This window comes from Natator depressus, chromosome 13 (assembly GCF_965152275.1).
Source record: "Natator depressus isolate rNatDep1 chromosome 13, rNatDep2.hap1, whole genome shotgun sequence".
Classification (NCBI taxonomy): domain Eukaryota; kingdom Metazoa; phylum Chordata; order Testudines; family Cheloniidae; genus Natator; species Natator depressus.
The window spans coordinates 33,948,164-34,089,288 of record NC_134246.1 but is presented as its reverse complement, the minus strand read 5'-3'; the positions used below and the strand labels follow the sequence as shown (position 1 = coordinate 34,089,288).

The following is a 141,125-nucleotide window of genomic DNA, read 5'->3' as shown; positions in this document are numbered from 1 at the left end:
AAGCTGTGGGCTCTGGATACCTAACTCCCTTTAACACTGTTTCTTCCTGGACAGTGATAGGGTCAGGTTAACACCATTGATACTTTGGGTCTATATATTCCACCTAAATTACTGCAACAGAGCCCAGCGCTGGGATAGCAGGGGTGTGTGGGTCCAGACTGGGAGGCACCGGCAGAGCTGTGAGTTTCTAGGTTAGGACTGGATTGGGAAAGTGCCAGTAGGTCAGGACTCAGGGTCCATCTACACAACAAACAAAGGTGTGATTGCAGCATGGGTGGGCGTTCCTACGCTAGCATTAATCTTCCTAGCACGGGAAACAACTGCAGTGGTGACAGGTTGGCATGGACTTCAGCACCAGGTGACAACCAGAGTAGGTATGAGGGTCCCTGGAAGACTGGCACTTGGGCACCTACTCCTGGGTGAAGTTTGTGCCACCTGATATTGCTACACACACTAGCTAGGTTAAAGATGGCATGACTACACCCACCCATGCTACAGTCGCACTTTCACTTGCTGCGTAGATGTTTCTGTGGAGCTCAGATCTCTGGCAGGACATGTGCTGTTTGTTCCGCAGCCATGCCCTGCCTGCAGGTCCACTGCTTTTAATTGCCAAATATCAGGAAATCATGCTTACCCAGTAGCTTACTGGATTTTCCCTCCCACTCCTCCTCGTCCATATCTGGCTGGGCTCTATATAACCCGCTCCAAGACGGGAAGGAGGATCAGGGTGAGGTTCAGCTCAGCGGAAGCTGGAATTCATCGCTCTGAGAACAGGGGAAAAACAAGGACTTGAGTAAGTTGCAGGAGATTCCACTGGGCTGGACAAAGGAGAAACCAGTGTCACATAAGGCTGCAACTTGCTCCTGGGAGGCAGCATGAGCTAGTGCAGTGACAGACTTGCAGCTCGTGAGCCGAAAGAGACTCTTTAATGTGTCTCCTGTGGCTCTTTCTGGCAGATGATATTAAAGCACAGTGTAATTTAATTATTAACCAATTAAGTTATCAGCTTGCACTGTTATTTTTATTAACTTATTTGCTGTGCTCTGTGTTTATATATCTATATATCTATATATCTATATATATATATATATATATATATAATGTCATAAATATAAAGGGAAGGCTAACCACCTTTAAATCCTTTCTGGCTAGAGGAAAAAACCCTTTCACCTGTAAAGGGTTAAGAAGCTAGGATAACCTCACTGGCACCTGACCAAAATGACCAAAGAGGAGACAAGATACTTTCAAAAGCTAGGAAGAGGGAGAACATCAAAGGGTCTGTGTCTGTCTGGGTGAGGCTTTTGCCAGGGACAGAACAGGAATGGAGTCGTAGAATTTAGTAAGTAATCTAGCTAGATATGCATTAGATTATGATTTTTTTAAATGGCTGAGAAAGTAAGTTGTGCTGAATAGAATGAATATTCCTGTCCGTGTGTCTTTTTGTAACTTAAGGTTTTGCCTAGATGGATTCTCTATGTTTTGAATCTAATTACCCTGTAAGGTATTTACCATCCTGATCTTACAGAGGTGATCCTTTTCTTTTTACTGTTTCTTCTATTAAAATGTTTCTGTTCAAGAACTGAATGCTTTTTTTCATTGTTCTAAGATCCAAGGGCTTGGGTCTGTGGTCACCTATGCAAATTGGTGAGGATTTTTACCAAACCTTCCCCAAGAAGTAGGGTGCAAGGGTTGGGAGGATTTTTTGGGGGAAAGACGGTTCCAAACAACGCTTTCTCAGGAACCCAGAGAAACGTTTGGTGGCAGCAGTGGAAAACCAAGGGCAAAGGGTAAAATAGTTTGTACCTTGGGGAAGTTTTAACCTAAGCTGGTAAAAGTAAGCTTAGGAGGTTTTCATGCAGGTCCCCACATTTGTACCCTAGAGTTCAAAGTGGGGAAGGAACCTTGATATGGTGGCAGAATGGTAGGATTAACCTGAAATCATTTTGAGATCAATTTGAGATTTTTTGAACCAGAAGCACAGATTTTTAAAAGGGAATTTTTTTTTCTTTTGGGCTGCTGGAAGGCAGGTCCAACTGAAAGCAGCTCGTTTTTTCTTTGCTTTGGGGGCAGAGCAGAGACAAAAGGGAATTATCTTTTGTGAATTGCAGGTTTTCTTTGCCTGGAGGCAGAGTAGTTAACCTCCTGCAGGGAAATTCACAAGTCTTCACAGACCTGAAGTTTTTTTTTTTCCTAAGAGCAACTAGAGGGGATTTCTACCTATTTGCCTGAAGACAAAAGTGTTAGTTTTAGGGTTTTTTAGGATTTTGATTTTTTTTTTTGAACAAGGAGCACAAATTTGAAAAGGAAATTTTTTCCTTTGGGCTGCTGGAAAGCAAGTCTCCAACGGGAAATAGGTGGAAGCTTTTTTCCTTTGCTTTGGGACCAGAGTGGAGACAGGTTTTCTCTACCTAAGGCAGAGTAGTTAACCTCCTGCAGGGAAATTCACCAGTCCTCACAGACCTGAAAGTTTTGTTTTTTTTTAACCTAAGAGTAACTTGAGGGGATTTCTGCCAATTTGCCTGGAGACAAAAGCTGTTAGGTTTTGTGGGGTTTTTTTTGGATTTTTCTGTAGGCTGACAATCACTATCAGAGAATATAGGTATCCTATTCAGCACAGCAAAATTTTACAAGCCAAGTCTTTTGTTTTGTTTTTTGGTTTTGTGTCTAACTCTCGGGTGTAAAGTTAGTTTAAAAACAGAGAGGTTAGGATGACAGACTCCACGGTTCAACAAAAGCTGGAATTAGCCAGATTTGAGGCTAAGGAAAAACAAAAGGAATATGAAAGACAGATAGAACTCATGCGGATGGGGAAGGATGTAATGGAGGCAAGGGAAAAAGAAATAGAGGCTGCCCACAGGAGGGAGATGGAGGCAAGGGACAAAGAAATGGAGGCAAGGGACAAAGAAATGAAGCGTGAACTGGAGATGGAGAAGGTAAAGGCTCAGCAGAATATACGAACAAACCCTTGCAATCCTTCTCCAGGTACCACTTCCCATCCCAGAAAGTTCCCCACCGACAAAGCAGGCGATGATACTGAGGCCTTCTTAGAAAACTTCAAAAAGGCCTGCCTTGGATATGGCATCTCTACAGACCAATGAAGGTCCCCACATTTGTACCCTAGAGTTCAAAGTGGGGAAGGAACCTTGACAATATAGTATAACAGGCAAATATTTAATCTGTTTTATATCTATCTCTCTATCTAAACTAAATATTTGCCCATCACATTGTTTAAATATGACTAGTACTATAGTAAATGAAACAATGAATTCACACTGTGTCTCATTTGGGTAATGTTGATCACTAATCTGGCTCCTCAGCTACTGAGGTCTGAGTATCACTGTTCTAGTGGTTACAGCAGGGGAGCTGGGAGTCAGGACTCTTGGGTTCACTCTCCACCTCTGGGTGGAGAACAGAGGGTTAGAGGAGGCGGGAGATGATTTCAGTTGGAGTCTGTGCAGCACCTGGCACAAGGGGTGGGGACCCCCCGGTCACAGTCTGAGACACCAAATACCTGGGTTCTATCCCTGGCTCTGGGAGGGGAATGGGGAACAGTGGGTTAGAGGAGCAGGCCCCATCTCGGTGGAGGTCAGGGCAGCACCTGGCACAATGGAGCCCCCGATGAGCCAGGTTCTGAGAAGGCCTCAGCACAATGGGGCTGGGAGAATGGCAGGGGCTCTGGGCAGAGTGGGGCCAGCAGGGATATCAGGAGGGGTGGGGTTGGGTGCAGACAGGGGTGGGATGGGACGAGGTTGAGCCCAGGAGGTGCCATGGAGGAGGCAGATCCCCACTCTCCACTGTCTCCATCCATTCCCCCCTCTCCCCACTGCAGGTTGATCTAGTGACAGACACCGCCATGGCCCAAAGTGGACCCTGCCCAGCGCTCTTGCTGCCCCTCGTCCAGCTGACAGTCTGCCTGGCTTTGGCCAGCGGGCAGTCATGTTATGATAGGAACTACGTATTCAGACACCATGTGGACTTTCGACGGCTCTCATGCAATAGACACAATAGCTACTGCAACATGAGGATGAAGAAAATGACTATATACGGGAAACCCGTCAACACCTTCGTCCATGCACCCTCTGAACATCTCAACCACATCTGCATGGGGAATGGGATACCTATCCCTCCTAACTTATTGAGGAGCACCCATTTCTACTTAGCCACCACCTGCACATATAACAAGTCTCTCTCACACACTGGAAGATTATTTCATGAGCAAATTATCGTTGGCTGCTGCTTGCAAGGGACACTGCTTCTTCCTCTAATCCCCGCTCTTTCCCTCCCACACCAGCCACGGCACCTGGTCCCTCAGCCACCTCCAGACACTGGTCACATGGTTTAGGTGTTTCCACCCTTTACCCTAGTCTGTACAGTATAACCACCCATTACCCACCCTCATCCTCTACTGTCCCTAGTGCCCATCCTCTACTGCCCTGTGTCCATCCCCCACCCTCTTCTGCCCTCTTCTGCCCCTAGTGCCCATTATACAATATTACTGCTCCATACTTATCTTGTACTCCCTGCTGCAATATAGTGGCCATCTAAAAAAAAACAGTTGTATAATTAAGAAATATCCATCAATTTCACCCTTCGGGTATTGTGCATTCAATCTAATAATGAGGAATCCTGATATTCATCATGGTCAAGAGTTACTGGATGTTGTTCTCTTCATTTTTCAATATTTTGCCCCATCTGCAATTCCCTGTGCTCCCTAAACTCCATGATGCCTGATACCTGCAAAGCGATCACTGCCTGGTTGTGTTACATTGGGGAGAGCAAGAACAGAAGCCACAGAACAGTTAAGGAGTGTGCTGGAATTTTTTTCTGGTGTTCAGAGACTCCTGGAACAGGATGGGCACAAATATAAGTAGACAGAGAGAGATGGATGTGGGGTGATGGATGGATGGAGAGAGAGAGAAATGAGTGTATATGAGGATGGATGGAGAGAGAGAGAGCAGTTTTTATACCAATTTCCAGTGCAATCCCTAGTCTGGATTCAGCTGTACCAGTAGAACCACAGTTCACACCAGTGTGGGTTAATCCTCACTATTGTTGGCAACTAGCCCTAGTCGTATCAACACCTTTTCCATGGTGGTCATTGCCAAAAATGGAAAAATACAAACTCTTGTTTTTGTCAGTCACATCCGTACCAACCTCATGTTTGGTTTCTGTGTGGGTCTGGGTTGTGGGTGTTTGAATCCCTTGCTTAAGTCAATCTTGTGTGTATCATGTTATGTTTCTTGTGTATATGTTTCTGTTTTGTGCATGTGAGCCTCTTGCATGTCTCCTAGGACCTAGGGGTGACAGTGGACGAGAAGCTGGATATGAGTCAGCAGTGTGCCCTTGTTGCCAAGAAGGCCAATGGCATTTTGGGATGTATAAGTAGGGGCATAGCCAGCAGATCGAGGGACGTGATCGTTCCCCTCTATTCGACATTGGTGAGGCCTCATCTGGGGTACTGTGTCCAGTTTTGGGCCCCGCACTACAAGAAGGATGTGAATAAATTGGAGAGAGTCCAGCGAAGGGCAACAAAAATGATTAGGGGTCTGGAACACATGACTTATGAGGAGAGGCTGAGGGAACTGGGATTGTTTAGTCTGCAGAAGAGAAGAATGAGGGGGGATTTGATAGCTGCTTTCAACTACCTGAGAGGTGGTTCCAAAGAGGATGGTTCTAGACTATTCTCAGTGGTAGAAGAGGATAGGACAAGGAGTAATGGTCTCAAGTTGCAGTGGGGGAGGTTTAGGTTGGATATTAGGAAAAACTTTTTCACTAGGAGGGTGGTGAAACACTGGAATGCGTTACCTAGGGAGGTGGTAGAATCTCCTTCCTTAGAAGTTTTTAAGGTCAGGCTTGACAAAGCCCTGGCTGGGATGATTTAATTGGGGATTGGTCCTGCTTTGAGCAGGGGGTTGGACTAGATGACCTCCTGAGGTCCCTTCCAACCCTGATATTCTATGATTCTCTGATTCCCCTTCCTCCTCATGGGTGTTTGTATCATTTGTAGGGAAAATTTGTCTTTTGTGTGGTTGTGCCTTTTGCTTTCGTCAGTCAGAGCCTTGTCTGTCTCCAGGGTTGTTGCTTGTGTGTGTTTGTGTCCTGTGAATACCTTGGTACATTCCTCTGACTGTCTCTTTCCACATACCGCCTTCCTTCCCTTGCCTAGAGCCAATGGGAGAGGAAGCCAAATTGCAACCCACTGCAGTCTGTTCCCTCCAAAACTCCAGACCCTTATTAGGTGCTAAGAGAAAAGAAAATAATGTACATCACTCATTTATCAATCTCTTTCTCCCTGTTTGTCCTTCCCCATCTCTCTTTCCTTCTTTCATTGCTGAAATTCCAAGAACACATTTCTTCTCCTCAGAGATATGGCAGTGTCATAACCATACAGCTAAAGGTAGCATAAAATCCCTCCTTTTACCTGTAAGGGGTTAAGAAGCTCAAATAACCTGGCTGGCACCTGCCTAAAAGGACCAATAAGGAAAGAAGATACTTTCAAATCTGGGGCGGGGGTTGTTTGGGCTCTCTTTGTTCGTTCCCTCTGGATAGAGAGAGAGAGAGAGAGAGAGACACACACACACACACACACACCAAGCAGGTAACCCAGCTCCTACTGAAATGATACATTTAAGATTACAGAAATTGTATTAGAATGTATTAGAATTAAAAAGAAATGTATTAGATTATCTTTTGTTTTAGCTTGTGAATTTTCCCTGTGCTAAGAGGGAGGTTTATTCCTGTTTTTGTAATTTTGAAGTTGAGCCTAGAAGGGAATCCTCTGTGTTTTAAATCTTTTTATTACCCTGTAAAATTACCTTCCATCCTGATTTTTAGAGAGGTGCTTCTTTTACCTTTTTTATAATAAAGTTCTTCTTTTAAGAACCTGATTGATTTTACTGTCCTAAACATAAAGGGTCTGGTCTGTACTTTTGTTAAAGGCAATTGGTTGGTATATTATTCTCAAGCCTCCCCAGGAAAGGGGGTAAAGGGGCTTGGGGGAATATTTTGGGGAAATAGGGACTCCAAGTAGTCTTTTTCCTGAATCTTTGTCTAAATGACTTGGTGGTGGCAGCAATACCGTCCAAGGATAAGGAAAGGATTTGTGCCTTGGAGAAGTTTTTAACCTAAGCTGGTAGAAATAAGCCTAGGGGGTCTTTCATGCAGGTCCCCACATCTGTACCCCAGAGTTCACAGTGGGGAGGGAACCCTGACAGGTAGACACCCAACAACATCCAGTGGGAGGTCGTCTTCCTTCAGAGAATCACTCTTATCCTGCCGGGAAAGAGTAATGTAGCAGTTAGTTGCCACAATGTGCAATGTTATCACACATCACCCCTTGTCCTGCTGTTCCGCTGACCACTGCAGTTCTGCTGCTCGGGGATCAGAGCACTAATTGCCACAATCTGGAGTGGTGAGTGAAAGTCAGGTTGCGGCCATTTTAAACTTGTCCTCGGAGAGTTTGATCTACCTCAAGCTGGCCACTATTCTCTCTTCCTGTACTGATGGCACTGCAGCCCAACAGGTGCGTGTGCTCGGACTGCCGCTTTCAAATCACCCAAGCCATTAGGACGCCCAGGTCCTCAGTAATTTTCATGACCTTCAGATGCCTTACATTTGGCTGCAGGTTGACAGGGCACTGGCAGAGCTGTGGGATGTGGGGGAGCTGTTGTAATAACTGGGCCTACAAGTTTACCTGAATTTTAAGATCAACTGGAAAGTATAAAAGTTGATGAAATTGCCAATCACACATAGCAATAAATGTTGATAAGGAAAGATACAAAAGTGAGACAGAGACTGAATTACTCCAAACAGTCAGACCCCCTGATTGCACTTAAAACCTGCGTAAAGATCTTCCCTGGTAAACAAGAGAAGCATGGGACCAGAAATCAATTTATCAAAAATCATGGGTGGGAAATTAGGCCTAACTGGTGACTTCTATAAAGAAGGGAGGGGTATTCCAGCCATCACTTCCTTTGGGGGTCCTCAAAAAAGGATGGGGAGCATGGGAGAAAAATGTATAGAGGAAAGGAAGCAAACACAAAATTTTCTGACTAAACTCAGGGGAAGGAGCGACCATTATCATCATGGCTATACCCTGGCATCCCCTGGGAACACAGTATATAGCATGCCACCCCTAGGCCTCCTTCATCCTAATCCCAAGAGACAGGGGGACCCAAATGACATGGCCACTTCCACCAGCTATGGCTAAATTGCAGCTACCACCAGGGATGGGAGAGTTGTCTCCCCACCCCATCACGTGCCTTTTTCCTTCCCAACGTATTTTTCCCCTTTCCTGTCCTCCTCCTTTTTCCTTCTGTCTAACAAAAGTCTGTTCTAGCCAGCTAAGACTGGATCTTTCACAACACGGCTGTGGCCCTATGATCAAAGAGGCAGCTAAAAGCAATGCCCTGAACACCCCCAGGCTAGTACAAGTTGCTAAGTCTCAGAACAGCTAGTAATATTGTGTTCCGTGCCTGTGTTTCTCCAGCTGTGAGAATGCAAGGGAGAGTCACACCAGAGACGGAAGCTGCGTTTTCTCTCTTTGCCATTCTTCTCTTTCCCCTCTCGTGTGTGTGTCTGTCGTGTTTTGTCTTCTAGGAAACAGGATTGAACTGTAACAATGACAGCTCCAGCCCATCACAACTAACTTCTTCCCTTTTTCCCCAAAGGACAGTTATTACCATCTTTAATACCATTTATGAGACTGTCACACAGGGAGGGCGTCCTTCTAAAAACTCTCTCAACTAACCGGAAAGAAAACAAGGGATGGCGTTAAAATAAAAGCCTTTATACTTTACATTTCCAATGTTTGAGGTGTTTTTCCTTCTTTTCTGTCTTTAATAAGAGGTGGAAAATATTGTTAACGGTGTGTTGCCATGGACTGAGCAGGCCGAGGGCTCTGGATACCAAACCCCGAACCTTGTTTAACACTGTTGAATCTTGGACAGTGAGAGGGCCAGGTTAACACCACTGATTCTTTGACTCTATATATTCCACCTAATGTATTGCAACAGAGCCCAGGGCTGGTATAGCAGGGGCTGTGGGTCAGGACTGGGGGGCACCGGCAGAGCTGTGAGTTTCTAGGCTAGTACTGGATTGGGAAGGTGTCAGGGGGTCAGGACTCAGAGAGTGTCTACACAGCAAATGAAGGTGTGATTGCAGCATGGGTGCGCGATCCTGTGGTAGTGTTAATCTAGCTCGCATGTGAAACAACAGCAGTGAGGACATGCTGGCCTGGACTTCAGCACAGGCTGGCAAGAAGAGTAGGTATCCAGGGTCCCTGGTGGGCTGGCACAGGGGCAGCTTCCCTGGGGTGAAGTCTATGTTACCTGGTATTATTGCCCCTACTAGCTAGGTTAAATCACCCCGGCTACATCTACCAACACTACAATCACACTCTAGATGTTTCTGTGGAGCTCAGGTCTCTGCCAGGACATCTGCTGCTTGTTCACCACCAATGCCCTGCCTGCTGGGCCACTGCTTTTAAATGCCAGATACAGGGAAATCGTGCTTACCCAATGGCTTCCTGGATTTCCCTTCCCAATCCTTCACCTCCATACCTGGCTGGGCTTTATAGAAACCGTGCCAAGAAGGGCAGGAGGATCAGGGTGAGGTTCAGCTCCACAGAGGCCAGGATCCATCGCTGTGACGACAGCGAAAGAACAAGGGCTTGGGTAAGTTGCGGGAGATTCCACCAGCTGGGAGAGAGGAGAGAACAGTGTCACATGCGGCTGCAACTGCAGGCTCAATTGCAACTGAGGCAGCGTGAGCTAGTGGCCAGTGGGCAGCCATGTGCCATGCAGAACAGAATATTCAATAAGAGCCAGGTGGACTATCCACGGACCCCAGCCCAAAACCCCAGAACCTACGGCAACACAATGATGAAGAAACAAGGAATTTATGGGAAGATTCTCACCCCCTTCATCCACGTGCCCATCCCAATTGTCAACAACGTCTGCTTTGGTGGAGGGATACCCATCGTGGGTGGGTTGCACAGGAGCAAAGCTGTCTTCCCCACCACCCAATGCCGATACAACCCACCGATCCACGCTTACACAGGGACACCGATGTCCCAGAAAATTGTCATTTGCTGCTGTAAAGGGCTCCCTGTGCTCCTTGTGGGATAGATGTAGGGCCCAGCTTGGACAGGCAGGGGACCCTGATGCTTCCTCTAACCATGCTCTGTCCCTCCCACATGAGCAATGGCATCCGACTCCTCACCCACCTCTGAACTCTGGTCAGATTGTCTGGGTGCTTGCACCCCCCACCCTCTGCTGCCCCTAGTGCCCATTATACAGTATAGCCGCCCCTTCCCACCCCCTCCCTCTGCTGCCCTCTAGTGCCCATGATACAGTATAGCCGCCCCTTCCACACCCCCACCCTCTGCTGCCCCTAGTGCCCATTATACAGTATAGCCGCCCCTTCCACACCCCCACCCTCTGCTTCCCCTAGTGCCCATGATACAGTATAGCCGCCCCTTCCCCACCCCCACCCTCTGCTGCCCCCTAGTGCCCATGATACAGTGTAGCTGCCCCTTTCCCACCCCTCACTTTACTATCTTGTCCTCCTTGCTGCCACATAGTGGACATCTAAAACCAATCCTTTTAGAAATATCATTCAGTTTCACAGTTTTGGTATTTTCTTGTTAGTCTCATAATGGAGAATCCTCATATTCATTATTATTAAGTGTTATTAGTCATTATTTTCTTTTAAAAATATTTCCCCCTGTCTGCATAGCAATCCCTGGCTTGTGTCACAACTAGGGAGAAGAACATAAGCCTTTGAACACTTAAGGACTGTGCTGGAAATGTGTTGTGTTTTTCAGTGAGGCTGTCTTGTGATTTCAAGGCCACTAACAACCTTTTCCCTAGTTTTGAGAATAGAATCTTGGAGTCCTGACTGCTACTGCTGGCCCTGCTCTAACCACTAAACCCCTTTCCCCTCCAAAAGCAGGAGGAAAAAAACCAGGAGACCTGAGTTTTCATCTGCCCTGTTCTAATCCAATGGACCCCACTCCTTTGCCAGGTTAGGGATAGAAACCAAGAGTCCTTATTCCCATCTTCCTTGAGCTAAACCACTAGGCCCCACTCCCTTCCCAAAATTGATACTGACACAACAGTTATAAATCTTCATGCTTCAGGGCCTATGCCATTCACTAACTGAGGAAGGTCAGAAAAAACTTTCTCTCTGAGCAAGTTTGTTTTTATAATTCTTTTGCAACATTACTTCCTCTGAAGCAACTGGGACAGGCTAGTGTCAGAAACTGAGGTGGAGGGACCCTGGCCTGTGGCATCCCAAAAATCATTGCTGAAGGCCAGATCAGTCCAGGTGCCACCCCCAATCTCTGCACAAGAGGAACAGAATGAAACGGAGTCATTGTCAAAGTGTGGCTCTTGTGGGGTTTGAACCAATAATTGCATACGTACTAGGTGAGAAACCCATCCTTTGACCAACAAAGAAAGTAGCAGTGCTGGGTGGTGCAATGTCATCACATGTCACCCCTTTCATCCTGGTCCACTGGCCACTGCAGTTCTGCTGCGGAGGGGTCAGAGCACTAATCTTCACCATCAAGCATTGCGAGTTGAAGTCTGGTTGGGGCCATTAATAATTTTTGCTGGCAGAATTTGATCCAGGTGAAGCTGGCTACTATCCTCTCTTCCTGTACTGACAGCAATGCAGCCCGAGGGGTTCGTGTGCTCTGACTCCCCCTTTCAAGTCACTCAAGTGATTAGGACACCCAGTTTCTCACTAATTTTCATGGCATCCAGGTCCTAAAGGTACCTTACATTTGGCTGGGGTCTGAGGCTCACCGGCAGAACTGTGGAGGTTCGGGAGCTGTTGTAATAACTAGGCCTACAAATCTACCTGAAATTTAAGGTCAACCGGAAAGAGTAAAATTTGACAAAATCTCCAATTACAAATAGCAAGAAATGTGGATGGGGAAAGGTGCACAAGTGAGACTGAGACTGAGACTGAATTAGTCCAAACAGACAGGCCCCATGATATCACTCAAGGCCTGTAGTAAGATCCTGCCTGGTAAACAAGAAAAATGTGGGACCGGAAATCAACAGACCAAAATTGGTGTGTGGGAAATTAGGCCTCACTGGAAATTAGGTCTAACTCCTCCTCTTCTGAGGACTTCCTAAACTTTTGTGCTCTCAAAAAGGGGGGTGAAAAACTGACAGAGGAGGGGAAGTGAACGCAACATGACTGAACGAAGGGGAAAGAGTGAGCATTATCAACATGGCTGCCACCCTGGCCACCTCCTGGGAGCACAGGATCCAGCATGACACCCCTGGGCCACCTTCATCTTAATCCCAAGAGACGTCCTGACCAGACTGGGCCAGAGAGAGACCCAGGTGACATGGCCCCCTCCACTGGTTCCAGCTAAATTCTGGGGTGGGGGAGTTTGCCTCCTCACTGCTCCGTGTGTCCTTTTTCCTTCCCAACATATTTTTACTCTTATCTACCTTTTTCTTTCCATCTAATAAGTATTTGGTTTAGCCTGCCAAGACTGAATATTTCACAGCACAGCTGTAAGGCTGTGATCAAAGAGGCCATTAAAAGCAGTGCCCTGAACACCTCAGAGCGGTTGGTAAGATCGTAAACCAGGCCTGGATTTTTCCAGCACTGAGGCTGCAAGGGAGAGTCACACCGGAGACAGACACTGCATTTTCTCTCTTTGCCATTCTTCTCTTTCCCTTTTGTGTGTGTGTCTGTCGTGTTTTGTCTTCTGGGAAACAGGACTGGACTGTAAATACAACAGCAACAACAGCTCCAGCCCATCTCAGATAAAAGCTTCTCTTTGTCCCCTGGGACAGTTATTACCATCTTTAATACTATTTATGGGACTGTCACACAGAATGGTTTCCTTCAGAAACCTCTCCCAACCACAGGGAAAGGGAACAAGGGAAGCAGTTAAAATAAAAGCCTTAACACTTGACAGTTCAAATGCTTGAGCTGCTTTTCCTGCTTTTCTGTATCTTTAATGAAAAGTGGAAAGGATTGTTAACAGTGTGTTTGCCATGGGACTGAGCAGGCCAAGGGCTCTGGATACCAAACCCTGAACCTTGTTTAACATTGTTTAATCTTGGACAGTGACAGGGTCACAGTCACACCATTAACTCTCTGGGTCTATATATTCCAACTAAATTACTGCCACAGAGCCCACGGCTGAGACAGCAGGGCTGCAGCTCAGGACTGCGGGACACCGGCAGAGCTAGGAGTTTCCAGGCTAGAACTGGATTAGGAAGGGGTCCGGACTCAAGGTCCATCTGCACAGCAAATGAAGGTGTGATTATAGCACAGGTGGGCGTTCCTACCCTGGCTTTAATCTAGCTAGCCTGGGAAACAACAGCGGAGGGGACATGGTGGCCAGGACAGCAGCACAGGCTGGTGACCAGAATTTGTAACAGAGTCCCTGGAGGGCTGGTACTGGGGCAGCTACCCCAAGGAAAAGTCTGTACCACCTGCTACACCCGCCCAACCTACAACCGCACCTTTGCTTGCTGGGTAGACACACCCTTAGATGTCTTTGTGGAGTCCAGGTCTCTAGCAGGACATGTACTGTTTGTTCCTCACCCACGCCCTACCTGCTGGGCCACTGATTTTAATGGACAGATATCAGAAAATCGTCCTTACCCAATAGCTTACTGGATTTCCCCTCCCACTCCTCCTGCTTCATGTCCGGCTGGGCTCTATATTACATGCTCCAAGACAGGATGGAGGATATGGGTGAGTTTCAACTCAGCAGAGGCTGGGATCCATCACTCTGACGACAGCAAAGGAACAAGGATTGGGTAAGTTGCAGGAGATTCCACCAGCTGGGAGAGAGCAGAGAACAGTGTCACATGGGGCTGCAACCGCAGGGTTTACTTCTGGGAGGCAGCTTGAGCTAGTTCAACGATACTCAGACTGCAGGTCGCGAGCCACAAGTGGCTCTTTAAAGTGTCTCCTGCAGCTCTTTGCAGCACATGATATTAAAACACAGTGTGATTTAACTGACATCTGGTGGTGAGGTGTGGCAAGTTGTGGAAAAGAACTTCAGGGGCTTATCTCATTTGCATAGGCACACCCACCCCTCCTAGAATGAGAGCATAGCTGCCCAAATGGTCACTTTGGCTGCTGTGGGATCCCCAGTGTCTCTGTTATTGGGGCAGGAAGAATAAATTGTTATTACCCTGACTATGGGAATCAAGGACAGTGGAACTATACTTGGCCTTTTGTTATGATGGAGGTCATGGGGCGGCTGGCAGAGCGGAGTTGCATGGAGAGGTGAGGCCATCAGCTTTGGACCACATAAGGTGCCCCTTAACCCCCTCCCCCCAATCTCCACCCAGGTTGGGAGGTAAAACTCTGCAGATGAACTTTCGAACTCTGGGGCTGTCCTGACCAGGGACAGAGACTTTTGGGGATCCCACAGCAGCCAAAGTGACCATTTGGGCAGCTATGCCCTCATTCTAGGCGGGGTGGGTGCGCCTATACAAATGAAATCGGCCCCTGAAGTTCTTTTCCACAACTTGCCACACCTCACCACTAGATGTCAGGGTGGAGCTCGTCCTGACTCTGCTTACATAATTATTAACCTGTCTCAGTTAATAACCAGTCAGGAGGCTTTTACTGTGTTATTAACCAATTAAATTATCAACTTGCACTAAGTTATTATTATTAACTTCTTTGCTGTGAGAATTATATATATATATATATATATATATATATATATATATATATAACAGTATAACAGGCAGTATTTAATCTATCTATCTCTCTATCTAAACTAAATATTTGCCCGTCACTTTGTTTAAATATGACTAGTACTATAGTAAATGAAACAATGAATTCACACTGTGTCTCATTTGGGTAATGTTGATCACTAATCTGGCTCCTCAGCTACTGAGGTCTGAGTATCACTGTTCTAGTGGTTACAGCAGGGGAGCTGGGAGTCAGGACTCTTGGGTTCACTCTCCACCTCTGGGTGGAGAACAGAGGGTTAGAGGAGGCGGGAGATGATTTCAGTTGGAATCTTTGCAGCACCTGGCACAAGGGGCGGGGGTCACCCTGGTCACAGTCTGAGACACCAAACACCTGGGTTCTATCCCTGGCTCTGGGAGGGGAATGGGGAACAGTGGGTTAGAGGAGCAGGCCCCATCTCGGTGGAGGTCAGGGCAGCACCTGGCACAATGGAGCCCCCGATGAGCCAGGTTCTGAGAAGGCCTCAGCACAATGGGGCTGGGAGAATGGCAGGGGCTCTGAGCAGAGTGGGACTGGTAGGGATATCAGGAGGGGTGGGGTGGGACGAGGTTGAGCCCAGGAGATGCTATGGAGGAGGCAGATCCCCACTCCACACTGTCTCCATCCATCCCTCCTCTCCCTACTGCAGGTTGATCTAGTGACAGACACAGCCCTGGTTCTGAGGTGACCCCGCCCCATGCTCCTGCTGCCCCTTGTCTTGCTGGTGGCCTGCCTGGCTCTGGCCGGTGGGCAGCCATGTGTCACGCAGAACAGACTGTTCATTAGGCACCATGTGAACAATCCACGGACCCCAGCCCCCAATCCCAGAGCCTACTGCAGCATGATGATGAGGAGACGGAGAATCTATGGGAAGCTGATCAACACCTTCATCCACGCGCCCATCCGGCCCATCAACAATGTCTGCTTTGGGGGTGGGACACCCTTCCCGAGTGGCCTGCTCTGGAGCAAAGTTTCCTTCACCATCACTGCCTGCATATACAACTTGTCCACCTGCTCCTATACCGGGACATACCTTTCCTCGAGAATTCTCATCAGTTGCTGCCAGGGGCACCCTGTGTACTATGAGGAGCGGATGTTGCTTCCACTCAGGGTATAGAGGGCAGCCACGGGACCCTGCTGTTTCCCCTAAGCCCACTCTGTCACTAACACACCAGTCATGGCACCCGGCTCCTCACCAGCCTCTGAACACTGGTTAGATTGTTTAGGTGTTTCCATCCCTCCGCCTAGTCTATACAATATAACCTCACCATTGATCCTCTATTGCTCCTAGTGCCCATCCCCTCTCTCTGCTTCCCCTAGTGCCCATTAAACAGTGTAGCCACCTCTTCCCCCCCACTGCTGCCCCTTAGGGCCCATTATATAGTATAGGTGCCCCTTCCCCGGCCCCATCCTCTGCCGCCCCTAGTGCCCATTACACAATATCACCACCTCTTACTTATTTTGTACTTCCTGCTGCCACATAGTGGCCATCTAAAAAACAGTTGTTTAAATAAGAAATATCCATCAATTTCACACTTCTGGTGTTGTGCATTGAGTCTAACAATGAGGAATCCTCATATTCATCATGGTTAAGTGTTACTGGACACTGCAATATTTTGCTCCTTTCTGGAGTTCCCTGTGCTCCTTAAAATCCATAAAGCCTGATACCTGCAAAGTGATCACTGTCTGGTTGTGTTACATTGGTGACAGCACAAACAGACGCCTCTGAACACTTAAGGAGTGTGCTGGAAATGGCTTGTCATATTCAAAGACTCCTGGAACAGGATGGGCACAAATATAAGTAGACAGAGAGAGATGGGTGTGTGGGGATAGATGGATGGAGAGAGAGAAATGACTGTGTCTGAGGATGGATGGATAGAGAGAAAGCAGCTTTTGAACCGCTTGCCAGTGCAAGCCCTAGTCTGGATTCAGCTGTACCAGTAGAACCACAGTTCACACCAGTGTGTTTTAATCCTCACTATTGACAACAACTAGCCAGTGTAGTATTAGCCCCTTTCAAGTGGTATTCATTGCCAAAAACGGGAAAAGCCAAACTCTTGCTTTTGTGAATCACATCTTTCCTTACCTCATGTTTGGATTTCTGCATGGCTATGGGTTGTGGGTGTTTGAATCCCTTGGTTTAATGAATCTTGTGTGTATGTTTCTGTTTTGTGGGTGTGAGACTCTTGCATGTTTCCTCTTCCTCCTCATGTGTTTGTATCTTTTGTTGGGAGCATTTGTCGTTTGTGTGGTTGCGCTGTTAGCTTTTGTCAGTCAGAGCCTTGTCTGTCTCCGGGGTTGTTCTTGTGTGCGTTTGTGTGTCCTGTGAATACATCGGTACACTGCTCCAAGTGTCTCTTTCCACATACCGCCTTCCTTCCCTTGCCTAGAGCCAATGGGGGAGGAAGCCAAATCTCCAACCCAAGGCAACCTGTTCCCTCCAAAACTCCAGATTCATCTTTGGTCCTAAGAGAAAATAATTCTCTCTCTCTCTCTCCCTCTCTCTCTCAATTTGTCCTTCCCCATCTCCCTCCCCCTCTTTCATTATTAAAATTGCAAAAGCACATTTCTGCCCCTCAGAAATAGGGCAGACACCCAATGGAATCCATGGGAGTTTTTCTTCCTTCAGAGAATTGCTCTGAGCCTGCAAGAAAAAAATAACATACTGCTTAGATGCCACAATGTGCAGTGTCACCCCTTGTTCCACTGACAACTGCAGTTCTGTTGCTTTGTAGTCTGAGCACTAATTGTCACACTCCGGTGCTGTGAGTGAAAGTCAGGTTGGGGCCATTTTTAATTTGTCCTGAGAGAGTTTGATCTACCAGAACCTGCCAAATCTCCTCTCTTCCTGTACTGACAGCACTGCAGTCCAAGGGGTTTGTGTGTGCAGACAGCCAACTTCAAGTCACCCAACAGATTAGGATGTCCAGTTCCTCACTCATTTTCATGAGGTCCAGGTCCTTCATGTAATTCACTGGGGACTGCAGGTCTGAGGGGCACCAGCAGAGTTATAGGGTGTGGGGGAGCTGTTTCAATAACTGGATCTACAAGTTTACCTGAATGTTAAGGTCAGTTGGAAAGAGTAAAAGTTGATGACATCTCTAGTCACATATAAATATAAATGTTGATTGGGAAAGATGCCAAAGAGAGAAAGAGACCGAGATTGAATTTGTCCAAACAAACAGGCCTCCAGATATCACTCAAGGTCTGTATTAAGATCATGCCTGGTAAACAATAGATATGTGGGACCAGAAATCAGTGGATCAAAAGGTTTCAGAGTAACAGCCGTGTTAGTCTGTTTTCGCAAAAAGAAAAGGAGTACTTGTGGCATCTTAGAGACTAACTAATTTATTTGAGCATAAGCATCCGATGAAGTGAGCTGTAGCTCACGGAAGCTTATGCTCAAATAAATTGGTTAGTCTCTAAGGTGCCACAAGTACTCCTTTTCTTTCAGTGGATCAAAAGTACACTGGATACCAAACCCCAAAACCTTCTTTAACACTGTTGAACCTTGGACTGTGACAGGGTCACATTAACACCATTAGATGCATAAAAGTGGAAAATGCAGTGAGGATGTTTTTATACACACAGACCATGAAAAAATGGGTGTTTATCACTTCAAAAGGTTTTCTTCCCCCACCCCACTCTCCTCCTGGTAATAGCTTATCTAAAGTGATCACTCTCCTTACAATGTGTATGATAATCAAGGTGGACCATCTCCAGCACAAATCCAGGATTTAACACGAACGTCTGAGGAACTGGGGTGTGTGTGTGTGTGTGTGTGTGTGCTTCCTCCCGGTATCCCATGTCCCCACTTACCTCAGGGCTTTGGACTCCTTCCCCCGGTGAACCTAGTTTAAAGCCCTCCTCACTAGGTTAGCCAGCCTGCTTGTGAAGATGCTCTTCCCTCTCTTTGTTAGGTGGAGCCCGTCTCTGCCTAGCACTCCTCCTTCTTGGAACACCATCCCATGGTCAAAGAATCCAAAGCCTTCTCTCCGACACCACCTGCGTAGCCATTTGTTGACTTCCACGATTCGACGGTCTCTACCCAGGCCTTTTCCTTCCACGGGCAGGATGGATGAGAAGACCACTTGCGCCTCAAACTCCTTTATCCTTCTTCCCAGAGCCACGTAGTCCGCAGTGATCTGCTCAAGGTCATTCTTGGCAGTATCATTGGTGCCCACGTGGAGAAGCAGGAAGGGGTAGCGATCCGAGGGCTTGATGGGTCTCGGCAGTCTCTCCGTCACATCGTGAATCCTAGCTCCTGGCAAGCAGCAGACTTCTCGCTTTTCCCAGTTGGGGCGGCAGATGGATGACTCAGTCCCCCTGAGGAGAGAGTCCCCGACCACCACCACCCGCCTCCTTCTCTTGGGAGCGGTGGTGGTGGAACCCCCAACCCTAGGACAGTGCATCTCATGCCTTCCAATCGGCGGAGTCTCCTTCTCTTCCCTTCCCTCAGATGTATCATCTAGTCCACTCTCTGCATTAGTACCTGTGGAGAGAACATGAAAACGGTTACTTACCTCTATCTGCGTTGCTGGTACATGGACGCTCCCCTTTCTTCTTCTGGAGGTCACATGCTGTCAAATTTCTTCACCGTCCTCCTGTCCCCGCTGTGCAGCCTGCTCTGAATCTTCAGAACGTTGTGCCCGTAGAAGCATATCCTGACGGAACCAAGTATTAGATAGGAGTAAGACAAGCTGAAACGCAAGACCTGTAGCCTGAAGCCTGCAAGACTCTAGCTTAGCTCTTTTAGGCCTTGGAGACAAGAAATGATGGCGCAAGACAATGACCGAGAAATAACCCAAGATGATGGGAAAGAGGCACTAATCGGTAATGTTGCGAAAGTACAGCTGGGAAGATTAAAATTAAATCAGAAAATGCTGTAACAACAAATATGGTCTCTAACGCCTGCCCTAACCGCAGACAAAGGTGGTCCATCAGCGTTGACAAGAACCTACCCAGCCTATAGAATTTGGCGTCCCTTGTGTTTCCAGGGGACACAAACCAATAAGAAAGAGAAGGTCTTTCATGTCCATGCGCAGAGTGTAGGTATAGACAGGCTCACAGTATAAAAAGCGGTGCCCAGAGCAGGGAACCTGGGCTTCCTATGGGACACTCCATCAGGAACCACTCTCATATTGATGGTCAATCCATGAGAGGGCCAACAGACTCTAACACCATCTAGGAGGATGTGAGTACACCTGTAGGTATAACTAGTTCATGATACGTATCTATAGGAATTGTATATGCTGTGACATTTATAGCTTTTTTGGTAACTTTAATAAAATTACTGAAAGACCGATGCTCTTGTATTTGTCTGTGTTGTTTGCCTATGGTTTCATGTGTTCCTGTGAACTCTAAATCTAGAACAAACAGAAGTGACTCTGTTGAACTTGACTGTAGCTGCCAGAGCCGAACCCACTGAGATATGATTAACATTAAATAGAATAAAAGGCTACAGAGCTGCTTTGAAAGGGAGGTGCTATACACTCCAAGTCTGAGGGAAAACTGCCCCCCCCACCTCCTCCGCGGTAGGACGTCACCAGGAAGCAGCGCCAGAGTGAAGGGACGACATCCTCCTCTGAGGGAGGGTCTGTGCAGTTTGACCCCGCGGGAGAGACCCTTTCCCTGCTGGTCATCAGAGGCCCTGACTTCAGAAGAGGATTCTGGGCCATGGGGGGCTGGCCAGTAACGGACCTGGACGTAAATGAGGTTGATGGACTAAGATGAACTCAGCCCCCTCGCCCTCTGGGTAGAGATGCTGGGGCAAAGGCCTGTTTGTATAACACCTTTGGGTTAAATAAATTAGGTGCTGCTCAAAATACATAACAAAAGCCCACTGGGGAAACTGAGGCAGGGATCTAATGGTGATGCTGCACTGGACCAGCAGGGGGAGCTCCAGGGGTGAAGGCCACCATTCTGCTTCTCTTTCCATAACTCCATGAAAGGAGGAAAACTATGGTTGCCAATTTTGGTTGGACATATTCCCGGAGGTTTCATCACTTGCCATCATCTTTAATTAAAGGTTAATCTTTAATTCCTGGAGACTCCAGGGCAATCCTGGTGGGTTGGCAGCTCTATGGAAAACCCACCTCTTCCAGGCTTGGCAGGATTGGGCCTTTGCTGCCAGCATCCTTTCGCTGGCTCAGCACCCTCGGGGGTTGATTGTTGGGCAGAGGGGTCTTTTTGCTGTGGGGATTGTCCCCAGCGAGGTGGGAGGTGAGGAGACGGTTTAATGAAGGGGTGGTGAACACGGAGAGCCAGGTGGCATCATGTGCATGAGAGTGAAGGGTTGACTGAAGGGGCTGCACAATGTGGCAGGAGTGGGGTTCATTCTGTGGAGTGGGCTCAGGCCGTGTCTCCGCTCTCCAAGCTGGGGGTGCATGTCCCTGCTCGTGTGCACAGACTGGGCGAGTTCTCAGCATGCTAGCACCAGGGTAAATAGCACTGTAGCTGCAGACGCAGGGGGAGCATCAGCGGAGGCCTGGCTGAGCTGTGGCAAGTAGAAACCTGGCACCAACACAGAGACCGCATGGACCAGAGCATGACAAACCGCTGCTATAGAGAGACGGACGGAGCTAGGATCTGGTTCTCCACGCTCGCCTGGTACTGAGAATCTGCAATAACTTGGCTGCTGGCATGAGGGAGAGGGAGATAAAGCTGCTAATGTTCAGGGCGGTTTTGGAACAGGTCCCCAGCTGGTATGAATTGGCACCGCTCCAAGGCCGGATGCTAGGCCGGGTAGATAAATCACTGGCTGGCAGGTACGTGTGGGGTCAGAGGGACACAGACGAATAGACACTGTTTGAATAGTGAGGCCGCCCGGAGCTGGACACGTGGCCCATTGTGCTCAGCGCTGCAAGCACAGAACAAAACGATACCAGCTGGTGTGTGTCTGTCCTCAGAGCTGGGCGCTATTTCCTCATCGGCCACCAGGTTTGAGCTTTTTGCTGTTCTCGTTCACGGAGGGTGGGACAGGAGCATCCTGCTCTGAGCGCCTCTGGGCTACGAAAGACGAGACTAGCTTAGTTTTCCCGGGGTAGCGTCTTGTGCTGTGAGAGTCAGGACTCCTGGGTTCAATTCCTGACTCTGCACATGGGGCAAGACACTTCCCTTCTCTGTGCCTCAGTTTCACCTTCTGCACAATGGGGTTGCAGGAACATTCCCTTTTCCAGCGCAGGGCCGGAACCGCAGTCAGGGAAAGACTCCAGTTGGTTGCAGTGTGTCTGGGATAAGGTCCATAATTTGCAAAGCCAGGAATTGTGGGCTAGAGGAGGGGGAATGGAGCTGGGACCCAGGACATGTGGGTTCTGTTCCCTGTTGTGTGACTTTGGCCCTGATGCTTTGCTGCCTGTGCCTCAGTTTCCCCTCCCAACCTTTCTCTCTATGTGCACTGGAAGCTCTGCTGGGCAGGGGTTATTTCTTCCTCTGTGACTGTGCAGTGCCCTGTACAATGGCAGCCCCTAGGGGTTCCCAAAATTCCCCTTAACCAATTCCTAGGAGATTAACAGGGTATGGCAGGTGGCTCCGTGTCCAAGGGGGGAGAGATTTCATTGCCTTGCTGTATCCAAGCGTCCCCCATCATGACTGGGTCCCATGTGCTCGGTGCTGGACAAACACAGTGCCAGGGACAATCCTGGCAGCAGAGACCCTATAGTATAAAAGCCACCTGCAGAGAAAGGGGTGGGGATGGGGACAGAACACAGCGACCAGAGACCATGGTGATGGGTGTCACAGGTGTGTGAGAGATGGGCATTGTGGCTGCTGGGTTGAATGGGGGGTAGAGGGAGGGTGTGGAGGAATGGGAGGGGGTGTGGTTCAGGACTGAGGGGTGCTGCTAAAGCTGTGTTGGGGGTAGGGCTGGGATAGCAGGGAGCTGTGAGTTGGGATTGAGGGGCATGGGCAGATCTTCGACACTTGACAGCAAATATTTACCAACCCGGTGCCTACTTTTATGGCCATTGATTGGGAGTCTCTGCTCCCCATCTGTGTTTGCTGAGTTGCTCATTGTGTGTCTCCTGCCCTTGGGCTCCATATAAGGGCCCCAGAGTAGGAGGAGGCTCAGACTCTTTCCGGATCCAGCTCCCAGACGAGCCCCAGGACAGGGTGAGTTGGCAACCCAGCTGGGGTCAGGTTCTGAGGTGTCTTCCTAGCTCTGGGGGCTCATTGGGGCTGATGGGTCACAGTAGGTGGAGGCCGTGAGCCAGAACTCCTGGGCAGAGCCGGTCAAGAACCTTTCAGCCGATAGTCATTTGTTCTCCAAACAAACGCCCTTTCAGTCGACCCAAAATGAGCTGCAAATTCCTGAGTCGGCTGAACCTGAGTGATCAAAATGTGGCAGAAATGGCCATGCGAGAGGCTCTGAGTCAGGTGGGAATTTTTCATTTTGAGGCTGGGTATTCTGACAAAAGCAGAGGAAGATGAGAGGTACAGGATGGCTGAGGAGAAAATACTGTCCCTTTAGCCCCAAGGTTTGGTCACTTATCGGGGATGTGGGAGACTCTGCCTGATGAACAGAAAGGATTTGAACTTGGATCTCTCTCTGGGTCTCTCCTCTTGCATTTGTTCTTCTTGGACTCAGTAATTAGCCATTGGAGCAGGGACTTGAACTTTACTCTGATAAACGGCACAGCGCCGAGTGTAGGGTGCTTGGCGGTGGGTCATCCCCTGGCAGAACTCTGAGCTGAGCAAAACTCAAAGGTCTGGAAAGTGGGAAACGCACAGGTAAGGCTGCCCATGTAACCTTAACTAGGGCCGCTTTCAGCGCTGCCCCGCTATGCCCTGTTAACACGTGTGTGGCCGAACATGCCTGTTGTAAACTCATTGTGCAGAAGGCCAGGTCTGCCCCAGACCCTGATTCACATAGGGGATAGAGTGGCGCTCGGAGAACCCCAGAAAAACAAGCCCACTCCAGATTCTGGCTCACATGAAGGGGGCAGGGATGAGGGGTCAGATGCCCATAAATGTGCAGTTCCCTCCCCACCCCCAGATCCTGGTGCATATACAGAGGACAGGGAATGGAGACAGGGCTCAAACACCTCTGGGGGCCAGGGACCACCAGATCCTAGCTCACACAGTGGGGTAGAGAAAAGGCTCAGATGCTCTGAGATAAGCAAGCCCCCCAGAATCTGGTTCACATGAGGGGGCAGGGAAGGGGGAGGTCACACCCCAGAGGGAGGGGCTGGGGGCCCCACTGATAGTGGCACATATACAGGAGGGTAATGTGGGGCTGACAGGATCTCCTTCCCAAATGCTCCCCCAGTCTCCCTATCACTCCCCCGCCAAATGTTCCCCTTTTCTGTGTCCCAACCCTCCTCTTCCCTTAACTCCCATGAGCCCCTATTCAACTCCTCCTCCTCGGCAGGCAGAGGGGGGACTTGAACCCTGGTCCCACATACCCGCTAGCTCCCCAGCCCAATGGGTGACAGGTTAAAGGGAGGCCTGACTCCAGCCCTTCAGGAAATCTTGTCCTCCTCTACTTTAATCCAAGTGCCGACACGGAAGGGAAACCTGTCCCATTGGGGTGCAGTGGCAGGTCTGGTTTCCACCTGACATGACTTGTTTTCACCTTGTCAGCTGGTTGAAAGTTTCAAAATATTTTGTTCTCCTGCTGCCCCAAACCAAAGACACATATTGAGTTGTGTGGGATGGCCCCAACACCCATTATTCTTCAAGTTCTGCCTCTGGGCTCTAGCCCGGCTCTTCGGGGGAAGTGCGGTCTAGTGGTTAGAACAGGGGGGGGACTTTGGGGATGGGGTGGGTGAGGCAAGGCTCTGGGGGCAGAGTGGGGGGACCATGGGAGGGGCACAAGTTTGGAGGCAGAGTGGAGAGATAAGGGGAGGAGGCAGATTGGGGGGATAATGTGAGGGGGCAGAATGGGGGGATAATGTGAGGGGCAAAGTTTGGGGGCAGAGTGGGGGGAACCATGGGACGGGGTGGAGCTGGGGGGCAGAGTGGGGGGATAATGTGAGGGGAAAAAGATTTGGGGGCAGAGTGGGGGGGATAATGGAAGAGGGAAGACTGGGAGGACTATAGGCGGGGGCGGAGGTTTGGGGTGGGAGGGGCATTTGGTGCCAGGATGCTCCACACTAGAAGCAGCTCCCCATGGTGTCTCCGTCCTGCAGGCCCTGTTCTCCCTGCTACAGACAAACCCAGGGCCGGCCCCGCCATGGCCCCAAAGTCACCCCGCCCAGCTCTCCTGCCCCTGCTCTGCCTGGCAGCCGCCTGCCTGGCACTCTCGACAGCCGACGCCCAGTATGATAAATTCCTGAAGAGACATCTCGACTTCCCCAAGTCATGGGCTGAGAACGACCAGCTGTACTGCACCACCATGATGGGGAAGCGTAGCATCCGCTGCCAGGGCAAGAACACCTTCGTCCACGCCAGCGAGGCCCAGCTGAGAGCCGTCTGCAGCTCGGGGTTGAGCCACGGGCAAGATGCCCGCGACAGCCTGGGCACCTTCCAGCTGACCGTCTGCACCCGCCTACCCAAGGGCCCGTGCCTCTACCGGGGCACCTCCACCATAGCGCGTATCCGCCTGGTCTGCCACAACGGGTCGCCTGTCCAGTACTTGAGGCGTATCTAGTGCCACCCTGTCCAGGCACTGTACTGTTTTAAGTGTGGATTTCCCAAAAATATTATAAAAATAATCGGCACTCCAGTGACTTATGATTAGAAAACAGGCCAGTAAGGTCATTGGATTCCATGGCATATAGAGCATCTCACCATTGCCATAGCCATGATATCAGAAGCTTTGCTCTTAGGTAAAGTATTTGCAAACATGCATCCCCAAAGGAGCTAGAGCCGTCTTCAACCATATAAGTAGTAATCAAAGCTTGCACCACTGGGTGGAAACAGGAGTTAGAGAGGTCACCCATATCCTCTTGAAAACATTTTCCAAGCAGTAAGTCCTTCAAATTGCAGGGATACAGCCTTATACAATCGACTGTATAAAATCACTTCCTAAAAATCGACTTCTATAAATTCAACCTAATTTCGTAGTGTAGACATACCCTAATTAGAGCAGTTTTACTTTAAACTTTAATGTTTAAATGGAGGGTTATTGCTAGAAAGAGAGAAGGGAGAAAGTCCCACTTTTACAGTTTCATTTTATGGCTTCTCATTAGGATCCTTTTTGATCCCGAATACAGAGCATTTAGACATTCCTTTCAAGTCAGGACTCTCCTTAAACTGCATCCTCCTTCCTTTGTTCTCCAGATAATCTTATCCCTCTACCAGACTGCTGTCCTGGTCATTGATAAGGTCCAAGTGGTTTGTTGCCTTTTCACCCAAGCGGGTTGAACACCTGCCATTCGCAGTGTATTTACAACTTGCCACTATTAATTATTGCACACGACAAACAATGCTTATCGGCCTTCGCAAAACATAGCAGAAAAGAAGAGTCTATACAGATAAAGCCAGACAGAAGTTATATAAGTTATGTTTTAGCATCTGTGTAAACACACTTGAGTGTCATAAAGGTGGTTTTATAGCCAACGAGGTGCTGTCTTCCTCCCAAGTGGCTTACCCTGGGGTGACTGCGTGGTGTGGTAGAAAGCTATCACTTCAAGTGCAAGGAGCCAAACTCCTTGTCAGCACTCAGCTCTAGGGGCCTTTAGGTGCCTAAGCCCCTTTGTGAATCTAGCTCCCGGAGATGGTCCATGGGAGTTGGGCACCTCATTCCCTTAGGTCTCTTGGAATAGCTCAGCCCCTCTGAATAGCAAAAGAAGGCGTAGTTATTCCTCTCTCCTGACCAGGGACGTTGCATTGATGGCACAAGTTGGGAGACTCCCCCTTGGTTCTGTCTAAGGCACGTGGCTGATTTGTGCTAAGCCCTTTTTGACGGGGAGAGCTCCCCGCGCTATGGGCCTGAATGAACAGACAGGGGTAGTGTCTGTTCCAAGGTCTGTTTGTTTCACAATTGACGTTACCTGTTAGGATATAGATATTCAGGCCTGTCTGTAAAGGCCTATTACTTTAAGAATTTAGGTATATGTTTAACATTTAGCTAGTTATAAAGGTATAAAAAAAAGAATGACAATCACTGTCTGCCTGTGTAAGGGCCTTCTCTCACAGTGGCAGTCTGAGGCCCTGTTCTTGAGGCCTTTGGCTAAGCAGCAGAGGCAGCCATGAGCTGGGAGGCAACCGGTCACCTCCTCACATTCCAAACCCGTCACATTGAAATCAGGTGCTATTGGGCTGTTAGGAATACAATCCTGTCCTGATAATGCCTATCGCCTCCAGAGAAAGATGGTTAAAGAAAACTTAGTTTGATAGCATCCTGTCTGGCAAGAAATCACTTCTCAATAGTTGTGGTTGTGAAACCCTCATTTCTGTATGTTTTATCTTTATGGCCCCCACTTTTCTATTGTTAATCTGTCTGGTTCTCTAATTGTTTCTGTCTGCTGTATAATTAATTTTGCTAGGTGTAAGTTAATTAGGGTAGTGGGATATAACTGGTTAGAGAATTATGTTACAATATGTTAGGATTGGTTAGGTACATTTCAGTAAAATGATTGGTTAAGGTATAGCTGAGAATATTACTATATAAATTAGGGGCAAACAGGAAGTAAGCTGAGATTCGAAAACAAGGGGAAAAGAACTTGGATTTAAGCTTCCTGGAAGTTCACCCCAATAAACATTGAATTGTTTGCACCTTCGGACTTCAGGTGTTGTTGCTCTCTGTTCATGCGAGAAGGACCAGGGACGTGAGAGGGTGAAGGACGAAGCCCTCTAACATTACCGGCACTGGTTGCACAACGCTGCCCATTCCGCAGTGTTAGCTGAGCCCGGGAGTCCCTCCCCCCACCCCGGGCTGTATATAACCGGCAGCTACGGGAGGACGGCGTCAGCGACGCTCTGCAGACAGCTCATCTATTATCCAAGGGGACAGGAGCTGAGGAAGCAGGACTTTGGCTAGGAGGAGACCACACCACAGTTAGTTCCTGAGAGGCTCTGAATCTTCATGCTGGAAAGCCCACAGGTGTAGACAGAGGAGATGGCTCAGTTAATCCGATTGCCACGGGGCGACATTCAGCCTCCCATGCTGTGCAAAGCTGGGCTGACCGTCTGACCAGCGCTACTTGGGTCCCTGTGGGACATGTAGGCTGTATCTACATGACAGACCTTACAGTGGCACCGCTGGACAGCTGCAGCTGCGCCACGGTAAGGTCTGTTTTGTAGCCGCTCTGTGCCCATGGGAGAGAGCATCTCCTGCCGACATAGCCATGTCCACACCTGCGCTTTTCTTGGTGAAACTTCTGTCAGCCAGGGGGGTGTTTTTTCACACTGTTAACCAACAAAGTTTTGCCGACAAAAGTGGTAGTGTAACAAAGCCTAAGAATCTTACTGCTGGAGGACTGTGGCTGGGGTCTGCAAAGGGGCCTAAGGGAGTTAGGGGATCTCTTGTGGGATTAGGGCACCTAGTTCTGGAAGGCTCCATTCAAAATCCCAGCTCAGGTCCCCCATCTGACAGACTCATAAACCTCTGGGGATCAGCTATGAGAGAGATGGGAGGACATGCTGGGAGGGGGTTACAAAGAGGTTCTGAGTAGGGGGATCTCTCTGGGGATTAGTTTTGGGGTGGGATCCATTGTCTACCCCAGGGGGAAATTTTGGACATTGCCTTGATGCATCCCTTCCATGTCCATTTTCGCAAGAAGCCCTGTAGAGCTGGGGAGTTCACACCCTGAACCAGCCTTCGTGAATTGCCTCCCACCAGAACAATTTAAACATTTTAAAGCCAGGCCAGAGAATTTCACCCAGTTACCCCAGCACTGAGCCCAATCACTTGTGTCTGGCTAAAGCACCTTCCACAAAGTTGCCTAGTCTGGACTGGAAGCCACCCAGAGATGGAGAAGGTGGCGTTTGCTCCCTTTGATCGTTTGTTGCCACGAGTCCTCATCCTCACAATTAAAAACTGGGGCCTTATTTCTAAGTTCAATTTGTCTGGCTTCAACTTCCAGCCCTTCGTTCTTTTTCTGCCATTCTCTGCTACATTAAACAGACATAGAGTGCCTGGTGTTTCCTCCCCGTGAAGGTCCTTGTATACTCTCATCAACCACAATCTTAAAGTATTTAGACTGCAGGTGTGTAACATTAGGAGATTGCAAAGTGCCCTGATACCATGGGGATGGACGAGACATTAGACAGCTAACGTGATGCTGGAACGAAGAGAGATCACAAGAGTCTTGGATGTCGGATGATTTCAGACATTTAGGCAGCTTTCTCATCAGACAGCAAAAGCGCAGAATGAGACCCAGCGACTGGCAGTTGAACCAGATTCAGACTAGAAATAAAGTGGAAATTATTAAATGAGGGAAATTAACCGTGGGGATCACTGAGCTCGGGACTGGGTGCCCTCCCCATCACTGGGATCTCCAAAGGGACATAGCTGTCTTTCTAAAAGATGTGCTCCAGTTCAAACAGAGCTAGGAACTAGATGCAGAAAATGCCGGATCAGTTTGTCTGGCCTGCGATATGCAGGAGTTCCCACAAGACGATCATCAGGGTCCTGTCCAGCTTAAAATCAACAAAAAGTCATCTAACATAAAATGCTTCACCATAAAACAGACATCAATCAGTTGGAGTCACTCATACGCCTCACCCTCTGATGCCCAAGTGCCCATGTATATAGGGCCCGACCAAACTCACAGCCATGAAAAACGCATCGCAGACCCAGCGGCATATTAAGGCCGACAAATTTGCAGAGGCGGCAAATTTGTAAGAGCAGCCAGAGGCACCAACTTCCCCCGGCAGCGGTGGGAGGTCGCGCCCCCTGGCCCCACCCCAACTCCACCCCTTCCCTGCCTCCATTCCCCGCCCCAACTCCACCCCCCCGCCCCTATTGGTCCCCTTCCCCAAATCCCCGCCCCGGCCCCACCTCCTCCCCTGAGCAGGCCGCGTTCCCCGCTCTTCCCCGTCCCTCCCAGCTGTGCGAAGCTGTTTGGCGCACAAGTGCTGGCAGGGAACAGGAAGAAGCAGGACCTGGAGGCGCACTCAGGGGAGGAGGCGGAGGCGGAGTGGAGGTGAGCTGGGGCGGGGAGCTGCTGGGGTGGGGTGGCAATTATTTCAGGGCCTAGGGGTGGCAAAATCATTAATCCGCCACTGCGCAGACCACGAACACTGGTTATTGTAGTTCACAGAACTGCCACCCTCACTTCTGCCCTGCTGCTGGCAGAGGCGCTGCCTTCAGATACAGGCAGCCGGAGAGTGGGAGCTGCTGACCGGCAGCCGAGCTCGAAAGGCAGCGCCTTCGCCAGCAGCACCGCAGACGCCAATGTGACGATATTTCAAAATGCCTGAAACAGCCTGGCAAGCGCCCCACAGCTCCCTGTGGGTTGGCACCCCCACGGTTACAACACTGCGAAACATCACATTTAAATCTCTGAAACCGCGAAATTTACCATTTTAAAAATCCTATGACCGTGAAATTAACCAAAATGGACCATGAATTTTGTACGGTCCTAATTATTCAGTAAAGCCGACCCCTCCGCACCTATCAGCCTCTGCTGACCCTAGTACGTATTATACAGTATAGCCGCCCCTTCCCCACCCCCGCCCTCTGCTACCCCTAGTGCCCATTATACAGTATAGCCACCCCTTGCCCTCCCCCACCCTCTGCTGCCCCCAGTGCCCATTATACAGTATAGCCGCCCCTTCCCACCCCCACCCTCTGCTGCCCCTAGTGCCCATTATACAGTATAGCCGCCCCTTCCCCACCCCCGCCCTCTGCTACCCGTAGTGCCCATTATACAGTATAGCCGCCCCTTCCCTGCCCCCACCCTCTGCTGCCCCAGTGCCCATTATACAGTATAGCCGCCCCTTCCCTGCCCCCACCCTCTGCTGCCCCCTAGTGCCCATTATACAGTATAGCCGCCCCTTCCCCACCCCCGCCCTCTGCTACCCCTAGTGCCCATTATACAGTATAGCCGCCCCTTCCCACCCCCACCCTCTGCTACCCCTAGTGCCCATTATACAGTATAGCCGCCCCTTCCCTGCCCCCACCCTCTGCTGCCCCAGTGCCCATTATACAGTATAGCCGCCCCTTCCCCACCCCCACCCTCTGCTACCCCTAGTGCCCATTATACAGTATAGCCGCCCCTACCCCACCCCCACCCTCTGCTACCCCTAGTGCCCATTATACAGTATAGCCGCCCCTTCCCCACCCCCGCCCTCTGCTGCCCCTAGTGCCCATTATACAGTACAGCCGCCCCTTCCCCTCCCGCACCCTCTGCTACCCCTAGTGCCCATTATACAGTATAGCCGCCCCTTCCCGCCCCCACTCCTGCTACTCCTTGTCCTGCTGGCCACCAGATGGGGCCAGCTCAGTGAAGGGACCAGCTACTTTGATTTTGTGGACTGGCACCAGGACAACCCCAAGATCTTTGCCTTCGACAATCGGCACTCCTGCGACATAACGATGAAGCGACGAGGCTTGACCTGCCGTTCCTGCGACCCCACCAACACCTTTATCCACGCCCCTCCCAGCCAGCTCCAGGACATCTGCAGCCAACGGGGACCCACGTCTCCGCAAACCTGTACGACAGCAAGGCGTCCTTCAACATCACATGCCGGGTACTGTACGGCTCTGTACTGGAGGACTGTAAATACAGGGCTGCAATTGGCAACACCAAGATCCACGTGGCCTGCCTCTGGTGGCTGCCCGTACACTTAGAGCTGATGTACCTGCCGTGAGCAGGGAGCAGGGGATCCCCCTTCTGCCCCCCACCCCCTTTCACTCCTGGGCAGCCCTCTGCCACTGGGGGCTCCCTGTCCCCGCACCTGCTCCTCCTGGGCAGCGCCCACCATGAGTCTCCACAGGGACATTCAGTGCCTCCCCTTATCCCACAGGCCAGCAGCTTGAGGCCTGAGGGGGGATTTCCCACACTATGTGCCCAGTTCCCATCCACATGAGTGAAAATCCGGGCACCCAGCCCCCCCACCCCATCTGGCACTGAGACCCTCAGGCTGAGCCCAGCGCCCATCTCGCTGGATGCCCATTATACAGTACAGCTGCCCCCTCCCACCCTGCATCCATGGGGTATTGGGGGCAGGGTGCGGGGAGGAGATTGTCCCAGGTGGGGCCCTAGAAGCTCTCACTGAGTTTTGTTTCCTTGCTGTTTCGTGCAATAAAACACTTTCCTGCCAATGCAGAACGAGTCGGTGTGTTTGGGGGGCTGGGGCAGAGTCACTGCATGTGGAGATCTCAAACCCTTGGGCTATTTTGGGAACGTGGCTAAGTTTTTAAAGGGATCAGGAAGGGGCTTAGAGAAATGTCCCATTGCTATGCCGTGACCATGATCAAACCCCAGGTCAAGGGGCCTGGCTTCCCCAGGGGATTGGGGATTGCAGTCTGAGGCCTTGCCTTTTTATGGGATGCCAGCTCCAGTCCAGATACAGGTGGGGGCAATTCACTGGCTGAACAGGGTGGGGATGCAGTACAGGGCCGTTCCCCAGAAGGAAGCAGCAGGTCCCATGGGCTGCAGGCCCCAGCGTGGCCCCAGGTAGGGCTGGTACTGACCGCTGGGGAATGGGGAACAGGAAATGTTTATTTCCAGAGCACTAGAGGCAAAGCTGGCCCAGCTTGGCAGGGTCTGGCTGGGTCTGGGTGTGTGTCAGGGAGCAAAGAGTTTTCATCTGTGGTTTGCCAGTGAATAGCTCATTTGCTTGCAGCCACAGTTTCCATGGAGCTGGAAGGGCCCCCATGCCTCATGGCCACCTATGAGGCTCTGTCCCAGAGGGGTTTGCAGCACGGAAACAGAGCTGGCCTCTCCTACCAGTGGCCCCTTCACCCACTGCTCTGCAGCTCCCACGAACAGCAGGGCACATACAGCCACCATCAGCACCGCAGTGCCCCTTTGTAGCACTCGGCCTCCAACCCAGGCCCCTCTAAGCCCTTTACACAGACCAAGCCAGGATCTTCACCCCGATTCCACAGGTGTGGGAAACTGAGGCAGAGATGGGGCTGTGGCTCAGTCAGGGCCAGGCAGCGTTCAGTCAGTGGCACTGCCCAGTGTGCTCCCTGCAGCCCATTGGAGGTGAAAATATTCTCAGGGGTGACCTTTGTCCCCTTGTGGATCCATTGCACAGAGCCCTGCTGTTGTAAGCCAGGAGCTGTGAATTCAATTTTCACTGGGCTCTAGATGAGTGTTTTCAAGAATATTTTCCCCCTGGTTCATTTCCTCAGCAGTATGTGGGTGGCTCAGGCCTTAAGAGACGCTGTTGTCACCAAATGGCATTTTTCACATGACTGGAAAGAGAAAAACGTCCCCTGCAAAGCCATATGTTTCATTCTAGCCAGGCCAGTGCTGAAGGCTCATTTATCGGGCACTAGCTAAGGAATTACGACTTCTTGGTTCCATTCTTGGTTCTCCCGTGGGACGTCGGGTCTGTCGCGTCTCTGTTCTGTGCCGCATTTTCAGTGCTGGTCCCTGTGACATACCCAGCGTACAGTCCAGACCGATGAGTAGCTGGATCACCCCTGCCTTCTGGCCCTTTACACTGCTTTGCTGCTGCAGCCTCCAGCCTGGACTGCTCACAAACGGCCTCCAGCATGCAAGTCACTCCCAGCTGTGTCTGTGTGCATGCTGCAGCCAGACAGCCACGCCTGGGCTCCTACCAGCCTCAGTTGTGCTGCAGGGTGACCCCAGGACAGCCCCAGTCCCAGACCTACCCCCAGCCCTCTCCTGCACTATACAAGTTTATGTAAAGTCTGTTATTGCTTTCATAGAAATAATAGGCACGTAACCTGCCACTCCAAATTGGAGTTTCCCAGACACTTTGATGTAAACACTCTGGAGTAGATCAAACGATGAAACAAGTTTATTAAGTCAAAGAGAGAGATTTGGTGTCAGTCCAAGCAATGAGGCATACAAGACAGAAATGTTTTCAGGAAAATAAAAGTTAAAACACAACTGGAGCCTAACTTAACAAACTAGATCCAGTTTAAGAAAGTTTCTCACCATGTGCTTCCACCCGTTTTAGTGACCAAACGACTCAGGGTATGGCCGTTCTCCAGCTGAACGAAGGCTTCCATTGTCTCTTCTGGTGTCGTGAATGCGATGGTCAGGGAGACAGGAGTGGGGCCCATTAGGATGTTTGTCCCTCCTTTTTATAGTGCACATTTGAAGTCTATCTAAATAATGGAGGACATCTTAGAATAGTTTACCATGTAACAGAAAGCAGTTTTTAAATATAATTATAGCTCCATTAACATCCAGCCCATTTTCGATTCTATCCCGTTCGCTTCATCGGGATTTGACAGAAACTTAAAATGTGCCTCAAATAGGTCCTAACATTCCACATCACAGTTCTTTAAAAACATTATTCATTCTTAAAGACAGCTGTGACATTGGAATAGCCGTTACTGTCGCTTCTCCATCACGGTCTTTGGAGCGGAGGCTCTCGTCTTTCCCAGGGCTTGAATGGCTGAAGTTGCGCCACTGCATTGTTTTAAGGGTAGATTCCCCAAGGACGATAAATAGCCCACACTCCAGTGACTTACTGATTAGAAAACAGGCCAGTAAGGTCATTGGACTCCATGGCACATAGAGCATCCCACCATTGCCATGATATCAGAAGCTTTTCACTTAGGTAAAGTATTTGCAAACACGCATCTCCAAAGAAGCTAGAGCCATCTTCAGGCATATAAGTAGCAACCAAAGCTTGCACCATTGAACAGAAACAAGTTAGACAGAAACAACGAGGAGTCCAGTGGCACCTTAAAGTCTAACAGATTTATTTGGGCATAAGTCAGACAGAAATCACCCATACGCTCTGCAAAACATTTTCCAAGCATCAGTGTCTTTCTTCAAATTGCAGGGATTCAGCCTTTGAGAGTGCTTATTTAAGAAGGTTTTACTTTCAATAAGACATTGGTAGGGGTTTAAATGGAGGTTTATTGCTATAAAGAGAGAAGGGAGAAATCCCCACTATTACGGCTTTTGATAAGGATCTTCAGTGTCAGCCTCCTAGAACAGAAGTTGTCATAGAATATCAGGGTTGGAAGGGACCTCAGGAAGTCATCTAGTGCAACCCCCTGCTCAAAGCAGGGCCAATCCCCAATTTCTGCCCCAGATCCCTAAATGGCCCCCTCAAGGGTTTTCTGGCCAGAGATGTGCTGTTTTTCCTCACACGCAGCCTAACCCTGGGTGACTGTGTGGTGTGTTAGAAAGCTATTACTTCAAGTGCTGACAGGCTATGGGGCTCTGAGGGGGAGCATTTGATCTGGGTCTTCAGCACCGTCAATCTGCAGAGAACCTGCCTGGAGTAAGTTGGGTGAATTGTGCCTTAGGGAGCAGCCTGTTTGATCTCTCTCTGTTTTTGGATTCTTGGGGGTTAAGGTTCAGGCTTATAAGAAATAAAGTTGGTTCTTTCTAGCAAGAGTATTGTATGTTTTTATCTACATTTTCTCTGTGTGTGCCATGAATGTAACAGGCAGAAAGTAAAATCCTCCTTGAATTTCTTTAATTCACATGAGCAAGTAAAAATATAGGCATGTCAGTTATTACACTCTCCAGACATCCTGGAAAAAAATAATTATGAGTATCTCTTTAGTTCTGTGAAGGCGCAGGCAAGTTTGTAATGAGGTAACATTTTTAAAAAAATTGATAACCCTTTTTATTTCAGTACTGAGATATACCCACTTCCTTCTGCTCGATATTCCTGCTGGGGTTTGGTTCGGAGGGAAATCTTCTGCTCTGGCTGCAATAAAAGGTTTTACTGATGTTTCAAACTGGCATCGAGTGTGTTTGGAGTGGGGATGGGGCTAGGACGCGCAGGGCTGGACAAACACGGAACAAAAAGACACCGTCTGGTTTGTGTCTCTCTGCAGAGCCGGGTGCTATTTCCTCTTTGGCCGCTGAGTTTGATCTCTCTGCTGTTCTCGTTCCCCTCCTGGTGTGGCTGGGGCAGGAGCATCCTGCTCTGAGCTCTTTGGGAAAAGGGAAGATGCCACTAGCTTGGTTGTCCCAGGGCAGCGTCTTGTGATGGGAGAGTCAGGACTCCTGACCAGCACCTCCCACAACGGGGGCCCTGATCTCATTTTCAGCCCCTAGGTGTTACCAGAGCACCTGTCAGGGTTCCTTTCCCACTCTGAACTCTGGGGTACAGATGTGGGGACCCACATGAAAGACCCCCTAAGCTTATTCTTACCAGCTTAGGTTAAAACTTCCCCAAGGCACAGATTCCGTTCTTGCCTTGGGATTGCTGCCACCACCAAGTGATTTAACAGACAATCAGGGAAAGGACCACTTGGAGTCCTATTCCCCCAAAATATTCCCCCAAGCCTACACCCCCTTTCCTGGGGAAGGCTTCAGCATATACTCTCGCCAATTGGTTACAAAGGGACTATAGACCCAAACCCCTGGGTCTTAGAACAATGGGAAAATCAGTCAGGTTCTTAAAAAGAAGGATTTTATTTAAAGAGAAAAAGGTAAAAGAATCACCTCTGTAAACTTAGGTTGGTAGTTAACCTTACAGAGTAGCAGGAAATTCAAAGAGCACAGAGGAACCCTGTCATAAATATAAAGGGAAGGGTAAACCCCTTTAAAAATCCCTCCTGGCCAGGGGAAATCTCTTCTCACCTGTAAAGGGTTAAGAAGCTAAAGGTAACCTCGCTGGCACCTGACCAAAATGACCAATGAGGAGACAAGATACTTTCAAAAGCTGGGAGGAGGGAGAGAAACAAAGGGTCTGTGTGTCTGTCTATATTCTGTCTTTGCTGGTGATAGATCAGGAATGGAGTCTTAGAACTTTTAGTAAGTAATCTAGCTAGGTACGTGTTAGATTATGATTTCTTTAAATGGCTGAGAAAAGAATTGTGCTGAATAGAATAACTATTTCTGTCTGTGTATCTTTTTTGTAACTTAAGGTTTTGCCTAGAGGGATTCTCTATGTTTTGAATCTAATTACCCTGTAAGGTATCTACCATCCTGATTTTACAGGGGGGATTTCTTTATTTCTATTTACTTCTATTTTTATTAAAAGTCTTCTTGTAAGAAAACTGAATACTTTTTCATTGTTCTCAGATCCAAGGGTTTGGGTCTGTGGTCACCTATGCAAATTGGTGAGGCTTTTTATCCAACATTTCCCAGAAAAGGGGGGGTGCAAGTGTTGGGAGGATTGTTCATTGTTCTTAAGACCCAAGGGTCTGGGTCTGTATTCACCTAGGCAAATTGGTGAGGCTTTTTACCAAACCTTGTCCAGGAAGTGGGGTGCAAGGTTTTGGGAAGTATTTTGGGGGGAAAGACGTGTCCAAACAGCTCTTCCCCAGTAACCAGTATTAGTTTGGTGGTGGTAGCGGCCAATCCAAGGACAAAGGGTGGAATATTTTGTACCTTGGGGAAGTTTTGACCTAAGCTGGTAAAGATAAGCTTAGGAGGGTTTTCATGCAGGTCCCCACATCTGTACCCTAGAGTTCAGAGAGTGTGGCAGGAACCTCGACAAACCCCCTCTACCCTTAGTTTCAAAGTTACAACAAAACAGGGATAAACCTCCCTCTAGCAAAGGGAAAATTCACAAGTTGAGAAAACAAAGATAAACTAATATGCCTTGCCTGGCTGTTACTTACAAGTTTGAAACATGAGAGACTTGTTCAGAAAGATTTGGAGAACATGGATTGATGTCTAGTCACTCTTAGTCCCAAGAACGAACGGCCACACAAACAAAGACCCCAAAACAAAGCCTCCCCCCGCCCCGCCACCAGATTTGAAAGTATCTTTTGTCCCCATTGGTTCCTTTGGTCAGGTGCCAACCAGGTTATTTGAGCTTCTTAACCCCTTACAGTTTAGGAGGAATTTTAGGATACCCCTATGGTTATGACAGCACCCATAACCAATTCCTAGGAGATTAACAGGGTATCACAGGTGGCTCTGTGTCCGAGGGGGAAGAGATTTCATTGCTGTGCTGTAGTCCCAGCGTCATGACTGGGTCCCACGTGCTCAGTGGTGGACAAACACAGGGCCAGGGACAATCCCAGTAGCAGAGACCCTAGAGTATAACAGCCACCAGCAGAGAAAGGGTTGGGGACAAAACATGGAGGCCAGTGACCCTGGTGATGGTTGTTACTGCCTCTTCGGGAACCGTCACTTTGCTGTGGTGAAGGGGCTTGCGTGTTCCAATGATCCCCAGAGCTAGGTTGTCAGGAGCTTAATGCTCCTGGTAGGTGACCCAAGGCAAACAGGTCTGAGGGGAGGTCCCAGGCAAAGGACAGTCCAAATCCCCTCCCCCCCGCCAGCCCCCACAAGTCCTCAACAATGGATCAGGTGGATGAGGTTCTTTGGATCTCAATGGCTTGTGAAAGCAGAGGAAGGCTGCTGCAAGGTGGAGATCTCCAGTCATCTCAGACTTTCCATGCCACTGGGCCCCAGACCTCCAGCTTGTTATGATCATGTGGTCACTGTTGGCGCATTAGCTTCCCCATGTTAAAATTTGCACTCTCAGCAAATTTGCAGATGATACTAAACTGGGAGGAGTGGTAGATACGCTGGAGGGGAGGGATAGGATACAGAAGGACCTAGACAAATTGGAGGATTGGGCCAAAAGAAATCTGATGAGGTTCAATAAGGATAAGTGCAGGGTCCTGCACTTAGGATGGAAGAATCCAATGCACCGCTACAGACTAGGGACCGAATGGCTAGGCAGCAGTTCTGCGGAAAAGGACCTAGGGGTGACAGTGGACGAGAAGCTGGATATGAGTCAACAGTGTGCCCTTGTTGCCAAGAAGGCTAATGGCATTTTGGGATGTATAAGTAGGGGCATAGCGAGCAGATCGAGGGATGTGATCGTTCCCCTCTATTCGACACTGGTGAGGCCTCATCTGGAGTACTGTGTCCAGTTTTGGGCCCCACACTACAAGAAGGATGTGGATAAATTGGAGAGAGTCCAGCGAAGGGCAACAAAAATGATTAGGGGTCTAGAGCACATGACTTATGAAGAGAGGCTGAGGGAGCTGGGATTGTTTAGTCTGCAGAAGAGAAGAATGAGGGGGGATTTGATAGCTGCTTTCAACTACCTGAAAGGGGGTTCCAAAGAGGATGGCTCTAGACTGTTCTCAATGGTAGCAGATGACAGAACGAGGAGTAATGGTCTCAAGTTGCAATGGGGGAGGTTTAGATTGGATATTAGGAAAAACTTTTTCACTAAGAGGGTGGTGAAACACTGGAATGCGTTACCTAGGGAGGTGGTAGAATCTCCTTCCTTAGAGGTTTTTAAGGTCAGGCTTGACAAAGCCCTGGCTGGGATGATTTAACTGGGAATTGGTCCTGCTTCGAGCAGGGGGTTGGACTAGATGACCTTCTGGGGTCCCTTCCAACCCTGATATTCTATGATTCTATGATTCTATGATTCTGTAAGTCTCGCGCAGGCTTCTACCACGGGAAGTAACATCTTCCAACCTTCCAAGATCTGCGGCGATGCACTAGTGGTGATGGGGACAGGATTAGTGAAACTGGCAGCCATGAATCTGTACGTAGGCAGTGGTGGTTAGTGATCGTCTGCCACCTAGACAGAGACAGGGGTGCAATTTGTCAACTCCTACCGCGACTGAGCAGTCCTTTTTAGGATCCACTCTGGTCACCTCGCACGAGGAGAGGGCTAGAAAAGGTGCTCTAGACCTAGGTTGTCTCACCCACTCCTGGCTGGATTACTGCGTCCAGTGGAATCACTCTACCATGAAAACTATAAAAAGACTTTTGCCACCCGGAATGTTCACAGCTGAGGGATAATAAAGATTATGTATGACTGAAAGAAGGCACTGGTATCACCCAACACGACAGCAGGTGGCGCCACACCTCCAAACTGAGTTACCTAAGTGCTTTTCCTAAGCTACTCAAAGACAGACAGACAATTTCCCAGGTTCGCACCCCCACTGGAGTATAAATCCAAAATTATACCATCTTACACTGCATCGGGAGCTGTATAATGTAAGCTCTTTAATATGTTTCCTTTCCCTTCAATGCGGGAAAGATATGCACACCTAGCTTGTGTTAACCAAGCTGAGATTTTTTCCCCCAGACACTTCATTTAAGTCACACTAGTGTAGATAAAGCAAAAAACAAGTTTATTAACTGTAAAATTGAGATTTTAAGTGATTACAAGTGATAGCAAACAGATCAAAGCAGATTACCTAGTAAATAAACAAAACCCCAAACTAAGCCTAAAATATAAGATAGGATTTGAATCAATAATCTCTCACCCTGACTGATGATACAAGCAGGCTTGCAGATTTTCAAGGCACAAGCTGCACTTGCTTTGCAGCTTGGGCTCCCCACCCCCTATTCCAAGTCCTTTTCCTTAGGAGCTTCTCTCAGGTGTTGAGTTGTGGGGAAGAACAACGGATGATGTCACTCCCTGCCTTATATAGCTTTAGCATATGGAACCCTTTGTTCCAAAACCAGTTCCAGGCACAGTTTGTGGAAAAATACAGATACTCAAAATGGAGTCCAGAGTCATGTGGTCTGGTCACCTGCCCTTGCAGACTCATAGCAGCCATGATTTACAAGCCAGCCACAGGAAGGCTTAAGCTATTTCACAGCCCATTGTCTTTGTTGAGGAGCCATTAGCACTCTCTGGCCTCTTCATTGTTGTCCCTGAAAGGCTGGCTGTGGGAGTTTTCTAGAGTAAGCCCATTTGAAATACACAGATCCATAGTCAATATTCATAACTTCAGATACAAAAATGATACGTGCATACAAATAGGATAATCATCTTCAGCAAATCATAACTTTTCCAATGACATGAAATGAATTGGAGCTGGGCGATGGTGAGTAGAGGGATGGGGCAGCCCCCACTTATACACCTCCAACACCCAAAAAGATTTAGGAACCAGTGTTCCAGGTTGGCCGTGTGACTCTGGCCCCCCCAATGGCCTCAGAGTCAATGTCTCTTGGGTTAATAGGGAGTTGCTCTGAATCAAACAGTTAAGTCCCATCTCACTGCCCTGAGATGAGAGGAGCTGTGGGGAGAGAGTGGAGTGGCAGGGAGGGGTTTGGGCCCAGGAGGTTCCATGGAGGGGACAGATCCCCACCCCACCCTGTTGGGGACACTGGGGCATGGCCACTAGGTAACTCAAGGGGATGGAAGACCATGAGTGTCGGTGAAGCCCCCTCGCACTAGGCCCAAGTGTCCTAGCCCCCCCCGCCCCCACCTGGAGGCACTCACAGCAGCTCTGCGTACTAGGCCCAAGTGTCCTTGGCCCCCCACGCCTGGAGGCACTCACAGCAGTTATGCTGAGGATCTGCAACAATATGTTGCAGAGTCAGACTGCCTGAAACTAAACAAGGCCAAACAGGGGAAATACATAAAAAAAATGCTAAATAAAGCAGCTTTATATATAGTTTAACAAATAATAGAAAAAACAAGAAAACTAGCTGGTAACTGAATTGGCTGGCTATATGGATACTTAGGGCAGCTTGCTATTAAATACGTATCCTAAAAAAAGAATGTATAAAAGCCTGTGTAACTTCCTGCTCTGTGTGCAGGATTTGAGATTCTATTCTCTCTGTACCTTTTTGAAGCTTCAAATAAACTTTTCTGCTTCTCCACCCCGTTGTGATTATTGGGTGAAGCACACCGGGTAGCGAACCAAACCCTGCTGTTGTTTTGCCTCTCGGCACTGGGTGCCGGCAACAGCTTTTGGCGTCCCTGGGTGGGCGACAAGGCTGCTATTTAGCCTTGCCCGGACCCCTCCTGGAGGTCGAGGATTGCGGCGAGAACCGACGCCCAGCGCGCACCGGTGAGTTCATTGGGGGCCTCGGAGGAGACGCGATTTGATCGATCCCGGAGGGCACAACAGTGCAACGCACTCATATAGTGGAGAAGCAGCTGTGGACGACGGTGAGGAACCGGTCCCTTGGACATAGGGGAGGATCAGCTGCAGACGACGGTGAGGAACCGGTCCCTTGGCTAAGGTAGGAACCTTTTGAAATCCGGATTGTATGCTCTGTTGGAACCTGGGGACGCCCAGAGTTACCCTGTAGGTATGGGACAGGACAGAACTCGGGGGTTAGGGCACGGTGTACGCCCCTAGAGTGCATTCTAGCAAACTGGAAGGTATTTGGTGCGGATCCGATGACTAAGAGCCAGTTAAAACGATTCTGTACAGTTGACTGGGCTCAATATCAACTAGAGGACCAGGAGCGGTGGCCACCAGGAGGGTCAATTAATTACAACACGATCCTCCAATTAGTTTTGTTTTGTCAGTAAATGAGTAAATGGAATAAACATCTGTATGCACAAGCGTTTATGGCTTTAAGAGATAGAACAGAGCTGTAATTCTGCAGAGCTGTAATTTGACTCCGACTGGTTCGGTAGCAGCTAATGTTAGTCCCCAGACCCCCACCCCCACGGTAATGGCAGAGCTGGTGTCCCCTTCGGCCCCCACACCCCCACCTTATAAGGGTAGGATGCCTCGGGTTACAGAGATTGTCCCCTCGGTGGGACTCTATCCTTTGATTACCGAGACTGTTGTGGCTTGCCCAGGGGCAGAGGGACGTCAGGCTACCACTATGCAAGTTTACACCCATGTGCCATTCAATCCAATAAACTTAGCAGCTTTTAAAACACAGGCTGGGGAATTCTCCACGAACCCAAGCCAGTTTATTTCAGTCTTTGAGGAGTGCCTCAATAGTCACAAGCCGGATTGGGACAACTGTAATATCCTCCTGAGAACTCTGTTGTCTGAGGTAGAGGGATCAGGTTACAGCTAAGGCAAGGGGAGCATCAGCTTTCAAGCGAAAGAAAAAAAAAAAAAGGAAGCTATCTGTCAAGTTCCTACCCCAAGTAATTGTAAGTGGCTCAGGGCATTTCTGGGTATGGCAGGCTTTTGCAGGATATGGATCCCAGAGTTTGGACTGTGGGCTAAACCCCTGTACGACTGTGTAAAAGGAGCAGATCATGACCCCTTCTATTGGACCCCAGAGGCTGACAGGGCATTTAAAATCCAGAAAAGAAAATTGATGGAGGCCCCGGCTCTGGGCCTGCCGGATCTCTCTAAGCCGTTTCAGTTGTATGTACATGAATGAAAGGGGGTGGCTCACACAGTTGTTAGAGGCATAAAGACGTCCCGTGGCTTATTTTTCTAAGCAATTGGATCAGGTTGCAAAGGGTTGGCCGGCATGTTTACGGGCGGTCGCAGCTACTGCCCTAGTGCTTGAGGAAGCCGAGAAGCTAACATTGGGAGGGGTTATGCAAATCTATACTCCCCTTATAGTCCGAGCCTTACTGGATGCAAAGGGAGGGCTTTGGCTCACCCAGGCTCGGATTGCTCGGTACCAGGCTAAGCTGTTAGAGAACTCTGAAGTCACCTTACAGCCTTGCCCCTCCCTTAACCCAGCCACCCTCTTGCCAGAAACAGAGGAACAGAAACATGACTGTTTAGAGATCATAGATGCCCAGTACTCCAGCCGTCCAGATTTAAAGGATGTACCCCTCCCAAATGCAGATTATGAGTGGTACACTGATGGTAGCAGTACTGTAATAGATGGGCAAAGGAGGGCGGGTTATGCTGTTGTGACCCTCCATGACACTGTGGAAGCTGAAGGTTTGCCTGCTGGGACCTCTGCCCAGCTTGCCGAACTAATAGCCCTGACCCGTGCACTTGAACTGTCAAAAGGAAAGCGGGTCAACATTTTTACTGATTCAAAGTATGCTTTTGGTGTGCTACATGCTCATGCTGGCCTATGGAAGCAGAGGGGAATGCTGACAGCCCAAGGCTCCCCAGTCAAGTACGGGCCCCAAATCCTCTGGCTCCTAGAAGCCGTACGACTTCCCTCGGAAGTGGCGGTGGTACACTGTAAAGCCCATGAGAGGAAACATCAAGATGTGGCCAGAATTAATGCTAGGGCAGATAGAGAGGCTAAGCATGCTGCCACCCTGCCATCCCCTCAGACTGAGAACGCCCATAGGCATGCCCTTATCCCATCAGTAGGGGAGCTTCCAACCCCTCAGTACTCTGGGGAGGAGAGACAGCTAACTGACAAACTCGGTCTCCGGGAAAAGGAGGGATGGCTCCATTCCCCGGAAGGGAAGGTCCTCCTACCAAAGGGCCTGATCCGGCCGGTGCTGCAGAAACTACATCAAACCACTCATGCTGGCAGGGAAGCACTTATCCAGCTAGTGGGAAAATACTTTATCACTTCCGGACTCCGACCCCTGGCTGCCCAGGTACAAGCGGACGGCTTAGTCTGCCAAAAGAATAACCCCCGACCGGGACATCCTGTGCCACCAGCTGCCCTAGAACCCACTCTGGGCCCCGGACAAGTGTGGGAAATAGACTTTACTAAGTTTCCCCGGACCCAAGGGTTCAAATATCTCCTTGTCATAGTGGATCGGTTCAGCGGATGGCCAGAAGCCTTCCCATGCCGTAACTGCACTGCCAGAACAGTGGCCTTCAAGTTTGTTAAGGAGATCATTCCTCGCTTTGGACTCCCCCTGTGGATGGAATCTGACAACGGGACACATTTCACGTCAAAAATCATTCAAAGCATCTCGCATGCTTTACAGATCCCCTGGAAACTCCATACGCCCTGGAGACTGCAAGCCAGTGGTGTAATGGAGCGTACCAATCAGACCCTTAAATGGCATCTCTCAAAAGTGTGCCAAGAAGCCTCACTGCGATGGCCTAATGCTTTGCCCCTCGTCCTACTTCGTAGCTGCGTTCTCCCTAAGGGTAGATTAGGGCTTAGTCCCTTTAAAATTATGTTTGGAACGGCATGGCCTATGAATGGCACCCCGGTTCTGTCAGGGGAATGGGAGCTAGGTAATGGTTTTTTGTCACAGTATATGTGTTCCCTGTCTGCTGTTCTCTTGTCTCTTCACAGGTATACCAAGGATTCCCAGCCTCTCCCCTTGGACTCTCCCGTCCACTTCTTACAGCCCGGTGACTCTGTGCTTGTTCGTACCTGGAAAGACGAGCCTCTCCAGGAAAAGTGGAAAGGACCCTATACCGTCCTGCTGGTCTCCCATACAGAGGCAAAGATCGAGGGACACAAGAACTGGATCCATCACTCTCGTTTGAAGGCAGTACCCGCCCCCTCGTCAGCAGAACAGTGGACCGTCCAACCTGCTGACTCCTCATCTAGTGATGATCTCGGGCTAAAGCTACTGTTTAAAAGACACAAATAGCGGGCACCTTAACGCTAAAATGGGCCCACCCAGGTACTGGAGACCCTGGGTTGGAAAAACTCTGGTAATAATTAATTGGGTAATATTGTTATTCTCTGTATTGGTATTTCCAAACTGTGCATGTCGGGAGCATAACTCCTTTGTTTCGCTTGCGTACCATGTTGCTACTTTGACAAACCAGACTGATTGCTGGGTATGTGCTCCAACTCCACGGTCCCCCAAAACGGGAATGCCCCTTGACATGCTGCCCTTGATCCTAGCAGAATTAGCCGCCACCAAAGAGCAGGAAAGAACGGACTCGCCGTTCTGAAATAAGACCTCTTTACAGCAAGCCACCTATCAGAACCAGGAGTATTCAGTTGCAGTACTCACTGAGGGAGTATTATGTTTTACCTGAAACCAATCTGATTACTACGCACATCCTGTGGAAGAAAGCTCGTGTGTTATTACACAGTGGGCTAATGGGTATTAAATAAAGACCAAAAGGGGAGGACAGCAGTGTGGGTGTAATGCTTCCTCCCCTTTTAGAAAAACTCTTACAAATAATCTTACCACAAAAAAAAAAAGGTTTGGAAATATAACTTGCCATCCAGTTAATATCTCCAGTGTAGCAAGCCAATGGTGGGTTTGTAGTGGTCCCTATGGCAAGTGTAATTTGAACGGCACAATTAGAAACACCCCCACTTGTACCCAGACAGAAGGATGGGATGCCCCCTTAGGGGCATATGAACTGTTTGGAAAAACAGCCAAAGCAGCCTTAAATATCCCAGGAATCCCTTTAAAAAACAGTCCTTACTGGGCCCTACAGGGTCACTATTTTGTATGTGGCCGAAAGGCTTACAAGGTGCTGCCAGCCAACTGGACAGGTAGCTGTTATATAGCTCATGGAGTTCCTCATCTGTCAATAACTGCCACCCTGCCCCCCCCCAAAAAATTAGAAATGCCCGAGACACCTCCGTTAAGTCACAAAAAAAGACCCTGCGGCAACTGACTACGGCATTAAAGGGCAATATAAAGAATTCCCTCACAACCGAGAAGCTTGTAGGGTGCTCTGTACTGGAAATAGCGCCACTGTTTTCTGGGCCAGCCATGGCATGCATAGGCCGCTATACTGTAAGGCTGCAAATGGTACTTAAGAAAATTGCCTTTGAGTTAGAGGACTCGGTTAGTAATTTAAAGTCAGCAGTGAAAATATTAAATAAAAAGGTACAGCAGCTCAGGACGTTTTCCCTCCAAAACAGGCTGGCTTTGGACTATCTCTTGGCATCCCAAGGAGGGGTTTGTGCCCTCGTTGGGCCCCAATGTTATATATATATAAATAATAGCAGTTATAAAATCTATAAAAAGGTGGTACAGGCTGAGGCCCATGCCCGAGCACAGGTTGCCTATAGTGCCCCAGAGAGCGATTGGTTGCAAACCTTGTTTTCAGGCTGGGCTTTGTCATCTTGGCTTGGTGGTTTATTTAGCCTGTTATTAAAATTTCTCTTTCCTGTATTGCTTGTATTAATGGTATTATGCTGTGCAGTATCATGTGTCAGGGCCCTTTTGCAAAAGTTAATAAGTCATTCTCTTCAGGGCTATCACAAAGTGCTTATGCAAAATCCTATTATAAAAAAATAAGTAGCCCAAGTAAAAAAACTCAGAGCCAAAGCTGTTAAGTGTTCTCAAAGGAGGGAGTTGTTGGGGACACTGGGGCATGGCCACTAGGTAACTCGAGGGGATGGAAGACCACGAGTGTCGATGAAGCCCCCTCGCACTAGGCCCAAGTGTCCTTGCCCCCCCCCCGCCCCGCCTGCAGACACTCACAGCAGCTCTGTGTACTAGGCCCAAGTGTCCTTGGCCCCCCAGCCTGGAGGCACTCACAGCAGTTATGCTAAGGATCTGCAACAATATGTTGCAGAGTCAGACTGCCTGAAACTAAACAAGGCCAAACAGGGCGAATATAAAAAAAAAAAATGCTAAATAAAGCAGCTTTATGTATAGTTTAACAAATAATACAAAAAACAAAAAAACTAGCTGGTAACTAAATTGGCTGGCTATGTAGATACCTAGGGCAGCTTGCTATTAAATAAATATGCTAAAAAATATATGTATAAAAGCCTGTGTAACTTCCTGCTCTGTGTGCAGGATTTGAGATTCTATTCTCCCTGTACCTCTTTATAGCTTCAAATAAACTTTTCTGCTTCTCCACCCCATTGTAATTATTGGGTAAAGCACACCGGGTAGCGAACCAAACCCTGCTGTTGTTTTGCCTCTCGGCACTGGGTGCTGGCAACAACCCTGTCTCCATCCATCTCCCCCCTCTCCCCACTGCAGGTAGATCCAGTGACAGATATAGCCATGGCTTCGAGGGGACCCCACCCCGTGCTCCTGCTGCCCCTCATCCTCCTGGCCGCCAGCCTGGCCCAGCTCAGAGAAGGCACCAGCTACTCGCAGTTCTTGAACCAACACATTGAATTCCCCAAGAGCAGTGCCTCCAGTGACCAGTCCCCAAGAGCAGTGCCTCCAGTGACCAGAACTCCTGCGAACTCATGATGCAGCGCTAGGGCCTGACCCGCCCTTTCGGTATAACCGGCGACACCTTCATCCAAGCCCCCACCAACCCAGTCCAGGGTGTTTGCAGCAGTGGAGGGAAACGGGTCTGCGACAATGTCTACAACAGTATCGCACGCTTCCACATCACCACATGCCGGCTGACATCCATTTCCCCACTAGGGAACTGTATCTCCAAGGCTAGAGTCCAGACCCGCAGGATCCATGTGACCTGTGCCCAGGGGCAGCCTGCACACTTAGACAGAGTCCTGTAGAGCCCAGGCGCTGGCCACAGGCGGAGCAGGGGGGCCCCTGCTCCCCCACTTTGACTCCTGGGCTGTTCTCTGTCACTCGGGGCTCTCCTGCCTCGTCCCTACCCATTCTGGGCAATCCCTGCCATGAGTCTCCACAGGGACATTCAGTGTCTTCCCTTATCCCACAGGCCGGCAGCTTGGGGCCTGCGGGGCGGATTTCCCAAGCCAGGTGCCCAGTTCCCATCCACACGAGTGAAAATCTGGACACCCAGCCCCCCCAGCTGGCACTGAGACCCTCAGCCTGAGCCCAGCGCCCGCCTCGCTGGGTGCCCATTATACAGTACGGCCACCCCCTCCCACCCGGCATGCATTAGGTATCGGGGGCAGGGTGTGGGGAGAAGATTGTCCCAGGCGGGGCCCTAGAAGCTCTCCCTGAGTTTTGTTTCCTTCCTGCTTCTTGCAATAAAACACTTTCCTGCCAATGCAGAACAAGTCGGTGTGTTTGGGGGGCTGGGGCAGAGTCACTGCATCTCTGGATCTCAAACCCTCGGGCTATTTTGGGAATATGACTAAGAGTTTGGCTACACTTACATTTTATAGGGCTCTAACTTGCTGGCTCAGGGGTGTGAAAAATTACCCCCCTGAGTGCAGCAAGTCAGAGCGCTTTAAAGCGCTAGTGTAAACAAGCTCTGAGCGCAGGGAGCAGGGCTCCCAGCTCTAGGAGCTAATCCCCTCATGGAGGTGGATCACCAGGAGCGCTGGGAGAACCCTCTCTCCCAGCGCTCCTGCGCGACCACACTCACACTTCAAAGCGCTGCTGGAGGAGCGTTTCCGCGACAGCGCTTTGAAGTTTCCAGTGTAGCCATGCCCTAAGTTGTTTAAAGGGACCAGGGAAGGGATTTGGGGGCATGCCCCTTTGCTAAGCAGTGACCATGATCAAAACCAGGTCAAGGGGCCTAGCTGGCTCCAGGGATTGGGGAATGCAGTCTGAGGCCTTGCCTTTTTATGGGGCACCGGCTCCAATCCAGATGCAGGTTGGGGCAGCTCCCTTACTCAATGGGGCGGGGAATGCAATACAGGGCCGTTACCCAGAAGGGGGCACCAGTCCTCACAGGTTGCAGGCCCCAGCATGGCCCCAGATGGGCTGGTCAGTGACTGCAGGGGAATGGGGCACAGGAAATGTTATTTCCGGAGCACCAGATACAGTGTGGGCCCAGCTCGGCAGGGTCTGCCTGCCTCCGGGTGAGTGTCAGGGAGGGGGATCCAGGAGCAAAGAGGACTCATCTGAGGTTTGCCAGTGAATGGCTCGTCTGCTTGCAGCCAAAATCTCCATGGGGCTGGAAGGATCCCCAGGCCCCACGGCCACCTATGTTGCTCCGTCCCAGAGGGGTTTGCGGTGCAGAGGCAGAGCTGGCCTCTCCTACCCCTTCCTGCTTGATGACTCTGTATACTGCTTAAGTGTAAATTCAGCAAAGCACATGTTCCTTTGTTCGAGACAGGCCTGTTTGCCGACCTCAGTTTGGAACATGTGGTAACAACACCATACAGTGGAATCTTATAACTTCACACACAATGTTGCCACACACATTTTATCCGGACAACAATGATCAGCAAATTATGAGTTTTCAAATGATCCCTCACCAGGCATCCTGTCTACAAAGTCTTATTACAATAGTGTGTGGGGTATGGACATGGGGTATATTCTGTCATGTCCCCGAAAGGGGGAGGGGATGGCAAACACTAGGGGGATCAAGGATGAATGATTAAGACCATCTGGGGTATGATCAGAGACATGGGTTGATCCCAAAATCTGTTTTAAAAGAATTGGTAGAATCAGTCAACCTTAAGAGAAGCTTTTTTCCAGGGTTGTATCTCAGGAACCACAGCATCAAGTAACCCCAAATTTGGATTAATAATCCTACCCCACGTCCCCATGAGATGAAACACATTTCAAGTCCATCTAAATAATGGAGCACATTTTAGAAAAGTCACCAATGTAACAGAAAAGAGTTCTTAACAGCAGTTATAACAGAACTGGTGCTGCATTAAAATCCAGTTCATTTTCGGAGCTATCCTGTTTGCTTCATCAGGGTTTTACAGATGCTTAAAATCTGCCTCAAACTGGTCCAAACTTGCCACTTCAAATTTCTTTGTAAATGTAAGGGGACTGCTGGCCCTTTACTAAAACTCAGTGGGGGTGTTTTGGCTGGCTAGCTCCCAGAACCAAAAGGAAGGGGAAGGGTCAATGGGAAATCAAGTCCCTGACACTGACAGTGCCCAGGAACAATGGGAAGAGTCCAATGCTCCTGGTCAGCGTGATAGACAAGGCAGACAGGCTAATCAGGGAGTCAGGAGGCCAGGGGCTTTCTGTCCTGCAAGTGAGCTGGAATCGCCTGGGTCAGACAGAGTGGGGCCGAGCTAAGGAGAGAGGCAGCCAGAGAGAACCAGAGAAGCAGCCCAGGGGGAGCAGGTCCGTGCTGGGAGCAGAGTCACAGAAGCAGCCCAGGGAGCAGACCTGTGCTGGGAGCAGAGCTGCAGCAAGCAGAGCCAGGGGAGCCAGAGAAGCAGCCCAGGGAGCTGGAGGCAGAGCAGCAGCCGTGCTGAGGCAGAGTGGAGCTGGAGCTCGATAGGGTGTCTGGTCCGGTCGGGGGTGCTGTGGGTCTAAAGCAGGCTAGTCCCTACCTGTCCTGGCACCATGCTGCGCCCCGGAAGTGGCCAGCAGCAGGTCCTAGGGGAGGGGGCCACAGGGCTCCACGCACTGCCCCCACCGTTTCCTGCACCCCAACCCGCTGCCCTAGCCCAGAGCCCCCTCCCACAACCTGAACCTCTTATTTCTGGCCCCAGCCTGGAGCCCGCACCCCAAGTTAGAGCCCTCACCCCCCACACCTCAACCCCCTGCCCCAGCCCAGTGAAAGTGAGTGAGGGTGGGGCAGAGCAAGCCACTGAGGGAGGGGCAATGTAGTGAGCGGGGGGCAGGGGCTCGGGGAAGGGGTGGAGAAGGGGGCAGGGCCTCAGGGAAGGCCTAGGTCTAGGGTGTTCGGTTTTGTGCGATTAGAAAGTTGGCAACCCTAGAGCTGGGGCTGGAGCAGTCTGGAGTGGGGTGCGGTGAGCAGCTGGGGAGAGCGAGGGGGACCCTGGGCAGCAGGCCTAGCGCAGGGAGACGCCCCCAGCCAAGAGAGGCCTTGTAGGCCAGACCTGGAGGGGGATCGTAACCCCAACGGGGGCGGGGGTGAAGGGGGCTGACGCTGGGAAGAAGGGTCCTGCCACCTAGACACTGAGGGCGTGTGGCCACCGCCAGGGCAAGTGTCCGACCCGCAGCATCCCTGCAGCACAGCCAGGGCCTGAGAAAAGGCCTGGGACTTGTGGGGAACAGACTGAACTCCCCTGACATCCCAGAAATGCTGGTTGTGACATCCCCATGCCACAGAGCGGGGTGACGGGTTTTCCTTTCACCTTTCCCATTTTTTCCTTATTTTTTAATTGGTTGCTGTTTAATAAATTGTATTTGCTTTGAACTGTATTTGATGATCAAGGGGTCAGGGAAGCATCCAGTGCAGAGAGAGCACCCTGGAGTGGGGACACCCTAGCCCCTGCCCTAAGTGACCACAACAAGGTTGGGGGTCGAGCCCCCGGGGACTCCTGGGCCCAGCCTTGTTGGGGTTACAAGGACTCTGCCACACAGGAGAGTGGAAGGGGAGCCCTGGAGGTCAGGCCGGCCTCTGGCTACAGGAAGTAGGAGCGAGGACTCAGATCCTTTCGCTAGTCCATTTCACTGGAGTAGTGTATAAGCCAGGAAAGTTCCCCACAATAGCGGGACCATTCCCCCGCTTACATAAACATTATTAATTCTTAAAAGACAACCACGAAATTTGAACAGCCATGACTGTCTCTTCTCCATCATGGTCTTTGGAGAGGAGGCTGTCATCTTTCCCAGGGCTTGTCTGCACTGGAATCACTGAAGCTGTGCCAGTGCATTATTAAGTGTAGATTCCCCAAGGATGATAAATAGCCCACACTCCAGTGAATTCTTGATTAGACCGCAGGCCAGTAAGGGCATTGGATTCCATGGCACATAAAGCATCCCACCATTGCCTTAGCCGTGATATCAGAAGCTTTGCACTTAGGTAAAGTACTTGCAAACACGCATCTCCAAAGAAGCTAGAGCCGTCTTCAGGCATATAAGTAGCAATCAAACCTTGCACCATTGGGAGGAAACAGGAGTTAGATGGAAATCACCCATATCCTCTGCAAAACTTTTTCCAAGCAGCAGTGTCTGTCTTTAGATTGCAGGGATACAGCCTTTGGGAGCGCTCAGAGAAGGTTTTACTTTCAATCAGAAATAGGTAAGGGTCTAAAACAGGGTTGGGCAAACTGGCCAGTGAGCTCCCACAGAGAACCGGGTTTTGGGGCCTGCACCACTCCAGCCGGGGCGGAGGGGCTGGGGCTGCACCACGCGGCTCCCAGAAGCCGCGGCATGGCCCCACTCCAGCTCCTACGTGCTCCAATGGCCCCGCTCCAATGGCCCCCTCCAGTACTCCAATGGGAGCTGTGTGGGCAGCGCCTGCAGACGGGGAAGCGTGCAGAGCTGCCTGGCTGCGCCTCCATGTAGGAGCCGCAGAAGGGACATGCCACTGCTTCCAGGAGCCACTTGACGTAAGCACCGCTCGGAGCCTGCACCCCTGAGGCTCTCCCCACACCCCAACCCCCTGCCCCAGCCCTGATCCCCCTCCCGCCCTCCAAACCCTTCGATCCCAGCCCGGCGCACCCTCCTGCACCCCAAATCCCCACCCCAGAGCCCGCATCCCCAGCCAGAGCCTGCACCCCTTCCCGCACCCCAACCCCCTTCACCAGCCCTGATCCCCATCCCACTCTCCAAACCCCCTCAGTCCCAGCCCAAAGCACCCTCCTACACCCCACACTCCTCATCCTCAGCCTCACCCCAGAGCCCACGTCCCCCAGCTGGAGCCCTCACCCCCCCCCCCTCGCACACCCACCCTACTCCCCCAGCCCAGCCCAGAGCCCCCTCCTGCACCCTGAACTCCTCATTTCTTGCCCCACCCCGGAGCCTGCACCCCCTACCAGAGTCCTCAGCCCCTCCTGCACCCCAACCCCAATTTTGTTAGCATTCATGGCCCGCAATACAGTTTCTATTCCCAGATGTTTGCCCACCCCTGGTCAAAAAGGAGGGTTATTGCTAGAAAGAGAGAAGGAAGAAAGTCATAGATTCATAGATATTAAGGTCAGAAGGGACCATTATGATCGTCTAGTCTGACCTCCTGCACAATGCAGGCCACAGAATCTCACCCACCCACTCCTGCGATAAACCTCTCACCTATGTCTGAGCTATTGAAGTCCTCAAATCATGCTTTAAAGACTTCAGGGAGCAGAGAATCCTCCAGCAACTGACCTGTGCCCCATGCTACAGAGGGAGGTGAAAAACCGCCAGGGCCTCTCCAATCTGCCCTGGAGGAAAATTCCTTCCTGACCCCAAATATGGCGATCAGCTGAACCCTGAGCATATGGGCAAGATTCACCAGACAGATACCCAGGAAAGAATTCTCTGTAGTAACTCAGATCCCATCCCATCTAACATCCCATCACAGGCCATTGGGCCTATTTACCATGAAAAGTTAAAGATCAATTAATTGCCAAAATCATGTTATCCCATCATACCATCTCCTCCATAAACTTATCGAGTTTAATTTTAAAGGCAGATAGGTCTTTTGCCCCCACTGCTTCCCTTGGGAGGCTATTCCAAAACTTTACTCCTCTGATGGTTAGAAACCTTCGTCTAATTTCAAGTCTAAACTTCCCGATGACCAGTTTACATCCATTTGTTCTTGTGTCCACATTGGTACTGAGCTTAAATAATTCCTCTCCCTCTCCGGTATTTATCCCTCTCATATATTTATAGAGAGCAATCATATCTCCCCTCAACCTTCTTTTAGTTAGGCTAAACAAGCCAAGCTCCTTGAGTCTCCTTTCAAAAGACAGGTTTTCCATTCTTTGGATCATCCTAGTAGCCCTTCTCTGTACCTGTTCCAGTTTGAATTCATCCTTCTTAAATATGGGAGACCAGAACTGCACACAGTATTTCAGATGAGGTCTCACCAGTGCCTTATATAACGGTACTCCTTATCTTTACTGGGAACACCTCGCCTGATGAATCCCAAGACCACATTAGCTTTTTTCACGGCCATATCACATTGGCGGCTCATAGTCATCCTGTGATCAACCAATACTCCAAGGTCCTTCTCCTCCTCCGTTACTTCTAATTGTTGCGTCCCCAGCTTATAACTAAAATTCTTGTTATTAATCGCTAAATGCATGAACTTCCACTTCTCACGATTAAATTTCATCCTATTACTATTACTCCAGTTTACAAGGTCATCCAGATCTTCCTGTATGATATCCTGGTCTCTCTCTAAATTGGCAATACCTCCCAGCTTTGTATCATCCGCAGACTTTATTAGCACACTCCCACTTTTTGTGCCGAGGTCAGCAAGAAAAAGATTAAATAAGATTGGTCCCAAAACTGATCCCTGTGGAACTCCACTGGTAACCTCCCTCCAGCCTGACAGTTCACCTTTCAATATGACCCGCTGTAGTCTCCCTGTTAACCAATTCCACCTTTCAATTTTCATATTGATCCCCATCTTTTCCAATTTAACTAATAATTCCCCCTGTGGCACGGTATCAAACGCCTTACTGAAATCTAGGTAAATTAGATCCACTGTGTTTCATTTGTCTAAAAAATCTGTTACTTTCTCAAAGAAGGAGATCAGGTTGGTATGGCACGATCTACCTTTTGTAAAACTTTTGTCCCACTTTTACAGCTTCTTTTTATGGCTTCTGATAAGGATCCTTTCTGATGCTGAATAAAGAGACATTCCTTTCAAGTCAGGACTCTCTTTAAACCACAAACATCCTGTTGGGTTTGTTCTCGAGATAATCTCATCCCTCTACCAGACTGCTGTCCTGGTCTTTGATAAGGTCCAAGTGGTTTGTTTGCCTTTTGACCCAAGTGGCTTTAACATCTGCCATTCACAGTGTATTTACAACTTGCCCCTAAAGACTTCAAGTAATTATTGCAGACAACAAACAATGCTTATCAACCTTTGCAAAACAGCAGAAAAAAACACTTGGCTTATCCCTGGGTGACAGTGTGGTGTGGTAGAGAGCTGTCACTTCAAGTGCAAGGGGTTCCCTGATCCTGCTGACAGGCTAGGGGGCTCTGGAGGGGAGCATTTGATCTGGGTCTTCAGCACCATCAGTCTGCAGAGAGCCTGCCTGGAGTAAGGTGGGGTGAATTGTTCCTTGGGGAGCAGCCTGTTGTTTCTCTCTGTGTGTTTTTGGATTCTTGTGTGTTGCGGTTCTGGATTCTAAGAAATAAAGTTGCTACCTTCCAGCAAGAGTATTGTATGATTTTATCTAATTTCTCTGTGTGTGTGCCATGAATGTAACAGACAGAAAGAAAAATCCTCCTTGAATTTCTTTATTTACCCTGAGCAATTAAAATCTAGGCATACCAGTTGTTACATTCTCCAGATATCCTGGATAAAAATAATTGTGAGTGTCTCTTTAGTTCAGTGAAGGCACAGGCAAGTTTGTACTGAGGTAACATTCTAAAAAAATAGATAACCCTTTTTATGTCAGTACTGAGGTTTACCCGCCTCCTTCTGCTAGATATTCCCGCTAGGATTTGGTTCAGAGGGAAATCTGCTGCTCTGGCTGCAATAAAATGTTTTTACTGCAGATCAAAGGCAGATCCCAGATATCCTACAGCAAATAGGCAGATCCCAGATATCTGACAGCAAATATTTACCGAATGTGGTGTCTACTTTTTATGGCCATTGATCAGGGAGGAGGGTGTAATTGTTGCAGAGCAAAGGGCCCGTGTACGTAAATGGCCGACACTCTGTCTCCTGGCAACTGATGGCCTGGGCCCTTCCCCCCTGAAAGGTGATAGCTAAAGGGTTGGAGAACAAAGGAATCAGGTGACCTCCTGGCCCGGGAAAGGGCACCCATAAGCAATTACTGGGAGATTAACAGGGTATCGCAGGTGGCTCCTTGTCCGAGGGGGGAGAGATTTCATTGCTGTGCTGTAGTCCCAGCATCGCCCGTCATGACTGGATCCCATGTGTTCGGTGCTGGACAAACACAGCGCCAGGGAAAATCCCGGCAGCAGAGACCCTAGAGTATAAAAGCCACCATTCAAGCAGGAGATTGCAATTTCAGAGTCAGCTGGTATTTACCTGGTTTCAAGTGGTGAGGTCGGGGCAGGAGGATTAGAAGCCAGGAGTCTGGAGTTCTAGCCTTGCTCTGGGGCATCTAGTGGGGTAGAGCAGGGAGGGGTGGGAGCCAGGATTTGTGGGTTCTAGCCCTATCCTGGGGTGGCTAGAAGGTCTAGTGGGTTAAACTCCTGGGTAGAACAGGGCAAAATTTGTATGAATTTATTCACCCCAATTGTCAAGCATGGTGACGCTGAGTAGCCATTGTGCCTGGGACCGCCCTTGAGAATGACTCTGGTTAACGCCAGCACCTCAGATGTGGGTGACCCAGTTTCCAGGCCCTGCTCCAACAGCGATCCAGCCAAAGTGGAGCAGGGCAGCTCCAAGTGGAGCGAGTGAAGAGTCCCCAGCTGAGAGGGGGCAGATCTCTGGTCTAATCCCTTCCCTTTGGCAGGCAGAGGGGGGATTTGAACTGGGTTTTCCCACAGCCCTGAGTGAGTGCTCTAACTGCTGGGCTGAAAGTTACAAGGGAACCCGTCCCCACCGGCCATTTTGTGGCTTTAGGCCTCTGCTTTTGTCCAAATGCCCCAAACTGAAAAAAAAAAAACCATTTCCAGTCAGGTCAAACAGAAATGTTTTCTGTCCAGGTGACGTGGAATTTTTTGACTTTTTATTTCGCCAAAAATTTGGAATAATATGGGGTTTGGTTCAACCCAAGACAAAACCACAGTAGGGCCTCAGAGTTCCAAACTCTTCAGGAATAGGGGTTGTTCATAATTCTGCAATGTTCGTAACTCTGAACAAAGTGTTTGGTGGTTCTTTCAAAAGTTTATAACTGAATATTGACGTAATACAGCTTTGAAACTTTACTATGCAGAAGAAAAATGTTGCTTTTAACCCTCTTAATTTAAATGAAAGAATTTAAAATTAACTTAATTGCTTTTAACCCTCTTAATTTAAAAGAAATAATTTCTTACCCTTGTCAAATACTAATTTTAAAACTTTCCTCTTTTTTTAAGTCATTTACATTTAGCACAGCACTGGATTTCTTTTTTTTTTTTGTCTCTGAGGCTGGCTGATTGCATACTTTCTGTGCCAAACGAGGTGTGTGGTTGACCGGTCAGTTTGTAACTCTGGCATTCGTAACGCTGAGGTTCTACTGTAGTTTTCAATTGCTCGGAACCAAAAAATTCATTACTCACCCAGCTCTACTCCTGGATTCTGTTTCTGATTGCGGGAGATGGAGATGGAGTCAAGACTCCTGGGTTCTAGCCCAGCTCTGTGAGGAGAGTTGCGGGCTGGGAGTCAGGACTCCTGGGTTCTATCTCTGAGGTGAGGAACGGAATGGGCTGTAGTTGATTAAAAGAGGAAGAAAGGGCCGAAGGGCCCCACAGAAGGACTAATGCTCACCACTCTGAGCATTAGAAACTTTTCCCTAATATCCAACCTACATCTCCCTGGCTGCAGACTCAGGCCATTACTTCTTGTCCTGTCCTCAGTGGACACAGAGAATGATGGATCTCTGTCCCCTCCAGAACAGCCCTGCACAGATTTGAAAGCTGTTCTCAGCTCCCCCCCAATCTTCTTTTCTCAGGACTAAACCTGCCCAGTTTTTAACCTTTCCTCACAGGTCAGGTTTTCTAACCCTTTGATCATTTGTGTTGCTCTCCTCTGAACTCTCTCCAGTTTGTCCACATCTTTCCTAAAGTTTGGTGCCCAGAACTGGGCCCAGGACCCCAAGCGGGACCTCACCAATGCTGAGTAGAGCAGGACAATTCCTTCCCGTGTCTTGCATATGACACTTCTGATAATCCACCCCAGGAGGACACCAGCCTTTCCTGCCACTGCATCACATTGTTAACCTGGCATCATTCCCTCCTCTGCCCGACACCACAACGACACTCCACGTGGGAGCAGGGCTCTGCCGTTAACAGCGGGGAACGAGCAGCCGTTGGCACATCCCACCGGCCTATGGAGTCACCACCCGTTAGCCCGTTGCCCCATCCCAGGTTTTGAAACTTCCTCTGTACGTTCAGGGTTTTGCCCTCCTCCCCCGAGTCCCAGGGAGAGCAGCCTGCCCCAGACCACAGGGAGGGATCCATCAACGGTCAAACCACCAACCAACACCCAGCATGCCAGTGGGGCTGGGCAGTGCAGATTGGGTGGGGGCCGGTCCAGGCTGACAGGGTCGTGGGCAGCCCTGTTGGGCCAGATCTGGGCTGGCCCGGGGACTGGGGGGTCTCAAAGCCCTGAGCCCATGAGCACCGTGAGACACTGCAGGGTGAATGTGACAGGATCTGGCACAGAGGGGCCTGGCAGGACCCCCATAGCTTGTGCCAGTGGAGACAGATCCCTCCTGGGCCCAGATCCTCCTGGGCCCAGCCAGCCCAGCCTAGCCTGCCCCGGATCCCCCTGGGCCCAGCCAGCCCAGGCCAGCCCAGGCCAGTCCAGCCCAGCCTGCTCCTGGGCCCAGCCAGCAGATGGCAGGGCTGGCTAGCTCAGCCCTCTCTGCACGTTCCGTGTGATCTGTCTGGGGCATGAGTGTTCGGTGTGTTCGTTGCCTGTCATGAGAGCCAAACTCTCTGTCTCGTACCATTCTCAGTTTTGTTCCCACAAAGGGCTAGTGTGCGGCCTGCCCTGTGGGTTTGGGGGGCCCCGAGACCCTGGGGTGATGGTCATGGTCTGGGTTTGAGACCCAGCTCCGCACCAAGTTGGGCAATCCAGGCACTTTCAGCCAGGCTCTTTTGTTCAGGGATGGGGAACCCCTTCCTCAAATGACCCTAAGTTTGGGTCAGTCACCCCAGCTTCCCCCGCTCCCTAGGGGCCCACACCAAATTTCTTGGCAAGCTGTCATAATATAAAGGGAAGGCTAACCACCTTTAAATCCCTCCTGGCCAGAGGAAAAAACTCTTTCACCTGTAAAGGGTTAAGAAGCTAGGATAACCTCACTGGCACCTGACCAAAATGCCAATGAGGAGACAAGATACTTTCAAAAGCTGGGAAGAGGGAGAACATCAAAGGGTCTGTGTCTGTCTGGGTGAGGCTTTTGCCGGGGACAGGACAGGAATGGAGTCTTAGAACTTAGTAAGTAATCTAGCTAGATATGCGTTAGATTCTGTTTGTTTAAATGGCTGAGAAAATAAATTGTGCTGAATAGAATGAATATTCTTGTCTGTGTGTCTTTTTGTAACTTAAGGTTTTGCCTAGAGGGATTCTCTATGTTTTGAATCTAATTACCCTGTAAGGTATTTACCATCCTGATCTTACAGAGGTGATCCTTTTCTTTTTACTGTTTCTTCTATTAAAATGTTTCTTTTCAAGAACTGAATGCTTTTTTTCATTGTTCTAAGATCCAAGGGCTTGGGTCTGTGGTCACCTATGCAAATCGGTGAGGATTTTTACCAAACCGTCCCCAAGAAGTAGGGTGCAAGGGTTGGGAGGATTTTTGGAGGGAAAGACTTTGCCAAACAACGCTTTCTCAGGAACCCAGATTAACGTTTGGTGGTGGCAGTGGAAAACCAAGGGCAAAGGGTAAAATAGTTTGTACCTTGGGGAAGTTTTAACCTAAGCTGGTAAAAGTAAGCTTAGGAGGTTTTCATGCAGGTCCCCACATTTGTACCCTAGAGTTCAAAGTGGGGAAGGAACCTTGACACAAGCCAAGTACCTGTGTCGATTTTAGAGCACTTAGGAGAGCTGAGGTTTGAACGAGGAGCTGGTCTTAACCTTCGCTGTAGCCTGGCTGGCAGCCGTTGTGCCAGCACAGAGGGCGATGAGCAGGTGACCCCAAAGGGACATTGTCTCATAACCTACCAAACACACACGAGACCCCACTGCCTACCCAGAGCTGGGATAGATCCCAGGAGTCCTGGCTCCCAGCCCTCACCAGCAGTGGGCAGGACCCAGATCCAGGACAGACGACTCCAAGCCCCAAGGCCAGGCTGGTGCTGGCAGCCAGTCCCCCCCTCTACATGCCCTCACCCTTCCCCCAGGCCCTGGGGCTCAGGTGGCACTGGGGGAGCCAGGCCCCGGCTCCCACTGGCTCTGCTGGGCACGGGCATTTCCAGCAGCCAGGCCTGTCCCTCCCCTGGCTGGGTCGCTGCCCCTTGCGATGCCCAGGGCTAGGATTGCCAGGCGTCCTGTTTTCAACTGGAACACCAGGTCGAAAAGGGACCCTGGCGGACTGGGCCGTTAAAAGTGCGGTCAGTGGCACAGCAGGGGCCCGGGCCTAAGGCGGGTGCCAGGCTCCCTGCATGCCCTGGCTCCACATGGTTCCAGGAAGCAGCCGCCAGGTCCCTGCAGCCCCTAGGTGCAGGGAGGCTCCGCACGCTGCCCCCACCCCGAGTGCCAGCTCTGCAGCTCCCATTGGCCAGGAACCTTGACCAGGGGAGCTGCGGGGGCAGCGCCTGCAGGTGTGAGGACAGCGCATGGACGGAGCCTCCCTGCACCTAGGGACCACAGAGACCTGGTGGCTGCTTCCTGGGAGCTGTGGTAAGTGCCGCCGGGACCCCGTACCCCATCCCCCTGCCCGGAGTCCCCACCTGTACTCAAACTCCCTCCCAGAGCCTGCACCCCGGACCCTCCACTCCCCAACCCCGGCTCCACCCCAGAGCCCTCACCCCCAGCTGGAGCCCTCACCCCCCCTGCATGCCAACCCCCTGCCCCAGCCCGGACCCCGGTCCTGCACCCCAAGTCCCTCATCTCCAGCCCCACCCCAGAGCTAGCACCCTCAGCCAGAGCCATCACCCCCCCCGCCCCAGCCTGGAGCCCTTTCCCACACCCTGAACCCTTCATTTCTGGCCCCACCCAGAGTCCACACCCACAGCCAGAGCCCTCATGCTCCCCCTGTACCCCAACCCCCTGCCCCAGCCTGGTGAAAGTGAGTGAGGGTGGGGGAGAGTCAGCGATGGAGGGAGGGGGGAAAGGTACGAGTCGGGGGTGGGGCCTTGTAGAAGGGGGGCAGGGCCTCAGAGAAGGGCTGGGGCAGGGGTGAGGGGTGTGGCAGGGTGTTCGGTTTTGTGCAGTTAGAAAGTTGGCAACCCTACCCTGGGACCTGGGCAGGGAACGCACAGAGGGACTTGCCAGGTCTGGGGGCTGTGGTTATGGGGTATCTAGGGCACGCAATTAGGGGCAAAACCTGTAACAGGGCACCAGGACTGTGTGGTTAGAGAGGCTGGGAGCCAGGAATCCTGGGTTCTAACTTGGCTCGGGGAGGGGAGTGGCGGCTAGTGGGTTAGAACAGGGGTTTGGGAGTCAGGACTCCTGAGTTCTCTCCACAGCTTGGGGATAGAATTGGGCTGAGGATAACAGGGGGAGATGCACCAGGCACTGTGGCTGTGGGGTTCACAGTGTCTCAGGACCCTGCCCTGTGCCCACTTCTCCCCTAACTCCCTGCCACACCCAGAATCTCTGGGGCCCTGGGTGGGAGGAGCTGCCCCATCCCACCCACAGCTGCCTGGCCGTGCTCTATATAATGACACCCGAAGGGGAAGGAGACTCAGAGACTCTCAGCTCTGCTGGCAGCTGGATCCATCTCTGACGGGAGCCCCAGGAGTTGGGTGAGCTGAGAACAGACACAGCCAGGGGGAAAATGCAGAGGGAGGGTCACTGCGGATTGACTCCAGAGGGGCTGGGCGCAGAATCCGGCCCTGATCCCACTGCACTCAGGGGTGACTCTGGATTGACCCCCAGGCAGCTGAGATCACAATCTTAGCAAGAGGGTAAAAGAAAGAGGAGGTGAGATCCAGAGTCAGCACTCCTGGGATCTCTCCTGGGGCAGTGGGGTCTAGTGGTTAGAAACGGGAAGCTGGGAGCCAGGACTCCTGGGTTTTCTACTGGCTCTGCAGGGGCAGTGGGGTCTAGTGGATTGGAGCAAGGGGGGCTGGGAGCCAGGACTTCTGGGTTCTCTCCCCCACTCTGGGAGAGGAGCAGGATCTAGGGTCGCAGAAGGGGGAGAGCTGGGAGTGCGGACGAAGGACGCACTGTGGACAAACAGATAAAGCATAGAGTTAGTGGCAGGCTGGGGTCGTGGCCAAGGCTCCCCACTGGCGTTTAGAGAACCTGGGTTTCATTCTCTTTGTCTTAGGATGGGATTTTTCAAACCCCTAAAGGGGTCTTGAGGCCAAACCCTCATGTACCCCCGTGGGACCCAAGTCACCAAATGGGAGCTGAAAAGCTGAGCCTTAACCATTCTGTGCCTCGGTTTCCCCATCTGTAACAAGGGAAGAACACCCCTTTCTCGGTGTGCTCTGCCCGATTAGACTGTAAGAGTTTCTCACTGGCCACTAGCCAACCAGAATCCACGTGACAAAAAGAGAGAGCTGGCTTAATCCATGGAGAAGGGCAATATCACACACCTGGGCTGCTAGGAAGGGTGTCTTCAGCTAGGCAGAGAGATAGATAGAGAGATAGATATGGGGAAACAAAGAGAGAAAGAAAGAAAGAAAAGCCCTCAAATTTCTGGAACCTAGTAAATGCAGCCCAGCCCTGTACCTTTAACTCTGCCCTCTTTGAGTGAGGTTGTGGGGCGGAGCTGGTGTGCTCCACTTAATTCCTTAATTAGTGGTTTCAGGAGCATTTGACATTCTGGCAGAGGCTGAGGCAATTCCGGTTAACTTTAATGCTCTGCAAATAAGGTTTTGGAGTTTGGCACGAAGCGACTGCCTGCCTGGCAGCCTTAGCCTGCAATCTGCAAGGAGCTCCCCGGCGGGGCAGGGGGCCTGGAGGGGATGAGTGACTGCAGGTTCCATGGTGCAAACAGGTCCCCTCTCCCTTGTCCATTCCTCCATTTCCTCCCCACTGCAGGGCGAGCCAGCAGCAGAGGTATCATGGCCCAGAGGGGACCCCACCCAACACTGCTGCTGGTCTTGCTGGCCACGTGCCTGGCTCTGGCCAGGGGGGAGACGCGCTACGAGAAGTTCTTGAGGCAGCACGTCGATTACCCAAGGCCTGCCGCCCCGGACGCCAGGACCTACTGCAACCAGATGATGCAGCGCAGGGGCATGACCTCGCCAGTCTGCAAGTTCACCAACACCTTCGTCCACGCCAGCGCCGCCAGCATCACCACCATCTGCGGCCCTGGGGGGGCCCCGGCGGGTGGGAACCTGCGAGACAGCACAGCCTCCTTCGCCCTCATCACCTGCCGGCTGCAGGGGGGATCACAGAGACCGCCCTGCAACTACAACGGGGGCACCAGCACCCAACGCATCCGCATCGCCTGTGATGGGGGGCTCCCTGTGCACTACGACAGAGCGATATAGTTTGGGCCCATTGCACAGCACTGTCAGTCCCCCCAGACCCTGTTCCACTGATGCCCCAGTGCCCATGATACAGTATAGCCGCCCCTTCCCCCTCCCCCGCCCTCTGCTGCCCCTAGTGCCCATGATACAGTATAGCCACCCCTTCCCCCTCCCCCGCCCTCTGCTGCCCCTAGTGCCCATGATACAGTATAGCCGCCCCTTCCCCCTCCCCCGCCCTCTGCTGCCCCTAGTGCCCATGATACAGTATAGCCACCCCTTCCCCCTCCCCCGCCCTCTGCTGCCCCCTAGTGCCCATTATACAGTATAGCCACCCCTTCCCCCTCCCCCGCCCTCTGCTGCCCCCTAGTGCCCATGATACAGTATAGCCACCCCTTCCCCCTCCCCCGCCCTCTGCTGCCCCTAGTGCCCATGATACAGTATAGCCGCCCCTTCCCCATCCCCACCCTCTGCTGCCCCCTAGTGCCCATGATACAGTATAGCCGCCCCTTCCCCATCCCCACCCTCTGCCGCCCCCTAGTGCCCATGATACAGTATAGCCGCCCCTTCCCCACCCCTACCCTCTGCTGCCCCCAGTGCCCATGATACAGTATAGCCGCCCCTTCCCACCCCCACCCTCTGCTGCCCCCTAGTGCCCATTATACAATATAGCCGCCCCTTCCCCACCCCCACCCTCTGCTGCCCCCTAGTGCCCATTATACAGTATAGACGCCCCTTCCCCACCCCCCATCCTCTGCTGCCCCCTAGTGCCCATTATACAGTATAGCCGCCCCTTCCCCACCCCCCATCCTCTGCTGCCCCCTAGTGCCCATTATACAGTATAGCCGCCCCTTCCCCACCCCCACCCTCTGCTGCCCCCTAGTGCCCATTATACAGTATAGCCACCCCTTCCCACCCCCACCCTCTGCTGCCCCCTCGTGCCCATTATACAGTATAGCCACCCCTTCCCCACCCCCGCCCTCTGCTGCCCCCTAGTGCCCATGATACAGTATAGCCGCCCCTTCCCCACCCCCGCCCTCTGCTGCCCTAGTGCCCATTATACAGTACAGCCACCCCCCGCCCATCCCGCATCTATTAAGTATCGGGGGCAGGGTGTGGGGAGAAGATTGTCCCAGGCGGGGCCCTGGAAGCTCTCCCTGAGTTTTGTTTCCTTGCTGCTTCTTGCAATAAAACACTTTCCTGCCAATGCAGAACGAGTCGGTGTGTTTGGGGGGCTGGGGCAGAGTCACTGCATGTGGAGATCTCAAACCCTCGGGCTATTTTGGGAACTTGGCTAAGTTATTTAAAGGGATGAGTGAAGGAGCAGACATAGAATCATAGAATATCAGGGTTGGAAGGGACCTCAGGAGGTCATCTAGTCCAACCCCCTGCTCAAAGCAGGACCAATCCCCAATCAAACCATCCCAGCCAGGGCTTTGTCAAGCCTGACCTTAAAAACACATGCCAGTGTTTCACCACCCTCCTAGTGAAAAAGTTTTTCCTAATATTCCTCCTAAACTTCCCCCACTGCAACTTGAGACCATTACTCCTCGTTTTGTCATCCGCTACTACTCGAGAACAATCTAGGGGAACCCCCTTTCAGGTAGTTGATAGCAGCTATCAAATCCCCCCTCATTCTTCTCTTCTGCAGACTAAACAATCCCAGTTCCCTCACCTCTCCTCATAAGTCATCTGTTCCAGTCCCCTAATAATTTCTGTTGCCTTCCACGGGACGTTTTCCAGTTTTTCCACATCCTTCCTGTAGTGTGGGGCCCAAAACTGGACACAGTACTCCAGATGAGGCCTCCCCAATGTTGAATAGAGGGGAATGATCACGTCCCTCGATCTGTTGGCAATGCTCCTACTTATACATCCCTGTCACGGAGTCCCCGTGTGATGCTCTGGAACTGCTCCCCATGAAGCCAGTCAGGACTCTGGGGAAGTCTCCTTTCTCTGAGCAGCGTGTCTTCAGGATACACAGCTCACACAGCTTCCACCTTCCTGGGTCTGACCTCGGAGCATTCAGCATCCTCTGCCCCTCCATGCTATTCCCACAGGCAGGGTCTTGGGGAAGCCAGAGGGTCCTGCACCCCAACTCCGCAGTCAGACTTCACTCTCAGCCAGCCAGTAAAACAGAGGTTTATTAGACGACAGGAACATGGCCTAACACAGAGCTTGTAGGTGCAGAGAACAGGACCCCTCAGCTGGATCCATTTTGGGAGGCAGTGAGCCAGACAATCACGTCTGCACTTCACTTCTCCTCCCCAGCCAGCCCCAAACTGAAACTCTCTCCAGCCCCCCCACACCCACCCCCCGGGCTTTGTCCCTTTTCCAGGCCAGGAGGCCACCTGAGTCTTTTGTTCTCCAACCCTTTAGCTCTTACCTTGCAGGGGGGAAGGGCCCAGGCTATCAGTTGCCAAGAAACAGGGTGTTGGCCATTCTCTGTGTCCAGACCCCTGCACACACCTGCCCTCTAGGGCTCTGCAATGATCATACACCCTTATCCCACCACCTAGATACTTAAGAACTGCCTAGGGGAAACTGAGGCAACCCCACAATATTCAGAGGAAACATTAAGAACAGTCCCGCTTCATCAAAATCCCAAAATGCCATTGGCCTTCTTGGCAACAATGGCACACTATTGACTCATATCCAGCTTCCCGTCCACTGTAACCCCTAGGTCCTTTTCTGCAGAACTGCTGCCTAGACACTCGATCCCTACTCTGTAGCGGTGCATGGGATTCTTCCGTCCTAAGTACAGGACTCTGCACTTCTCCTTGTTGAACCTCATCAGATTCCTTTTGGCCCATTCCTCTAATTTGTCTAGGGCCCTCTGTATCCTACCCCTACCCTCCAGCGTATCTACCTCTCCTCCCAGTTTAGTGTCATCTGCAAACTTGCTGAGGGCGCAATCCACACCATCCTCCAGATCATTAATGAAGATATTGAACAAAACCAGCCCCAGGACCGACCCTTGGGGCACTCCACTTGATACCGGCTGCCAACTAGACATGGAGCCATTGATCACTACCCGTTGAGCCCGACAATCTAGCCAACTGTCTATCCACCTTATAGTACATTCATCCAACCCATACTTCTTTAACTTACTGGGAAGAATACTGTGGGAGACAGTGTCAAAAGCTTTGCTAAAGTCAAGGAACAACACGTCCACTGCTTTCCCCTCATCCACAGAGCCAGTTATCTCATCCTAGAAGGCAATTAGATTAGTCAGGCATGACTTGTCCTTGGTGAATGCCTTCCAACCGGCAGAGTCTCCTTCTGTTCCCTTCCCTCAGATGTATCATCTAGTCCACTCTCCGCATTAGTACCTGTAGAGAGAACATGAAAATGGTTGTTTACCTGTATCTGCGCTGCTGGTACATGGACATTCCCCTTTCTTCTTCTGGAGGTCACATGCTGCCAAATTTCTTCACCGTCCTCCTGTCCCCGCTGTGCAGCCTGCTCTGAATCTTCAGAACATTGTGCCCGTAGAAGCATATCCTGACGTCCGTCCAGGAAATCTTCAGTTTCTCTTTTGCAACACAGGGTCGACACTTGTTTCTCCAGACCTTGAACCTTCACTTCCAATATGGAGACCAGCTTGCACTTTGTACAGATAAAGTCGCTTCTGTCCTGTGGAAGAAAGACAAACATGGCACATCCAGTGCAGGTCACAACAGCTGAACGTTCCCCATCCATATTACCTTCCTTCTACGAGCTTCCTCAGGAGTTGTAGTAACTACTCAGGAAAGCCGGCAATACGTAAGCCTCTGTGGGCACTCCCCGGGACAACTCCCAGGAAAACTCCCTCTGTTAGCCTTGTTAGGATATAGATATTCAGGCCTGTCTGTAAAGGCCTATACTCTAAGAATTTAGGTGTATTCTTATCACTTGGCTAGTTATAGAGGTACAAAAGAGAATCAAAATCACTGTCTGCCAGTGTAAGGGCCTTCTCTTACTGTGACAGTCTGAGGTCCTGTTCTTAGGCTAAGGCCTTTGGCTAAGCAGCAGAGGCAGCCATAAGCTAGGAAGTGACCGGTCACATCCTCACATTCCAAACTAGTCACATTGAAAGAAGGTGCTATTGGGCTGTTAGGAATACTATCCTGTCCTGATAATTCCTATCACCTCCAGAGAAAGGGAAGTGCCTAGAAAATGTAAAAGGAAACAGCATCCTGTCTGGCAAGAACTTACTTATCAATACTGGGATACGAAATCCTCACTTCTGTATTGTTTTGTCATTATAGTTCCCACTTTGCTATTGTTTGTCTGTATAATCTCTGTCTGGTTCTGTGATTGTTCCTGTCTGCTGTATAATTAATTTTGCTGGGTGTAAACTAATTAAGGTGGTGGGATATAATTGGTTACATAATCATGTTACAATATGTTAGGATTGGTTAGTTAAATTTCAGTAAAATGATTGGTTAAGATATAGCTAAGCAGAACTCAAGTTTTACTATATAATCTGTAGTCAATGAGGAAGTGAGTGTGTGGGGGGGGGGCGGGGGGGAAGAGATGGGAATGGGAATGGGGATAAGGAAATTGGAACCATGTTTTGCTAAAGGGGGAAATGGGAACAGGGAATGGAAGTAAGGAAATTGGAATAATGTTTGGCTAAGGGCAGGAATGGGAACAGGGACACAGGTGTAAGGCTCTGTGGTGTCAGAGCTGGGAAGGAGGATACTAAGGAAGGAAACTGGAATCATGCTTGCTGGAAGTTCACCCCAATAAACATTGAATTGTTTGCACCTTTGGACTTCGGGTATTGTTGCTCTCTGTTCATGCGAGAAGGACCAGGGAAGTGAGTGGGTGAAGGAATAAGCCCCCTAACATCTTGGTCCCGTGACTGACTCGGATGCATTGCATTGGATAGGTGAGTGGCAGCCTGTAAGTCCCCCTCCCCAACAGTCCGTGCAGCTGCTTGGAGGGGGTATTGTGAACTCTCGTGATGGTAGTTGCGGGTTCTGGCAAGCCAGGGTAAAGGATTTTTTGGATAAATGAATAAGGAAGAATCAGGACCCATACCAGGTGCAGGGGTCAACCTGGGATGAGATTAAAAAGGAAATGGAGGAAGTGTTAGGGGACCCAGAGGGATGGGGGGTGGCTGAGGAGCCCACCCTCCTTGGTATATGGGTAGTGGAAGAAGGTCCCTGCCCATGGGGACTAAATGCCTTCCAGGAACAGGCGGCACTTCAGTCCGCTTGTGAGAGGTTTGAAGTAAGGGCAGCATTATGGAAAGCTGTCAGTAATCTTTCAAGTTTGGTGCTGCTTCAGCAAGGGCTGCTGAAGGGTTGTAAATTAGTTAGGGGTAGTGAAAAATGATTTGGCACAAAAGGGTTTATAGTCAAAAACAGAGTTAACAGACGACCTTTAGAGACTGGAGCTGGGACTTGGTCCTGGGGGAGTGGAGAGAAAGAAAAAAAAGTTTCAAAGTGCAACCTGCCTTTCCACACTCTTTTGTTTTTCTGAAGTTTTAATGGAGGGTACTTTGGATACTTATGTGAGATGTCCAGAAGGAAGTTTTTGTTTAATGATAAAACCCAGTTATATAAATGTAACTGTATGTGCAACTCTGTGCAGTCACATTGGATGGAAGCTTGGTAATTAAATTACCCAAGGGGGTCAGGTCAAGTGGCTACTACCACCACTATGCTTCTATCCCCAGAAGCGTTTACAGCTATTCTGAGGGAAAATGGGCCCTTTTCCCACAGAAATGGTCTATAAGGAACTGCTGCAGGCAGCAGGTGGAGAGAAAATCTGATCAAAATTATTTGACTATTGGGTAATGTAATCAAAATCACTAAAGGATGTAAGGGGTTTCTATTGGAAGTTAACTTGGCTGCTCCTGGTTGTGTCTAGTTGTACAAGATGGCAGGGTAATCGGGGTACAGTTGTGTAAAAAAGTAATCACAGTGCAAGAAATGTTAGGCAAAAGAGAATTTTGTGTGGTAAAAGAAAAGGAAAAGGGGAGGAACGATGGGAGCACTGAGCCTTGGGGTGGCTCTGGGGGATCAGATTGTTGCTTTGGTGGGTGTGCATGAAAACTCTGTGGGCATGGGAGAGGCAGTTACACCTTGTGTAAAATTAATTTGGCTAATATGATGTTATGGAGGTTAAACTATATGGAAGGAATCTGCATTTTCCCAGGACGTGTGCGGTGTATATTGGAGAAAGGGTAAAAGAAATGCAAATAAAACATGGTACTTCATTAAAATCCTAATAGGGCTCCAAAAGGAGCCACAATAGGTTGTGCTTTCTTTTTCAGATCTGTGTGTTTTGGAGCAGGAGATGAAAGTGGAAAGTAATCAGAACTCTAGTGGAAGTGAAATGTTTCCCTTTTAAGACACTCTCTAAACTGCTAACAGCTTTGGATCCAGAAGCAAGCTAGTAAGCCTCTGTGTGTAAATGCAAATTACCTAGCTGATGGGTACAAAGGAGCTGCAAATAATGAATACATCCGGTCAGCAAACAAGCTACTAGAAGACTCAGATTAAGGCCCTCCAGGAAAGGGAGGTGAAAAAAACAAGTCAAGCCTGAAAATAAGGGGGACAGGTTAAACTTAAGGGTGTGTGTGTGTGTGTGTGTGTGTGTGTGTGTGTGTGTGTGTGTGTGTGTGTGTGTGTGTGTGTGTGTGTGTGTGTGTGTGTGTGTGTGTACAGTGCTAAAATCTGAAGCTGTCTCTCAGCTATTACCTGAGAATAAACTTAAAGCTTGGTACAGCAGAGAAACTATTGCAAACATGGTCAGTTGCACAAGAGGGGAAACTGAGGTACACCATCTCATAAATTTCATAAATGACCAGTGAGTGAGGTAATTCACTAGCCTGACTATAGAACAAAATAAGGACAGCCTGGAGGTAATTCTTCTGTTTTTCCTGCAATTAGCAAGGAAATTTGTAAAAGAAAGTGGTATTATTATTAAGCAATAATCTGTCCCCACCAGGGGGGTGGAAATTGTTTCTTTTGTTTTTCAGACACTCTACAAGCAAGCTGGCGCCAGCAGAAGCATAACTCAGAATACCATGGATCTATGTTTTGTGTTGTTCGTCTGTGGTGTTTGTCTTGTTGCTAGCATTGCTGTGTTTTAATGAACAGAAAACCTCATGACATGGGTGGGGGATGGCTTCAAAAGGCCCCCTAACAAGCCTCTCTGCTGTTCGCCACATATATGCCCCATTGCTGTGCAGGGGATGAGTGGGTGCAGGTCACATGGTGCAAACAGGTCCCCTCCCCCTTGTCCATTCCTCCATTTCCTCCCCGCTGCAGGGCGAGCCAGCAGCAGAGGTATCATGGCCCAGAGGGGACCCCACCCAACACTGCTGCTGGTCTTGCTGGCCACGTGCCTGGCTCTGGCCAGGGGGGAGACGCGCTACGAGAAGTTCTTGAGGCAGCACGTCGATTACCCAAGGCCTGCCGCCCCGGACGCCAGGACCTACTGCAACCAGATGATGCAGCGCAGGGGCATGACCTCGCCAGTCTGCAAGTTCACCAACACCTTCGTCCACGCCAGCGCCGCCAGCATCACCACCATCTGCGGCCCTGGGGGGGCCCCGGCGGGAGGGAACCTGCGAGACAGCACAGCCTCCTTCGCCCTCACCACCTGCCGGCTGCAGGGGGGATCACAGAGACCGCCCTGCAACTACAACGGGGGCACCAGCACCCAACGCATCCGCATCGCCTGTGATGGGGGGCTCCCTGTGCACTACGACAGAGCGATATAGCTTGGGCCCATTGCACAGCACTGTCAGTCCCCCCAGACCCTGTTCCACTGATGCCTCAGTGCCCATGATACAGTATAGCCGCCCCTTCCCCCTCCCCCACCCTCTGCTGCCCCTAGTGCCCATGATACAGTATAGCCGCCCCTTCCCCCTCCCCCGCCCTCTGCTGCCCCTAGTGCCCATGATACAGTATAGCCACCCCTTCCCCCTCCCCCGCCCTCTGCTGCCCCCTAGTGCCCATTATACAGTATAGCCACCCCTTCCCCCTCCCCCGCCCTCTGCTGCCCCTAGTGCCCATGATACAGTATAGCCACCCCTTCCCCACCCCCACCCTCTGCTTCCCCCTAGTGCCCATGATACAGTATAGCCACCCCTTCCCCCTCCCCCGCCCTCTGCTGCCCCTAGTGCCCATGATACAGTATAGCCACCCCTTCCCCCTCCCCCGCCCTCTGCTGCCCCTAGTGCCCATGATACAGTATAGCCACCCCTTCCCCCTCCCCCGCCCTCTGCTGCCCCTAGTGCCCATGATACAGTATAGCCACCCCTTCCCCCTCCCCCGCCCTCTGCTGCCCCTAGTGCCCATTATACAGTATAGCCGCCCCTTCCCCCTCCCCCGCCCTCTGCTGCCCCTAGTGCCCATGATACAGTATAGCCGCCCCTTCCCCACCCCCACCCTCTGCTGCCCCCTAGTGCCCATTATACAGTATAGCCACCCCTTCCCCCTCCCCCGCCCTCTGCTGCCCCTAGTGCCCATGATACAGTATAGCCGCCCCTTCCCCCTCCCCCGCCCTCTGCTGCCCCCTAGTGCCCATTATACAGTATAGCCACCCCTTCCCCACCCCCGCCCTCTGCTGCCCCTAGTGCCCATGATACAGTATAGCCGCCCCTTCCCCACCCCCGCCCTCTGCTGCCCCCTAGTGCCCATGATACAGTATAGCCACCCCTTCCCACCCCCGCCCTCTGCTGCCCCTAGTGCCCATGATACAGTATAGCCGCCCCTTCCACACCCCCACCCTCTGCTGCCCCAGTGCCCATGATACAGTATAGCCGCCCCTTCCACACCCCCACCCTCTGCTGCCCCAGTGCCCATTATACAGTATAGCCGCTCCTTCCCCACCCCCACCCTCTGCTGCCCCCTAGAGCCCATTATACAGTACAGCCACCCCCTTCCCATTCCGCATCTACTAAGTATCGGGGGCAGGTTGTGGGGAGGAGATTGTCCCAGGCGGGGCCCTGGAAGCTCTCCCTGAGTTTTGTTTCCTTGCTGCTTCTTGCAGTAAAACACTTTCCTGCCAATGCAGAACCAGTCGGTGTGTTTGGGGGGCTGGGGCAGAGTCACTGCATGTGGAGATCTCAAACCCTCGGGCTATTTTGGGAACTTGGCTAAGTTATTTAAAGGGATGAGTGAAGGAGCAGATATGACTCATTGCGGTGCAGTGACCATGATGAAATCCCAGATCAGGGGTCCTGGCTCACTCAGGGGTTTGGGGACTGGATTCCAGGGCCTCTTCTCTTTAGGGGAATCTGGCTCCAGCCCAGATGCAGGTGAGGGAATGGGACGGGGAATGCAGTACAGGGCCATTCCCCACAAGGGGGCACCACTCCCCATGGGTTACGGGCTCCAGGGTGGCCCCAGATTGGGCTGCTCAGTGGCCGCTGGGGAATGGGGCACAGGAAATGTTTATTTCCGGAGCACCAGGTACAGTCTGGGCCCAGCTCTGCAGGGTCTGGCTAGCTGTGGGTGTGTGTCAGGAAGGGGGATCCGGGAGCAAAGAGGTTTCATCTGAGGTTTTCCAGTGAATGGCTCATCTGGTTGCAGCCCAAATCTGTATGGGGCTCGACGTTTCCTTGGGACTCATGACCATCTACAAGGCTCTGTCCCCAAGGGGTTTACAGCACGGAGGCACAGCTGGCATCTCCTACCCCTGCCCCCTTCACCCACTGCCCTGCAGCTCCCCCGAACAGCAGAGCAAGCAGAGCAGCCATAGAAGCACAGAAATGTGGGGCTGGAAGTGACCTTGAGAGACCATCAAGCCCAGACCCCTGTGCGGAGATAGGACCAAGTAACCCTAGACCAGCCCTGACAGGGGGTTATCCAATGATACCAACCCCCTGCCCCCCTTGGGAGCTTGGTCCAGAGCTTCACCACTCTGAGCATTAGAAACTTTTTCCTAATATCCAACCTACATCTCCCTGGCTTCAGACTCAGGCCATTACTTCTTGTCCCGTCCCCACTGGACGCAGAGAATGATGGATCTCTGTCCCCTCCAGAACAGCCCTGCACAGATTTGAAAGCTGTTCTCAGCTCCCCCTCAGTCTTCTTTTCTCAAGACTAAACCTGCCCAGTTTTTAACCTTTCCTCACAGGTCAGGTTTTCTAACCCTTTGATCATTTGTGTTGCTCTCCTCTGAACTCTCTCCAGTTTGTCCACACCTTTCCTAAAGTTTGGTGCCCAGAACTGGGCCCAGGACCCCAAGTGGGACCTCACTAATTCCGAGTAGAGCAGGAAAATTCCTTCCCGTGTCTTGCATATGACACTTCTGGTAATCCACCCCAGGAGGACACCAGCCTTTCCTGCCACTGCATCACATTGTTAACCTGGCATCATTCCCTCCTCTGCCCGACACCACAACGACACTCCACGTGGGAGCAGGGCTCTGCCGTTAACAGCGGGGAACGAGCAGCCGTTGGCACATCCCACCGGCCTATGGAGTCACCACCCGTTAGCCCGTTGCCCCATCCCAGGTTTTGAAACTTCCTCTGTACGTGCAGGGTTTTGCCCCCCTCCCCCCAGTCCCGGGGAGAGCAGCCTGCCCCAGACCACAGGGAGGGATCCAGCAACGGCCAAACCACCAATCGACACCCAGCATGCCAGCGGGGCTGGGCAGTGCAGATTGGGAGGGGGCCGGTCCAGGCTGACAGGGTCATGGACATCCCTGTTGGGCCAGATCTGGGCTGGCCCGGGGACTGGGGGGTGTCAAAGCCCCGAGCCCATGAGCACCGTGAGACACTGCAGGGTGAATGGGACAGGATCTGGCACAGAGGGGCCTGGCAGGACCCCCATAGCTGGTGCCAGTGGAGACAGATCCCTCCTGGGCCCTGATCCCCCTGGGCCCAGCCAGCCCAGCCCAGGCCAGCCCAGCCTGCTCCTGGGCCCAGCCAGCACATGGCAGGGCTGGCTAGCTCAGCCCTCTCTGCACGTTCCGTGTGATCCGTCTGGGGCATGAGCGTTAGGTGTGTTCGTTGCCTGTCATGAGAGCCAAACTCTCTGTCTCGTACCATTCTCAGTTTTGTCCCCACAAAGGGCTAGTGTGCGGCCTTCCCTGTGTGGGGTGGGGGGCCCCGAGACCCTAGGGTGATGGTCATGGCCTGGGTTTGAGACCCAGCTCCGCACCAAGTTGGGCAATCCAGGCACTTTAAGCCAGGCTGTTTTGTTCAGGGATGAGGAACCCCTTCCTCAAATGACCCTAAGTTTGGGTCAGTCACCCCAGCTTCCCCCCGTCCCCAGGGGCCCACACCAAATTTCTTGGCAACCCAAGTACCTGTGTGGATTTTAGAGCACTTAGGAGAGCTGAGGTTTGAACGAGGAGCTGGTCTTAACCTTCGCTGTAGCAGGGCTGGCAGCCGCTGTGCCAGCACAGAGGGCAATGAGCAGGTGACCCCAAAGGGACATTGTCTCATAACCTACCAAACACACACGAGACCCCACTGCCCACCCAGAGCTGGGATAGACTCCAGGAGTCCTGGCTCCCAGCCCTCACCAGCAGTGGGCAGGACCCAGATCCAGGACAGACGACTCCAAGCCCCAAGGCCAGGCTGGTGCTGGCAGCCAGTCCCCCCCTCTACATGCCCTCACCCTTCCCCCAGGCCCTGGGGCTCAGGTGGCACTGGGGGAGCCAGGCCCCGGCTCCCACTGGCTCTGCTGGGCACGGGCATTTCCAGCAGCCAGGCCTGTCCCTCCCCTGGCTGGGTCGCTGCCCCTTGCGATGCCCAGGGCTAGGATTGCCAGGCGTCCTGTTTTCAACTGGAACACCAGGTCGAAAAGGGACCCTGGCGGACTGGGCCGTTAAAAGTGCGGTCAGTGGCACAGCAGGGGCCCGGGCCTAAGGCGGGTGCCAGGCTCCCTGCATGCCCTGGCTCCACATGGTTCCAGGAAGCAGCCGCCAGGTCCCTGCAGCCCCTAGGTGCAGGGAGGCTCCGCACGCTGCCCCCACCCCGAGTGCCAGCTCTGCAGCTCCCATTGGCCAGGAACCTTGACCAGGGGAGCTGCGGGGGCAGCGCCTGCAGGTGTGAGGACAGCGCATGGACGGAGCCTCCCTGCGCCTAGGGGCCACAGAGACCTGGTGGCTGCTTCCTGGGAGCTGTGGTAAGTGCCGCCGGGACCCCGTACCCCATCCCCCTGCCCAGAGTCCCCACCTGTACTCAAACTCCCTCCCAGAGCCTACACCCTGGACCCTCCACTCCCCAACCCCGGCTCCACCCCAGAGCCCTCACCCCCAGCTGGAGCCCTCACCCCCCCTGCATGCCAACCCCCTGCCCCAGCCCGGACCCCGGTCCTGCACCCAAAGTCCCTCATCTCCAGCCCCACCCCAGAGCCAGCACCCTCAGCCAGAGCCATCACCCCCCCCCCCCCGCATCCCAACCCCCTGACCCAGCCTGGAGCCCTTTCCCACACCCTGAACCCTTCATTTCTGGCCCCACCCAGAGTCCACACCCACAGCCAGAGCCCTCATGCTCCCCCTGTACCCCAACCCCCTGCCCCAGCCTGGTGAAAGTGAGTGAGGGTGGGGGAGAGTCAGCAATGGAGGGAGGGGGGAAAGGTACGAGTCGGGGGTGGGGCCTTGTAGAAGGCGGGCAGGGCCTCAGGGAAGTGCTGGGGCAGGGGGTGGGGCAGGGTGTTCGGTTTTGTGCAATTAGAAAGTTGGCAACCCTACCCAGGGACCTGGCCAGGGCTGGGGGTTTTGGTTAGGGGGTATCCAGGACACCCAAGTGCCGGCTCTGCAGCTCCCAGGGACTGGCCAGGTCTGGGAGTTGTGGTTATGGGGTATCCAGGGCACCCAATAAGAGGCAAAACCTGTAATAGGACACCAGGACTGTGTGGTTAGAGAGGCTGGGAGCCAGGAATCCTGGGTTCTAACTTGGCTCGGGGAGGGGAGTGGCGGCTAGTGGGTTAGAACAGGGGTTTGGGAGTCAGGACTCCTGAGTTCTCTCCACAGCTTGGGGATAGAGTTGGGCTGAGGATAACAGGGGGAGATGCACCAGGCACTGTGGCTGTGGGGTTCACAGTGTCTCAGGACCCTGCCCTGTGCCCACTTCTCCCCTAACTCCCTGCCACACCCAGAATCTCTGGGGCCCTGGGTGGGAGGAGCTGCCCCATCCCACCCACAGCTGCCTGGCCGTGCTCTATATAATGACACCCGAAGGGGAAGGAGACTCAGAGACTCTCAGCTCTGCTGGCAGCTGGATCCATCTCTGACGGGAGCCCCAGGAATTGGGTGAGCTGAGAACAGACCCAGCCGGGGGGAAATGCAGAGGGAGGGTCACTGCGGATTGACCCCAGAGGGGCTGGGCGCAGAATCCGGCCTTGATCCCACTGTACTCAGGGGTGACTCTGGATTGACCCCCAGGCAGCTGAGATCACAATCTTGGCAAGACGGTAAAAGAACGAGGAGGTGAGATCCAGAGTCAGCACTCCTGGGAATCTCTCCTGGGGCAGTGGGGTCTAGTGGTTAGAAGTTGGAGGCTGGGAGCCAGGACTCCTGGGTTCTCTCTCCCACTCTGGGAGAGGAGCAGGATCTAGGGTCGCAGAAGTGGGAGAGCTGGGAGTGCGGACGAAGGATGCACTGTGGACAAACAGGTAAAGCAGAGAGTTAGTGGCAGGCTGGGGTTGTGGCCAAGGCTCCCCACTGGGGTTTAGGGGACCTGGGTTTCATTCTCTGTGTCTTAGGATGGGATTTTCAAACCCCTTAAAGGAGCCTTGAGGCCAAACCCTCATGTACACCCCTGGGACCCAAGTCACCAAATGAGAGCTGAAAAGCTGAGCCTTAACCATTCTGTGCCTCGGTTTCCCCATCTGTAACATGGGAAGAACAACCCTTTCTCGGTGTGCTTTGCCCATTTAGACTGTAAGAGTTTCTCTCTGGATATGTGCAGTGCTTGGCACAATGTGGGCCCTGATCTTGGTCAGGTTAATGAGGCTTTAAGCGTAGAATGGACTGGCAGGGGGTGAGGTTTCGGCCCAGGTGGTTCCATGGAGGAGGCAGATCCCCACCCAGCGCTGTCTCCATCCATCTCCCTCCACTACCTACTGCAGGTCGATCCAGTGACAGACACGGCCATGGCCCTGAAGGGACCCCGCCCCTTGCTCTTCCTGACCCTGGTCCTGCTGGCCGCCAGCCTGGCCCAGCTCAGCGAAGGTGCCAGCTACCAGCAGTTCGTGACCCGACACTTCGACAGCCCCAAGACCAGGGCTGCCAACGACCGGCTCTACTGCAATCGCATGATGCAGAGCCGGGGCCTGACCCGCGTCTTCTGCAAGCGCCGCAACACCTTCATCCACGCCCCCGCTGGCCAGCTCCAGGCCATCTGTGCCCGTGGAGGGACACACGTTAGACTCAACCTCTACGACAGCCTGGAGTCCTTCAACGTCACCACGTGCCGGGCGCTGCCCCGCTCCCGTCCGGGGCACTGTAGATACAGGGCTGCAATTGGCAACACCAAGATCCGCGTGGCCTGTGCCAAGGGGCTGCCTGTGCACTTACAGCCAACATACCTGCCATGAGCGGGGAGCAGGGATCCCCCTTCTTCCCTCCGCCCCCGCTTTGATCCTGAGCAGCCCTCTGTTGCTGGGGGCTCCCTGTCCCCATACCTGCCCTTACCTGCCCCTCCTGGGCAACGCCCGCCATGGGTCTCCACAGGGACATTCAGCGCCTCCCCTTATCCCACAGGTCAGCAGCTTGGGGTCTGCGGGGGGGATTTCCCACGCTGGGTGCCCTGTCTCCATCTACACAAATGAAGATCCGGGTGCCAGCCCCCTCAGCTGGCACAGAGACCCTCAGTCTGAGCCCAGGACCCACCTCACTGGGCAGGATCCAAACACAACTGGCCTGGACTTGGGCTGGAGCTGCCCCGAACCCACCAGGAGTGGAAGAGGCCGAGCAGCTCTGAAACCTCAGACCCATTTCATTGAGGGGCCAGTTTTAGCCCCCCAAATCTGATCAAAATTCCCACAAGCCCCTTGGATTTGCATGACTGGATCTGGCCCTGTCACTGGGGGATGTGGAAATCAGCTGAGCCTTGTGTGGCCAGACACCACAGGACTAAGATGGGAAGGGGGCTGCTGGTCCGGGTAGAAATGGGGGGGTCTGAGGGCACTGTGGGAGAGGTTAACGCCTGTTCCGTCATCCCCCCTTCCCCCCGGAGCTCCCCAGGCAATGAGATTTGCTAGGCCGGAGCTAGGGTAGAACTGGGAGGCGCTTGGGGTCTCGTCCCTGGCTCTGACGTCTCTCATGTGGGTATAAGATGAGGCTGTGACCTGAGCTGAAGGGGAAAGCAGAAGGGGAGGTTATTTCTGCGGTGGGATGGGGTGATGCTGTTGGGGAGTTTGATTCTCTGGCTGCCACCAGCAATACAATGCTGCCAACGCAGAACGGCCGGGCGCATGTTTGCGGGGCACTTGGCACGGGGTGAACAGCTGCCCCAATGACCTTCAGAGAGCACGGCTGGATTGTCGTGGGGTTATCTAGGGGGCCCAACCTCTGATCAGGCCAGGGGACTGGCTGACAGGGAATGGGACACAGGGTCTTTCCCTTCTAGGGGGCGCTGGCTCCAATCCAGCCCCAGATCAGGGGGCACTGGCTGGCTCAGGGGACACCAGCTACAATCCAGCCCCACAGCAGGGGATTGGCTTGAGATCGCCCTTTGAAGGCTGGGGAGCTATTTCCCCCCCACCCCAGCTCAGCCTATATTTCCCTCTCCCAGTGGGGAGGCCACTTACAGAGGGAGACCCTGGAAGCGTGATCTGCAATGTCACATGCTCTGTATCTGCAAAGCATGGTGCCAAGGGCAGGGGCATGGCTGGGATTGTTGCCAGTTCTGGGTGGAGGGCAACATGGACTAGACAGATTCACTGAAGGGCGACACAGGGCTCCTTGGAGAGTTGAATTTCCAACCCCTGGTTTAGCAGCCCTGGGTGTTAACCCCTGAGCACAGAGCCAGGGCTCCTAGGGTCATTCACCCCTCCCCTGCCGGGCGCTGCCCCACCATGTGCACTCGACTCTGGGCCATGGGCAGAGGAAACTCTTGGAGATTTCACGGATTTCATTGAAGATACCAAGTTGCTGAGACACCAGACTCAGTTCCCCCCACCCTGGAGTCCCTCACCCACCCCCCAAGCCCTTCTCCTGTGGTTCTCTGCCACATTCCCCCCATTTCATCCCCTCCTGCTTCTGCGACTCCCCTTCTGCACCCACTGCCCCCACAGCACCCCCCACGCTGGGTGCCATCACACCCTAAAGCAATTCTGCATCGCGGACACCCATGTGGCTGGTACCCCAGCCCAAGGAGCCAGGCAGAGGAGAACCCGCCCGCTATAGCCAAGTCACAGCGAAGTGGGAGACAAAGGATGAGGAATTATATAAGGCACCGGGGGGGGATTGTGCCCACCCCTGGGAGTTGACATGTGCCACGGAGGGATATGCCACCTGGTTAGAGTGGAGGGGGATGGCAAGTGGACCTGGTCAGTAATGCCAGCAGTGAATGTGAGTGGGGAGCTCCCCCTACTGAGCCCCCAACCCCGCTCCCTGCAGCATAGCGCCCCCTAGTGCATTGGGGCCAGCACTGACTGCCACAGGAGAACGCTCCCTACTGAGGCCCTGCCCCACTGCCTGTAGCACAAGCGCCCCCTAGTGCCATGCTGGGGCACTGGGGCCAGCAGTGACTGCCAGGGGACAGCACCCCCCACTGATCCCCCCTGCCCCCTCCCTGCAGCACAGCTCCCCCTAGTGCCATGCTGGGGCACTGGGGCCAGATCTGACTGCCAGGGGACAGCACCCCCTACTGATCCCCCCTGCCCCCTCCCTGCAGCACAGCTCCCCCTAGTGCCATGCTGGGGCACTGGGGCCAGATCTGACTGCCAGGGGACAGCACCCCCCACTGATCCCCCCTGCCCCCTCCCTGCAGCACAGGCCCCTAACACTGCACTGGGGCACTGGGGTCAGCACTGGCTGCCAGGGGACAGCACCCCCTACTGAGCCCCCTGCCCTAATCCCTGCAGCACAGTGCCCCCTAACACTGCACTGGGGCATTGGGGCCAGGACTGACCGCCAGGGGAGAGCGCCTCCTAATGATCCCCCTCCCCGCTCCCTGCAGCACAGCACCCACTAATACCATGCTGGGGCATGGGGGTCAGCACTGACTGCCTGAGGAGACTGCCCCCTACTGATTAGAGCCCCCATACACAGCATGTATCCCTACCAGCGCTCATGCGGTGCCAGGACACTCTGGACCACCGGCCTGGCCCTTTTTTTCAGGAGCTGTCCTGCCACCCTGGTACTGCCCTGATCCCTCCCTTGGGGCCCGTACCCATCTCAGACAGACCCCTGAGCAGCATTAACTACACAGCACCTCACTGTGACAATACAGCCTCATGGCACTGGAGTGAACCCCTGCCCTTCCCTCTGGTACCCACTCCCCCCTTCGCCAATCCTCTGCCCGTGACTGGCTCAGGGACTCAGGGGAATGGGTAGCCCTGTTATAAGCAACCAGACAAAGCCCCAGTTGGACACAGCTCTGCCGCATGGCCAGCTATGTCTCAGCTGCTGGAGGCCCGTTGTCCCCCTCCATTCTCTAGGCACAGCTGTTCTGTGTCACCGGGCCGGCCCACCCCGGATCCCTTCACCTCCCAAGTGGGACCCACACCCCCCACACAGACCAACCCCGCCAGATCCAGTGTCTTAGGAGGGACTCAGAGTCCTGCTATGACCCCACCATTAATCGCCCCACTGGCGGCTGGACTGTGTTCCTTCCGTTTCCCAGGATTCTCCGCAGAAAGCAAGTCCCAGCTCTGGGAAGTTTGGAATTAATTATCTCTGCTTTCTCAGAACACTGATTTCCCCGTGGGGCCTCACTTGGCCGGGGGACGAGCCCACGTTGCCAGAGGGCCTCGCAAATAGCAACATTTCCAAACATTTCTTCCCTGTGAACTTTTCCCAGGGGTTCAGAGCGGGCTGATGACCTCTCCTCTGCTGAGTTGGTTTTTACAACAGGCCAGGAGCAGTCTGGATCGGTGTCGTGATGGGACAACCAAATATTGGACTGTATGGTGTGAGTGACTCAGTAGGGGGTGCTCTCCCTGCACAATCAGCACTGACCCCAATGCCCCGGAGAGGTGCTATGCTGCATTTCCGGTAGGCCTTCGTCTCTGTTTGTGGCTATTCAAGCTGAGAGTGTCCTAGCCATGGGATTTGGCCAGTGGGGAAACTGCAGAACGGTGATTCAGGCTATTTCCAAAGCTGCTACAGGGATTTGGACCCCCAATTCCTATTAAAATGAATGAGATTGGGGTTCCCATATCCCCTAGGCAAAGCCCAGTGTCCTGGCTAGCTCCCAGCTCAGGGCAGAACATTACCCCTCCCCAAATTCCTGCCATGTTGTCAAGAGGATATCTTCACCTCCAGCCCTGACCTGGGCAGCTGTTCCCCATTTTCCAGGCTCCACCCCAGAGGTGGCTGCAGTAGGAGACCGTTACACAGCGCCAAAGCCAGATTCCCGTGTAACAGAGAGAAGAATTTGACCCTCATTAGCAGCATTGTTTATTCAGCTTCCCCCTGGGCTGGTGCCTCAGTGTTTCCCAGGGTCACGGATTGTGCAACGCTGGCCAGGAGGATATTTCTCTGAGTGCAGCTGCCCCCGCAGTGTCTTTCTCTCCAGCCGGGCTCGGTATATAACACCCACTCAGAAAGTACGGAGCCTCAGACACTTTGCAAGCGGCTGGATCCATACTCCAAGGGAAACCGAGGCATCAGGACTGGGGTGAGTTGAAGATCGGGGCCTAAGCTGACCAGTGTATTTAGGCAAGAAGGCTCAGGGAGCCTCGTATTGTAGATCTGTAGGAAATGTGCTAAATAGAGTAATATAGAACAGGTCTAAAGAGTGAAACACGGATCCAAAAGGCCTGTCACGTAATATTCACTGTGTGGAGAAGAAACAGCTCCATGAGTTGAAGTTTAAAATTGGTGGGGGCAGATCCCCAGCTGGGGTCAATGGGTTTAGCTCCATTGTACACCTGAGGAAACTAGGGGTGAAAGAGAGCAGTCGCCCCAGATCCAGGGCTCCTAACTCCCCGCCTTGCCCTGCAATCTGACTATAACTCACTCCCTTCCCAAAGCTAGGGAGAGAACCCAGGAGTCCTGGCTCCCAGCTCCCCCTGCTCTAACCAGTAGACCCCTCTCCTCCCCTCCACTCCCCTCCCCAAGGCAGGCATACAACCCCGGAGTCCCCCCGATCTAACCCACCAGCCCCCACTCCCCTCGCAGAGCTGGGGAGAGAACCCAGGAGTCCTGGCTCCCAGCCCGCCCTGCTCTCATCCACTAGACCTCCACATCTGCCCATGCTTCCCCCCCCAGACAGCCATGGCTCTGAAGGAACCCCGCCCAGCACTACTGCTGCTGCTACTGCTGGTTTTGCTGCCCGCCTGGCTGGCTCTGGGCCGGAGGGAGACGCGCCACGAGAAATTCCACCGGCAGCACGTGGACTTCCCGAAGACCAGCGCCCCGGACGCCCGGCGCTACTGCAACCTCCTGATGCCGCGGAGGAACCTGACGGCTGATGCCTGCAAACCCACCAACACCTTCATCCACGCGGGGCCTGCCGAGGTGGACGGTGTCTGTAGCTCAGGGGGCACCCCCAGCACCGAGAATTACTATGACAGCAACGCGCCCTTTGAGCTCACCACCTGCCGGCGGGCAGGGGGCGCTCAGAGACCCCCGTGCAACTACCGCGGGAGAACCAGCACCCAGCGGATCCGGGTGGCATGCGTGGGAGGGCTGCCCGTGCACTATAAAACACAGCTCTAGGGGCAAGGAGGCGAGAAGGGGGAGGGACAGTGAGGTTGGCAATTTCATCTGAGCTTAAAGAAATTAGGACCCAACGGGGCCAGGTCCCTTGCTGGTGTGACTGGGAGTTCAGCAGCCTAAATCTCTTAGATCCCTGCCCCACCCGCACCCTCTTCTGCCCCATTGCCCACTAGACACTATAGCCGCCCCTTCCCCACCCCGACGCTCTGCTGCCCCCTAGTGCTCATTATACAGTATAGCCGCCCCTTCCCCATCCTTTATGTGCTGCTGGTACAGTGGCTCAAGGACAAACCTGGGACTCAGGATACCTGAGTCTTATTTTTTATTCTTCCTCTGACCCAATTCTGTGACCCTGCACAAATCACTTGAAGTCTCTGTGCCTCAGTTTCCCCATACATTGTCCATCAAGTCTCTTTAGCATGGAAGCTACTTGTGGCACGGATTGGCTCTCATCTTGTGTCTGTACAATAACTAGAACACAAACATGCCTCCGTTTCAGTTGAGGTCTCTAAGTGGTACTGTCATTCAAATCATATCAGTTGTTCGGGGGTGGGCGCATCTTTTTTGTTCTGTGCTTGTTCAGCACCTGGGCCATGGTCAGTGACCAGGTCTCCTAGGCACTAACCCAGTACAATTAATAAATAGTCAGAGAGATGTATCGATCTGAATCCTGCAATTTCTTTTCCTGAGTTGCAGTCTCTTGCTGCTTCCTCCAATAAAGCGCTTTGCTAGAAAGGGCTGTGGTCTATGTTTGTGGGGATCTGTGTGTCCTAGGGGAAGTCAGGAAGTGTAACAAGAGCACTCAGCATGAAATGCCTTGGGAAAATCCTGCAGTGAGATTTCAACCCACAGCCCTTTGTTTAGCAATCCAGTCTCCAAGCTACAGGGCCAGCTCTTTGCTATCATCTCCTGGCATGTGGGGAAATATTGTCTGTGCCAAGACCAGCAGGATCCATTTGGTCTACTCGGGAATCAGTGGAGAGCAAGCCCTTGGGGTACTCATTGACTCAGGGAACTGGGACTCCCAGCTCAGTTCTCTCCCACAGTCCTGGACATGCTCCCACACCCTGTTGCACCCAGATTCTTCCACATGGGATAAAAAACTGGACGGTGAGCCAGGTTGGTTGAGCCAGTGGAGAATTCCACTGGCGTCTGGGAGGGGAAAGGGCTGAGCAGCGGGGATTCGAAGAGACTTTGCAGCAGCGGGGAGTGTGGATTTAGGTTCCACTCTCTTCAGGGATGGGGGTCCAAGTGCCAAACTTTGGGTTTTCCCTACAGACTGCGAATCTCCAGGGGTTCCAGGGGCAGTTCTGAGATGGTGATGCAGAGGCAAAGGAGGTGTATTTAATCATTGGAACAATTCAGCAAGGGTCGTGGTGGATTCTCCATTACTGACAATTATTAAATCAAGCCTGGATGTTTTTGTGTAAGATCTGCTCTACGAATTATTTGGGAAAGTCCTCTGGCCTATGTTCTACAAGAGGGCTGACTATGTGGCTGTGTTTGCACACCCCGTCCCCCTGTCGGGTGTATCGTGGGTGTGGTGACACCGTGGTTACAGTCTATCAGACTGTTCTGGGCCTCACAACAGTGCGGCCCAATGTCCAGAGACAATACAGCAGCCCTTGAGTGTAGGGCAGCATGGCCTAGTGGCCGGGGTCAATACAGTGGCCCTCGAGTGCAGGGTTGTGTGGCCTAGTGGCCAGATCTGGGGGGCTTCTACCAAAATGGGTGTGGCAGGCAGGATAGCGGGACCTGGGCCCACCTGACTCCACCACTTCATGACCTAGGGCCCTAATAGTGGCAGAGTGGTCCACCACTGGGTCAGTGGGGAATTCAGCTGCAACACGCTGACCTTCCATGGGTGGGAAATACTACTCACTCCACTTCCCTGGGCCACTTCCTGCTATGCTTCCTGTAGCTCTCATCCATGTGGTGTCAGGGTCTCAGGGTTCCTTGATGCAGGTTACTCCCTAAGATTCCAACACCCGCCAATCATCTGTAGACAACAGGTCTCCCGTCTAAGTCTCGCGATCTCCAGCTCCCGCATGTAAGGGCTGTAATGGCTCCTGGGCCGGAGCCTCCACCAAGCATCCTTCCTCCTTGGCAGTCAGTCCAGACTGAGCTGGGCTGCTCTCCTTTACACTAGCACAGCTGTTGGAGCATGCCCAGCATGGTCAGAGGGGTGGGACTTCTTCCGCCCATAGTGTGGGATTAACCCTCTCCTGCCTAGTGCGGGGTATGCACACCCCTTCACAGACTAGATGATCACAATGGTACCTTCTGGCATGGGAATCTATGAATCTATTAAACCTGCTAATGTGTTAGCAACAGTACATCTTCTCCAACTTGACGGCTATATGGCTTTTGTCTCTGGAGCAGGAAATTTTCAGAACTTCTTTCAAGTGAAAGTTGTAACTCTGTCTTGTATTCATTTCATCACCTGAGCTACCCTGCCATTTTTACCAGGAGTTGAAACTCAGTTTCCTCTTTTCCATTTAAAAGTATTTCAGCTTTTTTTTTTTTTAAAAGACTTTTAAAACTTAAATGATACTTGGACAGGCTGTAAACATATAGAGTTTTCTCAACAATCTTCAGAGAGGTCGCTCCTGGCTTTCTGAATTTGTTAAGGAAGTGGCTTGAGAGCTGCCAGATAACTTAATTATTTCCCTGTTTAACATAAATATTTTTATACTCAAATCATTCCTCCCTGAAGAGCAAGGCTTGAGCTAGCTCCAAGCACACCTGGTGCTGCCAGGCTGTATGGAACGAACCCAGGTGTCATGGGTTGATCAGAGGAGCCGGGAGTCCAGTGTGACCACGACCTTATCCACACAAGGACCTTGGAGAAGTTCCAACTTGTTCCAGCTCATAGGTCAGGGCAGGGAGACCAAGCCAGGAAGAATGAGATTGTTTGCAACCCAGCTGGTTCTTCCTGCTGCTCCCGGATGCCTTGGGTCCGTGCCGCCACGTAGCCAGAGGTGCTGCTCCTCCAACCCCACCTGGCCGCGGCTGTATAACAGAACCTGGATAGCTGCAGGCTCAGGGAACTCTCAGCTCTGTGAGCGACTGGGTCCATCTCTCAGGCTCGGGCGAAGGCACTGGGAGCTGAGAAGGTCAGAGAGTCTGTGACAAGGTCAGAACCGCAGGGGGATGGGGCATGAGTCACTTGAGGGGTTAAACTAGTGTAAATGGAGGATTCTCTGGAACCTGAAGTTTTTAAGCCATGATTTGAGGACGTCAGTAACTCAGTTGGAAATTTGGGGTCTATCACAGGGGTGGGTGGGTGAGGTTCTGTGGCCTGCAGGTCAGACTGCAATGTGCAGAGATCATGATGGTCCCTTCTGACTGTAAAGTCTATGAGAGGTGGGGGAGAAGAGAGAGGAGAGGGCAGAGGTCTTCCTCTGAAGCAGGTGGTATTGGCCACAGGTTGGGAGGAGATACTGAGCTAGCTGGACCCTCAAGCTGGTCTAATGTGGGAATCCCTCTTCTCTTAGTCTCCACTGGCCACTAGCCAATCAGAATCCACGTGGCAAAAAGAGAGAGCTGCCTTAATCCATGGAGAAGGGCAATATCACAGAACCAGGCTGCTGGGAAGGGTGTCTTCAGCTAGATAGATAGATAGATAGATAGATAGATATGGGAAAAGAAAGAAAGAAAGAAAGAAAGAAAGAAAGAAAGAAAGAAAGAAAAAGAAAAGCCCTCAAATTTCTGGAACCTAGTAAATGCAGCCCAGCCCTGTACCTTTAACTCTGCCCTCTTTGAGTGAGGTTGTGGGGCGGAGCTGGTGTGCTCCACTTAATTCCTTAATTAGTGGTTGCAGGAGCATTTGACATTCTGGCAGAGGCTGAGGCAATTCCGGGTAACTTTAATGCTCTGCCAATAAGGTTTTGGAGTTTGGCACGAAGCGACTGCCTGCCTGGCAGCCTTAGCCTGCAATCTGCAAGGAGCTCCCCAGCGGGGCAGGGGGCCTGGAGGGGATGAGTGACTGCAGGTTCCATGGTGCAAACAGGTCCCCTCTCCCTTGTCCATTCCTCCATTTCCTCCCCACTGCAGGGCGAGCCAGCAGCAGAGGTATCATGGCCCAGAGAGGACCCCACCCAACACTGCTGCCAGTCTTGCTGGCCACGTGCCTGGCTCTGGCCAGGGGGGAGACGCGCTACGAGAAGTTCTTGAGGCAGCACGTCGATTACCCAAGGACTGCCGCCCCGGATGCCAGGACCTACTGCAACCAGATGATGCAGCGCAGGGGCATGACCTCGCCAGTCTGCAAGTTCACCAACACCTTCGTCCACGCCAGCGCCGCCAGCATCACCACCATCTGCGGCCCTGGGGGGGCCCCGGCGGGTGGGAACCTGCGAGACAGCACAGCCTCCTTCGCCCTCACCACCTGCCGGCTGCAGGGGGGATCACAGAGACCGCCCTGCAACTACAACGGGGGCACCAGCACCCAACGCATCCGCATCGCCTGTGATGGGGGGCTCCCTGTGCACTACGACAGAGCGATATAGCTTGGGCCCATTGCACAGCACTGTCAGTCCCCCCAGACCCTGTTCCACTGATGCCCCAGTGCCCATGATACAGTATAGCCGCCCCTTCCCCCTCCCCCGCCCTCTGCTGCCCCTAGTGCCCATGATACAGTATAGCCGCCCCTTCCCACCCCCGCCCTCTGCTGCCCCCTAGTGCCCATTATACAGTATAGCCGCCCCTTCCCCCTCCCCCGCCCTCTGCTGCCCCTAGTGCCCATGATACAGTATAGCCACCCCTTCCCCCTCCCCCGCCCTCTGCTTCCCCCCAGTGCCCATGATACAGTATAGCCACCCCTTCCCACCCCCGCCCTCTGCTGCCCCTAGTGCCCATGATACAGTATAGCCGCCCCTTCCCACCCCCGCCCTCTGCTGCCCCCTAGTGCCCATTATACAGTATAGCCACCCCTTCCCCCTCCCCCACCCTCTGCTGCCCCCAGTGCCCATGATACAGTATAGCCGCCCCTTCCCCACCCCCACCCTCTGCTGCCCCCAGTGCCCATTATACAGTACAGCCGCCCCTTCCCACCCCCGCCCTCTGCTGCCCTAGTGCCCATGATACAGTATAGCCGCCCCTTCCCCACCCCCGCCCTCTGCTGCCCTAGTGCCCATGATACAGTATAGCTACCCCTTCCCACCCCCGCCCTCTGCTGCCCTAGTGCCCATTATACAGTATAGCCGCCTCTTCCCCACCCCCGCCCTCTGCTGCCCTAGTGCCCATGATACAGTATAGCCACCCCTTCCCCACCCCCGCCCTCTGCTGCCCCCTAGTGCCCATGATACAGTATAGCCACCCCTTCCCCACCCCCGCCCTCTGCTGCCCCCTAGTGCCCATGATACAGTATAGCCACCCCTTCCCACCCCCGCCCTCTGCTGCCCCTAGTGCCCATGATACAGTATAGCCACCCCTTCCCCACCCCCACCCTCTGCTATCCCTAGTGCCCATGATACAGTATAGCCGCCCCTTCCCCACCCCCGCCCTCTGCTGCCCTAGTGCCCATGATACAGTATAGCCACCCCTTCCCCACCCCCGCCCTCTGCTGCCCCTACTGCCCATTATACAGTATAGCCGCCCCTTCCCCTTCCCCACCCCCACCCTCTGTTGCCCCTAGTACCCATTATACAGTATAGCTGCCCATAACCCACCCCCACTCTCAGGCATAGTGCATTACAGTGCTTTTTCAGTCTTTGTCCTGTGGACGTGCTGTGGGGAGACGATTGCTTCCAGGTGTCCCCCAGGTGCTGTTATAACCTGGATTTTCTTGCTATTTCCTTCAATAAAGCACAGCAAATGCAGCCTGGCTTGGAAGGTGATGCAGCGTAACTAGTCTGCCCTCTGTCTCTCTCTCTCTCTGTGTCTCTTCCTCCATCCCCACCTGTCTAGTCTCCTCCAAGTTCTGCAGACAGCAGGGCTAGGAGGTGTTGGGGCATCAGATACAGGTGTTTGGCTCTCTAGTGGGCGCTGGTTCCGGTCCAACCCCTTGTCTGTTGGACGTGTGGTTCAGGGGGCCAAAGAATGAGTTAGGGGGGCTTTTCCCCTTAGAGGGCACCAGTGGGGTTGGGGGAAAGGGTTCAGTTCCTTCTGGCTCTGGAACGCCAAGTGTCATCTGGTCCCAGCTAAGCTGGTTCCAGGGGTATGTGTCAGGAAAGGCGCTCTGGGAATGAGAGTGTCTGAGATTTATGGCACCTCTGCTTCCACCTCAAGTCTCCATAGGGCTAGAAGGGACCCCCCACACCTGCTTTTAATAAGTATTTAAGTCAGGCTTGGGACACAGTCCCGCATGACGTTCTCCCAAGCAAACAAGGGAAATTGGGTCTAGATGTAATTCCTATAAAGCGAGTGCACACCTGGTGGGAAGACCTGACTGAAAGGGCAGTTATCAATGGGTCACTGTCCAACTGGGAGGGCGTAACCAGCAGGGGTCAGTCCTGGGTCTGGTGCTAGGCAATATTTTCATTAATGACTGGGGTAATGGAGCGGAGAGTGTGCTGATAACATTTATGGATGATGCCAAGCTGGCATGGCCCTGCCCCACACTCCACGCCCCACGAGGTCGAGGCCCACGCCCCACGACTCCACCCTTGCTTGGCCTCTTCCCCCTGAGGCCCTGCCCATCATCTGCCCCAAGGCCCTGCCCCCACTCGGCTTCTTCCCCCTGAGGCCCTGCATGAAGGGAGGGGATGGAGAGGAGTATGCAGGGGGTGAGGGGGGGGAGGGGGCAGAGAGGACCAAGCAGTGGGTGTGGTCTCGGGGGAAGAAGCCGAGCAGAAACGGGGCTTTGGGATGGAGTAGGAGGGTGGGCCCCAGTCTGGGTGCTGGGGCCCCTTTTGAGTGTGGGCCTGGTGCCACGGCCCCCTTGGCACCATTGTAAACCCGGTACTGGAAACTGGGAGGAGTTGCAAGCACCGCCCTTATCTCCTGCTGTCCCCCTTACAACCACAGCCGCCTGTGTTTCGGCTGAGCCCCTCTTTGCACTCCCACCCCGTGGTGTCTCAGGGATGCCCTGCTGTGGGGGGGCATGCGCATTGAAATGGAGAGCAGGAGCTGGGCTCCCCCAGTAGCAAACTCCTCTGGGGTCAGTGCTGCAGCTGGAGGTGCCAGGGAGAGGGGCTGGGGAAGGAGAGACCACCAGGAGGTAGCCCCGAGAACCTGCTGCAGCTGGCGGAGTGGGCTAAGGCAGTAGCTTAACACACCCGTCTCTCCGGGGTGGGGGGCTGTCCAATCCCACCCCTACAGACTGGAGACAGAATGTCTCAAGGAGCAAAGTGGCTGTTTCCCCATGGAAGAGAGACACACCAGAAGGCTGGGGGCAGGTGTTGATCCCAAGGCCGGAAGGGACCATTGTGATCTTCCAGTCTGATCCCCTCTATAGCCAAGCCCAGAGATCTGCCTCACAATAATCCCTACAGCAGAGCTTTGAGAAAAACATCCCATCTTGATTGAAAAATCGTCAGCGATGGAGAATCCACCACGACCCTGGGTAAATCGTTACACTGATTAATTACCCTGCCCGCTAAAAATGTACCCCTTATTTCCAGGCTGAATTTGTCTAGCTTCAACTTCCAGCCATCAACAACAATCAAAATGTACAAACCAGTAAAAGTCAGAAAAATGCAGCTTGAGACCTTATTGGTGTTTGATTTAAGGAGATTTACTCTGTACATTTTCACATGTGATTCTGCCAATTTGTGTTTAAATGGTGATAAATTTGAGCTTTTTGAATCGCAGTGACTTCTGGCATTAAACAATTATTGTCTGACCTCCACCCCCACCCCCAAACTGAATGTCTGACCCCACCTAATTTCCCACAACTGGAGAAATGGAAATGGATAAAAATAAAATCCATAATTTTAGGCAACTGTGAAAATTTAAATAAATATAGAAAATTTGCTTACAAATAAACATTGAGATTATCTGTCAACATTACAGACAAATAAATATTGCGTTTTCTCAAGCCTAACTAAAGCACACATTGGTAGCTTGCGCCCGGTATCATGCTGTTTTGCTTTAAGCCCCTCTGCGCTTCCACCTCTGTGCTCGTCCAAGCCCAGATGGGGCCTGAGAAGCCAGAAAAAGGCAGACTCATTTGGGAATAATATTGCCCAAATGGAGAGTTAGACCGGCAGAGATTCACAGTTCTGCAGGGTTTAAATCCGGGGGGGGCCATTAGATCACCTCGTCTGACCTCCTGTACAGCACAGGCTGTTAAACGTCAGCCAGGTGCCCCTGCATTGAAGCTAAAGACTTTAATGAGAGGAAAACATTCTCATCCTTGGGAGACTGAAGTGTTGTGAACCAGGAGGAGACCAAGGGGACCCCGCGTGGCAGGGAATTGATTAACTGAGACATGCCCAGATGTCATCCCCCACAGGGGGAGATTCCTTCCCTAACCCAAAGCTGGCCATTGGTCGGACCCTGTGCATGGGAGCAAAACCCACCAGCCAGTCAGAAGTCTCTGGACCACACCGTCCGAGGTCCTTTCTCCAGCTGTGGCCAATCCCTGATGCTTCAGAAGAAGATGGGCCCCCCTCCTCATCCCCCCCAACACACGCACTTAAATCCCCAGAATACACCTAGCCTTGCTGACCCCTGCAAGCTGAAGCCCTGAAGCCTGAGATTGGATGATAGTCGTGATCCTACAGCAGTGCTGTGAGTGTTATGTGCTGTGAGTGAGGATGTTGGGGCAATGCAGAGGTGCTGTTCTCCCCATGGCCCATAACAGAAGAGGCTGAACAGAGAGACTGAGGTTCTCAGATTTCAAAGCCAGACGGGACCCCACAATCACCCAGCCTGACCCCTGGCAAATTTCTCCCAGCAGCTGGATCTGTTTGAAAGACATCATCTTGTGTCATAAAGACTCCCCCAGCTGGTGTGTCCCCGGGGACGCTGTACCAGCATTGAACTCCCCTCACTGTTAGGCAATGGTCTCTCTTTCAAGGCTGACTGTAGCTGGGCTAACATTAGCCACACTGTGAACGTTCCCTGTCAGTGGGAGGCTGGATGGCCCATCCTCAGGAGCTGGATTTCAAGTGTCCAAGATGCTCCCACACCTATCAGGTGCTCAGCCAACAGCCTATTCCTCTCTGCCCCCATAAATGCCCCAGCCCCGTCGCTTTCATGTTCCCCCATCAAAGGCCCCTCTGAGCCAGCCAGACCTTCCCTGCTCAGTGCAATTCACCCAGTCCTGCTGCCCATAAACCCTGAGCCGCTGGTCCCTGGCCAGGCAACACAGATCAAGCTGGCTCCAGTCCCACCTGGAGCTGCCAAGCTGCGTGGAGAGAACCCAGGTGTTCGGGGCAGGTTACAAGACCTTGGAGTACTTGCAGCCTGTTCTGGCTCCTGGGCCAGGACAATAAGACCAGTCAGTGAAGGCGGGGGATTGTTTAACACCCCTCCTGATGGCTCCTCGCTGCCATGTAGACACATGTGCTGCCCAGTCAGCTGCCCCCACTCCACCCCACTCTGCCCTGCCCTGCTGGGGCCAATATAATGGAGCCAGGAGCAGCAGGAGATTCAGGGGACTCTCTGCTCCATCGGCAGCTGGGTCCATCTCCCCAGCTGGGGGTGAAGACACCGGGAGAGCAGAGTTGATGAGAAGGTCAGAGTGACAGGGCGATGGGAATGGAGCCATGTGGAGTGGACTGGGGATGGGGCCAAAGAGGGGCACTGGGGTGTGTGAGGGGGTGATGGGAACTGGAGCAGCTTTGGTACCATGAATGGTGGAAGCAGGTTCCCAGCTCACGTTGTCTCCATCTCCTCTCGCCTTGATTGATAGAGAGTGTTAAACTAGGACATAGAGACACGTCTCCCGGTTTTATTACACAGGGAGAGGAAAATCAGGCAGATGAGGCTCTAGTAAAGAACCCCAGAGGGCAGGAACACAGGCAACCGAGGGACAGTGCCCAATATGGCTAGAATACCGGGCGAGGGCAGAGAGAAACAGCCGCAATGTGAATGGGAGGGGCCTGGGGGGAAGCACTGGACCGAGTGGTGCAGGAGGTGAGACCGGATACTCTAGGAATAACAGAACCACGGTGGAATAGCTGGAACACTGGTATTTAAGGGGATGCAGGGATAGAGAGAATTGCCAAAAGGCTGGATGAGTTACACTCGCAATGAAAACAGCTAGTAGCCAGTTCTTCAGCCACATCCATAAAAAGAGAACGAGAAGAGAAGATGTGGGACTGCTCTGCAGGGAGGGTGGATGAAGAGGGGGATGTCAAGGTTAGGAACAATCCAGGGATGGCCCCAAACCAAAGGAATACTTTGCCTCAGTTTTCAGTAAGGATGATGATGCGGACGCAGCCAGGATGGCTGATGGGAATGAGTGTATGAGTGTATCTCCTGTGGAAGCAAAACTCATAGAGTTTAAGACACTCAGGTTGGGGGGACTGGGTAATCTCCATCCCAGAACACTGGCACGTAAGATTACAAGTCCAGTAGCAAGGATTTTTAATAAATCTACCAAATCTGGGGTGATGCTGTATGACTGGAGATCAGTAAATGTGCCCCCCTTATTTAAGAAAGGGAGAAAAGTGATCCAGGCAGCTCCCAGCCCATTAGTCTGACCTCAGGAGCATGGAAGGCTTTAGAACAAATTTTGAAGGAAACAATCATTAAAGACACGGAGGTGAAAGGAAAAAGGGATGTAACACAACATGGGTTTATCAAATGTAGCTCGGTCCAGACTAACTTGATGTCTTTCTTTGAGAAGAAAACTGATTCACTAGACCAGGGAAATGCGGCAGATCCAATCTGTCTGGACATCAGTAAAGCATTTGACATGGTGTCACCTGGGAAATTATTAACTAAACTAGCAAAGTTGGGGCTCAGTACAAAACTGTAGGGTGGGTAAGGAACAGGCTGAAGGGGAGATGACAAGGGCTGTGCTGAAAGGGGAAAGATTAGGTTGGAGGAGCTCCTCAAGGATTGGCCTTGGGACCAATCTTAGTTAATATTTTCATTGGCACAGAAAGCAGGGGTGTGCTACTGAAATTGGCTGATGACACAAAGTCAGCGAAGAGGAGACTGGAATATCCTAATGGAAGACCTGGATGACCTGGAGGAATGGAGTGACGGAAAGGGGATGAAGTTCAATGGTACAAAGTGCACGGTCATGCACGTAGGGACTAACAAGAATTTCTGCCATAAGCGGGGGGCTCATCATTTGGAAATGAGAGAGGAGGAGAAAGACCCGGGTGCATGGGTTGATCACAACAGGACTATGAGCCACCAGTGTGATGCAGCTGCAAGCAAGGCAAACGCGATCCCAGGACGTATCCGGTGAGGCATTTCCACGAAAGGTAGGGAAGTATTAATGCCATTGTACACGGCACCAGTGAGACCTCGTCTGGAATCCCACTGACAATTCTGGTCACCCTTGTTCAAGAGAGAAGACTTCAGACTGGAGCAAGAGCAGGGCTGCTAGGATGCTCAGCAGAGCAGAGGGCCAATCTTCTGAGAGGAAACTAGAATACATTGGGGGCGGGGGGTGGAGAATACCAGGCAGGGAGAGGAGCTATTGCAGCTAAAGGACAATGCTGGCACGAGAGCAAATGGGTAGAAACTGGCCATGAAGCACCATTGGCTGGAAATGAGACGGGTTCTAAGCAGCAGGGGAGGGGGTTAAGGGACAGCCCGGGGGCGAATGATCTAACTGGTTTGGAGATGGCACTTGATCCATTACAATGAGGATGGTACAGTGGGTAGCCTGCGACAGAGACCCCGGCTATCCTTTCGAGTCCCACCTTCCTATGTCCCCCTCCCTCTCCTCTGCAGGTAGACGCCGGGCCAGGTGCAGCGATGGCTGTGAAGGGACCCCACCCAATGCTGCTGCTGGCCCTGGTGCTGCTGGCTGGCTGGCTGGCCCAGCTCGGCCAAGGAGCCAGCTACTCGCAGTTCCTGAGGCAGCACGTTGACAACCCCAAGACCAGGGCTCGGGATGACCGGACCTACTGCAACATGATGATGCGGCGCCGGGGCATGGCCAGCCCCTGCAAACGCACCAACACCTTCGTCCATGCCCCCGCCAGACAGCTCCAGGACATCTGCGGCCGGGCGGGCCGGCGCGCCGGCCGCAACCTGCACAACAGCAACAACCGCTATCGCATCACCACCTGCCGGCTGGCTAGGGGGTCAACCCGCCCGCCCTGCACCTACCGAGGGGGCAGCAGCACCCGTCGGATCCGTGTGGCGTGTGTCGGGAGGCTGCCCGTGCACTACAACAGGACCCTCTAGAGCAGGGTGGCCAGGCCTGGGGCGGGAGCCAGGGAGTCCTGCTGCTTTCACTCCCCACGAACACTTCCATGGCTGGGGCTCCCCGGCTCTGTCCCTGCCCCCTCCTGGATCCGCCCTCCGCACGAGGCACCCGGCACGAGATCCAGGAACCGGGGGGGGCTCAAGCCAGGCGTCCGAGTCCACGGTGAGGACCCCGACAGCAGAGTGACCTACCATGGCGAGCGCTCGGCTAGCACGGCTTCCAGAGTCCCCAGCGCAAAAAAAACAACCTCCTGGATGTCTAGTGCCCCAGGATCAATTGTGATCCCCATTGATCCTTCTGCAGCTACTCAGAGTAATCACCCCACCCTCTGCCGCCCCTAGTGCCCATTATACAGTATAGCCGCCCCTTCCCCACCCCCGCCCTCTGCTTCCCCTAGTGCCCATTATACAGTATAGCCGCCCCTTCCCCACCCACACCCTCTGCTGCCCCTAGTGCCCATTATACAGTATAGCCGTCCCTTCCCACCCCCCCGCTACCCCCTAGTGCCCATTATACAGTATAGCCGTCCCTTCCCACCCCCCCGCTACCCCCTAGTGCCCATTATACAGTATAGCCGTCCCTTCCCACCCCCCCGCTACCCCCTAGTGCCCATTATACAGTATAGCCGCCCCTTCCCACCCCCACCCTCTGCTGCCCCAGTGCCCATTATACAGTATAGCCGCCCCTTCCCACCCCCACCCTCTGCTGCCCCCTAGTGCCCAGTATACAGTATAGCCGCCCCTTCCCACCCCCACCCTCTGCTGCCCCCTAGTGCCCATGATACAGTATAGCCGCCCCTTCCCCACCCCCACCCTCTGCTGCCCCTAGTGCCCATGATACAGTATAGCCGCCCCTTCCCCACCCCCACCCTCTGCTGCCCCAGTGCCCATGATACAGTATAGCCGCCCCTTCCCACCCCCGCCCTCTGCTACCCCTAGTGCCCAGTATACAGTACAGCCACCCCTTCCCCGCTCCCACCCTCTGCTGCCCCTAGTGCCCAGTATACAGTATAGCCGCTCCTTCCCATCCCTTACCCATGTGGTGGTGGGGTTGATGTTGGGAGAAGTGTGTCTCAGGCTAAGCCCTGGGTGCTGTTACTGGTCTCACATTCTCTTGCTGTTTCTCGCAATAAATCACTTCCTGCCCATGCAGCCTGGCCCCTGTGTTTGGGGAAGTGGTGGGCAGAAGAATTAGCTGGCTTTCTCCCCACTGTTAAAAATCACAAGATTTTAGTGAGCTTCCAGCTCTCAATGGCGTGTCAGGCCAGTGGGTCAGCCGCTGAGCTAGCCAATCACCTCCTCTGAGTGCTCCACCAGGGACCAGTTCACTGCCAATCCGATGGAGCAGGGGCTACTTCCCTGCCTGCCTCGCTGCTGGCTTCATTTCTCTTGGGGTGACTGGGGCAACCCCTTGTTTTTCAAATAGACTGGGGAGCCTACAGCTAAGATCCAGACTCCCTCAACCCCCTCCCCACATAGTCTGGGGGACTGTCAGTCTCCCCAGTTCTTTGTCTCTGTCCTCTGCTGTGCCCCCAATCCCCCCACCATCTCAATGCCTGCTGGCTCCCCTCTCCTGCTTTTCCTTCTAGCCCAGCCCCCCTGCAAGCACCAGCCAGCCCTTTTCAATCCCTGCAGGCTCCTAAGCCCCCTATAATAGCCTAACTCAGGGGAGCTGGGGCCTTGGAAGCTGGAGGTGGGAGCCCAGTGGAGAGCCCTGCAGTGGGACTGGGATCCCGTGCGTCCCACAGGACCCGTTGCCATCATAGTGGGAGTGGGTAAGATGTACTTTGTAGAAGGCAGGTTGGGTGGACAAAAAAAAATTAGACTGTGGGAATTTGCAGGTAAATCTCTCATCAGTTTGTCCTAAATCAACTTCAGCAACGTAACCCCCCCACCCAGGCTCCCCCCATGCTTAGTCACCTCTCCTGTCTCCCAGGGGAGTTGGGAACACACCTGGGGGTGCAGGAGGCCAGTTGGATGGTGCCAGAGAAAGGGGGGATGCAGGAAAGGGTGATGGGAGATGGTGAGGGTGCATGAGAGAAGAAGGAGGCGTCGTGGGTGGGGGGAATTTGGAGAGTGCTCCTGGTTCAGTAGAGAGCTCAGGAGATGGGCTTGGAGGTGCAGGAGAGGGCCCAGGCCTACACGGTGTCGGGGGTCGGTCGGTCTGGGCCCTTTCACCACAGCTCAAGCCCGGACACAGAGTGATTTTGATCCGATCCATAAGGTTTATTCATTCATCAAGAGTCACAAAGTTTGAGAATCAAGAGATTTGCAGATCTAGTTCGTGGGCACCAAAGTTTGTAGGCATGAACCAGGCACAGCAATGGCCAGCAATTAACATCAAGTGGCTATACCCCAGAGCAACAGATCCCCATGATTTCTCGTTCCATTTATTATAATCATTGGTGACCAGTCCTGTATCCCTAACCCCATTCTCACGGGCCAGGCCGCTCCCCAAGTAGTGATGCTGTGCTGTGTCTGAGGGCCTCTCACAAGGCAGCCCCTGTTATTGCTAGTGTTTGCTTTGAAAGCCACTGGTTTAAAGCATCAGAAGAAATTGCTTACAAGTCATTTGCTGAGGTTCTCTCAGACCAGTGTGCTTGGGCTGACGGAGGAGAAACTCGCACCCAGCATCGCTCGGTCCGGTCCCTCCAGGTCTCCCTAGGAAGCCTGCAGACTCAGCAAGGGACCGCTCAGATCAAATCAAACTAAAGAGACACGCACACTCCACTATGAAGCCTCCCCACTTCTTCGAAGGCCCGGGTAGGAAGAGGCTTGTCTGAGGGCCCAGCAGCACTTTGCCAGTTCTGCAGCTTCTTGGACAGCAAACGGGGATCTACACCCTACTGGACACTTGCTGATGGACTCTGAGATACCTGCTTCCTCTGCGTCCCAGCTACTTCCACCGACAGCCGAGAGATGGCAATGGTGAAAGCCATGTTGCATTTGATCGTTTGCCTAGTGGGATTATTAATGCGTTATTCAGTTCAGTTGCAGTTGCTGGATTAACTGGGACTGTCGATAGGTTTCCCCCTTTCAAGCAATTTCTTTTAACATTTCAAAATTAATCATGTTAATAGAATAACAATCCCCAGCTCTTCTCTAGCGCTTCACATCAATAGAGAACAAAGCGCTTTCCAAAGGAAGTCAGTAACAAGTTACAGGTCGGGAAACTGAGGCACAGAGCGGAAATGTGACTGATTCAAGGTCACCCAGCAGGACAGTGGAAAAGCCAGGAATAGAATTTGGGGTCCTGAGTTCCAATCCTGTGTCCTAGTCACTGTTCGTACCTCTCCATATTTCTTCTCCCGCCACATAATTCATCCCATGTCTAGAGAGCAACAAGTATTTAAATGGTGAAGCAAACACAGTGGGCTGTATTTCCTCTAAATATGGTGGCTGTGGCCCCTACACTCTTGGATTAAATCTAATGCTTTCACTGAGCAGCCTTCAGGGTGTGCAGGGGAATAGGAGATACTGAAGAACCGAGGCAGATTATCCACACGTGGGGACAAGGACAGATCAACGCACAGGAACACTTGGGTAGACCTGGTAACCCCGGGCGATGCCATTCACTAAAATTTGGCCCAGTCGCCCCTGTTATGATGGAGGGGCGGCCGGACCAAAGCTGAGCAGTGCCACCTAGGGCCCAGTGATGTGTAAATCCGGCCCTGCATAGAAAGCTAGCAGATGAATGGCCAGTAGAGACGATAGGGGTCAGGTCCCCAGTCGGTGGAGATGTACAGTGGTTCCATGAATGTCAATGGATCCAGTCCTGAGTTGGTGTGGACGGCTCTTGACACCAGCTGGTGATTTGGCCCTTGCTTGTCTGTTATAGCCAGGGTGATGTTGAGCATCACTGGCCACCCCTCCCCCCACAAACACCCGATTCAGAAAATCACTATCTTTAACATTGAGGTTTGTCATATTTAATAACCTCTGAATATCTCATAGGCTGGCTTGGCTGTTTAGATGCACAGACTGGCTGCACTCGACGATCCGGGCCTGCTGCGGGGGAGCTCTCACCATCTGGTTTGATTCTGGCCAGCCTCTGCTGGCATTCACAGCTGTCATTGCCCACGTGTCCTTCTGCAACATCTCCGACTCCGAGCAGTGGCTCTGGGCACAGTCCAAGCGCTGCCTTCACAGCCCCAGCAGCCAGGTCCCCCCATGAGGGCCAGAAGAAGCACCTGCATCGGGAACATCAGACAGGTTACACTGCTGTTGAAATGATTAGCACACAAGTTTCTGCTTCCCAAGAACATTTCCAGCTTCTTGTTGAGACACTGACAGTCCCCAAAACTGAAAAATTGTAGCCCCTACCGGAATATGTTTTGGTTTCTCACTGTTTATGGACAATAGATATCGTTTTTGCGCCAATTGTTTTGTTTTGGGTTTTGTTGTTTTCAACCAAAGGTTTTTTCTGGTTTCAGCTGAAAATTATTTCTGTTTTTTTGGGATGATTTTGGCCAAAATTTTGATCTGTTTCATGTTTTATGGTGAAAGGTCAACATTTTCCACAGGAGGAAAAAACAACAACAAAATGTTTCCTAGCCAGCTCCAGAAGCTAGCTTTCTTTATGATCCTACACCACCATGCAGATCAACTACAGACTGGGCCTTTCAAGGGTGCTAAGAAGGAGATGAAATCAGGCCCTGACGTCCCTTTCGGCTCAGTCTGGGGGTGGATGCAATGTGTGTTCAGGTTCCCAGCAGCTCAGCTGGTCCCTGGGGCCCAACGGACGAGTTGGGAAGCCAACCTGTAAGAGGGAAGAGAAAAACATGGTTGTGTCTTTCCCTGCCCGCCTCCCCAGAATTCTGGAGGGGGCTCGGACCAGTTTGGTGATTCTCCAGGAGGGACCCCAGACACTTGCACCCCAGCCCTTCAAGAACCTGGCCCATGGGTTATAGCCTCTGGGTCCCCCTCCTCTCTCTTTAGTTCTCTGTCTCCCCTCCACTTCCCCCTCCTTTCCTTCCCTTCCCTGAGCTCCCTTCCACTCTCCACTCTTAATTATCTTTCGTCTCCCGTTTTTCCCCTTCTCCCTTCTCTTCACCCTCCCGTTCTATCCATCTGCCTCTCCTAGTCTCTCCCCATCTCCCTCCCTCTCTCAGGACCTCTCCAGCACATTGCTGGCAAATGGACTCTAAGGGCAGGGGTATCTAACTCCCCCAGCTGCAAGGCTCAGGGATGGGACCAAATAGCCGGAGAGGGACAGATAATAGCTCCCTCTAACCCTAGCTGTTCCCCTTATTAGCCCCTTATTAACCTCACCCTGGACTCATCTCCTCCGCTTTCCCAGCTGCTCAAACCCACTCCCTGAAGATTCAAACCACCCCACAAAGACTAGCCCCCCGGGAGAGGTTCCTGAAGTTGCCTAGGGGATTTGGACACCATTGGGTCATTTGCTCTTTACACAGCAACAACATGGAGAACACACACGGGGCCAGCTGGGTCCCAAACAGCCGTCTTAACTAACTACACACAAATACGCCCGGTTGGGGCACACACATGCATGAGCATACACACACACACACATACACAAACGGCTGCTCTGGCTGGGTTCTGCAGCTTCTCCAATAGAGGATGCGGTGAGCACCACTAGAGGGCTTGCCGGCCATTTAAAAGGCTACCACCCGATTCCTGTACACTGCACATGCCCCTTTCCCCAGGGGAATTGGGAACTCCAATTCCTTTGGAAATCTCAGCCCAAGGCTCCAGCTCACCTGAGTCCTTGCGCGTCTGCTGCTGCCATCAGAGATGGATCCGGCTTTCTGCCCTGGGGAGGGAGCATTTATCAGCGCTCAGCTGCACAGCTCTGGGTGGGGTGGAAAGCGAAAGGGAACTGAAAGCATGGACATGGGTTGGGCAGGGCAACTTCATCCCATGGAGACATTCTAAGTGTCATTATTAACTGTGGGTCACAGGGGTTGAGCATGTTCTGGGAAACTGGTGTGTGTGGTGGTGGTGGGGGACGGGGGTTACACGTGAGGTGATGCTCAATGCCACTGTAAATCAGGCCCAGGCGTCTTGACTTGGGCAATGTGGAAACAGAGGCACTCACAGTCAGAGGCCAGGTGGGATGTTCGGGGCCGGCCCTGACCCTAACCAGCCAGCTCTAGGTCCAACTGGGATTATTTTGGGGGCATTCTCCGGCCCGTGCTAAGCGGGACGTCAGACTAGCCAATCACAGTGGTCCCTTCTGGCCTTGCACTCTGGCTCTGTGACCTCTTCCCCATTGAGGGACCAGCAGGAACCTGGACTGGGATCCCCAAAGGGGTTATGGGCCCAACTCCCAGAGACCTGGGCACCTAACTCGCTTGGGAACCTTTGGAAACAATCTGCTGCAGAGATCGGTAGGTGTGTGCGTGCGGGGACGGATGGATGGATGCATGGAGGGTGGGATGACACTGGATGGATAGAGACAGACAGTAATCGGTTGTATATAGCTTAGGGTTGACCTTAGCCCGGGCTGTGTGGTGGGCGCAGAGCCCACTGTTGTTTGCAGGAGTCAGCTGTAAGCATCTGGTCCTCTGGAAGCGAAAGGAACCAGGTGCCCGGATTGACCTAGCAGCTGATTTACAAGGAGCACTTTACAAGGGCTGGGCTCAGTCACTGCATCAGTCAGCTGGGTGCCCAGGCAGCCCCCACTGGGCATGTCTGCTACACCCTGGATGATCTACCTGGCGAAGGTTCAGGGGCAGCACTGTGGGGAGTTTGTGAGGGCTATAGGCACCTAAAATTTGCATTAGCCCCTCCCTGTATCCTCCCCTCCTGGCACAAATGTCAAATGTTATGCAGACGTAAGGGTAGCATGGTATGGCATTGTCACCCTCACTTCTGAGCTGCTGCTGGTGGCGTCACTGCCTTTAGAGCTAGGTGCCCAGCCAGCAGCCGCTGCTGTCCATCCACTCAGCTCTGAAGGCACCTCCAACAAGAGCAGCAGAGAAGTAAGGGTGGAAATGCCTCTCCATTTTTCTGACTAGCTCAGCTAAGCCCCCTCACCGGGAAGAAGCTGGTGCCGCCCCAGAAAGGTCAGTCACCAAGGGTAATGGGCATCCCAGAATTTGGGGTGCTAAACTTGGGACACCTGGGCCCTGATCCCCACCATCACATTTGACATCCCCAATCTCAATCAGGGTCTGTGCAGTACCAGGCACAATGGGAAGCGCAGGGTGGGGCAGAACATAAGGAGATTTCCCGGCAGTGGGGAGGAGTAGTCAGGGCGGGGGCAGAGCCCAAGGAGATTTGCTGGCAGTCAGGGATGGGCAGTGTCAGGTAGATTTCCCAGCATGGTGGGAGGAGGGGGAAGTCCTGAGGTACTAGGACAGTAAATGCAAATCTAAGTGAGCATGGACACTTCCACAGAAGGCAATGATGCATTCGACAAAAGGGGATCTCTAAAGGGACACATGCACCTCGCTCCTTTGATCACACCCCTCCAAGTCATGGCACAGCCACAGCTCTGCCAAGCAGCTCTAAGTAATCTCTCCACCTTTCAATACCGTTATGCCAAATACAGGGAATGCAGCGAGAGTGCATGCACCTAATTCCCAGTGGCTACTGTCAACTCCAGGGAGGGCAGAGTTAAGGCTGTGCGGAAGTTCGCCTTAACTCAGTATTTCCTGCTTTTCAGAGGTTTCAGATTTGCTGAACTCACCATTATGGAAGGGCAGGAGATACCCCCGGGCAACCTTAACTCAGCGTTGATGAAGTTTTTTGTCAGTAAATTGCCATATAACTTTACAGGGGGATTGAAACAACTTTATTCCAGGGACCAGCAGGGTGCCGCCCTGTGCGGTGGATTACGGCGCTTTCTCTCCAGCTGCTCGGCTATAATCACCACTTTCCATTGTGCTCATAATAGCACCTGGGCTGGAGAATTTGAGCTCTAAAGTATTTATTTCTCTGAAATATAAACTCCCCCATCCATCAACTGAACATGCATCTCCCCCGTCCCAGCCCCCGCCCTGTTCGTTGTTCCGTCTGACTCCTGGTCAATTGAGGGGGGCCCCCACTCCGTCCTTCAAGATGGCAGCACCCCAGGGGTTGAAAAAGATCAAATGCCTCACCTGGCAGGTGTGTTTATTGTAGGGGCAGCTCCAGAGAGGGGCAAAGCAATAGAACAAGTTCTTTGGCTCCTCGTTTGATCCGTGCCCTTGAGCTTTCAGCTGCCTTTGCATTTTTACATGAATTCTTCAAACTATATTTGATCCACAGTGGCCCAGGTGATTAGCCCTTGGTGCAGCCCATTTACTGCAAAAGCCTGTTTATTTGGCAGCGCACTTTGTGCCACTCTGCAGGGCTTGTACAAGAAACTGTAAGACACGGAAAGGGCTCTTCTTTGGGCACACACGTTGCAAGGCAGTGCCGCTTCCCGGGGCTGCCCACACAGGCTGTGATTGCTGACCACTCCTCCACCCTCCTGGTAAATAGCAGAGCAGCCTAGCTTTCCTGTTTGCCCGTTGTCTTTTCGAACAAGATGCTCCTGTGCTTTTGGGAGAAGGGCTCTCCTCAGGGTGACATCCTCCAACATAGGGACAGCCTGCAGAGGTTCCCATAGAATTACTAACTGCTCCCCACTTCCAGACCAGCATTGGCACAGGGGATATGGAGGAGGGCCACAGTAGACCTGGGTGAGCTTTGGGTTTGAAATTGAGTTTGGAGATTTGCGTGCGGGAGAGGCCCAAAGCGTGTGACTGAAAAAGATCATAAGAACATAAGAACCGCCCTACTGGGTCAGACCAGGGGTCCATCTAGCCCAGTATCCTGTCTTCCGACAGTGGCCAATGCCAGGTGCCCTAGAATGAATGAACAGAACAGGTAATCATCGAGTGATTCATTCCTTGTCAACCATTCCCAGCTTCTGGCAAACAGAGGCTAGGGACTCCATACCTGCCCATCCTGGCTAATAGCCATTGGTGAACCTATCTTCCATGAATGTATCTAGCTCTTTTTTGAATCCGGTTATAGTCTTGGCCCTCATGAGAAACAAGAGGTGTTCTGTGTTAAACGTGTAGTGCTTCTTGAAATACCAGATATCACTAATTTTTAAGGTTGGGGCTGAGATAACAGAAAGAAAAGAAATGTGGTTAACTGGGTACCAGATTGTGACGTTTTGGGGATCACGCAGGCCAGAGGTTTTCTTCTCTTGCAGTCTGAGCTCTACCATCTGCATTGCGGTGCTCGGGTGCCTCCTTGTTTCTGCGGAGCCGCAATCTAGGCAGCTTTACCTGCGCAGCCATCTCCAGTGGGGAAGTAAGGTCTGGCGGGTTTCCCAACCCTGGGTCATCTCCCTCCTCCTTCCCCTTCTCCTGCTCCAAATGCTTAGTGAGTGAGGTTTACAGCTCCGCTGCTGATTTCCCCGTCACACTCTGGGGTGCAATCCACACCAGTGAGGGGTTGTGTCACCGCCTGGCCTGTAACCTTGGATGTCTCACAATGTTTTACTGTTGCAGCTCTCAACCTGGGCCACACACAACCAGCCACCAACATGCAGATCACACCCTGAGCATCTATACATTAGACAGCCCTGGCTCAGCCACGCTGACCCCAGCAGCCTATCTGCAGCCCCACTCTGGCTTTCCCCAGGCTTGATTACTACTTGTAGGGAGGCCCCAAAGACTCCCAGTCCCGAATGTTCCCCAAAACATATGTTGTGCACAGCCCAGCCCTCTCCTGGACAGTTCAGACGCTGAGGTTCGATGCCCCTGTAAGGAGTCGACATTCAACAGTTTGTTACTTTAACTCGCGTTACCAAATAGCTGTTTACACACAGCGCAGTTGTTTTAGATTAAAAATAAAGCAAGTCTATTAACAAAAGAAGATGGATGTTAAGTGAATTCAGGTACAAGAGATAAAGTTAGAAATGGTTGGGAGCAAATCAAAGAGAAAACATGCAGCTAAACGTCTAAAATATGATCCAGCAAGTTTTGGTTGTAGGCATTGTTCAAAATGGCCTCTCTCACCCACCATCTTCCAGCAAGATGATGACTGATGCGTTCCTCGGTCAGGATCTCCCCCAGGATCTCCCAGAGGTGCCGGCGTTGGTCTTCTGAGGGGAAAGAGAGAGAGAGAGTTTGGGGTTCCCTGCCCTCTCCTTTTATAGTCCAGTCAACCCTTGAAGTGGATTCTTTGGAAGGTTACCGCTCCAAGCAAAGTTCATCCAAACAGTGAGGAAGACAATGTGGAGTCTGGTGGTGAAGGTGGCTCCGGGCTCTTTCTTCCTCCACTTGTGTTTGCTAAAATGCAAATTGTTCTGTTTCCTGCCACCTCCTCCCCTGCTGTTTTGAGGACCTTATGAACTACTTATGTGCAAATCAAGGTAAACCCACGTTCCTGTGTTCAGGATAGACCTTGCCTAGTTGGGGCTGTCTGGTTTTGACCGTGGGCTAATAACATTGTACAGGAAGAATTCATAACTTTACATATAATGTTGCTACATCCATTCCATCATGATAGTATTGACCAGTGAGTTCTTAGCTTTCCTATGATACCTCCCAGGGCATATTCTATATAAAGATTGTTACACTAGCGCAAGGGTGGGCAAACTTTTTGGCCCGAGGGCCACATCTGGGTGGGGAAATTGCATGCAGAGCATGAATGTAGGGCTGGGGTAGGGGGTTGGGGTGCGGAGTGTGGGAGGGGGCTCAGGGCAGGGGATCGGGGTGCAGGAGAGGTGTGGAGTGCGGGCTCTGGCCCAGCACCATTTACCTCGAGTGGCTCTGGGGTGGCAGCAGTGTGCAGCGGGGCTAAGGCAGGTTTCCTGCCTGCCCTGGCCCTGCGCCACTCGGAGAAGCAGCTGGCAGCACGTCCCTGTGGCCCCTGGGGGAGGGGGGCAGAGGGCTCCGTATGCTGCCCTCGCCTGCAGGTACCTCTCCCGCAGCTCCCATTGGCCGGGAAGGGGGAACCCCAGGGGCCTCAGGGACATGATGCCGGCCACGGCACAGGGCCAGGGAGCCTGCCTTAGCCCCACAGAGCTGGCAATCCCGTGGACCGGATCCAAAGCCTTCCTGCACTAGCGTGTTGGGTGTGAATACAGGGGTGCTTTCAGTGACTCCACTGCCCCATCTGCACAGCACCAACCCTCCCCACAAGACAGAACAGTGGCTACTGGTTTCCCCTTTGAACTTTCTGGGCAATACAGGTTTTTTTTTTTTTTATTGTTTCCAGCTACCTCCAATCCTTCAGGAACCCACTGCCCAGAATGCAATAAAAACTGTGGCACACAGTGTGATAAAACCCTTATGGTGCCCTGTGACAGATTCCTTTCCCACCCCTGCACACTACACCCTCAGCTCCAAACAGGAGCACTAGGGTTCTGGGGGGCACCTCTTGTGAACCTGCAAGGCCAAGACAGGGCTGGCATAGCCCAGAGGAGAGGGCTTGAGTGGCTGAAAGGCTTCATAAGCCAGGGAAGTGGAGGGCAAGCTGAGTGTTCCGAAACCACAGGAGGACTCCTGCCGTCAATGGCCACAATGCAAAATATGCCTTTCTAGTTCAGAAACCAGGCCAAGTTTCTTTCCTGACAACCCCACGTTAATACTGGTGAACCTTCCATGGAGACCATCCAGGCCTGCCAGCCCCAGGGGGAAATTCCCCTTCCTGTTGATAAAGTCTGAGGCCTGTGGGGGGGCCTGTGTGTCCCATCAGTAGCCCCAAAATAAATTGCAAACCCCAAATGGGCAAATACATCAATAACTTCCTGAATGTTGGCAAGCTTTAGGACATGGGGGAACAGCACCTTCTTGACCTGGTGAAGTTGGCAGATGACCCAAAAATAGGAGGATGGGTAAATAAGACGAGGACGGTCACTGATACAGAGTGACCTCAATCATCTGGTAAACTGGGAGCAGGTGAACAATATGTGCTTTAATACGGCTAAATATAAATGTCTACATCTGGGACCAAAGATCGTCGGCTGTACTTACAGGATGGGGAACTCTCTCCTCGGAAGCAGCGACTCTGAAAAACATTTGGGGGTTTTGTGGTGGAGAATCAGCTGAACATGAGATCCCTGTGCGACGCTGTGGCCAAAAGAGCTAATGTAACCTTGGGATGCATAAACAGGGGAATCTCAAGTAGGAGTAGAGAGGTTATTTGGCACTGGTGCAACGGCTGCTGGAATCCTGTGTCCAGTTCTGGTGCCCACCATTCAAGAGGGTTGCTGATAAATTGGAGAGGGGTCAGAGAAGAGCCGTAAGAATGATTAGAGAATTAGAAAATTGCCTGATAGCGAGAGATTCCAGGAGCTCGATCTTTTTAGTTTAATGAAGAGAAGGTTAAGGGGTGTCTTGATCACAGTCTGTAAGTATCTTACATGGGGAGCAAATATTTAATAATGGGCTCTTCAATCTAGCAGAGGAACGTCTAACCCGATCCAATGGCTGGAAGTTGAACTGAGACAAACTCAGACTGGAAATGAGGCATACATTTTAAACAGTGAGAGTAATTAATCATTGGAACAACTTACCTATGTCGTGGTGGATTCTCCATCCCTGACAAATATTAAATCGAGATTGGATGTTTTTCTAACAGATCTTCTCTATGAATTATTTTGGGGAAGTTCTCTGTCCTGCGTTATACAGAAGGTCAGACTGGATAATCACAATGGTCCCTTCAGGCCTTCGAAGCTATGCAAACCTCCAAGACAACATCTCTGATCACTGATCTACCAACACCAAGCTAGTTCACTACTGACTGGCTAGCAAGCAGGGCTGGCGAGCTTCCAGACGGTGATGGCCATATACTTCTCCGTGCTGACAGGAGTTCTCATGTTGGGGTGATGCCACTGCAGCTCCAGGAAGACAAGCCATGGGGGTTATTCTGACTTGGAGTACGGACACTGAACTTGGAAGTAGAAGGACCAAAGATGCTATTTTATCCTGCACTTAGGAAGTAACTGGACAGTGTATTTACATGTATGAAAAGAGTGTGGTCTGGGAGGCTACGTGCCAGCTAGGCTAGGCTGAGAGTTTTCTAATGAGGCTCTAGCCTGCCATCACTTTAGGAACCCCTGACAAAGGGGCCAGGCTAACTCCAGGAGAACAATGATTTAAAAATCTGGGACTGTTCAGCTTAGAAAAGAGGTGACTATGGGGCGATATGATAGAGGTCTCTACAGTCACGAATGGTGAGGGGAAAGTGAATAGGGAAGTGTTATTTACTCCTTCTCATGATACAAGAACTAGGAGTCACCAAATGAAACTAATAGGCTACGGGTTTAAAAATAAACAAAAGGAAGTATTTCTTCACTCAATGCACAGCCATACTGGGTCAGACCAAAGGTCCATCTAGCCCAGTATCCTGTCTTCCGACAGTGGCCAATGCTAGGTGCCCCAGAGAGAATGAACAGAACAGGTAATCAAGTGATTCATCCCGTCGCCCACTCCCAGCTTCTGGCAAGCATAGACTAGGGACACAATCTCTGTAGTAAATTGTTTCCAAAGGTTCTCATGGGCATTAGGTGCCCAGGTCTCTGGGAGATGGATCCAGAGTGCCCTAGTACACCCCTTTGGGGATCCCAGCCCAGGTTCCTACTGGGCCCTCACCGGGGCAGAGCTCTCAGAGCCAGAGTGCAAGGCCAGAAGGGACCAGTTGGAGCTAGAGCTGGCCGGAGTTTCCCTTTCACTTTCTGCCCCAAACGGAGCTGCCTAGCTGAGCGCTTGTAAATGCTCCGTCCCCGGGGCAGAGAGCCGGATCCATCCCTGATGCTAGCAGCAGACGTGTGAGGACTCAGGTCAGCTGGAGCCTCAGACTGAGATTTCCAAAGGGATTTGGGTGCCCAATTCCCCTTGGGAAAGGGGTGTGTGGAGTGTACAGGAATCAGGTGGTAACCCTTTAAATGGCCGGCGAGCCCTTTAGTGGCGCTCACCGTGTCCTGTGTTGGAGAAGCTGTCAGAACCCAGCCAGAGCAGCCGTGTGCATGTGTGTGTCTGTGCATGTGCACGTGTGTGCGTGCACATGTGTGTGTATATGCACGTGTGTGTGTGCCCCAACCTGGCATGTTGGTGTGCAGTTAGTTAAGACGGTTGTTTGGGATCCAGCTGGCCCCATGTGCATTCTCCATGTTGTCACTGTGTAAAGAGCAAATGACCCAATGGCATCCAAATCCCCTAGACAACTTCAGGAATCTCTGCCTGGGGGCCTAGTCCCCATGGGGTGGTTTGAGTCTTCAGGGAGGGGCATTGAGCAGCAGAGGTGAGAAGGCCAAGGTAAGGTAGTATGGGATGAACAAGGGAAATGGCTATTTGGTCTCACCCCAGAGACAGTCCTTCCAACTGGGACAGTGCGATACCCCCAGCCCTTTTCAGAATCCATTTGCCAGTCCTGTGGTGGAGAGGTCTGGAGAGAGAAAGGCAGAGATGGGGGCGGGGAAGGAGATTGGGACAGACAGAAGGACGAGAGAGGAGAGAGCCCAGAGGAGAGGGAGGTTTAGAAAACCTGACCTGCAAGGAAAGGTTACAGAAACTGGGCAGGTTTGCTCTTGAGAAGGAACGATTGATGGGGGACTTGGGAGCAGACTGCAAAACTGTGACAGGCTGTATAGAAAGGCCGGAGATCAATGGCTGTCCGTGGCCACAGAAGGCGTGTGGGGGCCACTGGGGAAGTTTGCATTACACTAATGCACAGGGGGCGAGAGTCAGCCCCCGCCCCAGCGAGCGAGCCTGACTCTTCGGCTCAAACTGGAGCGAGCTCCTTTTACCTGTGGAGATCCCTGGGGTGATGGCCAAGGTAGCACCCGTCCCCGTCTTCATAGCCGGAGGAGAACAAGGTATTTTCCTGCCCTGGATTCTGCATCGCAGTGTGTGTGGGCGGGGGATGGGAGGGGAAAGGCACAGCCCCATCTCCCCACGGCTGGCGGAGCTTCGCTCCCAAACCGGACGCACATCCAAGCCCAGGCGCTAGGGAACACGCACAGCCGCATTAGCCCTGCAATTAACTCCTCGCTTAATTGCTGTCCCCTGCCACCCAACCACCCCGCACTCGGCCCCTGCAGCGCGCTCCGCTCACCCACTAGCGCGCGCGTGGCCAGGGCTGGGCGCGATCACACGTGGGACTCTCCGGCCCGCGCCCCTCCAGGCCTAGACACGCATGCGCAGTTTTCAAGGCCGGGAAGGAAGCGGGGAAAGGAGAGGGGCTGGGATTTAAAGGGCCCGCGCCCCATTCCTGGGACATTGACAAAGCCCCTGGTTAACCCCTTCGCGGCCAGTGGCCAGTCAGAGGGCGGAGGGCGGGCTCGGGGGGCAGGGATGGGAGGGAGCTGGGGTGGGGAGATGCGGGACAGGGGGTGGGGCCCGGGGGCTTGGTGGGCGGGGTTTGGGGCTGGAACAGGGAGAGTGAAGGGGGCAGGGGAGAGAGTGGTTAATGGGGGCAGGGAGGGGTGAGGTGGGGGGGACAGGGGGCAGGTGGGGAGCATGGATGGGTCTGGAGGAAATGGTGGAGGCTAAGGGACAGGGTCAATCCAGAGTCACACCTGAGCAAAGTGGTGTCCAGGCTGGATTCTGGTCTCAGCTCCCTCAAGGCCAATCCAGAGTCACACCTGATTGCAATGGAGTCGGGGCCGGTTCCGATTCCCATCTGCTGTCAATGAAGTGTCCCCCCTACACCCCTTACCTTCAGCAGCAGGAGGTCATTGGCGTGTGGCTCGGGGGTGCAGGCCAGATGGCAACTCCCCCGACGCCCTTGGATCTATAAGCGGCTCCGTTCTCACCGGTCGGCCTTGCGGGAACCGAGAATGCTGAGCAGAGACTCGTAGGGGTGCCATGCGGGAGGGGGGCACAGCCCCCCCATTCCAGGCCCTCTCCCCACCCTGCTACCTGTCCCCCATCTTCCCCCCTTCCCCATGAGGGCATGTTTGCCCCACACTAGCCCTGAACTTAGGGGTGAAGGTGGGCCCAGAAGAGGACAATTAACCTGCAGAGCTGCTGCTGATGCAGGACCCAGGGATTGATAAACATTAATTGCTGGTGAAGCCCTGCTGGGGGAGGAGCTGGGACAGCATTATAAAGAGAGGAAGTTCTCAGACCCTCTGGGAGCAGGAGCTCGAGCTCTGGGAGAAGGGTCAAGCGCAGAGGTGTTGCATGGAAAGAAAGCCTGAGAAAGCAGGATAGGAAGAAGCCCAGGGTAACAGCAGCAAGGAGCAGGCCTGGGCAGACCTTGGCTGCTGGTTATAGGGTCCCTGGGCTGGATCCCAGTGTGGATGGAGGGTGGGCAGGATGTAGCACTGAACGGTTGGAGGTACCATGTGGAAGGGGGGATGTAGCCGGTGGGCTGACCTGGGAAGAGAGACCACCGCAGTGATGGGAGGGGGCACCATCTGAGAGAAAGCTGCAGCTCTGAGCCTGGCCAGGAGGAGACGCTCTTGCAGTGAGTGAAACCTGTCACAGTCCCATTCTTGCCCAGGGGCTCTGTGCTGATCCAGGCAGGCGTATGCTCAGCTACAGCAGTGGTTCTCACAAGGGTACACATACCCCTGGGGGTACGCAGAGGCAGAGGTGAAAGTGGGCTGGTACGGGCTGGTACGGCATACCAGTAAGAAATGGCTGCCGGTACGGGCCTGCACGCAGCCGATGTTAAAGCGCTGCCGCGGCAGTGGTTTAACGTCGCTGCCCCTTCCCCCGCCCTCAGCTGCTGAGAGTGGGGGCAAAAGGGGCAGCTGCCCCGGGGCCTGGCAATTTAAAAGGGCCCAGGGCTCCCGGCTGCCACCACTGCGGCAGCGGGCAGAGCCCCGGGACCTTTAAATCACCGCCAAACCCCGGGCGGCGCGGGCCAGGCAGCATGGAAGGGCTGGCTGGGGGAGGCTGACCCCAGCCCCGCCCCATGATCCCGAGGCCCTGCCCCTTCCACCCGAGGCTCTGCCCCTTCTGGGGCCCAGAGCCGGGCCCCTGTACCAGTAAGATTTTTATGTTACTTTGACCCCTGCGCATAGGTCTTCCAGGGGGTATATCAAGTCATTTAGATATTTGCCCAGTTTTACCACAGGCTACATAAAAAGCACTAGCAGAGTCAGTACAAACTAAAATTTCAAATGGACAATGACTTGTTTATACTTCTGTATAGAGTAGACACTGAAATGCAAGTACCATATTTATATTCCAGTTGATTTGTTTTATAATTGTAAGCAGAGTCAGGATGGGCTCCACCCTGACATCTGGTGGTGAGGTGTGGCAAGTAGTGGAAAAGAACTTCAGGGGCTGATCTCAATTTGCATAGGCACACCCACCCCGCCTAGAATGAGGCCATAACCAAATGGTCACTTTGGCTGTTGTGGGATCCCCAGTGTCTTTGTTATTGGGGCAGGAAGAGTAAATTGTTATTACCCGGATTATGGGAACTGTGCTTGGAACTGTACTTGGCCTTTTGTTATGATGGAGGGACTCACCATCAACTGAGTAGCACTCGCTAGGCAAGGGTCATGGGTTCCAAAACTCTGTGAAGGGAGAGAGACTTGAGATAGGTATTGGTACCTGGTGGTGTGGGCCCCTTTGTGAGGGCCTGAAGCACCAATTGCACCTCTGTCTCTCTCCACTGTGGAATGTCAGAGCTAATTTTGGGTCTATTAAGAGTCTTGCTACAGGTACTGTGCTGCATTCACTTTGGCCTTATGGTGCACCAGCACTAAGGTCCCCACTACTATGAGCTGAAATCACTGAGAGCTGAAATCACTGAGCACTATGTCAAGTAGTGGGGAGCCGGAAGATCTAGAGTGCAGTGGTGCTGTTTGTGGATAGGCTGGCAGAGTGGAGGTGTTCGTGAGACAGCGGTGTGTTCGTGAGACGGCGAGCTGAGCAGAGCCGTTCGTGAGACGGCGAGCTGTGCAGAGCAGAGCCGGTCATGGTGGAGCGGAGCCGTTCGTGAGACAGCGGTGTGTTCGTGAGACGGCGAGCTGAGCAGAGCTGTTCGTGAGACAGCGAGCTGTGCAGAGCAGAGCCGGTTGTGGTGGAGCGGAGCCGTTCGTGAGACAGCAAGCTGAGCAGAGCTGTTCGTGAGACGGCGAGCTGTGCAGAGCGGAGCCGGTCGTGGTGGAGCAGAGCCCTGTGGGGCAGCCAGCTTCAGGACACGTAAGGTGCCCCTTACCCCTTTCCCCCACACATAGGCACATTTTAGCCAGACTGGGGAGTAACACTATGCAGATGAACTTTTGAACTCTGGGGCTGGACTTTTTGGACTGTGGGTGATTTGTGGATTGCTGGACTCAAGAGACGCTTGGGTGCTGGGACTCAAGAACCCGAGGGAAAGGGGCACGCCCCAATTTGCTTGGGGTGGGTTTTTTTTTTGCTCACGGGTTGTGTTATGAATCCTGTTGGTGGTGTCTCCCCAACATAATGCCACATTGTTTCTCTCTGTTATTAAAAGGCTTTTTGCTACACTCAGACTATGTGCTTGCGAGAGGGGAAGTATTGCCTCTTGAAGGCGCCCAGCGGGGGTGGTATATATTTGTCCCAGGTCACTGGGTGGGGGCTCGAGCCGGTTTGCATTGTGTTATTGGAATGGATCCCCTAGATATTGAACCCGGCCCTTGTTGCTGCCAACTCTGATGGGCAGAAGGGTTACATAATTATATGGTAAAATGACGAGGAGTCCTTGTGGCACATTTATTTGGGCATAAACTTTCGTGGGCTAAAACCCACTTCATCAGATAGATAGTCATCATTTACATAGAATGGGAAACTGAGAAAGGCAGCAATTTTTCCATAATAGAGTGCTGTGACACTTTTGTATTTTTATGTCTGATTTTGTAAGCAAGTAGTTTTGAAGTGAAGTGAAACCTGGGAGTACGCAAGACAAATCAGACTCCTGAAAGGGGTACAGTATTCTGGAAAGGTTGAAAGCCACTGAGTTACAGGATGCTCTGGACATGGCCAATTGCCTCTGCAAGTTGGTGTCTCGCCCCCGCCTTTCACCCACTTTTCCATCCCCTCCATGCCCATACTCTCTCTGTCTTTTGGCATCATAGAATCATAGAATATCAGGGTTGGAAGGGACCTCAGGAGGTCATCTAGTCCAACCCCCTGCTCAAAGCAGGACCAATCCCCAATCAAATCATCCCAGCCAGGGCTTTGTCAAGCCTGACCTTAAAAACTTCCAAGGAAGGAGATTCTACCACCTCCCTAGGTAACGCATTCCAGTGTTTCACCACCCTCCTAGTGAAAAAGTTTTTCCTAATATCCAACCTAAACCTCCCCCACTGCAACTTGAGACCATTACTCCTTGTCCTGTCCTCTTCTACCACTGAGAATAGTCTAGAACCATCCTCTCTGGAACCACCTCTCAGGTAGTTGAAAGCAGCTATCAAATCCCCCCTCATTCTTCTCTTCTGCAGACTAAACAATCCCAGTTCCCTCAGCCTCTCCTCATAAGTCATGTGTTCCAGACCCCTAATCATTTTTGTTGCCCTTACCTGGACTCTCTCCAATATATCCACATCCTTCTTGTAGTGTGGGGCCCAAAACTGGACACAGTACTCCAGATGAGGCCTCACCAATGTCGAATAGAGGGGAACGATCACATCCCTCGATCTGCTCGCTATGCCCCTACTTATACATCCCAAAATGCCATTGGCCTTCTTGGCAACAAGGGCACACTGCTGACTCATATCCAGCTTCTCGTCCACTGTAACCGCTAGGTCCTTTTCCGCAGAACTGCTGCCTAGCCATTCGGTCCCTAGTCTGTAGCTGTGCATTGGGTTCTTCCATCCTAAGTGCAGGACCCTGCATTTATCCTTATTGAACCTCATCAGGTTTCTTTTGGCCCAATCCTCCAATTTGTCTAGGTCCCTCTGTATCCTGTCCCTGCCCTCCAGCGTATCTACCACTCCTCCCAGTTTAGTATCATCCGCAAATTTGCTGAGAGTGCAATCCACACCATCCTCCAGATCATTTATGAAGATATTGAACAAAACCGGCCCCAGGACCAACCCCTGGGGCACTCCACTTGACACCGGCTGCCAACTAGACATGGAGCCATTGATCACTACCCGTTGAGCCTGACAATCTAGCCAGCTTTCTACCCACCTTATAGTGCATTCATCCAGCCCATACTTCTTTAACTTGCTGACTATACCCTATTCTCTTCTTACGCTGTGCCCATCCCCGTGGTGTCTGACGCCTTCTGGCCAGGCGTTAAGGGACCTGACTGCACGTTTCTCCCCTGGGGTGTGTTTGGGAGACTGCCAGTCCCCGGTTATTCAGAGTAGGGCTCACCCACCCCCATCATGGAGCTAGGGGACAGCCTGTGGGGGTCTCGCTGACTCTCACCTTATCCACAGTGGAATGGCTTCAAACAGGAAACTGGTTACTGGAGCAGGGGGCTGGACCCTGAGTTTCCCCCTCCCAGGTGGGTGCGCTAACTACTGGGCAGCAGAGTCATTCTCGCTCGTTTTGGCCCAGCGACTGTGTAATTATTTTTACATAATGGAGCAGCGTCAACAGGAGACACTGAACCCCTTCCATCCCCCCCCCAAATACCCCTTCCATCCCCCCCCCCAAATAGCTCAGTGGGTCCGGCCAGAAACTTTCTATTTTCTGATGAAAAGTGAATTTATTGGAGGAAATACAGACACGTCCCCTCAATTTTGGTGAGTTGAAACTTTTTTTTCAATGCCCTGAAGAAAGATGGGATGGAGAAGTTTTGACCTACCCTACCTGGGAGTTTGCTCTCTGCCTGTATCTCTTTAACCAGAGTCAGTTCTTACGGCGGAGCTGGGCTTTCCAGCCAGAGGTGTGGGGGGTCCTGCCTGCTGTTGTGTCCCCTCTGCTTCAGGTCTGGGGTGTCCCATGTAAATTAGCAAGTTCCACTAAGAAAATACTTGGATTTCCTGTCACTGATTCCTCCTGTCAAAGGAGAGTTGAGTTTAGTTAGAACAAGGGGCCAGATCTTGGGAACATCCCAGGGACTTTAAGGGTCTTTGAAACCCCTTCTCCTCCCTGGCATCGCACTACGGAATGAGAATTGCCCATAATGCAGTGGGGCCTACTCCAGAAATGCTGGCATACCTTCCCCAAAGGGCAACAGCCAACATCTGTCCTCCTACCTGCAGCATCTATGGACTAATAGATTCCAAGGCATGGGGCTTGGGCACTCAGCCCTGGGCAGTGGAGGGGGCAGTGACTCTGGTGGGCCCTGAGTGGGGGCGGGGAGGGCCTCTGGTGAGCCCCGAGCTGTCCTGTTTTTGTTTAAGGAAATCTAGTCACCCTACCCAGAGCAGATCTTTCAGAAAACCATCCAATCTCAATTTTAAAATTGCCTGTGACGGACAGTCCACCCCGACACTTGATAACTTGCTCAAATGGATAATTACTCTCTCTGTTAAAAGTTTACATCTTATTTCCAGTCTGAATTTGTCTAGCTTCAACTTCCAGCCATGGGTGGTGTTAGACCTTCCTCCGCTGGAATGAAGAGCCTGTTATCAAATATTTGCTCCCTAGTCCCACAGATGTGGGGCCAGATCAGACGCAGCACTTCGTACAGGGGGCAGGTGCTTAGGGGACAGTACCTTAGGCGCTGCCTGACTGAGCCAGCCAGGTCCCCTACACTGGGGCCACATCAAAGCCAGGAGGCCTGGGGACTGGACTTGCAAATCATTTTCCAAGACCTCCTAGCCATGCTCCTTGGGAGGTGGTGGTGGGGAGGGGCTTGAAGGGAGGGGAAAGAGAGAGAGAGACACACACACAGAGAGAGAGAAGTCTGATTTCTCTGCATCAAGTTCACCACAAAAGCACACCAGCCATACTGAATTTGCAATAATGTCTTTTGTTGAAGGAAGCAGCAAGAGAATCCAGCCCAGTAACTGCATTCAGGGCTCAGCCTAGTACAATCTTTATCTCACACCCTTAACACCCAGAAAGTGCTGGATTTATTCTTATTTATATCCCCATAGCATCTCAGGGAATGAGTACTACATGAGGATCGCATTGTTACATAATGGGCACTGGGGGCAGCAGAGGGCGGGGGTGGGGAAGGGGCGGCTATACTGTATAATGGGCACTAGGGCAGCAGAGGGCGGGGGTGGGGAAGGGGCGGCTATACTGTATAATGGGCACTGGGGGCAGCAGAGGGTGGGGGTGGGGAAGGGGTGGCTATACTGTATAATGGGCACGAGGGGTAGCAGAGGGTGGGGGAGGGGAAGGGGCGGCTATACTGTATAATGGGCACTAGGGGAAGCGGAGGGTGGGGGGAGGGGTGACTATACTGTATAATGGGCACGAGGGGTAGCAGAGGGTGGGGGAGGGGAAGGGGCGGCTATACTGTATAATGGGCACTATGGGCAGCAGGGGGTTCCCCGTTGGGGTAGGTCACTTGCACTGGTGGGGGCTGTGTGGGTTTATTACGCCATGTCACCCCTTGTGCTGAGCTCTTTGGCCCCAGCTGAGGTTTCAGAGCCGCTCCCCGTTCCGTCCCGGTGGGTGCGGGGCAGCCCAGCTGCGGTGCGGGCCAGTTGGGTTTGGATCCTGCGCCGAGGCGTAGGTGCTGCGTTCAGGGTTTTGCTGTGGTGCACGGGCAGCTGGACGCAGGCCAGGCGGATCTTGGAGATCTGGTCTGTTTCCTTGTAGCTAGAGTGCCGGTGGCCGTTGTGTCTGCCGATGGCATTCAGTGAGGCTAAAGCGCTGCTTACTCTCGAAGTAGTAGTCTTGGTAGCGTGTCGCTCTGTGGCCGCAGATGTCTTTGATGTCAGGTATGTGGGCGTGGATGAAGGTGATTTTTTGTTTGCAGATCATATTGCGCTCCTTCATCACGTAGTTGCAATAGGTCTGGTTGTAGGTGTTGGTGGTCTTGGGGTTGTCAACGTGCTTCTCCATGAACTCAGCGAAGGAACTGGCCGGTGTGACAAAGGCCGTGTCTGTCCCTGGATCCACCTGCCGTGGGGATAGGGGCTGATGGATGGAGACAGCGTGGGGTGGGGATCTGTCTCCTCCATGGAACCTCCTGGGCCTGAACCCCTCCCCCTGCGAGCCCATTCTACCCCTAAAGCCCTGCCCCACTAATCACCCCCACTGTGATCACAGCCCAGGTTGTGCCGGGCGCTGCACATATCCAGAGGGGAACGCTTACACTCGACATGGGCAAAGCAGAAGGAGAAAGGTTTCTTATCCCCTTGTTACAGATGGGGAAACCGAGGCACAGAGTTTCACACTGAGCTATTCAACTCCCATGGAGATGCTCGAGTCCCATGGGAATACACCAGGGTTTGACCTCGAGACTCTTCTAGGGGGGTTGAAAATCCAATTCTAAGAGACAGAATGAAACCCAGGTCCCCTAATCCCTGATGGAGAGCCTTGGCCTCAACCCCAGCCTGCCACTAAGTGTCAGTTTGATTAGTTTGGCAATTATGGCCTGGCTGCCAACCGTTCTGCTCTAACCACTAGACTCCCCTCCCCTCCCAGAGCTGTGGAGAGAACCCAGGAGTCCTGGCTCCCAGCCCCCCCCGCTCTAACCACTAGACCCCACTGCCCTCCCAGAGCCGGGGACAGAGCCCAGGAGTCCATAATATTCTTTTCACTCTTGTTGAGATTCTGCTCCCAGCTCCCCGGGGTCAATCCGGAGTCACCCCTGACTGCAGGAGGGTCGGGGCTGGTTCTGGCTCCCATCTGCTATGAATGTAGCATCTCCACTGCCCCCCGGTACCTGCAGCAGGAAGTCCTTGGCTTTGGCGCATAGCCCGTTGGTGCAGGCCTGATGGTGACTCTTCCGGTACACTTGGATCCGTGGGCGGCTCCGGTCCTGCCGGTTGGCCTTGCGGGTGCTGAGCATGGGGGCGATGTGGCTGAAGAGGCTGATTGCGGTGACATGGGGGAGGGAGTACAGCCCCCATTCCAGACCCTCACCCCACCCGGCTGTCTGCCCCCACCTTCCCCATTCTCAGCTGCTGGCCCAGGGCTCTGCGCTGATCCAGGCAGGTGTAGGCTCAGCTGCAAGACGCTCTGTGTGAATTGGTGTGTCAACCCCCCCACGCCTACTCCTCCCTCCCCTCCATGCCCATCCACTCTCTGCCTCTGGGCGTCACAGCACACCCTGGTCTGTTCCTGTGCCGCACCCATCCCCGTGGTGTCTGACGCCTTCCGGCCGGGCGTTAAAGGACCTGACTCCACATCTGTCCCCTGGTGTGTGTTTGGGAGACCGCAGTTTCAGGTTATTCACAGCAGGGCTCCCTCCCCACCCAATCACGGAGCCAGAGGACAACCTGCGGGGGTCTCGCTGAATCTCTCCTGCTGAAGCCGTTCCACTGTGGATAAGGTCACTGGCCACTGAAGCAGGGGGCTGGACCTTGCGTCTCCCCCCTCTCAGGCGGGTGCGCTAACCACTGGGCTGCAGAGTCATTTGTGCTCACTTTGGCCTAATGATTAGGTAATTATTTGTACCAGTGGGGTAGCTTCAACAGCAAGGACTGCCCTCCCCCATAGCTCAGTGGGTCAGGCACTCGCTAGGGAAGTGCCAGTTGTGGGTTTGAGTCCCTGTTCCCCATAAACGGGGGTTAAAATCGGTTTGCCAGCTCCCAGAGGAATTGGGGGGGTGTCTCCCCTTCCACACGCAGACTTGATTTTGTCTTGAGGCAGAAGCGGGGAAATGTTTGAAATCACAAAGAAGTTTGTGGGCTGGAAGCTCCCTTACCCTGCCCAGGTCGCACACCTCCCCCTCCGCAGGGCTCCACGGGCAGGGACATACCCAAAGTCAGAGTGGGTGGCTGGTGGCACAAAGTCCTCTGGGATCAGGACCCCCCCCCCCCAATCCATTCCATTCTGTGCCCCTGAAAGGGTCATGTAGGGCTTGGTGTGGGACTGAGCTTCCCGTCCCCTGATGGTCTCCCCTGGCAGACACCCCCCGCCTGAGAGAGTTAGGCTTGCGGGAGGTTAGAGGTCTAGCAGACAGCAAGGTTAGCTACCCTTTTGGTGATACCAGCTGTGGCCTCAGTATCCTCAGCGATGGCTGTGGTGGGACCCGCTGGCCTGTGGCTAAGGGGGAACCATCCTTTGCTGTTACTGCGCCTCTGTCTCAGGGGATTTCTGCTGGGACCAGCTGCCCTCAGACCTCCCCACTTCAGGGCACCCAGCTGGGTCTGGGGAGCTGCTGGTGGCTTATCTGAGCCTCCTGTCCTTAGGAAGGGCCCCTCACATGTGACTGAGCTGCCCGGCCTGGCTCGGTGCGTTCAAACTGCTCCCCGGTGTACTGATGCCCCCCGCCCCCCGACTCACCAGCAGGAGCCCCGAGAGGCCGGAGAACTGCCATGGGGAGCAGAAGCAGCAGCAGCATCTGCCTAGGGACAGAGAGGTTGCTCCTGACGCAGCTCCAGGGTGTTTATAGACCTCACTGGGGGGCAGGAAACCTCAGGATCACATAGGCCCTCTCTGTGGGGAGCTGGTGTCAAGCAGGGACCCTTGGGTGTCCTGGACCTGTGGTGAGTGGATCTGGTGTCTTCAAACCAACCCCCTCCCCCAACTCCTCCAACTAACATACATAAGACGAGCTCCCTGTGGGGAAAGGTCTCCCCTCTGCAGCTGTGCACAGCTGGGAGCTGGCTCCCTTTGAGCCAGCACACCTGCAGCAAAGCTGTGCTCTGGGTGGAGCTTGCACGGATTCCCCCTCACCCCCGCTTCATCAGCATGGGTGGGTGCAAGTGTAGCTAACACTGAGTCATCACAGACCCAGCTCTCTGGCCAGGCTGCTCTCTTCCTCCTCTCACCTGCATGTTAGAGCAGAGAAGGGAACAGTACCCTGCTGTGGCCTCAGCCAGAGGGCAGCCATCGGTCGATTCCCAGCAAGGGGATGTTTTAGATTTTTGTACCTTGGGTTTTATTCACGGCAGGGCTACAAATCAGGGAGTGAAATTAACCAGCAGGGGCCGGGGATTGGGGGTGTAGCAAGAAACAAGGATCTGAGCAGGGGGCATTTGGGAAATTCCTCAGGACACAAACTAACTCCCGACTCAGCATAGCCCTGTGATGTTGCCCAGGGTACAATCTGGACTGATGGACAGAGGTGTCCCCTCAATTCTCCAATGTGGGGTGCCTTTTACACTGCTTCACTGTGAGAGCAACCACTCCTGGTCTGTTCACACACAGCCTCCCCTCTATACGATATATACTATATATTGTATATACTATACACAGCCTCCCATCTAAATCACTCCCATCTATACTGTATGAATGCTATAGGCAGCCACACATGAGTTACACAACAGGGTAACACCTGCAAACTCCCAGTCCCAGACTTTCCCCCAGAAATGTGCGTCTTGTACTGCCCAGTTCCCCCCTGGGCAATACAAACTCATAGAAAGTCTGTCATTTTATTAATAGAAAATGATATAAACAAATCCTGTTACTCCAAATGGAGCTCCCCAAACACTTCAATCCAAACACACTGGTTTAGTTAAAACAAAAAAACCCCACAAATTTATTATCAATAAAAATATAGATTGTAAGTGGGAAAAGATTTTTAGGGAAAGTACAAGTTAAAAATTACTTAGACACGTTAGATTTCTTCAAGTCACCAGGGCCTGATGAAATGCATCCTTGAATGCTCAAGGAGCTGACTGAGGAGATATCTGAGCCATTAGAGATGATCTTTGAAAAGTCATGGAAGACAAGAGAGATTCCAGGGGACTGGAAAAGGGCAAATATAGTGCCAATCTATAAAAAAGGAAATAAGGACAACCCAGGGAATTACAAACCAGTCAGCTTAACTTCAGTACCTGGAAAGATAATGGAGCAAATAATTAAGCAATCAGTTTGCAAACATCAAGAGAATAATAAGGTGATAAGTAACAGTCAGCATGGATTTGTCAAGAACAAATCATGTCAAACCAACCTAATAGCTTTCATTCACAGGGTAACAAGCCTTGTGGATAGCGGGGAAGCGGTAGATGTGCTATATCTTGATTTTAGTAAGGCTTTTGATACTGCCTTGCATGACTGTCTCATAAACAAACTAGGAAAATGCAACCTAGATAGAGCTACTATAAAGTGGATGCATAACTGGTTGGAAAACAATTCCCAGAGAGTAGTTACCAGTGGTTCACAGTCAAGCTGGAAGGGCCTAACGAGTGGGGTCCCACAGGGATCAGTTCTGGGTCCGATGATGTTCAATATCTTCATCAATCGTTTAGATAATGTTATAGAGAGTACACTTAAAAAGACACAAGCTGGGAGGGGTTGTAAGTGCTTTGGAGGACAGGACTAAATTAAAAATGATCTGGACAAACTGGAGAAATTGTCTGAAGTAAATAGGATGAAACTCAATAAGGACAAATGCAAAGTACTCCACTTAGGAAGGAACAATCAGTTGCACACATAGAAAATGGGAAATGACTGACTAGGAAGGAGTACTGTGGAAAGGGATCTGGGGGACCACAAGCGAAATATGAGTCAACAGTGTAATGCTATTGCAAAAAAGCAAACATCGTTCTGGGATGTATTAGCAGGAGTGTTGTAAGCAAGACATGAGATGTAATTCTTTTGCTCTACCCTGCGCTGATTAAGCCTCAACTGGAGTATTGTGTCCAGTTCTAGATGGCACATTTCAGGAAAGATGTGGACAAATTGGAGAAAGTCCAGAGAAGAGCAACAAAAATTATTAAAGGTCTAGAAAACGTGAGCTATGGGGGAAGATTGAAATAACTGAGTTTGTTTAGTCTGGAGAAGAGAGGACTGAGTGAGGACATGATAATAATTTTCAAGTACATAAAAGATTGTTACAAGGAGGAGGAAGAAGAATTGTTCTTCTTAACCTCTGAGGACAGGACAAGAAGCAATGGGCTTAAATTGCAGCAAGGGAGGTTTAGATTGGACATTAGGAAAAACTTCCTAACTGTCGGGGTGGTTAAGCACTGAAATAAATTGCCTAGGGAGGCTGTGGAATCTCCGTCACTGGAGGTTTTTAAGAGCAGGTTGGACAAAAACCTGTCAGGGATGGTCTAGGTCAGTGTTTTTCAAAGTACGGGAATGTCAGGCACTGAGTCACCTTGCTGATTCAAATTATAACAAACATTGCCACGCAGCAGCTCTAAAGGGCCGCTGCAGGGACCTGGAGAGAAGAGAGGTAGGGGGTGGGCAGGAACTGGGGATGGGAGCAAGTTGGGGCTTGCAGGGCTGCTGCGGGCCTCTCCCCCGCACCCGGATCTCGCTGCTGCCGGCAGGGAGAGAGGGACCCTTCCCTGGAGCTCCATGCAGAGGGAGAGACTGGCCCCTCCCCTGAAGCTAACTGCTGCTGGCGGGGAGAGGGCTGGGGGGAGTCCTTTGGCCCCAGCCCTGGGGCAGCTTGCCTGCAGCCCAAACTCCTCATCCCTGGCCCCACCCCAGAGCCCATACCCCCAGCCAGAGCCCTCACCCCCCACATCCCAACCCTCTGCCCCAGCCCTGAGCCCCCTCCTGCACCCTGAACCCCTCATCACCAGCTCCACCCTAGAGCCCTCACCCCCAGACAGAGCCCTCATCCTCACAACCCACCCTCTGCCCTACTCTGGGCCACCTCCCACACTCCTTACCATAGGCTTACTGAGGCTAGTGTCTAGTGTTAATTATGTAAAGTGGGTTAACCTGGAATGCATTGAAATATTATGAATTTATGAAAATTCTAGTCAAAAGATATAGTTATGCTGGATCACGGACATCAACAGTTTTCTTCAACTGGTCACAAGGAAAAAAGTTTGAAAACCACTGGTCTAGATAATACTTAGTCCTGCCATGGGGGCAGGGGATTGGACTAGCTGACCTCTCAAGGTGATTACAAGTAATGATGCATAAAAGTCAGACTTGGTTACAAGAAAATAAAAGTGAAACACAACTAATGCCTAACTTCACAAGCTAAGTGAATTCAAAGCAAAGGTCTCCCTCACCACACATTACCACTGTCTTACTGTTTCAATTTGTTTCAGTCAGGATCTCTCCCCAGTCCAATGCTACTTCCTTTGTTCTTCAGGTGTTGTCGATGCTGTGGGTAAAGAACAAGGGAGAAATAATCTGGGTGTCTGCTCTCCTTTCTTATGGTTTATTCTTGTCTTTGAGAACCATCTGCAGCTGAGGTTCAGGAGACAGAAAGTCTGTGTGGACAGGAACCCTGAGCTGTTTCTTTGTCAAGATGTAGATTTTTCCCCCCACACCCTCTTTCCCGCCAAAGAATGGCCACTTAACAAGGTGATGGTCCACTTGACTTTGTTGGCACTTGGCTGGGGCTTCAGCTTTCCTTTTGTCTCAAAGAAACTGGTTTGTGGCTGTTCTCCAGACTCAGAACACGTCTTAGGCCTTATCTACACAACAGATTTTTCTCGACAAAACTCCTATTGATGATTAAAAAGCACTATAATTACATCGCTATTGCATCTTCACACTACGCGCCCTCTGTCGGCAGAGCATGTCCAAACTTGGTGCTCTCGCATCGACAGAGAGCAGTGCACTGTGGGTAGCTATCCCACTGTGCTACTAGCCACCTTCGGCAGCTAGGACATGTGGAAAGGCAGAGTGTATCAGAGTGCATCGTGGATGCAGGCTTGATGTCCCATGATGCATTATTTTCTGCCCCAGCACTCAATGGTTTTCTGACTGTTTACTGTGCACCTGACATCTGTGTGAAAGGATGGACCCTGCACTGCTCTCTACTCTTGTGGTCACTGTCATTAACACAGGGCAGATGGTCATGTAATACATCATGAGCGCCCAATCGGAACAGGAATCAGAGTTGCCTGACCTGCTGTGTGCCATGGAAAGAAAACAATAGATTATTTTTGGCATTCACAGAGCAGCTGCACATGGTGAACTGTCACTTTGGGGCTCTGGAAAGAAGTCCTGAGTGGTGGGATCACATCATTATGCAGGTCTGGGATGATAAGCAGTGGCTGCAGAAAGTCACCTTCCTGGAACTGTGTGCGGACCTCGCCCCAGCATTGTGGCGCAAGGACACCAAAATGAGAGCTGCCCTCTTCGTGGAGAAGTGCATTGCAATCACAGTGTAGAAGCTGGCAACTCCAGACTGCTACCAGTCAGTGGTTAATTAGTTTGGAGTTGGGAAGTTGACCACTGGGGCAGCATTAATGCAAGTGTGTAGGGCCATTAATTGCATCCTGCTACGAAGGACTGTGACTCTTGGCAGTGTGCGTGAAATAGTGGATGGCTTTGCAGAAATGGGATTCCCTAACTGCGGCGGGGCGATAGATGGCACATATCCCAGTTTTGGCCCCAGACCATCTTGTGACGGAGTACATCAGTAGAAAGGGGTACTGCTCAATGGTATTGCAGGTGACTTTTGGTTTCACTGACATCAATGCGGGGTGGTGCATGACGCATGTGTCTTCAGGAACATTGGCCTGTATAGCAAGTTGCAGGCAGGGACTTTCTTTCCAGACCAGAAGATTCCAGTGGGGGATGCTGAAATGCCCACAGTGATCCTTGGGGGCCCAGTGCACTCCTTACTCCAATGGCTCATGAAGCCTTACATGGGACACGTGGACAGCAGTAAGGAGTGCTTCAGCAATAGGCTGAATAGGTGCAGAATTACTGTTGAATGTGGAATGCATCTGATGAAGTGAGCTGTAGCTCACGAAAGCTTATGCTCAAATAAATTGGTTAGTCTCCAAAGTGCCACAAGTACTCCTTTTCTTTTTGCGAATACAGACTAACACGGCTGTTACTCTGAAACCTGCCTTTATGACAGGTTAGATCTAAGTGAGGAAAACATTCCAATGGTCATAGCTGACTGCTGCACTCTCCATAATCTTTGTGAGGCTAAGGGTGAAAAGTTAGCTAAGGGTGGAGTGCTAAGGCAGATCGCCTGGCTGCTGATTTTAAGCAGCCAGGTACCAGGGCTATTATGGGGAACAATTCGAATCTGGGAGGCTTTGAGGCAACATTTTGAGAATGAGAACCTGCAATATGTATTTCTAAACAGCAATCTGTCATGCTTCATTAATCTGAATTTTGTTTGTTTGCCTAACACTTGTGGTGATTCCTGAGTGGGATTAGCAGTATGCAAATGATTAAACGACATGTATATGTTTTACTACCAGCTGCAATCATTACATGTAGGACACAAATAAGAACTGGTTATCTTTCAGAGTGCTTGTTGTTATTAAACACCAATTAACACACACAAAAGTCTTGATAGGAACGGAGGTAGCAGTGTTGGGCATTGGAGGCTATCACAGGTGCGCATAAGTCTAGCTATCATTTTGGAAGCTGTCAGAAGGGGTAGAGTGAACGGGATACCCTCATGTTCTAGAAAGTTAAAAGGAATGTGTGGAAGGAGTTTGGGGACAGCAGGGAAAGCAATTCTGTATCGGCTGCAAGGAGAGTGGGGGCGGGCATGCATCAGTTCTGACTGTTGTGTGATTAGAGACTTCAGCATCTCTTTTCTCCTCCATGACTTTTATCGTCTGCTCATGGGTCATTTGAACTCACTCCTGACTCTCCTTTTTGTCCCACCTTTCCATTTCTCTCCACTCCCTGCATTCTCTTTTTTTCCTTCTGAGAGGATTCGAGCACCTCTTGGAACATGTCCTCCTTCCAATGCTTCCTTATCTAGCTAAGGTGCTCCTCCAGTGTGTAGGGCTTTCCCGTTAAAGCCACATCGGCCAAAGCACAAGAAACAATACATAGAAGCATACATCAATGGTATTGAATCATTAAAATAAAATACACCTCTTGTAACATACCAATCACTTTCTCACTGACCCTTGGCAAGCACACATCTCGGAGAACTCCCTAAACATGGCATTCAAGCTGGGGCAAAGAGTATAGGTGATGTTTCAAGGGGATCAGTGCAGGCAACTAGGGACAATATTGTAAATTCTGCCACCATTTGCCATAGGCAGGGGTTATGGATATCTCACTCCTGAGGGTAAGCAAGGATGCATCTACTGCACACGTGCGGCTTCAGACCCAGGCCCTATGCTGCTCGCCTGTGTGCCCCTTTGGTCCCTGCACAAGTGATTGCTGAGGGGCGAGGGAAAGTTTCCCACAATGGGGGAAGGAGCAATGCAACCCGGCCAAGGAACCTTTCCTAGAGAGCTCTCTGGAGGGTTCCCGTGAAATCTTGCTGTGCATCAACACACTGTGCTGCCGCACTGCTTAGCTGCACAGGGTAATTCACAGCACACGTAAACACAGCTGGTCTTGTACATTTCTATCCCTTCTACGCTATACAGAGTAAAGGAAAGCTGAACGTCATATAACTGGGCAGGATCAACTCCAAAAGATTACTTACCAGGGGTCTCCTCTCCTGTTTCTTGCTTGCCAGAGTGGGGCTGCTGGGACTGACTAGACACCTCCAGAGTGGCGAACAGTTCCTGACTCACCGCCACACCGGACGACCCTGCCATGGGCTCCGCATCATCATCCAACTCCACCTCCTTGTCCACGACTTTGTACTTGGGGTTACGTCCACTGTCCACTGCCTCCAGCCCCGCCGAAGTATCCACAAGGCTCTTAGCGGTGGAGGTGGGATCGCCACCAAGAATGGTCACAGGTCTTCGGTGCAGCACTGGAGTGGCAATTTGCCTCCCTTGCCTTCTGGTATGCCTGCCTCAGCTCCTTTATATTCGCTCGGCACTGCACCGTGTCCTGTTCATAGCCCTTATCACACAAGCCACAAGAAATCTGCCTGTAGGTATCGAAGTTCCTACGGCTGGAGCACCGCTGGGACTGCACAGCCTCCTCTCCCCATATACTCAGAAGATCCAACAGCTCTGCAGAGCTCCAAGTGGGAGAGCATTTACCATGTAGAGCCGCCATGGTCAGCTGGGAAAATGTCATATGAGCTCTCCATGCCGAGCAAACAGGAAGTGGAATTTCAAAAATTCATGGGGCTTTAAAGGGGGAAGGGGGTGGATGCTTGCTTACCTGGCGGCAAGGCAGCGGAGTCCGAACTGCTGACCAGAGCGGTCAGGATGGGCATTGTGGGACACCTCCTGGAGGCTATTTACATGGCCAAACCAAGCGTGGTGTCTACACTGACACTTTATCGATAAAACTTGGGCTCAAAAATCTCTATGCCTCTCGTCGAGTTGGTTTTATTTTGTCACCAAAACAGGTGATTTTTTTCTGCAAAAGTAGCACTGTACTGTGTACACCTCCACTGTTTCATTGGGAAAAGCTGCCTTTTGCTGCCAAAACTGTGTACACAAGGCCTTAATAACACCATACAAATGAACCTCATAACTTTACATAGAATCATAGAATATCATGGTTGGAAGGGACCCCAGGAGGTCATCTAGTCCAACCCACTGCTCAAAGCAGGACCAATCCCCAATTTTTGCCCCAGATCCCTAAATGGCCCCCTCAAAGGATTGAATTCACAACCCTGGATTTAGCAGGCCAATGCTCAAACCACTGAGCTATCCCTCCCACAACGTTGCCACCTGTATTTTACCAGGATCATAGTGATCAGCAAATTCTGATTTTTTCAAATGATACCTCACAAGGCACACTTTGTACGAAATTTATCATAGACCTGTAAAGGGGGTGAACACAGGGGTTGAAGCCCGGACAAGCACTGCCCGGGGAACCCCACCGTAATCGGGTTTGACCAGAAATGTTCACATCGAACAGCTTCCTTTTGGAAACAGCGACTTTGACTACACTACAATTTTCAATGTGCCAATGTTGATTCTGATTTCGATTTTAAGTCAAAATGTTGCTTTGAAACCCAGCCCTCTGAGACGTCCGCGACAACTTGTCACAGACAGTCGGACATTTCTGTGATGCCGAGATGCCCAGGCAGGTAAATTACCCCTGTGTCCGACCCTCTCTTCAATAGTTCAGCAAAGGACGGGTGGTGCAGGTGCTTTTCTTTTTTTTCCTGAAAACACCAGCTCCTGAAGTCACACAATCAGGTGTAAATTTTTAGCACTGAGGGTAATTAACCACTGGGACAACTTGTGGCTGGTGGATTCACCATTCCTGCTGAGTTTTAAATCAAGACCGGATATTTTCCTAAAAGCTCTGCTCTGGTTCAGCCAGGAGTGAATTCAGGGCACTCTCATGAGCTGTGTTATACAGGAGATCAGAGGAGATGATCACAGGGGCCCCTTCACAACTTGGTATCTATAAATAAAGTGTGAATCTCACCCTTCTTTGTTTTTTAAAGAGGAAGGTTTAGTTCTTGTGGTTGCAGAGCAGAAGTGGAAACATTAACGATTACAAACCCCTGAAGTCAGGTCAAAAGACCCCGATGTTCAGTATTTTTAGCAATCTCTGGATTTTTAAGCCAGTCTGTGATTCTTTGGGGCTGGACTCAGGATTTTTGACCATTTGAGGCCAACAGATGTGTCCACCCCAGGTGTCAACCAGTGAATGATTTCAGATCACCTGCCTCTCGGCTCCAGCCTGGGTCGGTTCCTGGCCAGTGCATCCCCACTTCTTCTTGTGCCAACGCCGTCCTCAGCTTCCATAGCTTTCTGGAGTCCGTCCCCCCCAATATGTCTAGAGCCCCCCAGATTACCTCCCAGGCTGCGTTAGGCCCAATAAGCCAAGCTCCCTTTGTCCCCTCCTCAAGGGTGGGCTCTCCGCCCCCCCAGGTGTCCTACGAGCCCTTCCCCGCCCTGCCCCAGTCTGAATCCCTCTGTCTGGCACATGCAGTGAGGCCCCTGCTGGGAAGCTGGGGAAGGCAGCTCCCAAAGAGGGACAGGAGGAGCTCGCTGAGGTCTCAGCCCTGGGTTCACAGGCTGGGCAGTCGGAGGCCAGCGTCCCATGTCCCCAGGAGGCCTGGTGACAGGAGTGAGTGGGAGCCCCAAAGCTAGGGACAGTGGCTGGGCTTGGCCCCCACCCGGCTGGCTCAGAAGCATGTGAGGCCCGGCATTTGGGTGTGCATGGGACAGCCTGGCACCTGCCAGTAGGGAACTGGGCCAGGGCCTCTGCCTGCAGAGACCCAGCCAGGGGGTAGCAAATAGAGAGACTGAGCCCTGCAGAAAGCCCAGGGGTGCACAAAGAGGCCTGGGGTGAGGGGGGATGTGGCATCCGGCTGGGACCCTCAGACATTTCTGAGACACATGAGTGGGAGCTGCTTGTGTCTCACCTTCAGCATTTGGGGAGAAGGCTGCCCATGGGGTGAGGCCTGGCCCACAGCTGGGGTGACAGCATGCACGGCTGGGATGCTGCACAGCTGAAACGACACACAGCTGTGGTGATGCACAGCTGGGGCCATGCCATGCACAGCCCGGGGCAAGGCACAGCTGGGGCAAGGCACAGCTGGAGCTATGGCATGCACAGCTGGGTGATGCACACCGGTAGCCAGGCCTGTCTAGAGCCGAGCTCAGGAGCTCTGCAGCTCATGGGACTCTCCCACCCCCTCGCTGGCTTGCTGCTGAGTGTGGCCAACACCTCCAGCCCAGGTGAGACATCAGCCCCTTGTCTCCCTGACGTGAGGAGAAGAGGGGGGCAGCTGGAGATGCAGACGGGGGGTGGGGGAGGTTATGCAGAGTGACTGAGCTCAGGTTCTCAGTGCGCGGATTCCGGGCCTCAGCTGAGATGTTGCAGCATAAATGGAGCTTTTGTTCCCAAGGTGTGATCGTGCTGAACCCACCAGCCCCCCGCCCTGGGGTGGATTGGAGCTGACGCTTCCTAGAGGAAAAACAATGAGGAGTCCTTGTGGCACCTTAGAGACTAACAAATTTATTTGTGCATAAGCTTTCGTGGGCTAAAACCCACTTCATCAGATGCATGGAGCGAAAAATACAGTAGGCAGTATGTATATTACAGCACATGAAAAGATGGGAGTTGCCTTAACAAGTGCGGGGGGGTCAGTGTAACGAGGCCAATTCAATCAGGGTGGATGTGGCCCATTCTCAACAGTTGACAAGAAGGGGTGAGTATCAACAGAGGGAAAATTACTTTTTGTTGTGACCCAGCCACTCCCAGTCTTTATTCAGGCCACATTTTATGGTGTCCAGTTTGCAAATTAAGTTCTGCAGTTTCTCGTTGAAGTCTGTTTTTGTTGAAGAATGGCCATTTTTAAGTCTGTTATTGAGTGTCCAGGGAGATTGAAGTGCTCTCCTATTGGTTTTTGAATGTTACAATTCTTAATGTCTGATTTGTGTCCATTTATTCTTTTGCGTAGAGACTGTCCGGTTTGGCCAATGTACACGGCAGAGGGGCATTGCTGGCACATGATGGCATATATCACATTAGTAGATGTGCAGGTGAATGAGCCCCTGGTGGTGTGGCTGATGTGGTTAGGTCCTATGATGGTATCCCTTAAATAGATATGCAGACAGAGTTGGCAACGGGGTTTGTTGCAGGGATTGGTTCCTGGGTTAGTGTTTTTGTTGTGTGGTGTGTGGTTACTGGTGAGTATTTGCTTTAGGTTGGGGTGGGCTGTCTGTAAGTGAGGACTGGCCTGTCTCCCAAGGTCTGTGAGAGTGAGGGATTGTTCTTCAGGATAGGTTGTAGATCCTTGATGATACGTTGGAGAGGTTTTAGTTGGGGGCTGTAGGTGACGGCTAGTGGCGTTCTGTTACTTTCCTTGTTGGGTCTGAGCTGTAGTATGTGACTTCTGGGTACCCTTCTGGCTCCGTCAATCTGTTTCAACCTCTTCTCTGCAACTGCAAGGTCTAAACCTTCCTCTTTCATGAAAGAAAGAAAGAAAGAAAGAAAGAAAGAAAGAAAGAAAGAGGTAGGTAGGTGAGATTCTCATATTATTTCTAGATTCCAAGGCACAATACAGGTCATGAGAGTGCCTTGAATTCACCCCTGGTTGAACTTGAGCACAGCTTTTAGGAAAATATCCGGTCTTGATTTAAAACTTCGCAGGGATGGAGAATTTACCACAACCCATGTCAAACTGTTTGTGACATGTTCTCAGGGACATCTCACAGGGATGGGTTTCAAAGCAACATTTTGACTTAAAATCAAAAAACTTTGTCAAAATCAACACTGATTTGAATCCACCAGGATCCTTGTAAGTTGTCCCAGTGGTTAATTACCCTCGGTGCTAAAAATTTACACCTGATCGTGTGACTTCAGGAGCTGGCATTTTCAGCAAAAAAGCACCCGGACCCCCACTCCCTTGATGAAATATTGAAGAGATGATCAGACAAAAGGGGTAACATAGCTGCCTGGGCCTCTCTGAGTCAGAAATGTCAAACTGTCTGTGACAAGCTGTCGGGGACATCTCAGGGTTTCAAAGCAACATTTTGACTTAAAATCGAAAAACTTTATGAAAATCGACATTAGCTCATTGAAAATAGCAACTTCGACAAAACCACAGTTCCCAAAAGGAAGCTGTTTGATGTGCAGGTTTCTGATCATACCCAGTTACTGTGGGGTTCCCCAGGTAGTGGAGAATCAGACTCAGTCAGGGCTTGTGACAATCTGTACCCTTAGGTTCACCCCTTTTACAGGACTGTGCTAAATTTCATACAAAGTATGCCTGGAGAGGTATCATTTGTAAACTCATAATTTGCTGATCATTATGGTCCTTGTAAAATACGTGTGGCTACATTGTATGCAAAGTTGTAATATTCCTCTGTATGGTGTTACTAAGACATGTTCCAAATCTGGGGAACAACAGCCACAAACCAGTTCCTCAGAGACAAAAGGAAAGCCCACACCTCAGTCAGGTGCCAGCAAAATCAAGTGGACCCTGACCTGGTTAAGTGGCCATTCTTTGGCCACTGTCCACTAGAGGACGACGCCCAGATGGCACAATACACAGCTGGAGCTATGTACACCTGCAGTGTCAAGGTTCCTCCCCCACTCTGAACTCTAGGGTACAGATGTGGGGACCTGCATGAAAACCTCCTAAGCTTACTTTCACCAGCTTAGGTTAAAACTTCCCCAAGGTACAAATTAATTTTATCCTTTGTCCCTGGATCTCCACTGCCACCACCAAACTCTAACTGGGTTTACTGGGAAACGTAGTTTGGACATGTCTTTCCCCCCAAAATCCTCCCAACACTTGCACCCCACTTCCTGGGAAAGGTTTGGTAAAAATCCTCACCAATTTGCATAGGTGACCACAGACCCAAACCCTTGGATCTGAGAACAATGAAAAAGCATTCAGTTTTCTTACAAGAAGACTTTTAATAGAAGTAAAGAAATCCCCTCTGTAAAATCAGGATGGTAGATACCTTACAGGGTAATTAGATTCAAAACATAGAGAATCCCTCTAGGCAAAACCTTAAGTTACAAAAAAGACACACAGACAGGAATAGTCATTCTATTCAGCACAGTTCCTTTCTCAGCCATTTAAAGAAATCATAATCTAACACATACCTAGCTAGATTACTTACTAAAAGTTCTAAGACTCCATTCCAGGTCTATCCCCAGCAAAAGCAGCATACAGACAGACACAGACCCTTTGTTTCTCTCCCTCCTCCCAGCTTTTGAAAGTATCTTGTCTCCTCATTGGTCATTTTGGTCAGGTGTCAGCGAGGTTACCTTTAGCTTCTTAACCCTTTAGAGGTGAGAGGATTTTTCCTCTGGCCAGGAGGGATTTTAAAGGGGTTTACCCTTCCCTTTATATTTATGACTAGAGGACAACGCCCAGATGGCACAATACACAGCTGGGGCTATGCACACCTGCAGTCATGCCTGTCTAGAGCCAAGCTTGGGTAGCTTGGGCCAGCTGGTGGGACCCCCCGGGGAGCAGCTCTGGACTCTGAGTCCTCCTCACACACAGTGCTGGGCGCTCCTGGGCCCTCCCATCTCTGGGGCAGGGCCCGCTGTTTGCAGTGCACATGTGAGCCATGCACATCTGGAGCTGTGCACATCTGGAGCCGTGCATGCCTGGAGCTGACTTGGAGGAAGCCCGTGCTCTGCATCTTGCCAGTCCGTGAGCACAGTGGGGTATTTCCTCTGTCCTGGTGTCTCTCCCGTCTAGTGGTGAATGTGCCTAAGGCTGACTCATCTCAGATCCAGGGGATGGAGGTAGCACAGGGGCCAAAACCCTGCACTAACCTCGATGGTGTTTACACCCCAGCTGAATTTGACCCCATTGTCTCCATGCCTCTCATCCTCTGGATCCTAGCAGAAGTTGGCTCAATTACTTTAGTGTTGGTTGAGTTAGTCCGAGGAGACAACAGCCACATCTGGGGGCACTTCAAAGCATGGTTGATATGACCCAGCGTTGTCCATCCCCAGACTCGCTGTGACAGAATGGACCCCAGTGTCCACACCCCTCATGCTACTGTAATAATCCTTGAACGCAGGATGCCTGGTAAGGTATCGTCTGAAAACACAGAATTTCTCCCCAACCCAGGCAAGCAGGAGGGCACCCAGCAGCTGGGCAGAGCATGGGGCAGGATCCCCCAGCTGGACTGGGAGCAGCAGGGACACACTTACACCATCCAGCTGCTGTCACTGGCATGAGCTCCTCAGTGTAACAGCTGAGCTCTGTGATCCGGGGGCTTGAAGAGGATCTCAGGTCTGGGTGGAGAGCCTCTCCCCACCCATCGCCCTCTGCACCTGTTACTGTCACCTGCCGGCTGGTGTCCTCTGGGATCCAGACCGGCTCCATGAAATATCATCCCCAGCATCTTTAATTCCCTCTTGGGCCTTGTCACCCAGACAGGGGAGCCCCAGCCGCTCAGGGGTTAAACGCTTCTGTGCCAGCTGCCCCTAGCTCAGGCAGGGGGAAAAATAAGTCCCTGGGACCCAACTGCTCTGTATTCACCTGCCTTTGCCAGCAGTGGGGCTGGGGAAATGGGGCACAGAGCCTTTCCCCTCTGGTGGGTGCAGGCCCAGATCTGGCCCCAGACTGGGCGGCTGGCTGGCTCAGGGGACTGGGGATGGGACACAGGGCTTTTCCCCTCTAGGAAGCATCAGTTCCAATCTGCCCCAGGGCGGGGGGCTGGCTGACTCAGAGAGATCAGACCATGGGAACAAAAGCTCGGTTTATGCTGCAGTGTCTCAGCTGAGGTCTGAAATCCGCGCGCCCAGCCCTGTGCTCAGTCACCCTCTGTAAACCCCTCTCTGCATCTCCAGTCCCCCGCACTGTTCCCCTCATGTCAGGGAGCCAAGGGGCTGATGACTCACCTGGGCTGGAGGTGTTGGCCACATTTAGCAGCAAGGCAGCGCGGGGGAAGGAGACTCCCATGGGCTGCAGAGCTACCGGAGCTCGGCTCTAGACAGGCCTAGCGGCAGGCATGCATGGCCCCAGCTTTGCATGCCGTAGCTCCAGCTGTGGACCATGCCTTGTCCCATGAGTGGCCTTCTCCCCAGCACGTTGAGAGGGGTATAGAAACGTGGGGCTTGAAGAGACCTCAAGAAGTCATGAAGCCCAGCCCCCTGCACTGAGGCAGGACAAAGCAAACATACATCATCCCTGACAGGTGTTTGTCCAACTTCTTCTTAAAAACCTCCAACGATGGGGATTCCACAACCTCCCTTAGGAGCCGGTTCCAGAGCTTAACTACCCCGAGAGTTAGAAAGACTTTCCTAATATCTATCTTGAATCTCCCTTGCTGCAGATTAAGCCCATTATTTCTTGTCCTGCCTTTAGGGGACATGGGGGACAATTGATCCTCATACTCTTTAGAACAGCCCTGCACAGATTTGCAGGCTGGTATCAGGTCCCACTCTGGTGTCTTTTCTCAAGACTAAACATGCCCAGTTTTTTTAACCTTCTCTCACAGGGCAGGTTTTCTAACCCTTTGATCATTTGTGTTGCTCTCCTCTAGCTTCTCCCCAGTTTATCGACAGCTTTCTGTAGAGGAGGGCAGAAGAAATGATCCATCGGTCCCATCTGGCCGTTATTTCTCTGGTTCTACGAACCTCTCTGCAGCAGCGAGATAAACACCTTTCCACCTTCACAGCGTTTCCTTCTCTTTCTTCAGGGCAGTGCTGTTAAACAGAGGCTGCCTCCTAATTGTGTAACCAATGCCCCGAGGTTTGCTCACTGTTTGGGAGGCAGGAGCCCTAAGTGCTGTCAGTTACACTGCTTATTATTGCACTGCTAGGTCCGATGGACCCCAGCTGGAGCCCTGGCCCATTGACTCCAGCAGAGCTCCGGCCAATAGACTCCAGCTGGGGACCTGGCCCATGGGCTTGGGAGGGGGAGGGAAATGGGGCCCAAGGCCTTTCCCTTCTAGTTGGCGCTGGCTCTGATCCAGCCACAGGCTGTGGTTGAGAATCACATATATCAGTCTCCCAGCTTTCTCACATACATCAGTCTCCCAGGCAAGGGCTTTCTCAGAAACGTTGCTATCACAGATACAGGGGTGTCTGATCTGAGTCATCCCCCAGGCCCTGCTCATGCGAGTGGTGAGAGACGCTTGAGAAAGACCAAAGGGCCGAGTTCCCACCTGCAACTGAGATGAGACAGGGTTAAGCACAGCCTCTGCTACCACAGAACCTGGGGAGGGGTGGGGGACAGCTGAGACGCTAGTATTAGCAGGTTCCTCTCCTCCCCCAGCCCAGTTCCAGATGTGTCCACATGTGCCCAGAGGTGCCTATTGCCAGAGGCCGCGGGGCTCCAGGTGCTGAGCATCCCCAGATGTTGCCCAGCTGTGGTGAGGATGTGACTGAGCCAGGCCCAGCCCTTTCCCCCACCTGCTCAGCTGTGCCTCCAGAGAGCTACCCAGCAGCTGAGTCTGACCCCGAGGTTTCCTGTCCACAGCCCAAGCCGTGGCTATAAGACCCCCAGGGCTGAGTCAGATGCACTTTCCCTGATCCACTACTGACAATGCTGCTGCTGCTGCTCCTGCTGCCCACAGCCTCCCTCTTGCCACTCAGGGCTCAAACTGGTGACTGCTGGGGGGAATGGTGACCCCCAACCCCATGGGGAGCTCATCAAGGCATCCCCAGTCCAGGCACAGCTGTTCCCCAGAAGGGTGAGGTCCCCTGAGGTCAGGACTCTTCCCTGGCACTCAAGGCACGGAAGCCCCACAGGACATCAAGGGCACCACATGCCCCTGGGGTGTGGTGAAGACAGGCCATCCATGCGGGGTGCAGGAGGAGTGGGGGCAGCTGGGGAAGGGAGGAGGCCCCTTTATCTGGGGCCAGCAGGGGGACATAAGAACAGCCATAATGGGTCAAACCAAAGGTCCAACTAGCCCAGTATTCTGTCTTCTGACAGTGGTCAATGCCAAGTGCCCCAGAGGGAATAAACACAACAGGTAATCATCAAGGGATCCATCCCCTGTTACCCATTCCCAGCTTCTGGCACACAGAGGCTAGGGACACCATCCTTGCCTATCCTGGCTAATACCCATTGATGGACCTATCCTCCAGGAACTTATCTAGTTCTTTTTTGAACCCTGTTCTAGTCTTGGCCTTCACAACAGCCTCTGGTAAGGAGTTCCACAGATTGACTGTGCGTGGTGTGAAGAAATACTTCCTTTTGTTTGTTTTAAACCTGCTGCCTATTAATTTCATTTGGTGGCCCCTAGTTCTTGTGTTATGAGGAGTAAATAATACTTTCTTAATTACTTTCTCCACACCAGTCATGATTTTATAGATCTGTATCATATCCCCGCCTTAGTTGTCTCTTTTCCAAGCTGAAAAGTCCCAGTCTTATTAATCTCTCCTCATACGGAAGCTGTTCCATACCCCTAATTATTTTTGTTGCCCTTTTCGGACCCTTTTCCAATTCCAATATATCTTTTTAGAGATGTGGTGACCACATCTGCACACAGTATTTAAGATGTGGGTGTACCATGGATTTATATAGAGGAAATATGATATTTCTCCCTTATTATCTATCCCTTTCTTAATGGTTCCCAACATTTGGTTAGCTGGGGACTGGTTGGCATCACCGCAGACTTGCCCAAAGAAGCTGCGGGTGAGGGTACCCGCTGTGGCCGAGGGCACCTCTGCTCCTATAGGGCAGGGTCAATCAGCCACCATGACAAACATATCGGCCCCCAGCATGTGAGATGCCTTGGAGATCTATCCCCATACACACCCCATCTGTCTGTCATATAGACACACAGACAGGTGTGTATCTATCCATCCCCAAAGACACCCGTCTGTCTGTCTGTCTATCTATCTATCACAGAATATAACCCTGTGTCCACTATTGTAGTAATCTTTGTACACAGCACACCTTGTGAGGTATCATCTGAAAATGCGTAAGTTGCTGCTCATTATTGTCCTAGTTAAATATGTGTGGCAACATTAAAGTAAAGTTATAAGATTCCACTCTCTGGTGTTACTAAAACATGTGGCCAAACTAGAGAGAAAGCCAGGTGTAAACAAGGCTGATGGGCCATCAGGTGCTAAGTGGCCATTCTTTGGCAGGAAAGTGGGCAGGGGCAAAAAAATCTACATTTTAGCAAAGAAATAGAATGGAGTTCCCGTCCACAGAGAAGGCCTGTCACCCTGTTCCCAGCTCCTCTCTCTCTCTCTCTGTCCCTCGACTGACTGCATGAGATGGGACAAAGGAAGCAGCCATTAAACAGAAGGGGTCCTGGCCTAAGAAGTTTGGCCAGTAATACTACTGAGAGCACATGGTGAAAAAATCATTGCTTTGAATTTAACCTGGTTTGTTAAGTTAGGCACCAACTGTGTTTGATCTTTGTTCTTGTAACCATTCCTGACCTTTATGCCTCGTGACTCGGACTCCCTTGAAATCTCTCTCTGGGTAGTTAATGAACTTGGTTTATTGTTTTATCTGATCCAGTGTGTTGGAACTGAAGAGCCTGGGAAACTCCACTTGGGGCAACGGGATGTCTGCATATCGTTTCTACTAATAAAATGACTGACTTTATATAATTGGTACTGTCCAGGAGAGGGCTGGGCTGTAGAGGACATTTCTGGGGGGAAATCTCAGACTGGGGCTGCGTTGGGGTCACCCTGCAGCATACCCATGGCTGGGAAGAGACAAGGTCTGGCTGGCTGGCTGGCAGCATCTACACAGACACAGCTGGGAGTGACTTAAACCTGGAGGCTGTTTGTGAGCAGCCCAGACTGGAGGCTGTGAGCAGCAAGGTATTGCAAAAGGCACCCACTTAGAGGGCAGGGGTGACACAGCTACTCATTGGTCTGGATTGCACACAGGGTATGTCACACTCCCCCAACCCCTGGCTTCATCTCCCTCGCTGGCATGCAATAAAGGGTGTGTGACACAGGGCTCAGCAGGTCTGATTGTGTCCAGCAGAGGGCAGCGATGACTCAGACACCAGCCTGGTCATGGCAATGCAAACCCCCCTCTCCACTAACTCTTGCTGGGGTGGGGGTTGCTCTTCCAGGGCGGATCATCGGAGGGAACATATCTGGCCACACTCCAGACCCTACATGGCCTACCTGGACGTGAGAATGGGCCAGGTGAACACACAGATGTGCAGAGGGCTGTTGGTGAAGAAAGACTTTGTCCTAACGGCTGCTCACTGCAGCTGTATTCCAGGGTAAGCGGGGACAGGGAATGAGACCCAGCCCTGTGGGGTGGTGCCCCAGGAGGTCCTAGAGCTCTCAGTTCCCAGATTTCAGGGAGGAGAGATCAGGATAGGGACTGGGACACAGGGTGGCAGGGCAGGGACCTCACCCCTTGGGGGCCCCACGGCTCCCAGCACCAGTGGGGAAAGACTGGGACACGGAATGGGAGCCAAGCATCCAGGACAGCAATAAAGGGCCCTCATCCCTAAGGGGCCCCACAACTCCCAGCTCCTGTGGGGAGAGGCTGGGACAGGGACTGACCCAGGCATCCAGGATGGCAGTGTAGGCCCCTCACCCTAGGGGGGCCCACAGCTCTGAGCTGCCAAGCTGGGAAAGACCGGGACAGGGAAATGGACTGAAGTGTCCCCACAGCTCCCAGCCGGGTCAGTCTCCTTCCTCCTTAGTGGCACTTTATTCCCCATTTAATAGCAACATCACAGTCATCCTCGGAGCCCACAATGTCCACGAGCCGGAGGAAACCCAGCAGTGCCTGCGTGTGCGACGCATCATCCCCCACCCAGAATTCACCAGGGACCCCTTCACCAATGACCTCCTGCTTCTGCAGGTACCGGGAGTCCCACCCTGGGCTTTGACGCAAACAGCTGCAATGCAAGGGTGCCCTCTAGGGACGCTGAATGTCACCCACACTGACAGGACAGGGGCTGTATCCTGGACAGCAGCGACTCTGGAAGGGACTTCGGGGTCATAGTGGAAATCAGCCCAGCACAAGGCTGGAGCTAAGCAGGCAGATGCCGTCCTTGGGTGTGTAAACCGAGAAATAGCGAGTAGGACCAGGGAGGTGTGGTGCCCTCAGGATATGGCCATGAGGAGACCATGATTGGAGCCTGTGGCCAGCTCTGGTGTCCACACCTCACACAGCACGTTGGCAAATTGGAACAAGCTCCAGGAAGAGTCTGAGATCTGGAGACGCGGCCTAAGAGGGAGAGCTCCAAGGAGATCGATCTCCTGAGGTTACTGTAGGGGAGAAAAGGACTCGACCACAGTCTGTAGGACTCTCCATGGGGAAGGCTTTCTGAGGGTAGGGGGCTCTTCAGCCTCGCTGTCCTAGGCAGGACTAGACCGGCTGACCAGGGGCTGATGCCAGACAAATTTGGGCTAGAAATCCGGTTCGGGTTTGTATCGGGAGGGAAATAACCATTGGAACAACTGAGCTAGAGATGTGATGGATTCTCCATCCCTTGGAGTCCTTATGCTGAGGTGGGACGTCTCTTCCCATTAGCCTCACCTTAGCTCAACCGGATCGTACGGGCTGGATGTTGGTCCAGTCCAGCGCCCTCTACCTGCCACTAGTCCAGGTCTGGTGCTTCCTACCAGCCGACCTTTCCGGTTCAGTCCCCCGCGGAGTCACTTCCAGTCCCTGCTATCCCCTGGCCTGCTTCTACCATCTCCTGTTGCATCTCCTCCACGCTGCTGTTCCCTCTCCAGTCCTAGCTCCTCCTGCACCCTCTCGGGCCCCCCACAGCCTTCCCTGCCTGAGCTGGAGGGGCAGCTGCTCCCCTGACTAACTCCTTCCTGGGTGTCCCGGAGTGGGTCCTTAAGGGAGGTTTTCACACTGACCCCCAGCCAAGCAGCCAGGCTGATCCCAAACCCTTTCTCTCCCCCCGTCGTAGCTGGAGAAGAAGGTGGAGGTGACGG

General features: G+C 52.1%; 7 protein-coding genes, 1 long non-coding RNA gene and 1 pseudogene across 8 annotated transcripts; 8 read left to right on the top strand and 1 right to left on the bottom strand.

Annotated features, from left to right (window-relative positions):
- Window positions 1-24,901: 24,901 nt before the first annotated feature.
- Window positions 24,902-25,318, top strand: LOC141997346 (ribonuclease-like). The gene has a single exon (XM_074969666.1). The coding sequence runs from the start codon at window positions 24,902-24,904 to the stop codon at window positions 25,316-25,318; it is 417 nt and encodes a 138-aa protein (XP_074825767.1).
- An 8,400-nt stretch (window positions 25,319-33,718) lies between these two features.
- LOC141997065 (uncharacterized) lies at window positions 33,719-67,420 on the bottom strand. Its single transcript, XR_012641685.1, has 3 exons — window positions 67,300-67,420; window positions 66,466-66,738; window positions 33,719-33,868 (listed from the first exon to the last, which is right to left on the bottom strand). It is a non-coding gene; the product is annotated as an uncharacterized LOC141997065 (long non-coding RNA).
- On the top strand, window positions 61,334-63,245 carry LOC141997495 (ribonuclease-like). Its single transcript, XM_074969873.1, has 2 exons — window positions 61,334-61,428; window positions 62,675-63,245. The coding sequence occupies exon 2, from the start codon at window positions 62,698-62,700 to the stop codon at window positions 63,127-63,129; it is 432 nt and encodes a 143-aa protein (XP_074825974.1). The 5' UTR covers window positions 61,334-61,428; window positions 62,675-62,697; the 3' UTR covers window positions 63,130-63,245.
- A 2,973-nt stretch (window positions 67,421-70,393) lies between the features above and the next one.
- On the top strand, window positions 70,394-70,825 carry LOC141997494 (ribonuclease-like). The gene has a single exon (XM_074969871.1). It carries the CDS (start codon window positions 70,394-70,396, stop codon window positions 70,823-70,825), a length of 432 nt encoding a protein of 143 aa, XP_074825972.1.
- A 5,439-nt stretch (window positions 70,826-76,264) lies between these two features.
- On the top strand, window positions 76,265-77,603 carry LOC141997598 (ribonuclease pancreatic-like). The gene is made up of 2 exons (XM_074969990.1): window positions 76,265-76,317; window positions 77,136-77,603. Exon 2 carries the CDS (start codon window positions 77,160-77,162, stop codon window positions 77,601-77,603), a length of 444 nt encoding a protein of 147 aa, XP_074826091.1. The 5' UTR covers window positions 76,265-76,317; window positions 77,136-77,159.
- A 4,097-nt stretch (window positions 77,604-81,700) lies between these two features.
- Window positions 81,701-83,633, top strand: LOC141997493 (ribonuclease-like). The gene is made up of 2 exons (XM_074969870.1): window positions 81,701-81,853; window positions 82,447-83,633. The coding sequence occupies exon 2, from the start codon at window positions 82,453-82,455 to the stop codon at window positions 82,894-82,896; it is 444 nt and encodes a 147-aa protein (XP_074825971.1). The 5' UTR covers window positions 81,701-81,853; window positions 82,447-82,452; the 3' UTR covers window positions 82,897-83,633.
- Window positions 83,634-85,538: 1,905 nt separating this feature from the next.
- On the top strand, window positions 85,539-87,486 carry LOC141997492 (ribonuclease). The gene is made up of 2 exons (XM_074969869.1): window positions 85,539-86,032; window positions 86,953-87,486. Exon 2 carries the CDS (start codon window positions 86,976-86,978, stop codon window positions 87,405-87,407), a length of 432 nt encoding a protein of 143 aa, XP_074825970.1. The 5' UTR covers window positions 85,539-86,032; window positions 86,953-86,975; the 3' UTR covers window positions 87,408-87,486.
- A 6,697-nt stretch (window positions 87,487-94,183) lies between these two features.
- LOC141997490 (ribonuclease-like) lies at window positions 94,184-95,160 on the top strand. The gene is made up of 2 exons (XM_074969868.1): window positions 94,184-94,206; window positions 94,702-95,160. Exon 2 carries the CDS (start codon window positions 94,726-94,728, stop codon window positions 95,158-95,160), a length of 435 nt encoding a protein of 144 aa, XP_074825969.1. The 5' UTR covers window positions 94,184-94,206; window positions 94,702-94,725.
- Window positions 95,161-136,779: 41,619 nt separating this feature from the next.
- The window catches only part of LOC141997612 (duodenase-1-like), a 5,489-nt pseudogene continuing 1,143 nt past the window's right edge, over window positions 136,780-141,125 (top strand).

Bases quoted from the DNA above. Each gene is read 5' to 3' on its own strand.
- LOC141997346 (XM_074969666.1), top strand. From the start codon at position 24,902: ATGGCCCCAAAGTCACCCCGCCCAGCTCTCCTGCCCCTGCTCTGCCTG.
- LOC141997492 (XM_074969869.1), top strand. From the start codon at position 86,976: ATGGCCCAGAGAGGACCCCACCCAACACTGCTGCCAGTCTTGCTGGCC.
- LOC141997495 (XM_074969873.1), top strand. From the start codon at position 62,698: ATGGCCCAGAGGGGACCCCACCCAACACTGCTGCTGGTCTTGCTGGCC.
- LOC141997490 (XM_074969868.1), top strand. From the start codon at position 94,726: ATGGCTGTGAAGGGACCCCACCCAATGCTGCTGCTGGCCCTGGTGCTG.
- LOC141997598 (XM_074969990.1), top strand. From the start codon at position 77,160: ATGGCCCTGAAGGGACCCCGCCCCTTGCTCTTCCTGACCCTGGTCCTG.
- LOC141997494 (XM_074969871.1), top strand. From the start codon at position 70,394: ATGGCCCAGAGGGGACCCCACCCAACACTGCTGCTGGTCTTGCTGGCC.
- LOC141997493 (XM_074969870.1), top strand. From the start codon at position 82,453: ATGGCTCTGAAGGAACCCCGCCCAGCACTACTGCTGCTGCTACTGCTG.